General features: G+C 46.1%; 1 protein-coding gene across 5 annotated transcripts; it reads left to right on the forward strand.

Annotated features, from left to right (window-relative positions):
- The first annotated feature begins 29,076 nt into the window (after positions 1–29,076).
- LOC135918348 (uncharacterized) lies at positions 29,077–119,158 on the forward strand. Of its 5 annotated transcripts, XM_070521348.1 has the most exons (15): positions 29,077–29,285; positions 31,589–31,662; positions 41,956–42,184; positions 42,459–42,560; positions 43,596–43,733; positions 46,677–46,772; positions 47,406–47,555; positions 54,357–54,452; positions 62,137–62,288; positions 67,112–67,210; positions 84,791–84,918; positions 85,531–85,679; positions 99,211–99,258; positions 107,044–107,237; positions 116,248–119,158. In XM_070521348.1, exons 3-15 carry the CDS (start codon positions 42,023–42,025, stop codon positions 116,477–116,479), a joined length of 1,746 nt encoding a protein of 581 aa, XP_070377449.1. In that variant the 5' UTR covers positions 29,077–29,285; positions 31,589–31,662; positions 41,956–42,022; the 3' UTR covers positions 116,480–119,158. The 5 variants fall into 5 exon arrangements, with proteins under 5 accessions (XP_070377449.1, XP_070377444.1, XP_070377454.1 ...); XM_070521343.1 differs by lacking the exon at positions 31,589–31,662; XM_070521353.1 differs by lacking the exons at positions 29,077–29,285; positions 31,589–31,662 and adding an exon at positions 29,416–29,437.
- Positions 119,159–128,392: the final 9,234 nt, after the last annotated feature.

A 128,392-nucleotide genomic window follows, 5' to 3' on the forward strand; every position in this document is an offset into this window, starting at 1 on the left:
CGATAGTTCCCGGAACGGCACCCCTCCAACGCCGTCGTTTGGGCTCCGGAATGTGTGTGCCTTTGTGTCTGTAAACTGATCTGCAGAGCAGCGGCGAGTTGGTGATGAGTAAACGAACAGTCGCCGCCTCGTATGGCCGGGGGATCGAGTGTATAAAAACTGTGGTTGTGCGAATGCTGAAGACACTTCTCTTGAGCAGTCATGTTAGACTGAGTCACTTCTCTCATGCAGTCCTGTTGGACTAATACTCTTTTTCTCAAGCAGTCATGTTAGACTGATTTAATTTCTGTAAATAAACCCCTTTTCCTCGTTCTCGATGAGAAACAGTTCTTCACTTCATCAACGATCTCAGCGTAAATAAGTTGGACGACGGCATGGGCCAGCTACCTTCAAATTCATGCCGTACTCCAATCTTGGCAAAGGACCACAGACGATGGGATTGAGCCCCCAATCCTGACAATGGGCACCATGGAGGCAGGAAACTGAGGAGAGGCCCTACCCCCTCCGCGCTCTCCGCGCGCTAGGAGAAAAGTGTGGAGGAAATCACGTAGTAGGTTCTCCTTTTTTGTGCTGTTTTTTTTTTTATTTCTTTGCTGCGGCGGCCATGCCTTTCGGGCCACAATGGCGGCTTTGTTATGGTTCTGTGCGCTCACACGTGTTGCTCCGTAGGTTTCGTACCGTGGCAAAGGCGCCGTGCGGGCACGTTTGCGTTGGTCTCCGTGCTTTGTTGCGCTACGTTATCTGTACCGTGCCCTCCCGGACGTTGCTGTGGCCAAGTGGGACAGGAGGAACTAAAATGCGTGAAATGAACGCGCATGCAACGCTGTACGCAATGTACCGCGCCACGGCAATGGCAATGGACGAAGGAATATCCGCGGGAAATTTGGCCCTCTTTGGCGGAATCATGCTAACGTGCCATCGCAGGCCGAAACCGATGCGTTTCAGAATGTGTAACGCCTTGCGGGCCAGTGATTCCGGCATTTGACAGCGCATATGGTGCATTTGCAGCACGTAGAACGTTCGTTATGAATGCATAGTTCGTGTTCAGTAACAACTTGCTTTTCTTTTTGTACATATTAAAACACATGTTGCTTAACTGTTGCTTGTTCCTCGCAGTACTCACGACAGCACGAAGTCTTTTAAGCAGAGCGCGTTGGAGGTTCATGCACACCTGCACAGGTGTACCACAATACACGTGCTGATAGAGCGTTACGCAGATTATGTGCATTTTGCTGCCCTCAGCACCGTGCGCCTGCCAGCCGACGCTTCATCCTGGAAGATGGGAAAGAAGCGACTGCTTTAGGAAGCTTTAGCTCGGGCCCAACTCCGACGCGGTTTATTCAAATACATGTAAAACGCAAAAACGTTTTTATGAGATAAGCCCTGGACCGATTTTGATAAAATTTGTTGCATTTGAGAAAAAAAGTTAAATTCTAGTGACTGTTGGAAGTGGAATTTTGATTTAGGGCTTGAATTTTGTTAAAAGGATTTTCAAATATTTGACCGTTTGAAAAATATAGAAGCACGAAGTTTACAAATTCATAATTCTGCATCAAGAACTGATATCGCGGTTCTGTAAACGGCATCCATTAGATCATTCAAAGCGGACAAATTCAATATGTCAATTTGTATCTCACGTGAATTTGTTACGGTGGTTACAACGGTTTTGCAAAAGTTGTATTTCCCTATGATTAAACTTTTTTATATTCATGTGTAACATATCAATTTTGTCCGCTTTAGATGTACTATTATATGCAATTCACAGAATTGTATTATCATTTTTAGTAATTGAGTTACAGAGTTGTAAATTCGATAGTTTCGTTTTCAGAAAATTTTCAATTTTTGCCAATTTTTAATAAAAAATTGACAACCTAACTCAAAAATTCGAAACCAACAGTCACTAGATTTTAAGTTTGTCTTTTAAATGCAACAAACCTCGTGAAATTCGGTACAGTGGTTGCCGAGAAAAACGAAATCTCCTTTTACATGTATTTAGATAGGAGCACTCGAGCTAAAGCTTCCTCTTAAGGAACGAGTCCGGCGTATCTTGTCTGTGCGCGCGAGAAGCGTAGGAAAGTGAAGGTTAGCGGATGCGCTGCAAGAGTCGGCAAGGCTCCACAGAACGGACTCCTGTGAAAACATCAAACGGCTGTTGCTTGGCCGCATGTAGGCCGGTTCTACGTGCGCACTGTTCTGCACCGTGTGCCGGCTGTCACAAAACTTTGGTTCCGTGATGCTTCACTTGCCGTGGTATTTAAGAAGACAGTCACTGAATCAAAACGCGGTGTCAGAAATGACATTCTGGCTCCTGCCGGCGCGCTGTCATAGTGATGCGCTGCCACCCGAAGTTTGTTCAATAAAGCACCACGATTCCTCCAGCGAAAATGTATTTGTGCTCATAGACTTCAAATGGATCGCAAATGGGTCGGTGTGTCGTACGTGTCTCCAGTGCAGCGAGAATGCGTACATCTTTTTCGTATCGCCAGACGTCTACCTCGCAAGGCTGTCTGAGAGCCCCAGAAAGCCCAAGCAGAGAGAGAGAGAGAGAGATAAAACTTTATTGTGTCCTTGATGGGGTTAAGGGGTGGCGAGGGTCGGGAGACTAACCCCCAATCCCCCCCTTCCTCAGACGGCGGCCAGTTCTTGCTTTCTGGCGGCGTCTTCGGCCATCCGGACGGCCCAGAGCTGCTCCTCTGGGTCTAAGCTGAGCAGCAATGTCTCCCACTGCTCGGCCGTACTAATGATGCGTGTGTTAGTGCGGGAGGTGTTGGTGGGTGAGGCTTTGGGGCATTGCCAAATAATATGATTGAGGTCGGCGCGGGCTTTGCACGCTTTGCAGAGTGGTGAGTATGCGTCGGGGTACATGCGGTTGTAAAGCACGGGGTTCGGAAAAGTTCGTGTTTGAAGGAGTCGCCAAGTGGTGGATTGAGACTTAGTCAGTGATTTGTGTGCTGGGGGGTAGCGTAACCGCTCTCTGCGGTAGTGCAGTAGAATTTCTCCGAACGTGACCATTCGGTCCCGCGCGTGACCGCGATGCAAAACAAGCAGAGAAAAGCAAGTAGAAGGCAGCGATAAAGGTTACCTTTTTTTAAGAACACGCAAGAACTGGGGACAGCGTCCGGTACCTGCGGTTGATGAGAACAGTTCAGTTGGCTGGCCTTATAAGGCATGTTTATTTTCATAAAAGCCGGTAAAAGCAGCCGATTCAACCTCACGGCCCAATTTGCGAAGTTCATTATGAACTTCTTTTAACATGACTTCGGCAACGGTAATGCAATTAGACATCGCGATTGTTTAGTATTGCTGCGCAGCGCGCGCGTCCGAGCAGCCCGGTCGCGCGCAGCGCGGCGTGGTTTCGCGAGAAATGTAAACAAGAGGGGAGAGCTGGCCCGGTAGGCGGAGCAACGACGTGAGCAACGCCAACTTCCGGCTTCACTTTAGCTTCACAAAGAGTGACGTCAGGGCCTCTCCTTAGTTTCCTTCCTCCGTGATGGGCACTTACGAGCACGCTTCACCGACGCCACGGTGGCTCCGAGGTTGTGGTTGACTGAGGTTATGCCTACACTGGAAGCCCCTGTTACGACTTTGCACCGCTGCACCACGATTACGGCTTTGTGGTCCCGTAGCGCTCGTCACCCGTTTCGTGACAGAGCGTTGGTAGCGAAGACTCCGAGCCAGGCGTCGATGAGAATAACGAAAGGGATTTTATACATTATATACAGGTCATTGTACAGGACAAGATCGGATCGGCACTGGGGCCGAGAGCTCACACAAACGCGACTGTTCCCGCACGGCGACGTCCGGCGAAAACGCGTGACACATCTCACCCCAGTCGGGAGCGACACTGTCTCCGGGTGGGTCGGCGGATCCTGTTTTCGAGGCGGCCTCCTCGCCGCTTTATAATCCCCGAGAACCATTGTCACTCAAACGGCCCAATACAAAGTCAGCACACGACGGTCGTCCGAGGGGTCCAACCAGCGACCGCGCTGGCCACCCGGTTCAAAGTTCGCGCGCGTGGTGACCTCCATGCAAGAGGAGGTGCGGCGCCGGGCTGTCTGGTACTCGCTGACACGTCCAAACATGCTGCTCGCCGAGGCTTCTCCCGCAGGACACCGCTGCCTGACGGCTCAGCATCTTGACTTGTGAAGGGAGAATTAGGGCGCTCGCAGGATAGATTCTGCATCTTGCAGATTCGGAATCCGGGCTTGTGGTGATGGCACAACACCATCCCCGCCCTCAGATAAGGCGCCGGGAAGACGAGCTGCCTCCACGTGGCTCGGATGCCGGGCGCGCACGTTCGTCAGGCTCGTCCAAGTTCACGTCCAGTGTCGGGACGCCAGGTAACTTCACGTGCCCAGGTCCGACTCGCCAGGACAGGAGCTCTGCTCACCGCGTCGTCGCCAAGGCACCTTGACCAGCTCCGCTCGGGTCGTTCCTAAGACCTTGCTTCTCGCCACTGGTCCCGCTTGGTCGTTCTGCAGCTTGCAAAACCGACCGGCAAAAGGCAACACCCAACACGAACAAGTGCCCTCTGTCTCCCGTCAAACACCAGACAAGGCCATAATCCAAATCAACCTAACTAAATAGCTATCCCCCTTTTGCTCCCGCTGCAACAGGAGGCAGGTGTACGATCTAGTACACAAGGCTCAAACAACCAGTTTTCAAATTAACAACGCAACAAAATAGAAACAATTATTAATCAGCAATAATAATTACAAATATAATGGTCCCCTTGAAATCACTTGGACCGAAAACATACTTCTGAGGAAGCAAATGAGGTCATTCATTTTTCCCGGCGATATTTTCGCGGAATCCGAAGCTGCTTATATTTGCGACCCTGCTTATCCGTGTAGCGGCGGTACAATAAGCCAGATTCCTTGCCAAATGAAACCCTCCTTTTTTTCACTCCCCGTTTGACGCTCTTCCTCAGATCGGCTAGTGAACAATCTTCCTGTTGCTCGCGAATCCGAGTTTCCCTTTCAACTGCAGCCTGCTCCTGCCAGCTGGCGGAAACCGGAGCGAGTGTGGAGCCCGCGTCGCCTAATTGCGGCGTCGCGTCTCTATCGCGGCTAGCACTGCACGCGTCACTCCCACTCACCTCCAGGACCCGCTCGCCTAGGCCAGCCTCCGAGCTCTGCCTCTCCCGTGCCTGCTCACCACTTAAGTTACCTTGATCGGTCCGTGTGCCGCACCGCTGTTCGCTCACCGACGCAAAGTCAAGTTCCCTCGACAGCGGGCGCGCTTTGGATCTCGTGAGGGCCATGTACGCCACGTCGGCAAAGAATGATTTGCCCTGATCCCTCAGCAGCTGCTCCGAGCTATTTGAGAAGAGGTAGGAAAATTGCTCCGGGAGGGCGGCTGACACAGCGGCTTCGGTGTTAAGTTTCCCAAACTCTCCTTCAATGATAACCGTTGCGATCGGTAAACAGACACTCTCCTTCTCGGCCACTTGCCGTATCCTAACGCACTCTCCAGTAAAATCACTCGAGGAAACGAAAGACGGGTGAACAACGTCCATAGTTGCTGCAGAGTCCCGCAGTGCTCGGCACTTCTTGCCGTTTACCTTAATTTCCTGCACATAGGGCTCCAATAGACGTATGTTTTTGTGAGTTTCCTGTATCGTTGCAAAAGCAATTCTCTCTGGGCAGCTTGCAGCGATGTGCCCTTGCTTTTTGCAATTGTAGCAGGTTAACGGTTTCCGTTTTTCAAAAGAACGCGTCATTTCGTTTCGCTGTTTCGGACCATCGTCATCATTCTGAGATGCATTCTGTCCTTCCCTTACAGTTTCTTTGGTAAGGGATTCGTCGTCCCGAAACTCGCGACGCGTGATTTGCTTCCGTTCGTCGGGCTTCCCGGAAAACCAATCTCTCCTATCAGCTTTTTCTACGCGCACTGCGTTGCTGTGCAAGCTGCGGCGTGTGTAATACTCTTCCGCTAACTCTGCTGCCTTGTTTAGCTTAACATCCTTTAGCCTATCTTGCAGCCAGAGCCGGACATCCTCATCAATGCAACGGTAGAACTGCTCCAACGCGATGCATTCGACAATTTTGTCGCGGTCGTCGTAAACCTCTTCGCCCTTCAGCCATTCCACCAAGTCGGCTTTTAGACGAAACGCGAAGTCAACATTCGACTCGTTGCCCTTTTTTGCATACCGGAACCTCTGCCGGAAAGCTTCGGGCGACAATTTGTACTTCCGCAGTAGCGCTTCCTTCACATCACTGTAGCTCTCGAACGCCTCTTTCGATAAGCAAGTTATTACGTCTGATGCCTCCCCAGGAAGCAAGGCTAACAGATTCTGTGCCCAAAGGGATCGCTCAATGCTATTCCGTTCGCACACGTGCTCAAATTTCACGAGGTATTTGGCCATATCCTCTCCGACGACAAAGGGTGGAAGTTGATCGCGTATTCTTGGAACGTTAGAAGTGAGACTAGGCGCCGGCGATCTATTTCGGGTTTCCAACTCTTTCATTTTAAGCTCGTGCTCACGTCGCTCCTTCTCTTTCCTTTCCTCCTCGCAACGTTCCTTCTCCTCCCTTTCCCGACGTTCATTGATATCCGCCCAGGCCTCTGCGGCCTCCTCAGCCGTTACGTCCCCAGTCCTCATGACCTCAAGGATCGCATTCTTTCTTTTAGTTGAGCCCAACTCAATGCCCAACTCCTCACAAATTTGGAGAAGTTCCTTGACCTTGTACTTCTCCATCGTTCACACTGTCCTCCTGCTGTTTACCCTTTTTGAATATACCTGCCGTACGCTACTATAACACTACTAGTAAGACATATGCAAGTATTTCACACACTGCCCCGTTTTACCCCCTCAGCATCCCCTGGTTTTCAAAACACTCTTACTAGGCTTGAAACACACAAGGTTATCACAATGCAACACCAAATCCTTCCCTAAGCTACTATAACCTGTGTCAGAGAAAGTCTGGTGTTTGAGGTAAACTTCAGGCACTCACCGCGCCGAGGTAGCTGATGCCGGTCAATCCCGTAGCTGCCATCCAGTGTTACGAACTTGTACCGCTGCACCACGATTACGGCTTTGTGGTCCCGTAGCGCTCGTCACCCGTTTCGTGACAGAGCGTTGGTAGCGAAGACTCCGAGCCAGGCGTCGATGAGAATAACGAAAGGGATTTTATACATTATATACAGGTCATTGTACAGGACAAGATCGGATCGGCACTGGGGCCGAGAGCTCACACAAACACGACTGTTCCCGCACGGCGACGTCCGGCGAAAACGCGTGACACATCTCACCCCAGTCGGGAGCGACACTGTCTCCCGGTGGGTCGGCGGATCCTGTTTTCGAGGCGGCCTCCTCGCCGCTTTATAATCCCCGAGAACCATTGTCACTCAAACGGCCCAATACAAAGTCAGCACACGACGGTCGTCCGAGGGGTCCAACCAGCGACCGCGCTGGCCACCCGGTTCAAAGTTCGCGCGCGTGGTGACCTCCATGCAAGAGGAGGTGCGGCGCCGGGCTGTCTGGTACTCGCTGACACGTCCAAACATGCTGCTCGCCGAGGCTTCTCCCGCAGGACACCGCTGCCTGACGGCTCAGCATCTTGACTTGTGAAGGGAGAATTAGGGCGCTCGCAGGATAGATTCTGCATCTTGCAGATTCGGAATCCGGGCTTGTGGTGATGGCACAACACCCCGCCCACGTGTCAGCCACTGTTCCTCCGCGAGGTTGCAAATAGTTCGTACTTCAAACTTTCCCTGTTACCTAAATAAGGCGGTAACCACACGAATAAAATTAAAAGCGCGTAATTTTATACGTTTTCACTGGTATATTCTAGTGAAAGGGTGAAAGCCTAATTTTCATTGTACTGAAATAAAACGCTTGCTTCGCTGCAACTATTTACGCTGAAGTTTCACTTCAGCTGGCAGTGAGATTTCATGACTAGAACGGTGTCAGCGGTGAAGTTAACTGTACCGCGGACTTTTGAAGAGAGAAATGCTCGGGCTCCATACAGGTTGTCCATGTCTATTGCACACCTCATTACTTCCGCTGATGAAACGCTCTTCAAGAACAGCAGACGCTCCGGAGGAATCAAGTACGACGCCATTTTGAAATGGTCGCATGACGACGATTTTTTCTGCTTATGTGATTGGCTTGCGGAGTAACAATCCTGCGCTGTCCGTGTGCATTGGTTGCCAACTGCTGTTTCTTTAAGTTAGTGCCTGCTATAGTGCGTGCGTCATGGCACACGACCCGTCATTGCCACTATCACTGCCTCCCAAGCGTCACTTGAAATTCGGATTTCATCGGTGCTGTGCCTGCTGTGATGCACTCTCGATGCCAAATCATGAGTGCATAAAATGAGGTATGCCTAGTGTGTGCGTCATTGTAAACGTCACATCCCTGCCTTCCGCGCGTTACTTGCTTTTCGGATTTCATCGGTGCTGTGTCTACTGCGATACACTCTGAAGCGTCTACCTCAGCGGCAGCTGTGAAGCGAGGTCGCCTACGGAAGCACGCCACAGATCACGACAGACCTACCTTTAGGCATAAAATAAAGTTCATTGTTCTGCAGCAAAATGGTCTGAATGTGTCCAGGCTGTGGCCAACGCGCGCGCGCACAACACACACACACACACACACACACACACACACACACACACACACACACACACACACACACACACACACACACACACACACACACACTGATTCTACAGAAAGAACTTTAATGCATGTCGAAAACACCAATCGGAAACATTTCACCGAAGAGATTATCAAGCTTTCGCATTCCCACACGTAAGCAGTCTTAAGAGGAAGATTTAGCTCGGGTGCTCCTATCTAAATACATGTGAAAGGAGAATTCGTTTTTCTCGGCAACCACTGCACCAAATTTTACGAGGTTTGTTGCTATTAAAATGAAAACTTCAAATGTAGTGACTGTTGGTTTCCAATTTTAGATTTAGGTCGACATTTTTTTATTAAAAAATTGACAAAATCAAAACTTTTTTAGAAAACGAAACTATAAAGTTTACACTCTGTAATTCAGCAATGCAAAATGATATCACAATTATGTGAATTGCATCTCATAATACATTTAAAGCGGACAACATTGATATGTCACACATGAATAAAAAAATTGTAATATGGAAATACAGCTTTTGCAAAACCCTTGTATGCAACGTAACGAATTCACGTAAGATACAAATTGACATATCGAATTCGTCCGCTTTGAATGATCTAATGGATGCCGTTTACAGAACCACGATACCTGTTCTTGATGCAGAGCTATTAACTTCTAAACTTCGTGCTTCTATTGTTTCTTTCAAACCTTCGAATGTTTGAGAATCTCTTTAACAATATTCAGGCCCTAAATAGAAGTTCTGCTTCCAACAGTCACTAGAATTTAACTTTCTCTCTCAAGTGCAACAAATTTCATTCAAATCGGTCCAGGGGTTATTTTGGGAAAACGTTTTTATGTTTTACATGTATTTGAATAGGCCGCATCGGAGTTGGGCCCGAGCTAAAGCTTCCTCTTAAGAGTCTCTGCTGAATTTTTAGTGTAACCCCGCCCCTAAATATCGGGTTAGAGGTCACTAAAATGGAATGAAAAAAGAAAGAGAAACAAATGCGCGGTATCTTTTATTAATACCTGAACACAGCGAAACAAAATCCCATTGACCCTCTAATTTTCTTTCAAAGCGAAGCTGTCTTTACCTAAGTATAACGCTGGCGGCGAACGCTATGCACAAAGGCGAGCTTTGTGGTTCTTTTTTTTTTTTTGATGCTGTGCAAGGAACCGAGGGGGCCGTGCTGTTCCTACATTAGACAAACCTCAAACGGCAGCTGGAAAACACTATCGCGTTAGAAGGGGTTTGTGTTTGAGTTTCCGCGTAATATAATTATGTTTTCTCGCATATTCAAATTACAATCCGACACTATCATGTCTATAGGTTGTAAGTCGTACTTCACGATTTTTCTACGTATTTTATATTGAGAAATCTAATTAATTCAGTAATTTCCTTGTGCTACATGGAGGGCCTGGTTGGGTATTCTTTTTGATGAAGCGACGTCCGACGCTGGACCCTGGACGCGGGTTAGTGGCTGGTGGACGCGTATGGCTTAATTTTCGACCAGCCTGGTTCTTGTAGACAGCCCATCAAAAGTATTCACTGAATATACATGTCGGAGTTCATTCATTCATTTCATTGAGTTGGGCCCGAGCTAAAGCTTCCTCTTAAGGCGAAGGAGTTGGGCTCGACGCGGCCTGTTCAAGTACATGTGAAATGCGAATAATTTTTTTTCCTGAAATAGTCCCTGGACCGATTTTAATGAAATTTTGCTGCATTTGAGAGAGAAAGTTAAATTCTAGCGACTGTTGGAAGAGGAATTTCGATTTAGGGCCTGAATTTTGTTAAGAAGAGTTTCAAAAATTCGAAAGTTTGAAAAAAATAGAAGCACGAAGTTTACAAGTTAATAGCTCTGCATCAAGAACAGGTATCGCGGTTCTGTAAACGGCACCCATTAGATCATTCAAAGCGGACAAATTCGACATGTAAATTTATATCATACGTGAATTTGTTGCGTTGTGTACAAGGGTTTTGCAAAAGCTGTATTTCCATATTACATTTTTTTTAGATTCATGTGTGACATATCAATTTTGTCCGCTTTAAATATATTATGAGATGCAGGAGGAGGAGGAATAAACTTTATTAGTTGAAATGAGCCGACGGTAAAATCGTCCGAGGTGGGTGGCGTCCCTAGTCCAGGATGTCGTGGGCCTGGGCTGATAGCTTGGCCCTGCTCACCAGGCGATGCTGGTCTTCAGGGCTCGAGCTTGTCAGCTGGGCTTCCCACTGCTCGACGGTTGGTGCGGTGACGGGCGGTGTCGATGGGTTTTGTTGACATTCCCATACCATGTGGTTGAGGGTATTGGGCGTAGAGCAGAAGGCGTATTTGTGAGCATAGCTCATATATAGATACATGGTGTGTAGCAGGGTGCCGTGTGGGAATGTGCCGGTCTGTAGTCTTCGAAAGATCACCACCTCTTCTCTTGTCAGCTGGGGATGCGGGGGTGGATAGATCCTTCTACCCAGTCTGTAGTGGCTCAGGATATCGGCGTATCTTTTCGGGACGCTATCTTGTTGGTATACCGGTGCTCGTGAACCTGGTGGGATAGCCCGGAGAATGTGATCTCGGGCCGCAGCATTAGCCGCTACATTATCCGCCAGGGACTCGTGTCCCGGGGCCCAGACAATGTACACTTCTGAAAAATTGTCTCGTTTTTCGAGGATGCTCAGGGCTTGTTTGGAAATGCGGCCCTTTTAGTAATTTCTACATGCTGTTTGTGAGTCGGTGATGATTGTGATTAGATCTTCCTCTCGCTGGCCCGTAGTGGCCGCCAGGGCTATCGCCGTTTCTTCCGCGCAGTCGATGTCTGGAGTGCTTACCGAGGCCGCTGCTACCTCTTGTCCTTGGCCGTTCATCACGCTGATAGCGTGGGCCGCTCTGTTCTTGTACTTTGCTGCGTCGGTGTATCGGACTTCTCCTTGTTTTGGTCCTTCGTAGGCCTTACGTAGAGCTTTCACTCTCGCTCGCCTCCTTTCTCTGTGGTATTCAGGGTGCATGTTTCTCGGGATGCTGGCCACCGTGATATTCTCCCTCAGGGGTAGAGGAACCCGCTGTTTTGTGAACTCATATTCGACTGGGTAGCCCAGTCTTATTAGCGTGTCCCTACCCGTGCTGGTGAGCTTGAGTCGCTCTATCTGGCTCGTCTTGTGGGCCTCTACTAGTTCCTCCCAAGTATTGTGGATGCCCAGGCTGAGTAGCTTCTCCGTCGACGTCGTCGGTGGAAGCCCCAGTGCCAGCTTGTAGGTCTTTCGTATTAGGGTGTTCAATGTGTATCTCTCGCTGTTCTTGAGACCCAGGTACGGGGTGCCGTAAGTGACTCTGCTGATTATCAGGGCTTGTATTAATCTGATTGTGTCCTGCTCTTTCAGGCCGTTACCATCACCATGCAGGGGCTTTACAGCCGCCCATCACCGACCAGACTCAGTGCATGTCACGTGACGTTGACGTGAGCAAAAATCCCGCCTAAGATTTTAGCGGGCCTATTTAAGCTGCCCCGCAATGTATTTTTATTATTCTTATCTTCTTTTATATCATTCACCAACCATGGAATAAACAGTGCAAGTTTCGCACTAGAAATCGTCTCGCCCCTGCCTGTTCACCAGGGCGCGACCGCTGGATTAAGAAAAAAAAAAGTGCGGCCTGCCACTTCAGGCGGGTTGCTATGGGAGCGAACGTGGCAGCCGTAGTTGCATTCTCGGCCGCTTGGCTGGGCCGAACGGCGCTAGCTCTCGGGGACGGGACGCGTCGGTTTTCACGGGCGACGGCGTTCGAAGCGCGTTCCTCACGCACTTTCCATGCAACAACAGTCTCCGACTGGCAGCGCCGCGGCGGATGACAGCGTTTGCGATGCACGCGGCAGGCCGCACCTTTTTTTTTTTTTTTTTAATCCAGCGGCCGTGCCCATGGTCTCCCGGGGAAGCCCGCAGCCTGCCGACAACGCCACTCTACTCAGCAGTAACGGCGGTCGAGGTTCGCGTAACCGGCGTCGCAACAACGCCTACGACCATCCTATGGCACTCTACTTCCGCTGTCACTCGTTCCGAATGGGCGGATTTAATTTGGCGCACCTGCTTAGAGGACACCTGGACTGCGAACTCACGCGGAAGTCATGCGATTTTCTTGTACGACACATCGAATATTATGATTAAAGACATGCTCCCAGCACCTCTGGATAAGCTACTGGGAATGCAGTTTCTCACTGTGCTTCATGAAATCCACGGCCGGGCTATAATGTAACGATTCTAAATTACAAGGAAGTTTTCGTGCTTCGTCAGTGGCCCGAGCGGCACTCCGCGTATGCGTTATCACCCTGATCGGCCGGTCGTAGTGGTGCGGAATGAGAAAAAGAATAGGATCACGCTAAAGGAATCCTTACATGTATACCACGCAGTCCATGGTGTCCCCGTCGCAAGTTTGTGCAGCGTCAGATCACCTACAAATGTTCTTCTTCGGGTGGTCTGGTGCCCTATAGGGGGTTACGACCTTGTGTTGCCGAAGCGGAACAACGAATTAAATTGAATCCTCTGTGGCTTAGCGGCTTTGGTGCTGCGCTGCTAAGCAAGAGGTCGCGGGATCATATCCCGGCCACGGCGGCCGCATTTCGATGTGGGCGAAATGCGTACCCTGTCCATTGGCAGCACGTTGGAGATCCCCTGGGGATCGATATTAATCCCGGAGTCCTCAATACGGCGTGCCTCAGTCAAATCGCGGTTTTGGCACGTAAGACCCCAGAGTTCAATGAACAGCGACTCGAGGCATTTTCTGAGATACCATATAGTTTATTATTATTATTATTTTAGTGCAGATTGTGCATCATCATATATACAGAGTGTTCTTTCTTTAGCTGCACCAAGTTTTTTTTTTATTGCCTGTGGCAGATAGCACAATTCTAATCCTTGGTCTAAATTACTCGGTGAGGCGGCCATTACTTCTACGAAAAATCAAAACCTTCATTAAATAATTAGCATAGTTACACTCATTAACATCTTGATTAATTATATTATGTCACATATTTCAGTCTATTAATTGTAGCTAGTGAGTATGCAAGGTACATGGACTTAGAACTAATTCCCAGGAGTGCGTCAGTTTCGAGATATTCGTTTTCAATGTGCCCGACAAAATGCACTGGCGTTCCAGTTACTTTTGTGCTTCAATACATAAAACACCGTTATCTTTAAAAAAATAAGTGAAACAACAGTGCTTCTTACAGCGAAGCTGTATATGGCTAGCCGATTCGTCCGTCCGTCCGCCGCCTGTACGCCGAAAATTCTTCAGGCGCTATCGCATGCGCGAAAGGAAACCGTGCGATTGGATGCGCCAGTAGTGACGTCGTTGCTCTCCATCGCAGCCGAGCGCGCGCGCAGCAGTTCTCTCGGCTCCGAAATGGTAGGCCACGCGTCATACGTACTCCTGAGGAGCAGGCAGGTTGCGATCAGCAACGCCGCGAGCAGAACTAGGAACGAGCTTGTCTACGCCGTGCTGATGCTGCAGCCCGTGCCCAAGATCAGGCTCGTGCAGCCGAGCGCAAGCAGCAACTGCGTACCGAGGATCCGGCAGCCTACCAAGTCGTCTTTAATGAACCGCCGGCATTATCCCAGTGATAAACACCGGAGCCGCACGTTTCTGCTTTGCTTGTTAAGCATCTGTAGGGAGTGCTTGGGCGGTGATTTTTTTACTTCAAGTTTGACGGCGCATGTCTCGAAACTGGTGTCATCCTCAGAATTCATTCCGAGTCGACATGCCTTGCATACTCACTAGCTACAATTCGTAGATTGAAATATGGACCGTAAAGCACTTAATCAAATAGTTAATTAGCGTAAGTACGTTCATTATTGGATGAAGCATATTCATTTAGTAGAAGTAATGGCCGCCTCATCGGATATAATTTAGATCAAGGGTTAGAATTATGCTGTCTGCCACAGTCAATTCTTTAAAGTGCCATGCAGAAGAAGAAAAAAAACTATACAGACGCGAGAAGCAGCCCTTCGTGAAACAAAGCCCGGGGATTCAAGGTGCCCGGCACTCATGCTCACGGATATCACCTCCGCATTATCAGATATATAGTTTGCTGAAAACTCTCGTATGCACATGTGATGAAGCTGCCTCGCCATGGTCAGCGACTTACGCAAGCAGGTGTCGTGTGTACGTTATGAACTTGTGGAAACGATAGCCGACTTTGGATAGGCTGCGGTGAAAACAAGTAGTGCAGCTTGGTCGGCAACGAACTTACAGCGAAAGCCTCAAAATGATTGCTGCGTAGTCGCGAACGAATGCAAAAAGTGCTTTCTTCGCTCATTCAAGGAGTTTTCACGGCCCTGCTAAAAACAAGCGTGGCCCGAAATACTATATTAGCAGCTATCTGAAACTCTGCAACGTGCGCTTTGCGAGTGCTATAGATTGCGCGAGAGTTATATATACGGATGCTGCAGACCACTGGAACGCGTGGGCAGGGAATGCACTGTCATCAGGTGATATTCTGGGCGCCCGGCGTTACCTGACCGCTGCAAGAACGGGCTGTGCTAGATTATATCCACAGCACTTGACTCGCACAACTGAGAGAACCGCGCGGTGTTACGCACATTAGTACACTCGGCGTCGAAATATTATGGACCACTGGATCTGAGAAAACACTGAATATTTCCAGATTCGGATTTCCAGCGCGTACAGTATAGTACACATATGCGATGCGAACGACATAGTGTTGTGCTGTTTTGCTGGCTGCGTATACACACTTCTCGGGAATTCAACTTTTTAGGGGAGCCCAACATACCGCAAACTTTTTGACACCGTCTGGTATACACGCACTCTTCCCTGCACTACCACTCTTTTTCGTCCAATTTCGTCCTTCCCCTTTGCAGAGTAGCAGCCTATATTACACACGTTGGCTCATACCATGTGGTCAAGCCAAGTTGGCTCGCTTATATTTGCTGCGCGCATTGTCTCCTTCTTCGTACGTCTTTCGATCCTTATCGCACATTCATCGTCGTCGCTGCCCTGATATGACGTCAACCGCAATCGCGCGATGGCAGATCCTGGCAGATCTGTGGTCTCCTGCGAGTCCTGGACAATCGATCGTACCATTGATCCGGAATCCATTGGGTTGAAATATATGGGCTAGTGGAATGCGATCCGCGAGTGCGCGCGCACAGCAGTTGGGCTGCTTGCAGCGTGTGCGTCACACGTATACGCACGCAATCTTTACAAGGCGGCGGAAATGCGCCGCGAAGCACTCGGGTCGGGCGGGAGAGCCCTCAAAGACGAGATAAACCGGCGTACACGAGACGCGATAATGAAAGCGCTTGCCACGCTTCGCGCAATGTATGAGCCACCGCGACACGACCGGCACACGATGCACGTGGCGTGTCAGTGACGTCAGTCTTCTTTTCCGCGCACTTGCGCGGCGTTTAAGAGCCCCTCACCACAGGTGTGGCCTTTTTTAGCTGACAAGCGCAGCGCACAATGTGCGGCAACGATCGTGTGCTGCGGAAAGAGCCTAAATTTCGAACCAAACGCCGTTTTACAGCGAAAGCTGTATATGACTAATATTCCGTAGTTTCTTCGGCATCCGGCAATAGAAACAGATTTAGCGATTTATAACAAACCCATAGACAATGGGTTTCATTGTTTGCTTTGTGTGCGATCACGTACGGGTGCAGTGCGGTGGCACAGATGCTAAAATGCGGAACAGATTAGAACGCTCGCACTGAAATTAGCGTGACGTCAAGGTTATCGCAGTATATAAGCAAGAGAGGTATCGGTGCTAAAAACAGCTGCGTTATAGATGGGGCGGTCACGTATAGTTCTTACATCCGAAGAACAACATGCGTACGAGGAGCGCCGGAGGCAACGGCAACGAGAATGTAAACGGCGCCGGCGCGAAACGACCACCGACAAAGAACGTTCCCGCGATGCTTAACGAAAAAAGACAACCATTCCACTCTGTGAAGATCGAATGGCCGCGAAAGCACTTTGCTTTTAGTCTGAGAGCTTTGGCTGTCGTTAGCTTTCGCTGCCGTTCCGTCTTAACAGAGTGAAATGGTTGTCTTTTTTTTCTCTCTCTCTCCTCGCAACCGCCGCGCTCCCAGCTGGAGAGTCGACGTCAATTGCGCAAGTGCGCCTGCGTACTACATGGCCGTGATGTGACGTCATCCATAGTGACATGCGACTTCAAGAAATATTCAAGACAACATCGGTTATATGTTTAATTTGTTGCTTCAATAGACTAATTAAAGTTTAGAGAAATAATAACATAAAAATCGAATGTCTGCTGGTTTTGTTTTACTTCGTGCCGCTTCGTCTGCGTGTTCCCACGTCGAGCAGTCGCGCGCTCAGAGAGGAAACTATATGTCATTTTCTACCGTGTTCCAGCGCCGCTATCATGCTCTTTCAACCTTTCACGTCTGCCTGAGTGCTTATGATTGTGGCCATAAGCGCCGACTACGGGGGGGGGGGGGGGGGGGGGGGCTCCGGCGCCCGAGCCCCCTCCGTAGTTTTCCGGAAAGGGGGGGGGGGCTTTGCACCCCCCCTGCCGGCGATGCCGAAGCCTACCACCTCCTCACCTAAAGTGTCATTACCGGAATTTTGTCTCCCACATCATTTGAGGTTTCTTTTGACTTGCACGGACGCGCGGACGCGCACGGATTTTATAGTTGATACTTTCGCTTTATTTCTGCAAATCCTGACCACAGGAGGACAAGCACATTAGAAGCACCAGCGGCGGCTGCCTCATCCGTATTTTCTCACTTGAACATTGTTTTAAATTTCCACTGTAAACACCATGCGCATACGCAATATATATCTAAATATATACACAGAACAAATTTAAAAAAAAATTTTTGAAAGGGAAGGGGGTAGTCAATTAACAATTATTTCTAAAGGTATTGATAGCCTATGCCTAGAAAATGAATATGTATATTCACTTCGCTTCAAATTGCGTTGCGTGCTTTTTTGACACTGAAAAAAAAAAAACTGTAGACTTCAGTGACCTCCCCGGCAGAGTCTTTTATCAACGGCGTTTAGAAATTAAATTATGGGGTTTTACGTGGCAAAACCCCGACCTGATTATGAGGTACGCCGTAGTGGGGGACTCCGGAAATTTTGACCACCTAGAGCTCTTTAACGTTCAGCCTAAATCTAAGCACATGAGTGTTTTCGCCCCCATCTAAATGCGGCCGCCGTGGCCGGGATTTGATACAACGACTTAGTGCTTAGTAGACCAACACCATAGCCACTAAGCAATCACGGCGGGTTTCAACGGCGTGTGAAATGCACGTGAATGATTTGTGTCTCAGTATTGCTTCTCTTTCCATTAAGCAATGCTAACGACTCATGAAGAAAAAAAAAATACTTCTAATAATTTACAACATTTATTAGGGATGGAAACATCGCCATTTGCATGCAGAGGTCATAAATATTGACACGTGTACTTATCTTTATCGGGCGACCACGTTTCGCCGCTTAACAACTGTAATCGCACAGCGAGGGACGTGCCTGCATGTATCCGACGTTTCTGGAAAGTTATTGATGCTTCTACCCGGCTGTCTGTTGTCGCCGAGCCTTCTGTTATCTGATTTCATCGCGTAACGCGAATGGTGTAGAACTTTGTGGAAGGCACGCGGGTCCGAACGATTAGTCTGGAACATTCGACGACTGCTCTATAAAAGCCGACGCGCTTGACCCGCTGATCAGATTTTCGACGATCGCCGAGCGTGTTCGCCGCTGTCGTTGTGCTATAAGTGTGGCCTGTTTTGTGGGCACAGGTTCGCCCAATAAAAGTTAGTTTTGTCGTTCACAGTATTGCTACTGTGTTCCTTGACGTCACGACCACGTGACAATATGTACAGGTTGTCTCAATTAACTATCATGCACCAAGACTTAAAAGAACAGCAATCCGCTACTCGAAGAAAACCTAGTGCATATTGTTTCCAGTACAGTGGAGTAGCTGTCACTAATTTTTTCGTTACTGTGATTTAATTTGGCAATTGTAATTAATTATCTAACTCGAGAAGTACTATCCTAATTGTGAAAGTGTCAATAAGTCGTTTGTAGGCACATCCAAGGTACTTTCAGCGACGTACGAATTGCGTACTAATTTTTTGCCGACTGATAAATAAACCTCACGTGACTGCGCTCCCACCCGCGTCATGAAGCGGCGCCGTCGAACCTTTTCGTTCTCCCTCTAATTTAGCGAGAACGAAATAAAGGAAATAAAGAAAACATCGTCATCGAGCTAGGGACTTATTTGCCGCACCCCATCGCGTCGCGTTTGGTATTAGTTAGAAAAAAGCTGTGATAGCTCTTGTCTTAGCGTAGATAAAGTGCACGGATGGATGGATGGATGGATACAACTTTCTTGTACATCCGGCAAGGTTTAACGCGACCCGGGCTCAGGTCTCCTAAGGGGGAACGAACGTCAAGGCCCTGCCTCAACGCCGCCTCACGGGCTTGCTGGACTACCCACATCTGGATTCCGAGGTCTGAGCTGCGCAGAGCGGCGGCCCACCTCGACGACCGGCCCGTCCCTCCTATAACTACATTGCACTCCCACAGAATGTGTTTGAGTGTTGCTGGTCCTTCCTGGCACAATTTGCACGTGTCGTCCTGATGCTTATCTGGGAAGATACGTTTCAGACGGAATGGACTAGGGAAGGTGTACGTCTGGAGTTGTCGCCAGGCGACTGCCTGCCTCCTGTTCAATTTGGGACTCGGCGGTGGGTATATCCTTCTGGCGTTCAAATATGCACTGGTTATGTCGTTGTATCTGGTGAGCCTGTACCGTTCTGCTCGAGAAGCGTTCGCTATCGTGCCAGAAGCGTTGCCCTGTTCGGCGCGGCGGGTCATGTCTCGCGTCGTCCGGTGCGTCGTCTCGTTTAGGTTCGGGAGCGCGTCGCCTTCCGTGGTGACGTGCGCGGGGAACCATATGATCCTCGAGCTCGCGGTTTTGGATCTGCCCGCTTTGGCCAGAATGGACAGGGCTTCCTTGGAAATTCGACCTTTGGCATAATTCTTTACTGCCGTTTGCGAGTCTCTTAGTACGACTTCGCATTCCTGTTCTGTGAGGGCCAGCGCAATCGCTACTTCCTCCGCTATTTCCGAGTGTTTGGTGCATACACTGCATGTGGTTCTGATTTTTGACTCTGCGTCTATGACTATGGCGATGTATTTTTGGCCGTTCGCATATTCCGCTGCATCACGGATAGTTCATGGATAGTTCTTTTTTTTTTTTTGCCGCAAAACCTATCCCCATAACAGTGAATTGATAACAAATTTACAAGTGCACATGTTTAAAGGTGCGTTTTGTTTCGTCCCAGTCGCCATTTCTTTCTCTAATGAGCAGAATGTAAAAATGATCCTTGCCTTGGGTGGGAGCTGCAAATGACAACAAGAGAAAGGCCGCAAATATGTATCAATCATGGAAGTGTGGCGGTAGACCAAACGTGTCGACTATCATCAGAAATGATTAAAACCTGACATAAACCGGCAGCTTCAAGAAACAGCGGCGAAGGACGCCATATTTCAGTCTAGCCTACGCACGGACGTCCTAGCATTCTTGGCCTCAAACCCTCATGCTAGCGTGAGGGACGCGGCCGGCCAGGTACCAATTTCCAAGTCATCAGTTTGGAGGATTCTAAATGACGGCCTTTTCACCCATACCACCTTAACAAGCATCAATGCTTGTTAAGGTGGTACGGCCTAGTCATCGGAATTTTTGAGCAACATCATGTGCACAGATTTCGCAGAAACGCCCAGGTAAATTTGCGTAATGCATACTATTGGAGTGACTCCAATCCACACTGGGTAAAGCGCAATCGGCGCCAGTACCAGTGGTCGTTCAATGTGTGGTGCGGAATTTACGGCGGCGCTATAATCGGTCCCGTCTTCGATTACATACTGTCTGGACAACGTTGCATGGACGAAGTCCTTGGAGGAGTGGTGGATGAGTTTCTCAGCGAGTATCAGCAAGATGGGGCACCAGCAAACAGCAGATGTCGAGCACGAAATTGATTGGATGCGACTTCTCATGCGCAATAGTTTGGAAGGCACGGGCCTGTGAATTGGCCGGCTAGGTCACCTGACCTCTCTCCACTCGATTTCTTTCTTTGGGGTTATGTGGAGGATCGTGCTTTCAAGATCGAGACGGACGTCAGATTACCTCAAGACAAGGATAATGGATGTTTGCCATAGAATATTCCAGCGTCGGTCATGAAGAAAGCCACTGAAGATGTGGAAAAGCGGACTCAGTACTGCGTAGCTGCAGAAGGAGATCTGTTCGAGCACGTCCTCTAGGCAGCAGCTGGTGTTCAACGGCACTTATGAATTCACAGATAATAAGAGCGCACTGAAATCTTACGTACTTTTTTTTTCGTAGTTTCTTTTTTTTTTGCAGGCGTCCCGATTGCCAATTCGGATCATTTAGAAGTGGTATATTTACTTTCCTGAACGCATCGGTATGGCCTTTTTTCTACACGTGGACCGCTTCGCGGTCTGTTTATTTCGCTTTTATTTTTTGCCATTAATCTGTTTTTGCAGCACGTATATATACACTGTAACGAAAAATAAAACCATCACTTCAATTTGTCTATGGACCGAAGCAAGTCTCTGGAGCGAAATATACCTTCACGCGCACTCTTTCGATGCGGTGTGAGCAAAGCCGGGATTTTGAAACATTGTATGCTTTTCGCGTTTCGTGCGTGGTCAGAGCGGCGCTTCGGCCGCGTTATCAAGGGTCTGTTGTAATCAATGTGATCAGTTGGCCTTGAGAGACGGATAATAAATGCGACGCAGAAATGAGAGGAAGGAATAGCTGCAAAGCCGCGCAACTTGCTGTTGGTGCTCCTTCCGTACCATTATTGAGGTGATGCGCTGTCTCTTCGGATTTGCGACAGGCAGTGCAGTTGCTTTCAATCAGCTTATTTGAGGGTGCCGCTTTATGGATGCGGGTGGAAGCGCAGTCACGTTATATTTTTCACGTTTCCTGAGGTTTGTTTGACGGTCTGAAAAAAATGCACACAATTAGTACGTCGCTGAAAACACAGCAGTTAAATATAATTTGGAGGCGCCTGGGGGTCCCTACAAACGTCTAAGTGACACTTCAATAATTAGACAGTACTTTCCGAATTAGATCATTCAATGTAATTGTCGAATTAAATCTCAGTAACGAAACAATTACTGGTGGCTACTACACTGTACTGGAAACAATATGCACTATAGGTTTTGTTCGAGTAACGCAGGTGCTCTTTTTTAAATGTCTTGGTGCATGATAATTAGGGCACCCTGTATAATTCACTCAGTAAAAGAAATGAGGCCAAGCCGGATTCACTCGAAATCAGAATCAACGGCAGTGATGCGCAGCAGCGCTTATACTCGTAGTCATGGAAAAAGAAAACGAGGGAGAGAGAGAGAGGATTCAGTTTCGCCGGAAAGGCGAAGCAATATTGGTGATAGCGAAGTATACGGCAATTACACGAAGGAAGAGTACACCATCGGTAGACGCCAGATTCTTGGTGGTGCGAGAGGACTCAGGCTTTGAAAACTTTCCGCCTATGATTGTGGCTCTGGCTTATACCGCTAATTAGGTGTTCTCGTGCAGAGCACGCAATATCGCTATCTGCGCGAAGCGAGGCCAACGCAACAGGTCGCGCGCGAGACCGTCATCACGTCCCGGACCTGGTCTCGCTTGTTTGAGCTGAGCAGCAGGGTCTCCCACTGCAGCCGGTTTTGAAAAAAAAAAAAAAAGTTATGCGGTTTTTCGTGCCAAAACCACTCTCTGAGGCACGCCATAGTGGGGGACTCTGGAAATTTCGACCACTGGGGGCACCTAAATCTAAGTACACGGGTGTTTTCGCATTTCGCCCCCATCGAAATGCGGCCGCCGTGGCCGGGATTCGATCCCGCGACCTCGTGCTCAGCAGCCCAACACCATAGCCACTGAGCAACCACGGCGGGTCGTATACTGGTTCCCGGCACACTTAGGACCAATCATCGGCGACGTCCCCAACCTTAACGAAGCAGCACACGAGGCTGCGCGTGCGCTTACAGACCGCGCGGCTTCACCCGACTACTCGGAGAACAATTAAGGACGTCCCCATTACATACAATGAAATCAATAAACACTACTACCTACAACGTAGAGAGTATAGCACGCTACACAGCACGCTCACTCGAGCTCAAGAGGTTACACTCAAAATGCTACAAACAGACACATACCCTGAGCCTGCGACCACATGCCTGAGCTCTACGACCAGTTTTATTGCACCAATTGCAATACATCCCATAACGTCTATCATTTACTCCGGTCGTGCTCGCAAGCTCACATGAACTCCGAACCGGACAAGCGCAAGTTTGAAAAAGCAATATGGAGCGAAGAACTCACTCCCCAACTATGGGCCGTCCAGCAGGTCCACGACGCCGCCAGGAAACTCAACCTCTCGGTTATGGTGCCTTCTAGCCACCATGTCTCGGTTCCATCGTGGGAGACGCCCACTCCATGAGAGCCCAAAGCTCTCGTGGCCTGCAGGACCTCGAATAAAGTTGATTTCCTTCCTTCCTAATAGTTTCCGCGCTCTCCCCATGCCTGGTCGCTGCCGGCGCGCCGGCACGCTGCTTTCCTCTTCACCCTTTCGCCATACCCTCCTGCGCTTACCGCCTCGTGCTTTCGCTGCAACCTCCTCTCCGCTTTCCTCCTCGTGCCTGTTCCCTCTCGCCACTTTTTTCACCCCCTCTGCGCGCTGCGTTCGCTCTCGTCTTTCGCTGTTCTCGTTCGCTCGGTTACAAGTGACGCCGACGCTCGCCCCAGGAACGGCATCTTCGGCTGATCGTTTCTGGGCGCTCTAGAGCGCTCTAGCGAGCGGCGTTGTCTTCTGCAGGTTGAAAGAGGGAGTGCACCCTGCGTTCGGCTGGTTCTTCTCGATCGTTCTCTATCTTCGAGTGCTCTGAGGCGCTCCGAGCCCTGTCGTCGGAGCAGTCGTCGAGATTTAAGCGTTTCATGCAACGTCGCTGCTGTTGGCGACGGCCCACCGTAACCAAGGCCACTGCATGTCGGCGTCTCAACGAACGCTCGTGCCACGGCGCGTCCACCGGTTTTCCTGGCAGCGCCGGGAGCATTGGATAGGTGAAACATCGGAAGTTGGCAGTAGTCACGTGGTTTCGCATCTGTCATTTCCTCCTCCTCCGAGAGAGAAGCAACTTTATTTCCTCCTCCGAGAGCAAGTCATACGTTCGGCTTGCGCACTTGTCCTGTACCTCCGATTTCGGGGAACGCCGGATCTGCCCTACTCTGCTTCGGGGGATGCAGACGACCAGTCGAATATACCATGAGAGTTGCGCTCTAATAAAAAGGAAGATAATCTGTTCAAACTAACAGTGCAAAAGAGCATGTACGGTGTATCGCTAATATATGCTGGCCGATTACGTGCGTTACGACCGCAGTTTGACAGACTATACGGGGGGATCGAGCCAGTGACATCGCGGCGCCCGGGCCAGCCAGACTTGCGATCGCGTCTCTATCGCGGTACAGTAAGACATCACGATCGAGGGCACGCAGGAATTGCGGCAATGCTTAAAAACTGCACAAATATCGTCGCAGAAAATGCTCTGCGCAGGTTTTGAGCGGTGAAAGTATGCCGGCATGGGTCGGCCAAGTTTAGCGTGACAGACTCGCCTGTTTGGAAGCGGCGAGGAAAGCGGACATGAGCCTCTTCGAGACTCATTGGCCACCTTGTTTATTGCGATATATTTTCAAGTTACAGGAGGACTTCGGCCGCGTCGACTCGTGGGCCACATAAAAAAAAATAACCGACCATTACGATACTCCCTAATGCGAAATTTGAGCGCAACTCTATACGTGTTTTCATTTCGCGATATATTGAGGCAAAGAATTTGAGAGAGAGATCTAGCAGAGTGCGATCGTCGAAAATATGATCTGCGGGTCAAGCGCGCCGGCTTTTATACATGACTCGTCAAAGATTTCAGTATAATCGCTGATGCCGCGTGGCTTCCAGAAAGTACCAAAGTACTGCACAATTCGTGTCGCGCATAAATCAGATTACGAAACAATCGCAAACCATGACAATCGAATGAGCGCGAACAAGACCAAACCAAGCTAACCAAACAAGCGCGAGCAGACGATAGCAGGAAACGAGCGATCCGGCTGAGACCACATACCAGTACGCATCGAGTGGTCGGGCGGGTCTGCATGACACCAGTTTCCCCCGCGCTCGTCACTGAAGGGGCCGCTATTCTTCGCGGTTCGCGTCTTTCATCTCCTGCTCCACGTTCGCTCCTTCGTCTTTCGCTATGCTGGTTCGCTCGGTTACGCCGCCGACGCTCGCAGCAGGAACGGGCTGTGCTCTAAAAAAGCTCTCAATTGGCGGCTTGCTTCACGAGTTAACTGCTTCACGTCAGCTCGCGCTGAACCATATAGCGTATATGTGTTGACTTCTTGACCTCCGGACAATAAAACTGCGTGCATGGTCTTCCTTATATAGCCGACACGTGTGGGATTAGAATCGTGATCCTTAACAGGGGCATACTGAACGCAATTAGAAAGGAATAATTCTATCTAGGCTAGTAGTTTAGAATCTAGACTAAGCGCGGAAAGTTTGACCATAAGAAGAGCATTTGTGATATACCTTCTCCAACACCTTAGGAAAGTCTATATGCATTCAGCTTGAGAGTCTCTGTACGGTATACAGGGTGCCTCAACTATAATGCACCAAGATTTAAAATTATGCAAATACCACGTAGCTGGACAGAACCAAGGTAATGTTGTTTGCCATCGCTTGCAGATGCTCAGATTATTTTCGCATTCCGCCTAATTACATAATTAGGCTTAATTAATCAATTAACTTCGCAGATATTATTATTAAATGAAAAAATGTCAATGAGAAAATTGTAGAGCAACATGGAAAACTCCCTACACAGCTTTTTTATTGCTAAATACGTGCTATATAAAAAATTTTTCCGAGCGTGAACGAAGCCCGCGAATACACGCAAATTATCGAGCGGCCAGCTTCGCTGGGTTCAGCAGCTGAGCTGGCATAGACTGCAATGTCAAAGTAGCATAGTACCAACGGTGGTGGTCCGTCGCGTGTTTATGTGTTGTGGTGGAACCGATGACGTCATTTGGGGAGCTTGTGCCGCCGTTCAAACGACGCTGCAGACGTGCAAAGCTGTTGCAAGGCTACACTCCATCCCATACCCAAAATCAGCAGGCGTGGCCTCCGTATTTGTCCCACGACTTGGCGTAAATCATTTCTTGTGGTCCCGCGCCAAGGATGGCGAGCACGGGTTCACATTCTGCACCTAAAGAGCGGCATGATTCTCGAAACTGTTGTACTTCGGTTACGAGACGGCGGCGAGCGGGAAGCCGGACGGTATCGAGGCGATGTAGCCTTCGAGTTGCTGCGACAACAGCGAGAAGGATCACGCGACGTCCGTTTGGCTCGCACCGAGCTAGCCGCCCGAGGAGCAAGAGGCGGCGTCCGGGGGCAATGCGGTGACCGTGGTACTCACGACAGCAGGATCCATGGCCAAGAAAGCGTGGATGTGGCATCCCTTGGCAGCTCAGTGATTGAGGTAGTCCCAGGTAACGTATCCACGACAAGGGAAGCGTAGATGTTCCCTGGCAGGAGCGACTCGAGGCGGCGAGGACCCCCCAAACACTGCATTTAATGGGCCACTAAAGAGAAACACTGCGTCAGTTTCTTGAAAAATAAAGCATTCTTGAAGGACTCTTGTTTCGCTGATTTCGCGGTAATATGTTGATTATTAGAGGAGAAAAATTACGGTCAACGTTTCATTTTGACTTCCGCGCCGAAACGCCAGGGCCGGCAAGTCAGGTGACTTTACGGATGACAAAAATATTTTCTCACATTTCAGCCGTTGTGGTTCGGTAAAAGTCCTTGACGCTTCCTAAGTTCAGTCGTTGGCTCTTTTAGAATAGATGATAATTCAATTTTGCCGATAAAAGTTTCACGAAGAGACAGGGTCAGAATCCATGACGTTGCGGCGAGCTGGTGCGGGAATTTCAAGCCGCCACCAGCGTTCTTTTTCTAGCCTTTTGAGAGTGGCCGTTCATTGGTATTGGTTACTGTTTACTATAGCGCAGTTGAAATAATTTTTTTCTCTTTAGTGCCACTGTACAATGAAGTGGCCGCTCCTCCGACACGTCCCCTCTTTCTCGTTCTTCTTTTTTCATCTCTCGCAGTGACATCGAACTTGATGGTTTCACGACTGCGCAAAAGAAAAGAAAAAGATAAGAAAATTTATGGGATTGCGTTCTCGCTAAGGAATTACGCCTTATTTTCTCTCCTATGGCCGGCAAAAATGGACCGACACGCAATGGAGAGCGGGAGGCGTGCGAGTTCCGACTGTGACGTCACCTGAAAGGGCGGCCGTTGCTCCCACTGAATAAAGATGATCGCGCTAGTAGTAGTGTCGCTCGCGTCTCTATGTATGAGCTGTCGTGGTTCTTTATTCTGTGTTGTCGCCTTGTGATGCCTTCACAGCATGGTCACAGTTCAAAGCACCCGCCGCGGTAGCTCGGTAGCTATGCGCGTTGCGCTGCTGCGCACGCGTGGTCGCGGCTTCGATCCCGGCAGCATTCCAATGGGACCGAATGCAAAACGCTCGTGATGACGATGATTCCTTATATAATGTCGCAAACACACTGTGGGGGATTATGTTACCACGCGTGTGGTAATGTCATTCAAAGAAAGAAAAGGAAAATGTAAACGCTAGCTCGTGTACCGTGGATTGGGCGCACGCATTAAGGAACCCCGTGGGTGGTCAAAATTAATTCACGTTTACAAACGATGATCGCCGCTCGATCTTGCCCGAGGACGGGAAGGCGATTTAGAACGGGCCTTTGGAATTTTTTAGACGCGTGGGCTCAGACAAACGAATTCTCTCAATGGCGCATATATGCAGCGCGAACATAATGTTATACCTTGTTATGCTAGTTACCGATGGTACACGCCAGGAGAACGAATTCCGTCGCATAGACATCATGTAAAGCATCTGGTCAAGGAACGAGAAGGCGCCAACCGGACGGCTATCCACAAAAGTGGGCGCATCGAAATTCTTGCGCGTACATTGGTAGTGCAGAATACAAACACACGTTATATATATATATATATATATATATATATATATATATATATATATATATATGAATTATTAAGCGTATCTACATGTCATACAATGCATGAACACATAGGCAATGTATCGGACGGCTCGCCAGCACGCACAGTTCAAGAAAGAGGGGAAAAGAAGGCTCCGCAAAGGCGTTCTTTAAAAAACGTGCCGCCTACATCTCTTGTTAAACCACATGATTAAACCAATCTAACTCACCCTAGTTTTTTTATCTTTCGTAAGCATTACAGAAGCACAAAATCAAGCTGTGTGTAAGCACAAATTTATGCACGCCCTCCCTTGCAATGCAATGTGATATATATATATATATATATATATATATATATATATATATATATATATATATATATATATATATATATATATATATATATATATATATATATATTTGAAGAAGGAAATGAAATTAGGGGGTTTCACGTGTACAACCACTTTCTGATTATGAGGGACGCCGTAGTGGAGGACTCCGGAAACGTGGACCACCTGGAGTTCTTTAACGTGCACCTAAATCTAAGTACACGGGTGTTTTTTCGCCCATCGAAATGCGGCCGCCATGGCCGGGATTCGATCCAGCGACCTCGTGCTCAGCTTATGTATGAAAAGGTGCGTTACACTACGAACACGACCTTTTGGTTACGCTGCTGGGACATTCTTATTCCAATCGTGTTCTTGTGAGTGGGCGGTAATTTTCAATTAAAACATCTACGAATATGTTCGTCAGGCACGCATAATTTTGCCAAGTCAAAGAAAATTTGACACCTTTTTTGTATCCTTTTAGCCACCTGTATAGAGTTGCACTTTTTGTTTTCGTTTTTGAAAACATATGCCATGCGCACGCTGTGTGCAACTTTGTTCGGCCGTTAAAGATCGGTAAGAATAAATAAAAAAAAAAACAGGTTATGGGTTTGACGTGACAAAACTACGATCTGATTATGGCATGCCGTAGTGGCCCGGCCGTGTGGCTTCGGATTAATTCCGACGTTCTTCAATGTGCGCTCAACACATGGCACACGAGCGTTTTTGCATTCCACCCGCATCGAAATGCCGCCGCCGCATCCGGGGTTGAACCCGCGGCCTCGAGCTCAGCAGCGAAACGCCATAGAATAAATGAAATTAACCCGTCGAACTGATACATGTTTATTCCCGATCAGGCAGCGCGAAAGCACGTACACACATTTCGCTCGAACGTAGAAAAAAAAAATCCAAAGGGCTCGCACTAGCGCGCGCGAAACTTGCTCCGCCGGTAATTTTCGCATGAAACTCAATGGCGCAGTGGGATGCGAGAGAAGGGCATCGCGGTGCAGTGCACGGAAGCGCGCGCTCCGACCCTTGGGTGCATTCCTTCCCAGCATTCCGCAGTGACGCTGGCTGACACGGCTTAGCAACTGCCTAGCGCTGCACACAGAGTGAAAAACGTAACTTTTTGGTTGACGAAATTATCCTTGCCTTATGCTTTTGACTGGATTACTGCAAGCTCTGGACGCTTTTAGCTGGTCTGCTGTTGCCAGCGGATCGTCGAGGGAGTACGCTCCATAATGACATAGTAAGTTCATGGAACGGAGGGATGACTTCGCTGCTACGTGGTTTGCGCACTTTTTTTGTTGTTGCTCTTATGTTCCTCGCACGGCTCCTGTCATACTATCGCTATTGATGCCAAGCAGACCACCTTTTGTCGAAGAGATAACGACCACAAAAGTATGTGACAGCTTTTGTGAAGGCATGTTCAGGAGACCGCATTGAAGTGTTTTGTCAATAGGCCTTGTCCGTTTATCTGTGGTGAGGCGTCGCGCGCCCGATTACGTAGCTGCTGCGTTGGGATCGCCGGCGAGAAACCGCCTTTTGTCTGGCTTGATTACCTGGGTGATGATAACTTCACTGTATTCTAAGCGTTTACACGGAGCGTAATGTGCGTCGAGGTCGCCGTTGCCGCCTTGGCGACGTCGTCGCCAATGCGGCCATCGTTACAGCGTGTGCGGAAGCGTAGAGCAGTCTCAGAGAGACGCATTCCTCTCTCCGAGACTTGGATAGATTTCACAGAGCCTACGAAATGTATATACGATTCTGGATTTAGTACTCTTAATTGGGTCAGAGTGACGTGTCTCATAAATCGTGCGCAGTGACAACGAAACGGTACGTTCATAGGGCTAGCGTGGTTTAGTTTTGTTTAGTAGATGCGGGGTATGTGACTCACATTGTCCGCAGCAAAACGTTTCCTTGTAAACGGACTGCGCGGGTCACTAGGTTAGGCTAAGCTACGCTGTTAGCCTAAAGAAGGCATTCTAGTACTATCGTTTCCTTATACACTTAGGACATATGTGATCTTTCCGAGTACCCGTGGCTGCGCATCATCGAATGAATGGTTTCGCAAATTTTTTTTGGCACTGACGTTTAGCGAGATCGAGGAGACTGGCGCACAGAATTCTCCGTCGGGACAATACCTCCTTTTATCAGTGGTTTCCCCGATAGCTGCGTGCAAGTTCTTTTGCCCGCTCCCAGTCCGGAGATAAGTCTGCATCGAGTCGGCCTTGGTTCGCTGTGAAAGGCGCTGACCGCTCCAAAAGTTTGCGCACAAGTGTATTTTCTTCATCGATTCCTGAGTGTGATCCGTCATGGGCCCGTGTGCAGCTGAAGTGTTGTGGGTTCCGGCCGGTGTTGTTGCTAGTTGCGTGCGTATTGTGTGCTCTTTTCAATCGTGTGACGTTTCTGCCTTTGACGCCTTGGGCGCAAGAGAACGAGTGCGGCGCACTCATGCTTTTGCGCCTCTGGCAGTAGCTGTTTGACAGTTGTTTGTTTCAGGTGAGTGACGCGTAAGACACTTCTTTATCTGTATTTATTTTGCTTGAGAAACAAGGGTTCAGTGGATGCGATGCGCCTTACATCGTACCCTCCTTCGGGCAACGCTGAGAGACGACCACCGGAGTTGCCACCGTGGCCTAGTTTCGTAAATACGTCTATGGATACGTCGGCGTTGTAGCATCGATCTGTTCCTTATGTGCTGTTGGAAATGCCAGTAGGAACGTGTTCTGTTGAGCCATTTAAATTACTGGTCAAATTAGAATTCATAGATCTTCGCATCATACTTAACGTCCTTTAATTACGCGAGAGAGCGTGGTCGTGACTCTCAACTTACCTGCTGCTTCAGTGATGAGTTCTGGGCCTATGTTTTAACATTTCCTTCTTAATATACGAGATTAAAAAAAGCAAGCCCGTATAACCTGTTTGAAAATTTTAGGTATGAGGGCACCATTGACAAATGTGTGAAAGAAGGTGTCAGAAACTGTTCGTACACTTGAGGGTTTATGAGGGTTCACTGATTTGTTCTCGCAAAGTGCTGTTCAAGCAGCAACATTTTACCACAGTATAGCAAGATGTCATGCATTTCAGTCATTTCCCTTGTGGCAGTGTTGATGATTTAGTCATTTTTATACTTTCCCTGTTGTGGTTATTATAAGGGTGGTTGGTTTCCATTGCATTTAAACCACGTCTCTTAATCGATAGCCAAAACCTGCTTAGCAAAATATTTCTATGAAGTGACAGTTTTTTGAAATTCTTTTCAGAATGGCTATTTTTGCAAACATCGTAAGTGGCACCTGTGATGAATAGCATAGTGTGTGCTGTTTGCTGTATTAGTAGTGTTGTAAAATCTGTCGGTTAATTGGCCAGTATGTATATCATCTTCATTGAGGAGCAAGTTTGGTGACATTTATTGGCCACTTGCGTAGTATACAGTGTCACAATCTGTTGGTTTTGGCAAATTACCAATGGCGTGACGAAACATTAAAGAGCAACGCTAACTCAGTTTGCACAGTTATTCTTTCAAAACCATTATTTTTGTTTATTTGGCAGGAAAGGGTTGATTATGACTGGAGAAAATTGAAGCAGAGCTTCCCTTTCGAATTCACACTGAAACCTCTCTGCTGGTACGTCAGTGCAACGTCACAAATTTTGAAGTATTTTCTTGTGTTTGTACCGCTTTGGTGCAGGAAAAATTGTTGAAAACTTGCTAAGTGAAACCTTCGATGTCTTCAGAATGGATTGTAGGTCTTCTTTAGTATGCATTTAACTAGACCAAAACAGACTGCCAAAACAATGGCAAGTTAATGTGTCAGCAGGGTGGCATGTGTTGCCACTTGTCTATAGTTTTTGCATGCTTTCTGGCTTATCAAACCTGTTCTAAGAGTAAGGGTGGCTGTTCTGATGTGGCAAAAGCACAATTTACTCATACGGCTCAATATCTTTTTTAGTGACCCTTTAAGAACAACATGCAGGCAAGTATTTAAGCAAACCTTTGTGGACACAATTTTACTCGAGATATGCATTTTCTTGCTGTTATGTTGCACATCTGATGTCTTGTGTCATTGCACATCTTGATTTCTTGTGTCATCCTCAAAAGGGATTGTTTGTAGTGTCATCTTACGAAAAGATGAACTTTATATAGCAGAATATAATTAGTGCAAATGTTGATGTTGCCTAACGCTACAAACTTTCATAGAACTGCCCCAAACCTAGTACATGTGCCATTGTGCTCAATGTGAGTGGAAACATGGGAGCCCGTGGCTGAAGGAACTCTGAAACTGCATGGTGGTGTCAAAATGTGAAAAATTGAACTAAATCCTGCTCCAATGACTGGTATTTGGTTGACCAGCTTTTTGTATGTCAGCACCCCCTTGCACTCTCGAACCCCCTTGGGCCATGGGTTCACATGTTGCAACTTATAGGAAGTGCAATAGTACGCCCCTCGTGGAATCTGTATAATGGGTACAATATATGCTCCAGGGTGTGTAGGCTTAACTAATGTGTGCTGGTGAGGTATTCTGTATAGTGGAGATGCTGATTTCATCTGCTGCTGAAGTGCTGATTGGCTGTGGCACTTTGCTGCTGCAGATGCACAGCCCAGCCCAGTGAATCGGAACTCCAACAGCCGACGAAATGAACACGTCCACTAATGAGGTGGACTCTTACAGAATACCTCCCTTGTGCTCCTAATTACCTAGTGGGACGAGTAAAAAACTGTGGCTCATGCGTAGGACCATTCATTTAAACAAGAAATTGTAAGGATTCTAGTGGCAGGCATTAAAATGATGATTACAACTTCAACACATATTGTTCCCATGCCCCTTGCAACTGTGAATTGAACTCACTCTCAAGTTTACATTTTCACTGCAGCTTGTGGAAACGTGTAAAAGCGGAACCAAGCCTGCCTTGTGGTTAGTGCAAGTTTGAGAGTGCAATAAGTAAAGAATGGGAACATGACTAATAGCAGGGACATATTCACAGACCAAAATGTAACTGAATGCCAAGCTTTCCATTCTCAATTTCTATTGCATGTGAAATACTTCACTGATGACACCTCTGTGTACCGTCTGTAAACTTTTGCTATGATTTGATGGGTTTGGCTACTTTTTCTGCTAGCCTGCAAAAGTTCCTGGATTGAAGTTTCATGCATATTTAAAAAAAAATAGTATTATTGTCATAATTGTTACAACCATTTTGGCAAGGAACCAGGCGGTAGCATTGACCAATCATTACTGTGGTCTCCAAGTTTCAGGAATTATAATGTGACATTGCTACCTGTCTTAATCTTTTGGCATTCCAAACCTGTGATTCCAGTGAAATTGGGACCTATTAGCAATTTGTTTTGAAAGTGTAGTCTACCAGTCTAACTTGCTTGTGTTTTTTTCTAATGACCTTTTGTTTTCCATTACGGGCCGTGGGATCTCTGGTGCAAATGGTGAGGCGTTGATGGGATGATGGGTTTGAGCATTGGGGTCATTGTGAACCCACTGAAAATGTGGACCACTCTTGACTGTAGCGGTCACAGTTAGCATGTGGCCTGTAGTGAAAGCATCTGCTTTCTGGCAGGTGTGTGTGTGTGTGTGCAGCACACTGCATGTCTTTTTTTTCTCTGTCACAGTTTTCTGTCACGTATATTAATGAAGGAATTTTGTGTAACTGACACTTCTCAATCTAGAAACAGCTGCCATGTGGCAGCTTGTTTAAAAAAAAAGGGAGCATAAATTTCTTCACGTCTGCTTCGTCTTTATTGCTATTGGCTAATCGCATTTGTTGCAAAAGAAAAAGGTTATGAACTGATGTATTCAAAATTGTAATGTTATTAACTCTGATTGCTCTTGCATTATCTTTATTAAATTCACTGCTGCTGAATGTTGACTTGGAAATATTGAATGAAGTGACAGCTAAGGGTTTTGGAAAAAGAAACTAAATGAAGTGCAGTGCTGCACTTCAATAATTATGCGAATGAGGAGCTGCAGTGCACCTCTATTGCACCTCTAGTCCTGTTATTGTGTGGAAGCACACACACTCTGATACTTTCATTTAGGACTTGTGTATATGTTGCTAGAGCTTAGCACTGTGCTTATTTCACCTTTTGTGCTCCCTCTAGCATCTCGTTAGGTTGACACAGTAACAACTATTCTCGGCCAGAATAATGTAATGGTTCTATCCTCATTCTTTCTCTTTCTGCATTCCGTGAGGGGTCTGAGTGACGCTATGCATACGTTATCACCAGGATTGGTAGGTTGTGAGAGGTGGATAAGAAAGGAATAGAATCAAGCAAAAGGAATACTTTCATTATACAGGACATTAAATGTAATGCAGCTGGGCGGCCAGGCGATTCCAAGCAAAGAAGCCAGTAGTCTTTAGAAATTACTGAAGAAATGGCTTAACACTTGCAAAAGTACAAATGGCTTAACACTTGCAAAAGTTGTGTAAAACTTGAAAAGTCATGCAGTATTCCAAAATCTAGTTTCAGTTTAATTGAAGATGCATGTCTGGTGCCATGGAGGTTCGCACATATTTATTTAAGATGCACATTCTATTAAAAAGAAAATGTATAACCTGTCATAACTTGGTGACATAGTTCACATCATTATGCTTAACATAATAAAAATAAAAAAATAAAAATATTATGCAGATTCTGCACACTATGGGAATCAATGGAAGCAAAGCTTTCTGTGCACTTAGTGTTGACTGACGAAAATTGGCTGTGATCTTTATGGCAAATGTTTATGTTCAGCAGCGTTTAGTGCAATACTAGAGTGGTGATTTCTTGTTAAACGTTTCTTGCGTGTACCGCTTGTATTTGTCTATGTCGTACAAAGAACACACAGTGAGACATGTTTGCTTGAGGCGTTGTTGTGCGCTTTTGCTCATAGCCTGGGTGAAAGTTAGCACTGTCATTGCCTCACATGATGCAATGCATTGTGGAAGAACTGTTGAACATTAATTAAATGATGGGGCTTTACATGCCAAGCCCAAAAGCTGCTTATGAGGCACGTATTGAGAACTCCGTTTTAATTTGGATCATCTGGGATTCTATAACGTTCACCTAAATCTGAGTACACAAGCACTCTTGCATTTCGCCCGTCGAAATGTGGCTGCCACGGTCGGGATCAAACCCGTGTCTTCAACCAACGCCATTGCTAGAAAACTGCTGCGGCAGATGCAGAAGTGTTGATTTGATGAGCAGCCGCTTCCTTAGTGTTGTCTGTTGTCCACTTGACAAATTTGCACCGTGCTTATTTTTCAGAAATAGGTGAAACGTACCATAGCCTACTCTGAATTCAAATGTATACAGTTTGCCTTCAACCGCTGCGGTGCCTAGTAGTAGCATTTCCTTGCCTTCTTACATCATCTTTTCTCTCCCTTGCCTTTCCCCCATGTTTGCAAGCGAAGAGTGGCAAGGCTGTTATTCATTCATTTCATGACTGCGTTGGTTCTACCCATTATCTTTCTCCTCTTTGTGCCTCCTCTCTACTATTCTATCTCCCCTCCGGGCTGTTGTTAGTAGAAAGCACCGCAGTTTCTGTAAAGCTTTTGAGGTGGGTTATGGATAATTACAGCAGTCTAGAGGATATGGTGGCAACTCCCAGGGACCTCCAGAGGGCATTGTTGTGACACGATGAAAAGGTCCAAATGAGTTTCTCGTGTCACATTTCTTCTCTGCTGGGCTCCCTCTTTCGACCACCCCCCGATGGCGGCATGCAGGACAGCGACAGCAGCTGAATCACCACGGGAAAAGTCAAAGGAAGAGGCAAAGAAAGCTTCGCTTTAAAATGTCTCCATGAAAGGTTGCTGTGGGTCAAATTGCTGTTTAAAAACAAGAATGCATGAATAAACCAGAGCCCTGAAGTATGTGACACAATGCCCCTGCCTCCAAGTGATTATGTGTTAAATATAGATGCATGTTGAAATTCATATGTAATATCTTTTTCAAATAGCTGATATCATTGTTGCACAACCTTTTTTAAGATCTGAGTGTGCTAAATGTGGTGCATAAGCTGAGGAACCCTCTTGTGAGGTGCTCAGTTGCATCCGAGTGTATTGATCCTGAAACCACTTTTTAAGCTTCACATGTTCTGCTTTTATGGTCAGGATGTGTGTGATATTTGTTATTTAAAAGAAAAAAAAACATTGTGCTTAAAAAGCTCCGTGTAATTTTTTATGCTGTTAAGTTGGCAGCTGCCTCTTAGCCATTTCCGAACACTTCAACAGAACCCATCTCATGATGAGTGTCAACGGTAATGCATTTAGTATTGAATCAATATAGTGACGCAACATATTGCCATCATCGAAAAACGAGTTATGAGGCTTGTACTGCAGCAGGGCTACTCTTTTGCACTTCCCTAAAAATACTCGGCGCCATCTAGCACTGCCACTGCATAGCCTGCTCGTGGCCTACGAAATGTGTGAAGTGCCGGTGCGTGGTAATACTTTGAAAAGTGTCCTGTGGCAGCTGAGCTCCTCTCTCTTGCTTCTTTCTGAACATGCTGCACCATGTAGTAGTGCTGCCAAGAAGTCTGTTCGTGGCCTCTGAGACAAGAAGTGTGACGAGTCGTTGCCTGGAAATGCCGAGAATTGTTCCCTCACATGCCACATACTTAGTGGCACATAGTCAGTGACTCAAGTTGGCGAAAGGTTCATTGAAGAGCGGCACACACCCAGTGCATTCATAGCCCAGCTCGCTAAGTGTTGGTGTGAAAGAGGTTCTTTAAAAAGTGGCACGTACCCAATGCATTTTTGGCACAGCCTGCTAAAGCGTCTGGTTGCTGTCCTGGAGGAACCCTTGTGATGTGGGTTTGATTCCGCTCAGCATGCGAAAAATTTAAGGGATCTTTTTCGTCATTGTAGAGCAGCACATTCTCAGTGACGCATGCCTAGTTAACCATGTTGGGGTCAAAGACGCTCATTGAGGAGTGGCACACGCCAACTGGCACATACTCAGTAACCCAAGTTGGCGTCAGAGAGGTTCATTGAAGACCAGCACAGACAAAGTGGCACATGCCCAGTGCTTAAAAAAAACAAAAAATGTCTGAACAGCGGCACATACTTTGTACCGCGTCTACTGTGACCCATATCGGCATGAAAAAGGTTTGTTGAAGAGTGGCACATATATACACACTGCAACATACTCAGTGACTGAGGTTGTTCTGACAGTTGGTTTCAAACCCTATTCCTTGAACATAGCAGCCCGATGTGCTACCCATTCGACCACGAACTGCCCAGTGACCAATGTAGGCGTCAAAACGGTTAGATGCAGATACATAGATAAAAACATAGGTAGGTACTTGGCTCACAGAAAGTGTGTGAAGTACCCTAAGAATGTGGAACACATTAAAAGCTAGACATTGCGAAGGAATCACAGGGAGAGGGAGACCTAGTAATTAACAGTGGGTGAATGAGAGAAACTTCAGCCTGGAGCCAAACTTTTCACAGTGGCACTGGCCTCCATTGGGGCCCTGAAGAAAAGTCTACCCGCCACAGCAGCCCAGTGGCTAAGGTTTTGCACTGTCTAGCTCATGGTTGCAGGTGTAATAACAGCCGCGGCAGTCAAATTTTTATGGGACGAAATGCAAAAACACTTATACACTTAGATTTAGGTGCACATTGAAGAACAACAGGTGGTCAAAATTAATACAAAGCTCCCCACTACAGGGTGCCTCATAATCCGGTCATGGTTCTGGCTCATAAAACCCCAAAATGTATTTTTTTTTAAAAGGAGACAAGTCTTACTGTGCCATGAAAACCAAAGTCATTACTAAAAGGGAATGGTACCAAAATAGGACAGCATAGAATGAGAATGTGCAGCAGAAGCACTAATACAAGTTGTGCGAGTTTTGTGCTAGCTATGGCAGCAAAAAAGTTTACTCATCATCCTGGCCCTGCGAAAGTGAACGAAAACCGCCACTACAACTGCTGAAGGGGGTATGCAACGCCTGATTGCTTTAGAGTAATGGTAATTTTGACAGCATGCCGCCACCCATAGCAATGCTGCAACAACGTCAAAATCAGTTGCCAGGCTATTTCCTTAATATACGAAAGGCGAGGGACATCAAGCCCCACGTTGCAATCTGCCATTGCCCCAGCAGCTTGTGCAACTGTAATCTTTACTGGGAAACGTATGTGGGGGAGCGCTATGTGCTTTGCATTGTTATCAGGGTCGCCTTATCAGTTCTGTGGTTTGGATGCTTGTTTTATGCTTGTCATTTGTTGAAATGTGTGCTGTTCTGTATGCTTTATGCATGATTCCAAAGAATGTATGCACGGTTCGCTTCACTTTGCTCAGTGAAACTAAAGCCCCTTAAACTTCGCAAAGTAGTGACACTCTCCTCCTCCGCCTGTACTCCTTCTCGTTTCTACTCTCTTTCACGCTCATTCTCGACCTTGGCGCCGCCTACACCGCTCGAGCGTAGCAGACGTTTCGCAGAGTAAATGCACGCGTAGCAAGGCGTTGCGCTTTAAGCATTTACGTTGGCGTTCTAGCTCCGAGTAATTTCATGTACAGCATAGAATTTCTACATGGACGGCTATACAAATTCAGTAATTCAGCGATGGTACCTTTTTTCTCCTGTTTTGATAACTATTTTTTAAATATCTGAATGAGGCACTGACCCTGTGGCATGTTGACTCTGAATGTATCGCGTGTGCTACAATTAGGTACGCAACATTTGTCAAGTATGTGCTGCAAGATCTTGTTGCAAATGGTTGTAAATGAAACATGCGATCGAATGCCAACATCCTGACCTCCAGCAAGCCCTCAGTAGCCTAAATAATCCGCGCCGTCCCTACCATGTGAATTCGTGGCGCGTATCAGCTATGACGCACAAAGGTTGAGAGAAGGCACGAACGAACACTGCTCTGAAGGTTTGAAAGAGTATTACAAGCTACACTGCCGCCAACATGCGTGCTTGCCAATCTTCTAAGCACGTTCAAAGGCTCGGAGGTAGGCGATGGTGCTACTATGTTTCTCGTGCCTCAAAGTCGACAGAAATATGTGCAGCCGATAATCGAGTTGGGATTCTGCGTATATAGAAAATGATATCAGTTTTCTAGTATTCATTCGCGAAGCAGGAATGCCGTAACAGCGCTTCATTCAGGCTCAAGCTAGTACATTATTTTTTTTTCAGGTTAGTCACTCATCACGAATAAGATTTCCTTCTGTGTTAGCTCGTCCATTCATGAAGTGATGTATTTGTCGTGAACTGAGTTGCACTAAGGTGGATGCATTGAGGATGGTTGCATTCGCTCCAAAATAACATTTGCAGGATATGATTTTAGTTGAAGTGATGACCGTGCAAAGAATTGCCGCGCTATGATGCGGCCAAAATTGATGTAAGTTAAATGATGCAGTCGTTCATATTGGGGCACCATTCGTTGTCTCATTACATGTGTCTCAGAGACATAGTGGTCAAACAAGCTAATAGGCGAACGACTATACGAACAAGCGAACGAAGACTAAACCAGCCAGTGAATGAGTGGGTGACCGCACGTTTTCTTTGCGAGTGCTCCACCGCCGCATCTTAACCTACATACACCTTCAAGCTGACACGAATTAACACGTACTTCTCAAAGACTTATGATGCTGTCGTTCGGCGAGGAAAGCTGTTTCGGGAGAGCACGCACACTTTTCCTTTGTATCGCAAATCCACTGGGCGACCGCCAATGACAAACACGAACAAGAAAGGCAAACAAAGCTATTCGCTCTAGAGAAGGCTAGTTAGTAACCACAAAATGCAGAGAGTTACTTCCCTAAGATTAGTTTTCATGCTTGAGCCTCAAATTTTGTCAAAAAGAATGCGCAGAATCCTAAAGGTTTCATAATCACGTTTTCGCACGCAGCCTCGCGTGCCTGCGAATTCAAGCCTGTTGGCGTACATTATGATTAAGCGCACCAAATACGACCACGCACTGCTTATATAAACAAAGTACACGTCACATAGGAATCCTGTGAAAGCGCGAAGCCAAATGGCAGCTTCCTCAGTGAAATATGCAATATCTACTATGTTATGGCCCACATAACATCTATACTATACTATACTATACTATACTATACTATGAGAGACTCGCCACTACCTTGTATAGTTGTGTGGAGAAGGTTGGTCTGAAGTTCTCCCTCCCAATTCGATGAATCAATGCCTTTCTTCCTAACCCGTAGCGCTTACCGAGAAGAGCTTCTTGTCTTCACTGAAACTATTTTTTGGCATACGAAAGCGCAGCAGGTTATGGTAATAGAAAATGCCATGAAGCGACGTCGCACTTGCCACAAAACTTAGTTCAAGGCGTTCGCAAACCAAAACAACATGGAAGAGCAATGGCACCAACATGTGCTCCTCGCCACTCCATAGACTCTAGAAAATGGCACTGAAGCCCGACTGTAAACAAATGAAGCTGGCGTGAGGGCCCACGTGATGCCATTAGGCCAATGGTGGTGAGGCAGCGGTCTCGGCCAGAGCGCGCGAGGAGGAGGCATCATTCTTCAAAGCGTGGCTCTACTTTATGAAGTTTAAGGGGCTTTACTTGAAGCCTCTGCCTTATGGGGGTACGAGCCACTGCTCCTGGCCTGTGCTGCTGCTGGGATTCAGCTCACGTTTTCGCTAACATGCGGACACGAAAAATGCTGACCACTGAGAGGCTAACAGCTTTGCTGTAAAAAGTTGCATTGTCTCGAATGTCTACATTTGTGCTGGCAACATGCCTTCATTCTTGTGAAGCTTTAGGAATCAAAGGCTGTTAAATAACTAGCTTTTATGTAACATTGTATTGAAAATTTGTGATTATAGTTGGTGCATGATGAGAGACATGTGGGATGGGGAACAAGGCTGACATCAAGTGTGCTGGAAGGGAGGTGGAATTATATCTGTGGGCTACCACCGGTTCTGTTTGCATGGCCTAACCTTTAGAGCAGCACATGTTTACTCAATTTGTCATAGTTTTTCAGTTTACATATTAACAGCGGAGCTATTTAAGCTTTTAGTTCCGCCGTGGAGCGTTACCAGAGAACTCAGCCCAGCTGTGCGCTGCCTCACATTGCCTAGCAACCATCTGCATGAGCACCGAGCCACATAACCTTCTCGCAATGCACCCCACGCACCTAGGGCGGAGTTGTGATGTCGTAGGCAAGTAAAAGCTTGGAACAGCTGGTGCGGCGACACACCTCTCGCCGTCTCTACTCCATGCGTACATGCTGCTGCCATGGGAAGAGCGAAGAAAGTCCAGATGCCTGAGGAAGAAGCAGCTTACCAGAAAAAGCGTCGTACTGCCTAGCGAGAAGTGAAGCCGAGCTGATCCGGAACACCGCGCCGAAGCTGCAGCTGAAAAGAGGCGACGCCGAGTCCAGGATCCAGAGTTTCAGTCCAGGGAACGTGAGAGTCGGTGTCTGAACGCACGACGTCGCCGAGAAAGTGATCCCGTCTTGCAACTGCTCAAAAACTTCCAGCGTCAAGCCCACCAAGACAACAGTTTAGCAAAACCTCAGTGAAATATGCAATATCTACTATGTTATGACCCACATAACATCTATACTATACTGTACTATACTATACTATGAGAGACTCGCCACTACCATGTATAGTTGTGTGGAGAAGGTTGGTCTGAAGTTCTCCCTCCCAATTCGATGAATCAATGCCTTTATAACCTCACAAAACCTAGAAACAACATAGTCAAGCTTACAATAACCTCGAAAAACCTAGAAACGACTTAGCCAAACCTACCAACAACTTAGCAAAACCTAGCATAACCACGCAAAACCTACAAACAACTTAGGCAAGCCACGTAAAAGTTAGGTGATCACAAGCTCTGCTATTGACTCCAGCCTTGCACCACTAATGCAAGCTGCAAACATTTTTTTAACCAGGGTCGTGCTCATGGCTTATTGACCCTCCCACCCTTTCCCCTTTTTTTCTTCACATCTGCAGGCAGCCGGGACCCTTCTAGTGGCTCCACAGCTCGTCACTGGTGCAGCCCGGTTGTGCCCAGTCCAGTATGGTGGACTGTCGTGGATCTCCTCCAACTAGAAGTGTGGTCCATTTCCCAAGTAAGCTGTACCCGCTTCTCAAGACCTTCATGACCGTGCATCCGAATGCTAGCTGCACCGACAACTGCTCGGGCCATGGCGAATGCCACCAGGGCATCTGCTTCTGTGAGGCAAGTCTGAGATATCCTTGTATTTTCTACTGGCCTGCCGCAGCTGAGAACTTAGCTGCACGTCCTCTGTAATTAGGACATGACCTGCAAGCCAGCACTGTGCTTGGCCAATGAACGCTCCCACCAGCAATCTACAAAATGGTTAACTTACTAATAAAGTTACTTTTATGTGCAAAGGTATTCCAGCTAGCTTCTCTTTCTGTCTCTTTTTAAGTTGGAACCTTTGCCAGAAACAGTTGTGACAGTTCTTTTTTTTTTTTTTTACATCTCCCAGGTGCAATATAGTGGAGGAACCTGCACTGACCCCAACCTCAGCTATTTCGTGGCTTTTTCAACCATCTTCTATTTAATTTGTGCTGTCTCGTTTGTCCAGTTGGTGAGTAATATTTGTAGCTCCTGACTGTTGCTATTTGTAGCTAATCAAACTGTTTGTTACATTAAAGAAAGAAATAGAATAAAAAGCTGATGAAGTTGTGTTCTTATGTCTTCTGTGCCTTGGTTTGGACAGCTGCTTGCAGTTTTATTCTATTTCTACAAGATGGAATACCTATACATGTAGTGCAAAAATAATATTGTTACAGAGCTACTTGGAAAAGTTGTCAGCATGGGGAAAATGGATGAAAACATAGCAGGCCATCTGTTCAAGCCTTTAGTGTAATTCCTTGCATGTGGACTATGGTGCTTTTAGATGTGAATAGTTTGTATATACATTTGGGCCATATGCTTCCTCTCCGTGACAATGTCACCTAAATGATAATATTATGAGGGATCGAATAACAGGTAGTGCACATGGTTATCCTTTTTGAAAAATAAACGTGGCCACTGTGAAGGTGTTGTTGTTGCAGTAAGTAGATTAAAAAGTGATGATGAACTTCCCAAATTCTTAAAACTTGATGAAAAGCTGTGCTTGACACCACTTAGTTTAGTCCCACAGATGTTGCTGCAAGTCTGTTCCACAAGTTTATCAATGGCACCCTTTATTTTTTTTTCATTTTATAAAAAAACAGCAAAATTATATGCATAAGCATGATCCAATATGATACAGTGTATGTTGCATACTGAAGGAGGCAACCTTTATTATTTCACTGCCAAAACAGGGATGTCCTGGGGATTTGTTTCTTTCTTTCAATACTTAATTTGCTGTTCTTTGACGTATCTTGCAAAACTGATTTCTTAAACTGAAATCATGTTTGATTCCATTGCTTGCGATTATACCTGTTTTTTTTTTATGTGACTTGTCCGCTATGCCTTGTAACGGCTTCCTGCGCCTTTTGTCAAGCTGCTCTAGCAGCTTTTAGCCAGGAAGCCGTCCAGATGTTTCTGGGAAATAAAATTGAATTGAATTGAATTGAATATAATTTACTATGCAAAACTGACCTCTCTCCACCTGTTTGTATCTGTTTTCCTGCAGCTTGTTTGCATACGATCCGAATTTAGTCGGATCAAACCACCTTCGCTTCTGAAAGCTTTCAAAGTGACCACGCAGAAGGCCCTGTACGCACTTATCTGTATTGCCACCTTTGCTAGAGGATTCTACTTTTCATCTCCAGTGAGTATACAGTCTTAAATATGCGCCAGCTTGTGCAACTTCATAGTACTGCCATTTTTTTCCCAGAAAGTGGTTCCTCAGTGATCAGTGCTCATCTTTGCATATGGTCATTTCTCATTACAGTGATTACATTTGCTCAAGTATAGGCATTTTCTTTTCATACCTATAATCACTAAAGTGGAGGAGGATGCTTGGCCTCAAAAACAAAGAAAAAAGCAGTACGACAAAGTTTAAACAATAAATATAATTTTCTTTTAGATGCACTCAAGATAAGAGCCAAAAGTAATACAAATTGCAACAAAGAGAATATAGTCAGCCAGGTGAATTGGTGCTCCCCCCATCACCACACATAGCAGTATCGCGTGACACAAAGTCCGTCTTGCCAGAGAAAAAAATGTCAGTCTGCTCCAGATTTTACTAGAAGGGGCGTAAAATGCCCCAAGACCCTGCAAAATCTGTTGTGAAAGCATAGCACGGACAAGCAGTCAGTCAGAAAGCTAATTGATCTTATGCAACTAGCTGAAAACACAGACACACTACTGACCACTGGAAAACAATTTTTTTTATTTTTTTTTTGTGGGAGAGAACTGCTCCAGATTTGCTGATGGAAATCACTTTTAGCCATGGCATGGTTTCAACACTTGCAGCTCGCATTCAAAAACAAAGCTCACATTTCATCATCATCATCAGCAGCTTGTTTTATGTCCACTGCAGAACGAAGGCCTCTCCCTGCGATCTCCAATTACCCCTGTCCTGTGCCAACCGATTCCAACTAGTGCCCGTGAATTTCCTAATTTCATCGCTTCACCTAGTCTTCTGTCGTCCTTGATTACATTTTCCTTCTCTTGGTACCTATTCTGTAACTATAATGGTTCAAATATTATCTAACCGGCGCATTACATGACCTGCCCAGCTCCATTTTTTCCTCTTAATGTCAATTAGAATATCGTCTATACCCGTTTGCTCTCTGATCCAAACCGCTCTCTTTCTGTCTCTTAACGTTATGCCTAGCAATCTTCATTCCATGCTCTTTGCGCAGGTCCTTAACTTGTTCTCAAGCTTCTTTGTCAGTCTCCAAGTCTCTGCCCCATATGTCAGCACTGGTAAAATGCACTGATTGTACATCTTCCTTTTCAATGATGATGGTAAGCTTCCAGTCAGGAGCTGGCAATGTCTGCCGTATGCGATTCAACCAATTTTTATTTTTCTGTGAATTTCCTTCTCGTGATCAGGATTCCCTGCGATTAATTGACCTAGGTAAACTTACTCCTTCACAGACTCTAGAAGCTGACTGGCAATCCTGAACTCTTGTTCCTTTGCCCGGCTATTTTTCATTGTCTTCTGCGTAATAATCTTCAACCCCACTCTTGCACTCTCTCTGGTAAGGCCCTCAATCATTTGTTGTACCTGATCCACAGTGTTGCTGAATAGAACAATGTCATCGGCAAACTGAAGATTGCTGAGGTATTCGCCGTCGATCCTTACTCCTAAACTTCCCAAGTTTAATAGCTTGAATATTTATTTCAAGCACGCAGTAAATAGCATTGGAGAGATTGTGTCCTTATGACCCTTCTGACTTCATCGCTAGTTATAGGAGGATTTTCTGGGTCCTGTTCATTACTGTTTCCAATTGAGGTATCCTGACTCATCTGGGTACTGTACAGGTCAGTATAGAATTCTTCCACTGCTTTTACTATATCTTTGAAATTGCTGATTATATTACCCTGCTTATCTTTCAATGCATACATCTTGGTTTGTCCTATTCCAAGTTTCTTTCTCACCGATTTCAGGCTGCGTCCATTTTTTGTGGCTTCTTCAATCTTTCTCACGTTATAGTTTCAAATATCCCTTATTTTTGCCTTGTTGATCAGTTTCGACAGTTCCGCGAATTCTATCTTATCTCTTGAGTTGGACACGTTCATTCTTTGTCGTTTCTTTATCAGGTCCTTTGTTACTTGGGAGAGCTTGCCTACTGGTTGCCTTGGTGCCTTGCCTCCCACTTCAATCGCTGCCTCTAAAGCCAACCTAGTTACGGTTTCATTAATTAGCTCTATGTTATCATCATCTTTCTGTTCTAAGGCTGCATATTTGTTTGCAGGTACCAGCCTGAATTTGTCAGCTTTTACCCTTACTGCCTCTAGGTTGACCTGTTTCTTCTTGACCAATTTTGCTCTTTCTCTCTTCAAATTGAAGTGAATCCTAGCCCTCACTAACCTATGACTACTGCACTTTACTGCACTGCAATGGTGAAACAAGAAATGAAATTGACTTCATACTTTCTGCTGATCCCAGCATAGTGCAGGATGTAGAAGTGATGGGTAGGGTGAAGTGCTCACATTTATTTGCATGCAATTTTTTGGACGGGAGTTGAGAAGTGCTTGCACTCAAGCAAATAGGATACTTCAGAAAAAGTAATGTTATTCTAAATATTTTCGCTTGCATAGCTTTCCTACGAAGACTTCCTTTTTGTGTTTACATACTTGCATCAATACTAGTGCGTTGCAAATCTGTATCATTACTGATGAGTCACAAATGCTTAATAGAGCACTGCCAAGGTGTGGTACCAGTTGATAGTATTCTGTCTTAAAGCTCACGAGATGTACTATTCTAGGGCTGGTAAAGCATGGTGTAAATTTTCTGGGAAACATGGCTTTGCTGTTTTGTTCAGGTGCATGCTGAGAGAACGAAAAGGATTGCCAATTTTGTTGTGCATTCACATGCTGTTCTGTCTGAGACATTCCAGTGTTTGCTGTTATATAGAAAGGGGCAGAATTGTAAAGTGTTTCCTTGGGAGTTTGCATTGAGTGCAATTGCTTGTATTGCCTGTCTGATTTTAACTACCTACATTCTGCTACCCCCAATTCCTGCTGCAGGCCTTAATTAATATTGATAATTTGTTTATATTTATTTCGTGTAATGCTTGTTTACTGCATACTTTTTCAGGAAAATGCATCTTTAGAATGGGCGTCTAGTTTGATGAGCGCTTACTACCCGCTGCTCCTCACTGGTTCATCTCTTATTGTCTGCTTTTGGGCTGAGGTGAGCAATTGCATATCAAGTAATGGGGAGGAGCTTACAGTGGAAATATATTGAGGACACCAAGTTTACAATGTTTTATACTTGGTGCATGCTGTTCATGCTTATGGCAACAATTGCAGAACCACTTTGTTGAATTTGTGCTCTGAAAACTTTGATACACTCCTCTGAACAGCTTATATTTCTGCATATACAGTAGAGTGCAAAAGTCTCTAGAGACCACGGCATCAGCAGAAATACTGAATTTCTTCTAGCACAGCCGTGCAATGTGAAGTGGTCTTCATGCATGACGCTGGTCACAGGTGCACGTTGGCAATACCATTTGATTTCAACCTTTATGCCTAGGCTGCGAAGAAAAAGAAAAATTTTAACGGCACCTCTGGTCTCTAAACTTTTGCACTCAACTGTACAGTACTGGGTTAAACTCAGCCATTTAGTTTATATGCTTTTATGTGCACAATTTAAATAACGCTTCTTGAATTTTTGCATATTTCTTAGTGTGACTTTAAAGCAACATTTTAACATTAGTGCTTAGCAGTGAAAAATGGGGCAGTAGAGCCTTGCATGGCATGTGGCTGAGGCTGTGGTATTCATAGTTAAACTGGATTGTTAACTGGTTGTTCTCACATGTTTCAGGTGTTTCACCTCCGTGACCTCCGGCATGACAAGCCTCGTTTCCTTAGCAAGTCATTTCTTGGCTTTCTTGCATTCAACATCATCACCTATTCGCTCCTGCTGGCAGAGTTAGTGCTCACACAATTCGCTGGCTATGGGGAAACGGAAAGGGTAAGCTGCACACTGCAATCTTGGAATGATTCGCAGAGCCACTGATGGTCTGCACTTCTTGGGGCTGCGATCAACCAGCTCAGAATGTGACCCTGAATGCACTGAAACGAGCTTTTCTGCTGCGATGAGAGCTTGAAGTAACTGTTGCGGCTAAGCAAAGGTCTTGCATAGGGGTGTTTGAATAAAGAAATTTTCCAATCTAATCGACTGGCGAATATTCGAGAAAAACAACCTTTGAATATCGAATACCAAATATTTTCACATATCTAAACAAAGTGACAGTTTGTGTGGAAAGCATCTGGTTTAAAAAAAAAAAAATTATTTACCTTTGATACAAACATGTAATGCTGCTCATAACTGGACATCCGGACATCTATGGAGCTGGTAAATGATAAACGGCTCCTTTCAATTACCTAATATACATAATGATGACGGTAATCAATAAAATGAAGCAGCACATCGCCAGGTACATGTTGAGTGCTGTGCTTGTTTATGATCAGTGTGATACTGCAGCACTGTACAATGTTTTATCGTGATGCAAACATGGTGAGACTGCCTAAATAATAAATTGCGTTGCCTAAATTCAGAGCACAGACTCACATGCTGCCTAAAAAGTAAGGCATTCATGTTTAATGATAGGAAATTACTTACTTCCTCACGTGTTGGCTCAAGATTCAAGAATTTGTGCCTCTGCGCAACAAACGTGGCTCTCATGCAGCAGAATCGTTCAAAGCAGCCTCCACTTGCATCGGTTTTTCTTCCCTGAGATTCCATTAAGTGTTGTTATCCCATATATTTGAACAGAAACAAATACAGTTAAGGGGGGACGTGGCCCTTGAAAACCGAAAAATCGCGAAAAAGTCGATTTTTGAAAAACCATATTTTTGGGTTGTATGTCTCATAAACTACCTGTTCCGTAATTATCAGTACCTAATTCAACCTGGTGCAGTTAATTTATAATAAGCAATTAATGTTTGATGAATGTGGTCATTACTGGCTACATCAAATTAAAAGTTGTCTAAAAATATTTTGGAGGGGAAATTAAAGAAACGGGCTCTTTAGCCCCCTGGGATATCTATCAAGGGATATCAATTTCAGCTTCCTACGATGTCCTGGCATTTCTCCAGGCTCTTCCTCAGGCATATACATGAATCACCTAGTTAGACCTCAATAACTCTGGAACTAATAAACATATCTTCATGAAACTTTGCAGTTCCGCATAGTTCGGTGGTGGGAACGTACCCTGAAAGTTTCATCTGGATATCTTAAAAAATAAGAAAGTTCGGTCTCCAGGGTAGCCACCCCCCTTGAACTTCAATATAACGAATTTTAATATAAAGAAATTCACGATATAAAGAAGTACAGTGAAACATTAAACCGTAGTTGGCTGGAGCTCGGAAAAAATACGTACTTAACGGTAGTACCGCTTTACCGAAATAGCATGAGATCGCCCACTTATCTGTCAAAAACAGAACTCAGCGAGAGTGCGATGAAAGGGCAAAAACATAGTACTTGTTCACTACACGCGACGAAAGTCTTATTTTCGTTTGATGCCGCTGCGGCCTAGAAGCGACGACAGCGGCCACAGACTGTTGAAGCTGCGAGCCAGCTTTTCAGCCAACCCCCTCTTCTCGGCAAACACTCGCATGGCAGATTTCTTGTTGGTGTTGCATATTCTCCGTGCACGGGCGCCTTTCTTATTGCGGGGGGACGATTGCATTCATGAGGCTGATGTAACACGCAGCTTCTGCCACTGTTGTGCCTGAATCGCCCATGCTGTTGCTTTCCGTGTCTTCATCACTGTCGTTAGGCGACACTTCGGCAACAGAGGCAGCGATAGTGAAAAGTTGAACCTCGTAGCCGACATCTTTTCACAGTCGCAGCAGCACTGCTGAGCAACTTCAGCGTATTGCAAATGCCACACACCGTAGTCAACGGTAGATCCCTCTCGCGTGCCAGCACTGACTTCTTTGTGCCACTTCAATAGCATGAACGATGTCCAATTTTTTTTCTGTGCTAAGCACCCGGTGTTTTTTATCCGAGTTTCGGCATGACTCGAGTCCTTACTTGGGCTTGCTTGCACCACACCAAAATGATGTTAATGTGGCTTCAAGCGCAAACACACAGGGCGTTTGAAAGTCATTGTTCTGATCTCTGAGGCTTGTTCTGATGGGCCGCCCGATGGAGACGATGCACCGCCATGATTTCGCGAAGAAAAGTGGAAACACTACATGTTAACCGATATTACGCAATAAGCTGGTACTATTTATGCGGATACAAAACGCATTATGTTCAATGGCTGCTGAGTCGGGGATTTGACTTTACTACTTTTAAAATGAAACTGCTGTTTAAGCAGGTACGGTTTAGCGAGGTTTTACTGTATTCAACTCTTCATAACTGCATGTCCATAGAACACCATGCATTTAGAATCTGAATATAACGAAGTGTGTTTGTGTGCAAGTTCAATATAACAAAATTTCACTTCCACCGGAAAGGAATGCCGAGACAATAAATTGAAACTTCTGCAGATGCAGATGGTCAAATGATTGAATTACAAGCGGCTGCTTGCAAATGGGGCACCTCAAATCATGCGCGGCGCGACAAGAGTGATCACCGAAGGGGAGCCGCATCATGTTCCGTATAAAGTCCAAGTGTGATAAGCAGGGTGTCTACCAACCGGGAAAGCAAGGAATTCTGAGAGATCTTTAATAGTCTGGAAATACTTGGGGAAAACTCGGGGAATTTGTGCTTCTATCAGGGAAAGTTAGCTGTAATTTTATTGAAAAGGCAGGAAAGTTGCGTTGATGCTGGCTCGAATAACAAAGAGGAATCATAGCAAATCGTCTTTGATGCTTAGTCGTCTGCTGGAGTTGCCCGTGTATAGTCAACGACCGATCTTCCAGGCACCCAATTTTTGGGACATGCCTGATAATTCAGGCGGTTTCGTGGCAACGCCACATACCTATGGAGTCAATTTATAAGAATGTCTGAAATTTCGGATGCAAGAACCCTTCGGGCCGTCTGATTTTCTGGACTTTTTGCTATGACCCAAGTTCGAAACGGCATTAATGATTTGAATATTTCAGTTCATTTCATGCCGTTTTGATTATCTCATCGCCTAGAATCTGGGCTCGCACGCATCCGCTGGCAGCCGTAGCCAATACTGCGGCAACACTAGGTCTAGCAACTTCAACGTTTGTGATTAAGCTTCTTGGAGTTTGGTTTCGTGTTTTTCATTGAAGGAATTTGCCACTGTCAGCAATGGAACCCACTCGGCATTTGTGATCCTCGCAATCGGCTTCGAAGCCCGAAAAGAACAGCACATTGCATAATGCTGGTTCCCGAAAGTCAGCTTCACCTCAATACAGTTTTGTTATGCGGTGAACCATATGGCAAAGTATTGTGGTGAAGCATAACAAGCATGTGAAGGGTCAATTGCCGCGAGACAGTATGTATTCCTTAATTATACACACATGCACCCGCTGTCTCCTGTCCCAGTATGAGCACCAATATGCCTAATAAGTGTACTGGCAGCCTTCACAGCTTTTTCGGACGTTCCTGTGGCGATTTGAGACCTTAAGAGTAGTAGAAGACATGCGTTTGGATGTTTTTGCAGCCCCTAGGGAGTCCAAAAAATTGGACGTTGACTGTACAACTGACTAAGAGGATGCTTCAAATGGTCTGTGGGGCAAACGTGCAGCGGAAAGAGGACAAGAACATAAAGCACCAATACATTGAGGAATGAACGGGACAAGAAGTGTGCTGCCGCTTCTTTGATAGAGCTTGAGCTTAAAAAACAAGGTGTTGGCTGACGCCAAGATGCAGATCTCCCTCATCCAAACGAAAATAAACTTTTTAAAGCAGCAAAACGTAGTACTGAGGCGTTTTGCACGGGTTGAGAGCATGTCAAGACAGTTCAGGTTGACTTTCTAGCAGCTGAGAGAGAATTTCATTTGTGGGAAAGTTTGGGCCTCATACCAATGAGCTTGCTATCATTTGATAGAAATAGCTCATATTCAAAAATATTTGCTTCTGTATGTATCTCCTTTTTATTCATATTTGAGAACGTTTGACTGTATTTGCAATGGGCTTTACCATTTTTTGAGAAGTTATTTAAAGGGGCACTAAAGGTTACCAGAAACTCAAGGTAAAGTGGTAGAACAATGTTCTAGAACGTCTAAGGCGTCAATTTAATCGCGAACAGAGCTTTAGTAACCGAGAAATTGAGGTAAATGCATGACACGATTTGAGAACCCCCAGCGACATTCCGGTACTAGCCCGATGACGAAAGGACTCCTCATAATTTGTGTTACTAATACTCAACTACTCGTATTAAAAATATCATTTCATTCGATTATAAGACGGAAAAAAATGCTACTTGTCTACGTCTATTCGATTCTAAGAAAAAATAACATTTTGACGTTACCCTTCAGTAGTATGGGTGTTCGAAAGGTTTTGTTTTCGCTCGACTCTGCGCCGCGCACGCTTTGGAGTTTCAGTACTTTCGTTATCGCGTCGTGCTGTGAGGGTTCTGCTGGCTCGCGAAACTTTTATTTGGAACAAGCAGCGAGAATGCCACGTCCACGTGATGTCGTGGGAAGCCCTCGTTGCTTTCCCGCTCCGGAGAGCCGGTGTCGAGGCCGCCGTCGTAGTACGCAACGACACCGGCAGTGCGAGCCCTCAGCAGCAGGTCGCGCTCATCGGTGCTCAAATCGCTGAAGTTGAGCCCATCATCGCGAGCCAATCTGTCGGTGTCAGGGTCCATTGCGACGAGCGTCGGAGTTTGCGTCATAGAATGAAGTACCAGCTTATGGGCGTCTTGCTCTGGAGTTTGAGGTATAGTGGCATGGAGTTTGAGGTATATAGGTGGCGGTGCGGGAAACGACATCTGGGTCATGCCAGCTTGGGTCGTATTGAGCCCTGGCTGTGGCGAAGCACGTTTCTAGGCCAAGTTTTGCGTCGATTCGCACTTTTTTATGCCCTTTTGCGAGTGCAAAAAGGCTCACAGACCACGCCGACCACGCTGCGAGCTTGCCGCAGCCTATAGTTTAACGAAAACGGACTCTCCGTGTGCCGTGGGACGTAATGTGGGACGTAATTCGTTTCTCCTTCCGCTAGCCACCATACTCCCGCTTTCGCTCTGCTGTCGGCTCTGTCTTGGCTCTGTTTCTGGCCGCGCGTTTGCGTTTTGCGCAGAAAAGCCGTAGCGCCATCTGCAGACGCCGTTCTACTCACCGATGGCGCAGCGTCACTATGAGACCATGATGTCAGTGCTCCTCGATCGGAGGGCGGGTGATTTGAACTGCGCTAGAGGTACGCGGATGCTTCAGAACGCATTTTCTCTTAAAATAAGTCTCTCCTTCGCATGAAACAAGCGTTTCGAGGTTTCTGTGATGGTATTTCAACAGTCCACGTTGACTTAATAGTAACCTTTAGTGTCCCTTTAATTTGCTGTGCATTTTACTAACCCCTCCATTCTGTTTTCATTTTGAATAACATAAACACTACTCTTTAGTATTAAAATTGGGTAGAGTAGTTTCTTAATTTTTAGCATGCTTACTGGAGAGTGACAGCATCGGGCAACATGCTGTCAGCCTGTCTTGGCATAAAACAAGATTGTGTGTCACTCAAGGTATTTTGCAAAGGCACTGAGGGAAAACCTGGAAAACTCTGGGAATTTGGAAATGCCAACTTGATAGACACCCTGGATAAGATGCTATTGTACCCCACGCACTGTGTGCTTTAGGTGCGAGTGAAAGTGTGCGAGGGAGAGACAAGATGGTGGCTTCACGAGTGCTGCCTTCCCCTGCAAGCAAAGGGAAAAGGGGGGAGGGGAGCGAGCTCGCGGTAACGCGATCAAGTGCCCACGTGAGGGGGCGGAGTGGGAAGTTGGCGTATGTCCTGGCCGTGGCTGCGCATGGCTGTAACTGCAGCTGAACGCATACGCAGCCGCGCACCCTGCTTTAGAGGTAATCTGTTGCTTGTGCAAAGATGGGGCGTGCCGAGACGAGACGGCGTGGCATCATGTAAACTATCTTCCAGGTTATTTAGTATTGGAAGTTGCGTAATCTCGAGTTTTGGTGACTTGGAGTGAGAGGCAGACGAAGCATGGCTGACAGGCGTCCCGAAAGTTCGCTCTGCTCCCATAGCTGACAGGCGCCGCCCGCACTGGGACAATGTTCATCGTCCTAGTGCGGGCGACGCTGTCAGCCATAGGAGCGGAGCACACGCGAAAGCGTGCTTGGCTTCGCTTAATTCGTGCCGTCGATGTGAAGATATTGTCGGCGCGGCATGAAACTATCATTTGTCGCCGACTCCAATTAATCAATTGTTTCCTCATTCAAATTTGAATTTTTTATTGCCTGCTAATTCGAAAAATTCTGCAGCCCCTTTCCGTGTAAGAAAAATAGATCGGCAACTGTACTTATTTGCATGAAAGGTCGAATTTCAATACAACGGAATTTCAATATAACAAAGCAAAGTGCCGATTTTACCTACTTCGTTATATTGAGGTTTAACTGTATCCAATAGCTTAGAATAGTGAATTCTTCAATTGTATAGCAAAGAGTATTCAAATTGCATTGAATTTTCTTAAGTTTCACAAACCCCCGGTCTTGTACTTTGTTTCCAAGTTTTCTTCTTTTTTATCGTTAAGAAATCTGCCTAGTTGGAATATTTCCTTGCAGGTTGGCAGACCGAAATTAACAAGGTTCTGGTATGGGGGCAATAAATGAGCAAATCGTAGCTAGTACTAAATAGTCATAAAAATTGAATGTTTCTTATGGTTGTCGGTTTCCACAGAGCCTTTTCTTGGGCGTGTTCAATGGCTCCTTTGCTGTCCTCATGGTCATTGTGGTGGTTTTCTTCCTGATCTATGGAGTGGAGGTCTACTTCAAGGTGTGTGCTTTTTGGATTGTTAGCATGTGCAAATTGCTGCTGCAGTGTTGTTCATTTATATAACTGCCAGCTGTCGCTTTTTAAGCTGCGCCAAATTTTTAGAAAAAACAGCGAATCATGGTGATGTTGCATGGTGCGAGTGTCCTGATTGGCGACCTCCAAATAAGGAATCATTTTTACAGTTGTGCGTAACAAACGAAATAAACTTTTTAATTGTTTATCTTGGTTGGCTAAGGTAAATGAGCATTTGTAGCCGATCCTTGACGTTGTCTTGCAGAGTGAAGAAATTTTATTATGCAAGGTGCTGTGAGAGCTGCACGATTTTCAGCACTGCAAAATATTATAAACATTTACTGAGCTAATATTTAATCTTTAGCATGGTATTACTATTTTATCTATATTTCTTTATGGGCTTTGTTTGGATTTGAAAATTCTAGCCACATTGGGGGCTGTTTGCTGCTTTAGTATGGTTATGGCTAGTATGCTGCACCCACTTAATTCAAGAGAACACAATAATTTCTACATGATAATTTGTTGCTATTGCTTTTTTATATGTGTTGTTTACTGCGCACATGGTCTGAAAGCTATGATGTTGGGGTTGTGTACTGGCGCTACTCAAATGTCTTTGGAATTTGAATATAGTTTAGTGCTATTCCATTGACTATTATAAGTGTTTGATTCGGTGACCTGTGAAGCTACCCACTTTGTAGCGCCCACATGGTCATTTAGTCGATTGACTGTCGGTTGACATTTGAAAGGTTCCAGTGGAAACCATTATTAGTTTTGTTGTGAGCAGAGGAAATTCAGAATCTGGAGGATGCGGATGGCATTCAAGACAACTTACTGGCACGCATTTCAGGATTCTATGATCCATTTTGGATCATGGTAAAAAAATTTGGAATGTGAAGAAAGCCAGTGGAAGTAAACAAAATTGATGTCATTGTCACACATACACTGTTGGTGACTGTTGAAACTAATGAGTGGGAGCTCTGTGCAACAAGCTGTGCAAGTAGTGCCTGCTTCTTCAAGTAATGTAGCTGAAAAGGTGTATAGTTGGGGTATCTACCATGTGCGGCCTTCAAAAACCTTGCAAAAAAAAAGTGTAAGGGCAGATGCTATATATTTCCCGCAGAGCCAGCCTTAGGATGTTTATGTAAAAGGCTTCATGAGGAAAAAGGCAGAAAATGCAGCTGTCAACTGCAAGTTGCCACTTCACCATCTTAGGCAGTGCACTGCTTTTGTGAACTCCTCGGAACATAAAACATGCACAAGAGACAAGCAGGACGAATCATGCTTACCTGTTTATCAGAGGAATAAGATTGTACATTACTACTTGACAACTCCCAGTGATTCGCTTACATAAAAGGATGTTGTCACAGCATTCCATGTAAGCTTGGATCCGCTAATCCAGTGCTCTCATTCCTGCTCCAATTGTGCTTAATTGCACCAAACGAGATTTGCTATGCCATCCTGAAAACTATGTTTGCCAAAGTGTGCCAAAATTAGCGACTGTGCAATGCATGTGCTACAGGTGTGGCTGCTGTGGCCTGCAGACGTGCATAGCGCACATGACTAAAGCGGCTTAATAAATCGAACTTCACATTATCTATACATCTCCAACCGATAATTCAGGCTCAACGGTGACTGCCTAAATGTCTGAATACAGTCGCCGACCGTTTATTCGGACCTCACGGGGACTGCGAAAATGTCCGAATAAACAGGTGTCCGAAAAAGCAGATTAAGAAAAAAAAATGAAATCCTTTATTTCCACGCAGTTATTCGGGCTCGGCAGTAGGCTTGGAAGAAATCGTGAATGCGCCGTTGCACGCTGTTCCGTTTACGGGCAATCAGAGAAGCCTGAATCTCGGAGAGGGTCGTACGGTAACTATTAGCGGCTGAAAGCACAGTCACTGCTTGTACACGCTCCGCATGCGACGGCAGCATAGCACATGGTGCGTCATCTTCCGACTCAGAGTCATCGTCCGGCGGTGCAGCAGAAACCTGACGAATGATCTTGCCGTCGTCGAGTTCTGCGCATGTCAATACAGCAGTGTCAGCACCTATGAAACTGTCAAATGAGACGGTGTCCGGAATCGCAAAGCAACCACTGCGCAGGTCTCGGCAGAACATTTTCCGCGTCAGTAGGGAGCACATCGGAAGGCGACAAGTCTTAGGCCTCCCGGCACCCGCTTGCCGGCATTCCCCAGCGCAGTCTGCGCGGGCACTGTCGGCGCCATTAGACCCTTGACGCGATGTTTACGCATGGCGCGTTGGATCACCGAAACCTCGACACAGCACACAAACACCACCGTGCCGACACCAGTCGCACAAACGAAAAACGCGGCCTGCTCGCAGCGTCGTGCGCGAAGAAACAAATCAGCTGCTGGATTGTCTTGACATGGCTTACTAAGCTGAAACCGGAACTGCTGCAGAGCCACTCTATATAACCAGGCAGAAACGATGATGATGAGCGGGGATTTCCAGTAGCGCCACTTCGTGGGGCAGCAAGGAAGCTCCGTTCAAAACAAAAATGGCGTTCAGCAAGTCGAACCATGCACCGGTCAGAGTCGGTGTATGGTGCTCTCGACCGAGTTGGCTCAAGGAGTGTCCGAAAAATCGGATGAGAGGTTGCAAGGTGTCCGAACTTTCGGCAGTTGTTATACATTATGGTCTATGGGGAGAATGGCGGTGCCGCGAGGCTGACCGAATAATCGGGCATGTCCGAATTTTTGGAGTCCGGAAAATCGGTCGGCGACTGTAATCGGCAGTACAAAATATTCGAATTCGCCAGAAAACCATTTACCTTATTCCACAAGTGGCCAATAAAGTGCCCTGTGTTATCAGATGACTACTTTCGAGGATACATTCACTTTCATGGGATTTTGCATCACTAGCGTCATACGTTTTGGTGTCTACGAGTGACAGGATTCTTGGCACTGTGCCTGGAACGCTATCATCCGTCGACGTGTCCGGTGCTACTCATGCCTTACAGTAATTATAGAGTAATTATAGTAAACGTAGAAAGTGGACACTCCCCTAGGCCCCTGCGGCTGACCTTGGCTCTCAGCACACCTATCAGAATCGGCAAAATGCACCGGCCTCCAAGATGCCGCCACATGTCCTGATGGCCATAAGTTCATTTTCATTAAAAATTTTTTTTTTGTGACCAATAACTTTGCATGCATCATCGAGTGATTTCATGCAGGCGCTTGCACCGCTGTTTTTATGTTACAACGACGAGCGCACAAAGCTGCTCCACTTTGTTAGTTTTATTTAAATTCACGCTTGCTCTGTTTCAAGCTGTAACTCAGCGCAAGAATCATGCCAACTGTTAGTGAGGAAGTAGAACTTCATTTGCTTCTTATATTTTACTTCTGATAGTTCCCACCAAAAGGAGTCTCATTAATCAGTGTGTTATGTTCCTTCATTATCAATCAGGTTGCGGGACAGCCAAGAACATGAAAATAACAGACAACAGTATATTACAGCCTAATGTGAGAAAAGTGGCAGCCACATGAAAACGGGAAGAAACTCCGAAATGCAAGTAATAGAGAATACTCTGAAAAGAATGGCGTGATGACAACAAATTTTACATATGCATAAACACACACACACAAGATGTGTTGCAAGTATTCTGATAATGAAAAGAATGTGCCTTGCAGCTTGGATGCTGCCGCATCGCTGTTATCGCTGGCATCACCACTCATTGCTGCGCATGATAAAGAATGCAAAATGAAATTCAGTGTTACAAATGGACAGCAGCTGTTTATGGCTTCAAGGCTGCCATGCCCCCCTGCACCACCGTTCATGCGGCTAACAGTGACACAACGAAATGTGAAGAGAATAAGACTTTAACAATGTGCAAAAGAACTTCCTGCGGCCTTACCATGAAACGGTGCCGAAGCATTAGTGTCAGACGCTGGCAGAACGCAACAACAAACCTCGGGCGCATTTTACAAAGTAGCAACGCAAAGTAACAATGCCATAAGCCCGGCGACGGGGCCTGACTGGGCCATGGCCGCAGCCACCTCATCGGGAAACACATAGTGCCACCTGCCAGAATCGGCGAATTTCGAGCTCAGCCACAAAACGGCTCGAGTGTCCACTCTTTTCGTTTACTATGGTTCTGTATGGTCACATGAAATGTTGCGAAAGTGAAAGTATGCCCAAAAGGGATTGTCCAAAAATAAAGCTGAAGCTTGTCCACGTCTTACTGCGTGCATGTACGCTTGCCTACGATCCGCTCAGTCAACATCTCTATCTTTGTCATACTGTCGCCACATGTAGATGAAACTACAATCAATGAATGCAATCAATCTTCGGCCCCTGGAAACCTAACAGGACCACAATTTTATAGCAATGCCTTTTCCAATGCAACTCTGTTTTGCACTTAGTCAGTGGTAAGAGCGGCGCTCCGCATGCGTTAGTAATGGTATCAGCCGGCCGTGAGTGATGGATGATAAATAAGGGTGGCATATAGAATTGAGCAGAATGCATTGCTACAAAATTGAGGCCCAGAAGTCCACTGCGCTATCATTGCTGAATGACGGTGGGTTTACTTAGCCGCAGTTATTGTCCTCGTCAGCACAGACATTGAAGGTGGAGTCTGCTCCGCTTAAACAACTTAGTCAATGGGACCGGGTCACTATTTAACATGTAAATGAACAAACGCTGGACGCGTGGGACCAACACAGCCGGGACTCGCGAATGGCTTACCGGGGTTCACTTGTCCTATGGTTTGGCTGTGATTGGCGCTGGATTAACTAGGCTTTGCTAGTTTCGTTTTTTGAGGAGGTGTCAGCAATGTTGCTGGCGACCATGCTGCGGTGATGCCAGCGACGTATCAAAGCCAAAATATAGCTATTTCTGCTCAACTCGGCGGTCAAATTAGCATGCACTCGTGCAGGTGGAGTCTGAATTGTTGAGCCTTAAGGTGTCCAAAATTTCGGTCATATGTATGCATTAACACTTTCCTGTTCGCGCCTATTCCCATCGATAGCCCGCTATTGACAGTTGCAAATACGCATTTTGTCACTTTCCGAGTGCTCTCTGACAACTAGCGCTAGTTATTCGGTTATTTGGGAACAATTTAATCAGTTTCATTTTTCGTTTTATGCCGCACGTAGATATTTCAAGTGCCTCTGGAGAAGGGGCATGGTCGGCGCAATGCGCGTGCTCGTATGTTTCAAGATGGCGTCTGCACTGCGCGCCGCTCATGCACGGACACATCGCATTTCTACCAATTCTAATACATCTGCTCACAGGTTTTTGGACTTAAAAAGCACCACTGACACAGAAGGCAACTTCGGTGCGTCAGATTTCACAACGGAGTTTCGCTTTATTCGCCGAACCATTTCAAAGCTGCCGTGCGTTGATATATTATGCGTGTTCTGAAGCTTACAGTTCTTATCTTTAGTGTGTTAACATCCTTCTGTTGGAATCAATTGTCAGCGGCCGCACAGTGAGTCGAGTTTTTCATGAAAAGATGGGCGGTAGTCAAGCTCAACATCGCGATAGGGCTAGTTATTAGTTGTTTTTTTTTCTTTTTGTATCTCGAGAAATTTTTTTGCATAGAAAGGTGATATTTACAGAAATATTGCACATGGACCTTTGCCTTGAAAATGTATATTCAGAAAATTTTAAAAATCTTTCTGTGCAAAAAACAATGACGCTTTTACATAACCTTTTCGTTTTTTCTACAAAATATTTCCTTGGATAGTCTTCAATTAAAAAAAAAACACATTGCTCGGCACTAATACTGTTGAAAAGAGAATTTATTCCTCTTCAATTCAATACTATACAATTTAGTATCAAGCATGCTCTGTCGTAGAAAATACAGTTATGAAGCGACCCAAAAACTGATTGAATTGAATTGTGGGGTTTTACATAGCAAAACCACGATTTGATTATGAGGCATGCTGTAGTGGGGGACTTCTGATTGATTTTGATCCCAGGGGATCTTTAATGTGCCCTTAATGTATGGGACACAGGCGTTTTTGCATTTCGTCCCAATCGAAATACGGCCGCGGCGGCTCGGATTTGATCCTGCGACCTCATACTTAGCCGTGCAACACCATAGCTGCAGAGTCACCGCAGGGGGTCCCAAGCAACTGATGCTTTTCCCACGAGCAGGGTCATATTAAATTCATGGGCGAGTAAAGGTGCCTCATAGTAGTCCGAATAATTGAGCTTGTCTGAATAATTCATTGGTGCCAATTGTCATTCAGCTAGTTGCTGAGCAGGGACTTCAGCTTTACAAGGAAAAGCAGAGCATTGAAAAGTGCCTGGTGTCTGAAGCAATGTGCGATTATTACCAGGGGTACATCAAGGCTGGCCTGGCTCGGAAGAGTGTTGATGACATTGAATCTCGCCAGCTGTTTCTTACTGACGCTATCTCTAGCCTTGTTGAAAACATGGCTAAGCTGGCAGGTGTCAATAAAAAAAATTAATAAAATGTAGAAGGCAAAGTCTGAGCAGCTTCAGTAATTTTGAAATAAACTAATTGCACCATGCTGTGTGAATAAGTTTACTGTCTTCATTTAAATTAAAGGGATGTTCAAATTTGGGCTTCCTTTCTTTCTCTTTTTTTTTTGTTTTAGCGGCAGAGCAGCATTGTTTTACAGCAAGAAAATACTTTCTGGAATAACACTTGTGTTTGAAATAGCCTAGGTTGTGTCCAACAGCTGGCATTTATTTAAAGTGCTCCCAAATCTGTAATAGGGTGCTCCAAACTGCTCCAAATTTCAGTTCGTAAGTGGTACCACTGCTGATCCTTTGTTCATGCATTAACAAGTACCATTACTAGCATTATCAGCTGCTTGCAGTTTAAAGTGCTATAAAAGTAAGAGTAGTATTCCTTTTCTAAATTGATTTTATTATTTTTCCACGGATGTGTTTGGATTATTTTATTGGTGTTTGACATTTTCATGGAGTTTTCATAGGTGGAAAATCTTTGATTTACTGACTATTTGTAGAGGACATTCCTAAACAACTTCATGAGAAAAAGCCCGACAGATGCCCTAGTTGGGCATAATTTCATGCCTCTGCTTGCAATTTTTTTTTTTATGCTTTCAACATATGACACATTGCTCATATAACACCTGTGAGAGAATTCCATCTCTGTGCTTCATTTCATACTTGACAGGCAACATTGCAAAGGCTTTGCAAGTGATGACGTCATAGAAGTCTCACTCCATGCAGTTTGCAGTGCAGCTGTTTTAGATCTGCAACACTTTCTCCAGAATAAATTCTTCATATACTACACCTACAACTTGTGGACATAAGGATACATCAAATTATGTATTTGTGCAGCTTTGGGCTTCTTGTATGCGACATGCTATGTTTTGGTTTCGAGTGCAAGCGGTACACTGTGGCCACTGGTTGCAAAAATGTGTCGCGAGCTTCTAGGTGGTAATAGGCTTAGATCTGCGATGCCTTCCATGGACTAAATGCGTAAGTTTTGCGACATGAAAGTAGGAACTTGATGTTTCAAGGAATTAGTACATGATGCATTCCTATATCATTCATATGTGACATACATACCATTTTTTGGTTGTAAATGGGAAGCAGTGAGAGAAATCTCTCTAGTCTTTGTGGCGTCGCCTGCTATGTATGAAATGGAGTATAGTCGGTAGGGTGCAATTATTTGCCTTTGGTTTAAGCTCTGGTGTTGTTCAAAATGCAGGTGCGTGGTGCTTTTGTGGCCGGGCCCCCAACGCTTCCCAACATGTCGCAAGTGCACCAGTCACGACTAGGACTTGTTGCGTTTGCCACTCTGCTGCTCACGATGGTGTTGTTCATCTTCTCTGATGTCATGGGCTCCTTCTGGAAGGATAAGTGAGGCGCACTCCTACTTTATTTACAGCGGCATTTTGCTAACTGAAAGCTCTCTGGTATGGCTGCATGCAAAAGCTCCTTGCCTGCGTGAAATATTGTGCTCTTTGATGAAATTAGGCAAAAGAGGCCTACAACAATCTGCAATATATATATATATATATATATATATATATATATATATGCTTGTTCATTTTAATGGAGAATGAAATTCACTGACTAATGCATACAGCATGATGAGCTCAGCTACATGCCAAGGAAATACTATATAGTTTGGAATCCTTCCTGTAATCCTAGAAGCCTCATGTGTATGTTACTGTATTATGCTGCATAAATTCAGATTGATAGTGTTTAGAAGTGCGGAAGGCTGCGCAAGTTGGCATGGGTGCATTGGAGATTGGCAGCTGCAGGAAAAAGCATGAGACAGAAAAGAGGACGCGAAAAGCTCTTTGTCTCTTCTTTTCAGTTTCATGTGTTTCTTTGTCGTCCGAATTCTTAAGAAATTATAGCGTTCAGGCTGAGTTTAGGAGCTGAAAGGTAAGGTTGGTGAAGGTTAGCGTGCATTTATCAATTCATTTTTCATTCTTGTAGTGACTTGCAGTACACCATTCAATAAAAACTAACAAAATAACCGTCATGGTGCACATTATTTATTACCACTTCATTTGCCCTAATGCTCCCAAATATCTTTCTTCGAGAACATGCATTGATCTGGATTCTTGAAAGGACGTTTTATAGGTTGAGGAAGTTTAACAGGTCATGTAAACCTTTGTTATAAAAGGTTTACAGAGATAGCAAGGAAACATAATAAGCACTTTTGGAAAAATGTGGAGTGGCCACAACCACCACCTTCATGGAATGATCAATTGGTAAACATATGAAAAATGTTGCCCAGTGGTGACTGTTCAGCATTCACAGTCCAAAACCTGACTATTTGCCGCTGATCTATCCCGACCAGATATGTTCATGTGGCAAACGTCACCACCAGAAGCCATTAATATGCTGTGGCAGACGCAAGCCTATCATCCTGTGTCCTCGTACTTGTGCTTGTGTCTTTTCACCTTTCCAGAACTGTCACACCTTCACTATGCACGAACTTGCCCAGCAAACCACCTTACTTGCAAGCCTATCGGTGTGTAGAATTACTCCTAGTCTTTTGCAACTTCGCTTCAGGTCTGTCTGCTCTGAATGGCAGAACAACTACAATGTCGCCCCTTCCCTGATCTTCAGGAGAAGATCATCATGACCAACATCCGATAAAGCAGTAATTTTAATATCGTAAAAAGTTTGTCTTTGCTGCATTTTTGCTGTGACCTGGCTTGCCCTTTTGCTGCTAACTCTGGCTGCCCTTGATGTGAGACAAACTTAGTATTATTAATCTACTTATGTAATGGTGCTGTCACTGGCTGATTTTTCAACAGGCAACAGTTGTGGCAACTGTTGTGTGTGTAACTGATTTTAAGGGTTTTGCATGAGGGGGGGACAACATTTCAACAGAGCAGATCTGCAATGTCTTCCGTGAAGTGGATAGAGCTTGAATGGTGCACAGTGTTGGCAGGAAGACCATTCCAGTCATGAGAGGTGCGCACAAAAAAAGAAGATAAGTGAGCTGCAGCCCGGGCATTGGGGTGGGTGTACGACTTAGCATGATTTAATCTGCTGGAGTGGCGATGAGCTAGGGGGATTGCAGGTGTACAAGGGGATGCATGATAAAATTTACGAAAGCGACAAAGTCGAACCCTGTTGCACAGAAGTGCAAGGTTATGAAAACTAATATGGGACTTGAGTTCCGTGATGCTGCTATTGTATGAGTTGTACTACTTGGAGAAGGTAAACCTGGTAGCAAGGCTTTGGACATATTGTAGTGTTTTCATCAGGTTTAATTAATTGGGGTCCCACGTGGCACATGTGTATTCTAGTTTTGGCCTGAGTAGAGTATTATGAGCTAATAATTTTACAGAAAATGGAGTGGAGCTAGGTGTAAACGCTGTGACCAAGCAAGATCAGAAGAGAATACCTAGGTATGTATGCAAGGTTCCAGATGAAATTTAGGAATCAGAAACGGGATGTTTTGATGGTAGGATAGTTTTGCCTGCAGTGAAAAGAAAGATGTCCTCTTAGTGCTCGGTGACATCATTGAAAAGAAAAATGTCTTTAGTGCTCAGTGGCATCAGCCAGTTGCTGCACCACTCTTCGTGATTAAGGTTGCATTGGAGTGTTCAAATGTTGTTACTGCTGTTCATTGGCCGATAGGGAACACAGTCGTCAGCAAATAATCTGATGTCTGAGAAAATGCTAGTAGGCCGATAATTAATATACACTAGAAAAAGCAAAGGGCCAAGCACTCTACTTTGAGGAACACCTGATACAACGGGAAATGATACAGAAGAGTAGTTGCTTGCGTACACAAATTTATTTCGGCTGGTCAAGAAATTTTGGATCCAGTTTAGAACGAGTGGGCGAAGATTAAAACTTGATAGTTTTAACAAAAGCATTTTCTGCGTTACTTATCAAGCACCTTCTCAAAGCCAAGAAATAGTGCATCTACTGGTACATTAATATCCAGAACAAAGCTGATTTCATTAATAAATAGGGCTCATTGAATTTTGGAAGAAAGGTCTTTTTGGAAACCATGTTGGTTCTGGTGGAAGTAGTTCACATAAAGACGAAATTTTGCTATGTATGAGTAAATTATGAGTTTCATTAGTCTGTATCATACATGTGTGAGTGAGATGGGTCAGTAACTGTTAGGGGAAGAAGAAATACCTTTTTGGGGGGATGAGAAGGATCTTTCCCACCTTCCGGTCCTGTTGCACCACTACAGCTCACAAGGAGTGCTGAAAAATGTGTTGTAGGATGACACTACATATGAGTTTCGGGCTTTTCAGTATTTTTCAGTTTATAGTGTTGACTCCGGCAGGTCAGGATAATTTCAGATTCAATAGCCTTTGCCGTGCCATTAGCATCTTAGCTCATTAGTTAGGTATGACATGGGCATGACATGGGTATGACATGATCAATAAACGGTGCAATCACACTGCTTGCTTTTAGAACTTGTTGACTGTTGGTCTTGTTCTCTTTTTAATGAAGGTAAGACAGACTAGCAAGTTCTGTGCGGGCTGGAGTGCAAAGTTAGCAGCAGTCTGAAAATTGAGATGTGGAGTAACATGGAGAACCGAGAATTTGGGGTATCACAAAAGAAAGTGCAAGGCTGATGTCGGAGACATGGCTTTGTAGTTATGTCCATCAAAGTGAGCACAGTGCAAATGGACCTCATTGCACCATGCTCACCATGACTGTTATCTTTTAACAGTAATCTTGTTCTTCTATACTGTTTGGTCCATAACCTGATTAAACATTTATGTGCTGGAAAGTAGGCATATAATTTATTCCTTGTTCACCAGTTCACTTTAAGCACAGCATTTGTTCTTTAAGACTTAGTTTTTGTGGTTATTATTATATATGGTTTAATGGGGCTTCTGTGTTAAGCTTTCCTAAGTTTGTAATACTAACTGCAACAGGGTTATGATCATTTGAAACTCATTTTGGTGTATCAGACTACTGCTGAAGTAATTTGAATAAAATTTGTTGAAATGTAGATAATATAATTGAATAAATTAATGGAAAGAATTCACTGCCAGTTGTACACACACTTTGATCTGGGACCTTTCCTTTTTTTTTTTACAAGAATAGTTTAATAAAAAGGGGGGTAGGGGGATAAAAAGAATAATCATGTTTACTGCAGATCTAACTCCACAATGAAAACAGAATTTACGGTACTGTTCACTGCATTAATTAGGATGTTCAAGGCGACCAAAATTGATGCATCATCTGTCACTTTGAAATATACCGCTATTGTAATGTTTTTGTGCAGGTTGTAAAATAATGCTATATTTGTCTACTATAGACACCCTAGTAGAAAAAGTTGTGATATTTGATTCCTGTACATCTACAAGTTGTAAACTTGGGGCTTCAATTTTTCTTCGTTACATTTACCAATTTTCTTAAGCACAGCAGTTTCTGGCTAGGTCTCCCACTTCTGTTCCACATAAACAACATCATCGCTCGACACGTTTAGCACAAAGTCTTCCCTTGTGAGGCCAAATGGGCAGCCATTTCTGATCCATTTGCACCCCTCATTAGATGTAATTGACTTTTGCCAACCTTTGTCCCGCCTCTTTAGCCGAGTTTTGGCATTGTCTCTGCAGGCTGGTTGAGATTTGTTCTCGATATCGGGGCATGAAGGCCTAGCTTATGGCACCACCTGCAAGTGGCTCTCCATGTTACTGGCTTGGATTGACGTGGCTTCAGATAGCATATGCTCTTATTAATTTGTCGTAGCTAATGCCTTGAAAAGACAAACACTTGTTGATGTACACAAATGCATCAACACATCAAAATGCTTAATTTGCTACAGATATGTATCATCACCACAGATTGAAAAGTAAACAGGAAATAATGGATCAAAATACCTGTTATGTGTAATCACATGGAAGTGTGACTTGTAATTGCTGGATAGCCGGTTTCTGAGCTTGGACTTGTCCCAAGTGTACATTTTAGAGTCTTAAATTAAGCTACTGTTACAAATGCAGGTGTACCTGGTTTGCTGCAACACCACTATGAAGCATGCCCATTATTGGTAGAAGTGGAAGTAGCCTATTTTGCTTGACCTCAAACCAGTGGCATCTTGGAGCTGATGGTGCTAATAGAATTGCATATTATGCTATGGATGGTGGATTTGTCGCAGTTGTTTTTCATCAGTTATTTGGCTGTAATCAACATTCACTTGCAGGTGCTGATTTATCTTTCTCTGTATCACAATGCAGGGTGGCTGTGCTGGGCAGAAACTGCCATGATGTAATGTTCCGTGTCATTGAGATGGGCCTGGCACTCTGGTTTCCTTGTGTGCTCTGGAATTGTGTCCAGTAAGTAAAAATGTTGTCTGTTCTTATTGTTCTTTCCTTTCTTTTACTTAAGGGGGGATGAGGGTCTTGAAAACTTTTTTTTTATTTCTTAACGTATCTTCCTGAAAATTCGCATGCAGATATATCTTTCAATGCTGATTCCAAATATATATTCAGATTTGATATATCTCATTTAGAAATGAAGATATCGCAAAATAACTTATCCCACATAGGTCTTTTGTTACGGGCCATTATGGTAATTTCTTAATTAAAAAAACTAGTTTTAAAGAATAGCTGTCATTTCCAAGGACCTACTGCACATCCTAAAGCTAAAGAAATTTTTTAAAAGTCATCATATAGGTCATGAATGAATATCAAAGTAGGAAGAAAAAAACAATGCAGGAGTAATTAGCTTACACCTGACCTAATTGCTAGTCTATTTGGTTTAATGAAAAATGGAAAGCTTTAGGATGCAGCTGAGGTTTCACTGAAAAAAATGATACCTAATTCAATAAAATCAGTTGATGCAAACATTATGAAAAGTTCCGTAAGGCAAAGGCATTTGATCGAAAAAGCAAAGCTGAGAAAATTGCATTCAAAGTTTTGCTTACTCTGCCACTTTTGTTTACCTATCACATGGAAAAATTTAATGCTTTAGCATGCAGCCCAGTCATTACTGAACACAATAACACCAAACTCACAGAAATCTGTTCATGTAAAGATTGTGAAAACTTCTGTATTGCGTTGGCCTTTGACAAAAAAAAAGCTCAAAAAGTCACCTGCTATTTTCTATGAATCTGCCACACATTCACAAAAGTCCTGGGCAGTAGTCCTGGGTTCTGTCAGGCTTGTGTTTCTTGGCCATCCTCTTCTTCACCTTTTCAGCGTTGGTGTGACTTTTATCAGACCTGCACAGCCTCTGCTTATCTTTCTCAAGGCTCCTACGAATGAGGCAGCTCCCAGGACTGTAACCAAGCTGTGCTGCAACAGCTCTGCTGGTTGCTGCCATTCCTTGGTTGAAGCGAGAAACTGCTTCTGCAACAGCTCTTTCAACAGCCAGCAAAGAGTCATGCGTGTTCTTGGAGCTTTGGCTCCAAATGACAGAGTGTAGGCACTCAATGGCGTTCTGTGTCATGCCATCTTTGCAGCGCTCCAAGAGGGCCTCGTCGCCCAGCCTTGCAAAGATTGGCTCAAGAGCAGTGCGAACGTGGCCTGGCAGAGGGTTTTTGTGTGGTGACGGCTCCACTTGGTTCGCCAAAGCACGATTGAAGGCACACCACGAATCAACCCCTTGAGGACAGCAACTGTGGTCTGGGGCTTCATCTGTCGAGGTCATGTGCAACAGCGTGGCATGCACTGCCTTTTTCATGCCTGCAACGTCGTGGCTGTGGCTCCGCAAGGCATACCCATAGTAGTTTGTAATTTTCTTTATCTTATCTTGGGTGAGGTTGCCCTTTCCGCCAAGAGATTCTCCTTGTGCCTTCTTCTTCTCCACCAAGTTGCGAAGAGCCGTCCCCATCCGCTTGTGGACATGGTTCAAGCAGTCTTTCTTTTCAATGGATATATATCCATACACTTCTCCTGAGGTCAATGCATGAAAGGTGCGGCTATCACCATCAGAAAGTATAGTTGTGTACCGCAACCCATTTTTTTCCAGAGACCTGTTGAACAAAATGATAGCTGCTTCAGTCTCCATCCGGCCGGCATTGCAGTCGATGTTTTTCATGCACTTGTGGTTCATAGCCCAGTCACCGTACCCATCATCACTGGGATCAGGTGCCCCTTGGCACCCACGACAGTACCTCGAGAGCACAACATGGTCCAGTACTAGGCCAGTGTATAGCTCTATGATGCAGCCTACTGCAATATTTGAATTGTGACCACGTGTTTTCCACGTGCCATCAAATATGACATCTACATTTCCTGGTGGATTCAGGAAGTTCTTGTACATGTCCTTCACCACTTTGACGCTTGCTGCTTCTGTAGCAGTAGCTACTGCCTGGCAAGCTTTCACCATGGTGTCCATATGCCCCCTGAAAGTCTTGTGGTGAAGTCCTCGGTGAGAGAGGTTCATGGTGGCACAAAAATCTGCTAGGGCAGTCGCTCCCTTGCCTATACTTTGAATTCCCTTCATTGCCCGCAAATTGACTTCAAAGGGCGTGATGTTGGATTTCCCGGGCACTCGTGGCGACGAGAAGTGCCGCTCGGCGAAATCGCAATTTGAGCATGTGAGCTCCAACTTCACTGCTAGGCCGTATTCTCTCTCACTGCACTTTGCGAGTTGGAGAGTGGTCATCCCACACTTGCTGCAGCTTGTGGACACAAACATCTTCTTTAGCACTGAGAGATCAACGATGATGTACTCTGTGCCGCGATCGTCATCTTCACTTGCTGTGCCGACGTTCATTAGCTCGAACTTGCGGGAAGTCGCGGACTGCTTCGCCAATGAAGTTTTAACGTTGTCTGCGTAATTTTCGCGCCCCGCGCACTCCGCCTCCGTGAAAAACACCGTGTCGAAGCGTTGAGCACGCGAGCTCGGTTCAGCCGCGTCCGTCGGCACCGAAGCGGCGTGCGGAAACGCCGAAGTCAACGTTAGGCTTAGGTCAGCCGGCTCGGCCGCTTCCGACGACACGGAATCCGAAGCGACTTGCAGCGTCTCAAAAGTTGGCATTTTCGACGGGCTTAGTCCAGGCGCATCCACCGGCACTGCACAGACTTGCGGTAACGAAGTTGACACTGATCGGCACTGTCCAGCCGCGTCCACAGGCGAAGCTAGCGTCGACGGGGTTTGTTCAGCCGCGTCCACCGGCGAAGCTGTTGTTGGCGAGCTCAGTCCTGCCGCATCCACCAAGGGCACAGCAGCTTGCGGCATCACCGAAGCTGTAGTTCTCGACGATGTAGCGCTGTTCTTATTCCATGCGCGTCTCTTTTTGCCGACTGCTTTTCGCGTGCTTGCTTTCAAGCGCGCGTCTCGCGCCATCGTGACACGCGGAACAAAGCCACCAGGCACGCAAAAGCAAGAAATTCGTGGTTAAAAGAAGCGACCCAATAGCCAAAATATCTAGAAGAACGATAAAGAAAAAGGCAGAACGAAAAATACTAGGAAACAAAGAGGAGCTCGAAAAATGACGTGCGTCCAGGCGAAAGCAGACGACGTGAAGGAGTCGGACAACGCGGCCGCGGAAGGCGAAGCATACGTCACGGCCAATCAGAGGGCTGCGCCTCGAGGAGGCGCCCGGTTCACCCAATCAGCGGCTGTCTCGCGACGATTTCCCGCTTGAGAACGGGTGCCAATCCCTCCGCTGCACGAGGGTCTACAGCGTGCCGAGGGGCGCCAGAATGGAGAGCGGGAAACCAGCTTTCAAACGAGACCAAGATGGCGCCGATCGGTACGCGTCGCGCGGAGCTACGGCAGCTTGAAAATGAGGCAAATCTTCGCGCTTGGCGTTCAATTTCGGCTCACCGACGTTTATAAATTACCGTTTATTTTATACTTCGAGTAGGAATTGCGCCATAATATTTTGTAGAGGCATAGTTGGGACATTAAGGACTTCAAAAACGCAATTTTTGAAAATTGACATTTTTGACCATTTTTCGCGATTTCAAGACCCGCGTCCCCCCTTAAAGGTCACTAGAGGCACATATTAAGTCAAGCTAAAGTGATAGATTAGTGCTCGACAATCTCTAAGGTGTCAATATTATCGTGAACGGAGCCTTAATAATTGAGAAATTCAGGTAAGTGCAGGACGTCATTAGAGACTCACCCAGGAAATTTAAATACTTGCCCGATGACAAAAGTACTCCTTAGTTAAATTCTGTCAATAGTACTCTACCACTCGTTCCACAAAACATCCTTTTATTATAAGACGAAATAAAATGCTACTTGTCTAGTTCTGTTTCACTTTGAGAAAAAAGAACTCATTGAAATTTCCCTCGACAATAACGCAGGCGGTCGAAAGGTTTCGTTTTCGCTGTATTCCGCACCGCCCACATTTTCGCGTTTCAGTAGTTATCGCATAGTGCTGCACTGGTTTTGCTGGCTCGCGAAACTCGGACAAACTGCAAGTAGCAGAGAATTCAATTTCCATGCGATGTCGCGGGATACCCGAATGGTCTGCGGCATTTTATCAAAAAGAAGCTGCAGCAGCGAATCCGCTGCTATGTCGGCTTGGTGCCGCCGTCTGTCGGGCGCCGTTTTACTCACCAACGGCAGCACAGGACGGTGATGGCGTATGCAACGTCACCACTCCCCCGGTTGGGTTGCTGGAGATCTAAATATCGAAAAAGGTATTTGGACCCTTCAGATGCAATTTTCTCGTAAACTAAATCTCTTCTTGGCAAGAAACAAGCATTGTGAGGTTTCTGGAATGGTATTCAAACAGTCCACGTCAACTTAGTATTTGCCTTTAGTGTCCCTTTAAATATAAACTGACTGACTGCTTTGAAAAGTGTTTTCCGTTGAAGGGGCCCTGAACCACTTTTTATCGAAGTGGAGAAAGGAATTTGAAGTGAAAATAGACTATTTCAGCAATACCATATTTACTTGCATAATGATCGCACTCGCCTAATGATCGCACCTCTGAATTTTGTCGTCAAAATTAGTTTTTTTCTTTCCCATGTAATGATTGCTCCCCAAACTTGCCGCAGTGATATGGCATGTGCCAAGTCTAGCTAATGATTATCACGCTTACCATCTGTCGAATGCTGTCGAATGCTACGCGATGTAGGGGTTGAGGGCCGGACTTCGCGGATGAAAACCAAACTTGGGAGGGTTTATTTTACATTATGTACAGGGAGGTGAGAGTCATTTAACATTCGTACAGTCATTACGGGCCGGCAGCAACTCAGACGCTGCGGCCCGCGGCAAGAAGTTCGAGAGAGGTGAATCAGGGAATCAGGGAATGCTCTGGTCTCTCTGGAAGGCTTCTTATAAACCCTTCGAGCACTGTAAGTCACGTCATGTTTGACCAATGGGAGAGTCTGCTCAGATGACGCCACTTTCAGCCAATGGTAGGCGCCCGTGCGATGGTGTCATACCCGGCGAAGAGAGTCGGCGCCTGGTCCTCCTCTCTTGATCCCTTGATCCCGGTGCTGCGCTCTTGCCTCGCAGAATTGCAATCCACTTCTAAGCTGGAGAAGGAGGGGGGGCGCTCATGCTCCATTGCACAAGGGCCCACCTGCTCCCGGTGGCTCGGCTCCTGCAGTGGTGGCAAATGCCTTCTTCAAAGGCGAAGGGGATGATTGGGCTTCATTGTCCGAGGCCCCCGTCTAATCCCGGCGGCGCACGACCTGGGGGCCGCAAACTCGTTTGCGTTTGTCTGGTGCTCCTCTGGAATGTGCTTTCCTGCTTCTGCATTCCTCAATTAGCTGTGCTGCGATTCGAAGTGGTTTGGGGAACTCGAAGTACAGTCGCCGACCGATTTTCCGGACTCCGAAAATTCGGACATGCCCGATTATTCGGTCAGCCTCGCGGCACCGCCATTCTCCCCATAGACCATAATGTATAACAACTGCCGAAAGTTCGGACACCTTGCAACCTCTCGTCTGATTTTTCGGACACTCCTTGAGCCAACTCGGTCGAGAGCACCATGCACCGACTCTGACCGGTGACCGGTGCATGGTTCGACTGGCTGAACGCCATTTTTGTTTTGAACGGAGCTTCCTTGCTGCCCCACGAAGTGGCGCGACTGGAAATCCCCGCTCATCATCATCGTTTCTGGCTGGTTAGATATGGCTCTGCAGCAGTTCCGGTTTCAGCTTATTAAGCCATGTCAAGACAATCCGGCAGCTGATTTGTTTCTTCACGCAAGACGCTGTGAGCAGGCCGCGTTTTTCGTTTGTGCGACTGGTGTCGACACGGTGGTGTTTGCTTTGTGTGCTGTGTCGAGGTTTCGATGATCCAACGCGGCATACGTAAACATCGCGTCAAGGGTCTAATGGCGCCGACAGTGCCCGCTCAAACTGTGTTGGGGAATGCTGGCAAGCGGGTGCCTCAGACTTGTCGCCTTCCGATGTGCTCCCTACTGACGCGGAAAATGTTCTGCCGAGACCTGCGCAGTGGTTGCATTGCGATTCCGGACACCGTCTCATTTGACAGTTTCATAGGTGCTGACACTGCTGTATTGACATGCGCAGAACTCGACGACGGCAAGATCATTCGTCAGGTTTCTGCTGTACCGCCGGACGATGATTCTGAGTCGGAAGATGACGTACCATGTGCTACGCTGCCGTCGTATGCGGAACGTGTACAAGCAGTGACTGTGCTTTCAGCCGCTAATGGTGACCGTACGACCCTCTCCGAGATTCAGGCTTATCTGATTGCGCGTAAACGGAACAGCATGCAATGGCGCATTCACGATTTCTTCCAAGCCTACTGCCGAGCCCGAATAAGTCCGTGGAAATACAGGATTTAATTTTTTTTTTTCTTAATCTGCTTTTTCGGACACCCGTTTATTCGGACATTTTCGCAGTCCCCGTGAGGTCCGAATAAACGGTCGGCGACTGTAATCGCAGGAAACAGCTCCATATCTGACAACTCGTCCTCGCCCCGGTTGTTCTGAATGGCCGGTGAACTCAATTCGCTGGCCATGAGGAACGCTGAAAGAAGCTGCAGGGTACTGGGGTCGAGCCTCGTTTGACAACCCTCGGGATCCTGGGCCCTGGAGAACATACGTCAAACAAACCAAACAACACAGCGCTGCACCACGCGTAAGCGCAGGCTCTTCACCCCTGACTCGCCAGGCTATTACTGAGTCAAAATCAACCCTGATCTTTTATTTCCCCAATTTTGACAAAACAGTTCCAACCACCCTTCCAAACAGCTATCCATTTCTCCTCGATTGCCGACAAGACCAGAGTACCATTGTTGTTGCAAAACAAAAGGGTTGTTGACGATGCAAACAACAAATGAAAACAGCCGAACATAACTTAAGTGGCCTAACTACACGAACAGCATGTTTCCAATCTAACGCAGTGGCGTACTTATCGCACGTAATGGTGCCACTGAACAATCTGGTCAACCTCACAAGCACGTAATCACAAGCGCACTAGCCTTGTGGTCACTAAACAAAACGCGTACTTGCGTTGTAGGCAAACTTTTCATTTACGCTTACTCACGTTTCTTCCCTGAAAGTCCTACAGGACACGTGACATAAACGAACAATTAAACTTGCGGGACTTGCACACTCCGCAGAACTCTTAAAATAATGCGTCTTTTAATACCTCGTTCCACGCGTACTTATCAGAGAAGTCAGAATACGGCTGCCCTCAACACACACCAGCAACCCAGTCATAAAGTCTGCTTCCTTCCGTCCACACAGGACACGCGCTAATGGAACTAAGAACGCTTCTCCGTGCAAATCATGCACTCACTGAAAATCTACGCGCTTAACCTTAGAAAATTCAACACTTAAAAAGAAAGAAGGTTAAATAAAACACACGCGCGTTACGATAGGCCTCTCAACAATAACCTTGACCCTCAGGTTACTCACACACAAAAAAAAAGCCTATCTGCTTATTAATGAGCATCTCGCGAGACAACATGTTTACTTAAAACGCATCTTTCAAATCTCGAGCTTCTCAAACGAAAAGACAAACAAAGCTCAAACCTTACACATTGAAAGAAATCCTAGTCTCAAATCGCGAAAACTTTCCGATGCTCAAAAATAAAAAACAACACACTTCATTTCTACGGAAGGGCTCTTGGCCTCCCTTTCCAACCGCTTACGTCTGACTCATACTTTGAGTCGAACCCGGGGAGGACGTGGTTTCAAAGCTACTCTGGCTGCTGAGGAACTACAAAAGGGCTGACTCCCTATCAGCTCCCCCAAGACGTTACGGTCTCCTGCCAATTTGCGTCCTGGCGCCCCGCTTTCCTCACAAACTCGATTGACCGCGTCGCTACTCCCCACCTAGTCTCGTCCTGCCACCTTGCGTTTCTTCGAACTGCACGCTGAGCTGTGAAAAGAACTACGGAACGACGAGGAGTTTAACAGCCTCGTGCCCTTTGTCCGCGTCCGTGCAGAACATGCTTCGCGGTCCCCCTTTGACCTGTGGCTCGAACGTTTAGGATGCGTCAACATCGTCAGTGACGACCGCACCTTTCTTCTCCTCGCGCCCTGCCCATTTGGGTTTCTCGCCATTTTTGGCGGCGCTACATTATTTACCGAATTTCGGTCTTTACCGCGCTTCTTTTTACGGCGCTTTCTCTTTGCACTCGCTTTCATGTCGCCTCGTGCCTCGTGCTGGCCGGTACACATTTCGTCGGCCCGGATCGGTCTCTTACCCGCACAGTCTGAGTGATTCTCACTTAAATCAACACTCTCTCTGCCTCGACTGGCGGACAGCTCAACCGACTCTGGAACAATGCAGCAGGCTTTACTCGAGTTAGACAACTCGCACTCTTGCGAACTGCCCTCTACTACATTGCCCAGCGCACGCTGTGCATCGGCACACAGCCCGTCGGTATCGATCGCTGTCTCACGCACACAGTCCGAATGATTATTACCTGAATCATCCCTATCTAGGCTATCTAGACTGGCGGAGAGCCGCACCGATCCCTGAACAATGCAGTTGTTCTCTCGTGAACTACGGAGCTCGTTATCCCGAGAACTACGCTCAACTGCATCGCTCAGTTCGCACTTCACTTCTGCAGGCAGATCTGGCTCTACATGGGTGCTCGCCTCTGTCGCGCCAACAGTACCCTTTTCTTCGCTAGCAACCTCGCTAACATTACCAGCGATGCACACGCTCGGTAACTGTGCCAATTTGTTCGCAGCTGGCCTAGCTGTCTCTACAGTCATCTGTTGGCACAGCACCTCGTTGCTCTCACTACGGCCTTTAACGGCCTCTGTTGCCACTAAGGCATCGTTAGCAGCTAGCCCTTTCCCTTCCCTTATGACTCTGCAGCTAATCTCACAGGCACTACTCTTCTCGTCGGCTTCTGGCGAAAATCTGCTCGATGCTGCCTCATTCTTTCGCTCTGTACTACGTACAGAATTCTCAGACAGCCGTTGTCTCTGCGCCATTAACTGATCACAATACTGTATCTCTTTGATCAGTGCTGCCTTCTCTCTCTCATACTTTTGCTCACGCTCAAGCTTACGTTCCTGATACTCACGTTTGCGTTCATTCTCACGTTCGTGACGCTCATACCTATAAGAGCAAATTCTTGAAGCTCCTGCTTCCGCTCATTCTCGCGTTCTTCATGCTTACTCTTACTCTTAAGTTCACGACGCTCACGCACACGTACACGACGCACACGCTCCCGTGGCTCCTGTATCACCTCCCAAGCAAGCTCAATGCTTTTCTCATCATTGCCACTATCGTTAATCGCCTTTATGATAGCTGGCGTTTCCATCCGTTCGTCCGCCTCAACTCCCAAATCGTCGCACACCAACAACAAGTCTAACCTCGTCAACCTTCTAAGATCCATGGCAGCTGCCCCGACAGGTGGTTAAAACTGTTTTCCTTATTAATTTGTGCAAGCACACAATGCAACAAACTCCCGATTCCCAGAACTATCAAAATGAACACACAACATTTGAGTCTGGTGAATCACAAGGAAAAAAACCACGCGCTCACTTACGGTTGCAGCACCCTGCCATCCGGTTCATTTGTCCGCTGTTCCCGGTTCCTCCGGACTCCCTGGGTCGAAGGCTCGCTCCTTCTTCGCTGCTCCCAGTTTCTTCGGACCTCTTTCGACGAAGGCTCTCTCTTCTTCGCTCTTCCCGGTTCCTTAGGATCTCTCTCGACGAAGGTTGATCCGTAGCGCTGCCACCAGCTGATGCATTCGGAGGCGATCCCACCGCTGCCACCAGATGTAGGGGTTGAGGGACGGACTCCGGGATGAAAACAAACTTGGGAGTGTTTATTCTACATTATATACAGAGAGGTGAGCGTCAATTAACATTCGTACAGTCATTACGGGCCGGCAGCAACTCGGACGCTGCGGCCCGCGGCAAGAAGTTCGAGAGAGGTGAATCCGGGAATCAGGGAATGCTCTGGTCTCTCTGGAAGGCTTCTTATAAACCCTTTGAGCACTGTAAGTCACGTCATGTTTGACCAATGGGAGAGTCCGCTCAGATGACGCCACTTTCAGCCAATGGTAGGCGCCCGTGCGATGGTGTCATACCCGGCGAAGAGAGTCGGCACCTGGTCCTCCTCTCTTGATCCCTTGATCCCGGTGCTGCGCTCTTGCCTCGCAGAATTGCAATCCACTTCAAAGCTGGAGAAGGAGGGGGGGCGGGGCGCTCATGCTCCATTGCACAAGGGCCCACCTGCTCCCGGTGGCTCGGCTCCTGCAGTGGTGGCAAATGCCTTCTTCAAAGGCGAAGGGGATGATTGGGCTTCATTGTCCGAGGCCCCCGTCTAATCCCGGCGGCGCACGACCTGGGGGCCGCAAACTCGTTTGCGTTTGTCTGGTGCTCCTCTGGAATGTGCTTTCCTGCTTCTGCATTCCTCAATTAGCTGTGCTGCGATTCGAAGTGGTTTGGGGAACTCGAAGTAATCGCAGGAAACAGCTCCATATCTAACAGCGAACACCTCTTCAAGACATACCAAGCAGTCTGCATGCACCAAACATTCTTAAGCATATGCCCCGTTGTATTCCTTTCATCACTTTCCACACTTCCATGAAAAAAAAAAAAAAGAAGCTACAACCAAACTTGCCTTGGCTTTATTATTTGTAGGCTTTATAATGGTTGTGGTCAACAACATCAAAAAAGGCGCTTTTTGATTCTTCTCGTCTGCACTCGTGGGCACGCAACAAATCGCGAGCAGCAACGATAGTAGCCAGGTTTACACTGATACGTTAGAAGTGTACCCTATTCATACGCCGACGCTTGTAACACAGCGAAGATATTCGCCCACACTTAGTGGATACATGCCATATTAGAATAGTAGTGAAGACAAATGCCATAATTTCCGCAGCATACCCGCCACGTGTTTCTAAGTCACTGGCAGCTAAGCACGCCCGTCTTTGTTTCTGTCCCCTCAAAGTGAACATGGCTGCATTATTGCCACATACTTGCTGATATTAATGATATCATTCATTACTGATAAGGAAGAAACTGTTTCAATGCGTGTAATGTACTCACGAAAAGAAAAAAAAAATCTCGTTCGGCGCGTTCGGCTATGGTGGCTAGAAGGGGGAGGTGACGACAGCACTGGCATATCCGCCGAGAAAGCGCGATCCTCTCGTTCATGCGCTGCCGCAAAGGCCGCGGTGGCGCTGCGGTCAGCTTGGCGATGCAATCACGCGGTTGCGCGCATATACAGCTTTTCGCGGTGTCTGGCCGGCGCGACAGCGTTCCTGTTTTTTCACGGCTGCCAAAGTGTTCTCTTGTTTGTGGCAATATGTGTTTCGTTGCTGACATGTTAATGTGAGTGCCGGACTTCGCCGAACAGATGAATTGCAACGCAAAAAAACGCGAGGCAGCGTCACTGCTTCGCCCCTGGCTGCACGTCCGGCTATGTGTCGTCGAGGCAGCAGGGAGGGTGCTCTAAACTTAGGAGGGTGCTCTAAGCTGCATATTTCTTCAAGGTCGAACGTCTTAATTTTTTATTTAGTGGAAAGTGATATCATTGCCTCCCCATTTTTTAGTGGGTGTTCAATGTTTTTCTTTCAAATTACACAGAAGCATGTGTAAATGTGATATATTGTATTTTGATTTACCCTGAATGTATGATGTGCAGTGCTTTGCTATTACTACGATGTGCAATAAATTTTTGCTATGCTTTGTATTACCTGTTCTGAACCCCATTCACATTTTTTTTAGGAGTAAGCTGACGCTTCATATTACTGAAACTTAAGGAGTGGAAGATACCGGCAAAAGAACAGCCAACCTTTTTTTCTCTCATTTAATACCCCTTTTAATTTCCTTTTTACATATTCCTTTATGCCCTGAGGCAATAAACAACATTATTTAAAAAATGCAATCGCACGGACCCGAAACATATTTCCATCCTAATTCTTTTGGTCTGTGTCTCCTACTGTCGTCATGCACTATCTTGACCACACGGGACTCATTCGGACCCTTCAATTCCTGAAACTGAAAGGATTCGCGAATAACACTTTAGATACGCCGATGTGTTATGCAGCAGATGTATTGCAGAGGCAACCACTCGATTTTAATGGGTTTTTTGGGGCGGTTTCACGTGCCAAAGTGACTCAGGCTATGAGAGATGCCGTAGTGGAGGCATGAAGGACTCTGGAAATTTCGACCACCTGGGGTTCTTTGATGTGTTCTAACATCGCACAGCAAACGGGCGCCTTGTTTTTCGCCTCCATCGAAAAGCGGCCGCCGCGGCTGGGATGCCATCCCTCATCCTTGGGCACAACAATCGGGCGCCCTAACCACTGCACCACCACGGCTTAAAATTGCATTCTGTCAGCCGTAGTCACGTTCGACTAGCGTTTAATGAGCTAAACCATTGCTTGCAACAACATCACTGAAAGGCCGACGCGTTGCGTGCACGGCAGGCCTGCGTCCTTGCGTATGCTCAAAGCCAGCGGCGCTTACCATGCATCGCATTACGGCCAACAGCGCCACCTACGCCCGGCTTGAAATGGAGGAGCGGCTTCTATCCGCCGTTGGCGTCACCTCACCCTTCTAGCCACCATAGTTCGACTTGCTCTGCTGGCCGCCATTTTTGCTTTGGTGTGCCACACTGTTGCAGTGGCAGCCACCTGTTTGTTGACTTGTCATCCCACAGCAAATGCGGGATGAAAAAAAAAATTATTTTTGCATGAAATTTACCCCACATAATGATCACACCCCTGAATTTGCAGCAATTTTTTTTTACAAGAAAGTGTGATTAGTATGCGATTAGATCTGGTACTTTGCCGCAAAATGTATTTCAGTGCATTCAGCTGAAGCAAAGTTATTGGGAATCAAACACGGTGGCCTCTGTGCTCCTGTTCCATCTTCAATGCCTTGCACTGCAAAAGCTACGGCGCAGTGGGGCATGCCCACAGTGCTCTGCCTTCTAAATGTCACCGTGGCACGCAGTTCAAATGTCATTTTGGATGTTAACGTAGATGCCACGACTTCTGCCTTTGGTGCTTACGACGCCCTGAACATAAGCCATATGCAGTTGTCCTTAGCGAGCCGTAGTGCACTTATCCAGTGGACTCGTGGCGGCACCCCGTGGCGGTATCTACGCCATGTAGCTGACTGCAGCTTGATGTTAGCTATCAGCCAATAGCAGCCGTCTTAGGGAATGATGAAATAAACCGTCCGATGACGAAATAAAGCGTCCAGAAGAGAGTGAGAACTGGGCCTTCTTTTGAAAAAAGAGCGTTTGAGAGAAAGGTTGAGAGAAAGGTGACCTTGCGATCCACTTGCGAGCTCCACGTCCCACGTACGACAGCAAAACTTGGCTGAGATGTTCACAGCAGCGTATGCTACTGGCAGACTATGTTATTTTACCAAGCCCAAGGGGTGGTTCAAAGCCCCTTTAAAGCAATCCAGCATATATATGCGTGGATAGTTTGATCTGGTCCTTTTGGCAACTTCTCGCTACTAAATAACTTTGCTCCAAATTTACAACTTTAGTATTGTCGGCAAAAACTTGGGCTGGGGCGGAGTCAAGACACAGTGACATAGGTCGCCCTGGCTACAATAATGTGACCAGTGCATCGGCGTGGCCACTGTGCCCGCCTGACAACTGCTAGGGCCTGGCGCTACCACTGTGCTGGTGCCTCCTTGTCGGCTCTGCCAGGGATTATGCAGTGGCTTGGTTGTTCGTATCATCCACCATGGCCCAAAAAGCGGTTCGCAGCATCCGAACTTTATCATGTTGTAAGCTAATGGGTCAATGAAGAGGCTAGAAGGCATTGTTTGTGCAAATACTTCCTTCCTGTTAACATTCAATCTAGACAATTTTATTGCTGGTTAGCATATTGGCAATTAAGTTTTTGGAGATATTGTTACGTTGCAGAAGTCGCATATAAATGTGTATTTACAATATTTAAAAGAGAGACAATGATGCATAAAGATGGCTGTCGAGACCGATTCCACCTCTACACGTCAAATTGTTGTCTTCTGACTGGTGCCACTCGTGGTTGCGTCGTAACATTACCTCCGCCTGTAGAGGCGCTGTCTCACCGTTAACTATAAGGGAAATGAACTTGCAGCAAAGTAAGGCTTCAGCTGGGACACATGCACAATGTCCGTAGGGACAGCGAGTCCAGCAGAGCTATCTCATAGTTTACATTGCCAAGCTTATGCAATATCGTGTGGGGCCTCGTGTAGCGCGGCAGCAGCTTTTCAGACAAGCCGACCCGGCGACATGGTTGTCCACCAGAGGAAAGCGAACGTCCTGATGTCGGCTGTCGTACCAGATCTTCTGCACGGCCCAAGACTCAGTGAGTCGGGAGCCGGCAATCTGGCGTGCTGCGTGAGCCCAGGTGAAGATGTCGTGAGCATATTCAGGGAGAGTGTTCATCGAGGAAGCACTGTGTTAAAGGGCAAAGAAGAGTGGCAGCCAAACAGAAGGCAAAAGGGTGAAAAGCCAGCAGTTTCATGACGGGATGAATTATAGGCAAAGGTCACGGAGGGCAACACACTGTCCCAATCATTGTGGTATTCAGAAACATAGATAGAGAGCATTTCTGTCAATGTGTGATTGAGCTGCTCCGTCAATCCGTTTGTCTGCGGATGGTAGGCGGTGGAAAGCTTGTGCTCAGCAGAACACTAGGAAAGTAAGTAACTACTCGGGACAAGAAGGTGAAGTATGGAGCTGCCGAGGTGCACCGTGATAGAGGATGACGTCATGTAAAAGGAAATCTGCAGCCTCAGTCGCACAGCTTGTGCGCAAAGCTCGCGTGATAGTGTACCGGGTAGTGTAATCAGTCGCGACAACGACCCACTTAATTCCAGATTTTGACGTTGTAAAAGGTCTGAGAAGATTGAGACTGACGTGAAAGAATGGTTCTGAGAGCACATCGATGGGGTGTAGGCATTCACTTGGGCACTCATCACGGATACGTGTGCGCCAGTGTCAATGAGTGCTGGGACACTGACGCCGTCGACTTAAACATCCATCAAGTTCTGTTTGGTTGGCAAAGTGATCAGAAGGTTTTGCCGTCGAGTCGTCAATGCAGCGTCACCTCCGGGAGCTGCATCGCTTAGTTTTCCGGAGACGGGCATTGGGGCTGCATCGGGGACAGTGGGCGACAAGCCTGCGGTGATAGGGACAATGGTCGTCAAGCTGGTGGCGAACGGGGCTGGTGGCATTGGAATGATGATGAGCGACTGTTCCAAGGAGCACAAGCATCATCGTTTGGCTGTTGCAGTGCCAATGGAGGCTGGTAATGACGCTCGCTCTGTTTGAGATGGTAATAACTGGTGAATGGCAGTCGCAGAGGGACGGAGACGGTACAGTTGTTACAGTGGCGAGCAACGTGGCCGTTACACCGGCAGGTAAACAGATTGGCCGATGGTCTGCAGTCCGCTACTCAGCTGGATTTCGGTAGCGTGCAGGATACCGTGGACCAGTCGGTGGACCTAGAGCATAAGACAGCTGTGAAGTTGCAGTGGCACATACAAAATTAACTCCAAGATTAGTAAGTTCTTTGCGGACTATTGCCTGCACAAATGGTGCTGTAGGCAAGTTGTTTGGCTCACGGGGGAGGGAAAAATGGGCTGCAGAAGCCATGGATTCAAGTTCTCATCGCACTATCCGTGTCAGGTCATCTATGATGGTAGTCACTGCACTCCTAGCCTGTCACAAGAGGATGTTGCAGCTGTGTTTGGCAACGTGCGAACAGCATTGCAATGTGGCCACTCTTGGCCTGCTCAAAGCATTGACACTCTTTTATGATGTCTTGTATTGTTTCACAATTTTGTCACATGAGCAGGTTGAAAGCATCGTCAGCGATCCCTTTCAGTACATGCCCAACCTTGTCTGACTCAGCTATATCACTATCGGCCTTACAGCACACAGCCAGCACGTCCTGGATGTAAGAGACGTATGATTCTGTGGACGTCTGTGCGCGGGTCGCTAGTTCTTCCTTAGTGGTGCTCTTCTGCCTGGTGGGAAGGCCGAACAAGTCCCTCAGCTTCTGTTTGCACGTGTCCTAGTCGTTAAGCTCTTCCTCGTAGTTGTCATACCACACCTTTGCCGTGCCTTGTAGGTAGAAGACCAAGTTAGCCAACATAATTATCGGATCCCATTTGTTGTGGGCACCTAACACTCATACGGGGCGATCCAGTCTTGCACTTTGAGGTGCTCGGTGCCGCAGAACGTTCCTGGAACTCGTGGCTGAGCCAGCACAACCGTCAGGGTTGTAGGCGTTGATGCGGGCTGTGCCATGTCGGGTCCCATTTCGTCCGTCATGCTGTCCAGTCTGAAGTGACAACCACTGCAGAGCTCCGTTCTTGTTTCTCGTGGGTACCTTGCATCTCTCACCAATTCGGTACGTTGCAGAAGTCACATCTAAAGATGTATTTACAATATTTACAAGGGAGACAACGATGCATAAACAAGATAGCTGTCGAGACCGATTCCACCTCTACATGTCAAATCGTCGTCTTCTGACTGGCGCCACTCCTGGTTGTGCCGTAACAATATGCATACCGTAAAATCCTGAGATGCCTGACCCCTGAAAGATAACCCACCGCTGACTTAGCTCCTGTCTGAAAGAAACTGAAAATCACATCACACTGAAAGTTAGCCTACCTCATAGTTTCACTGGATATATTCTCTCAATTTTAGGTGGGCTATCTCTCGGCATTTTACGGTAGCTGTGAAAAGCATGTTCACTTGTTAATGCATGTGACAAGCTGTCGCTGCTTGTTCACCGTAAAGCAGGCCTTAAGGCCTACTTATTTCGAACACATTTCATTGGGCCAGTTAGTGAGACATAGCAAGTACAGCCTATGGAAAAAAGGTTAAGGGCACCTCAACTGACTACTGGCATCAATGGCCAACTGGCCCTTCCATTTTTTCGATAGGCTATACATGCAGCATGAGCAGACGAGGATACAAAGGTGAGAGACGACTCATTATTTCGAAGTGTGTGGGTTGTCCCGACACCTGAATTGCATTTATCATTTGCTTGAGTTAAAAACAATAGACCATCTTCCTAATTCGCAAGTGCACTTTTTTGCATTGCAAATTTGCCTAACTAATGGCGGCACAGGTTGTGGCTCAAATGAAGCTGAAGTAGTAGCTGCACGTGCTGGGGCTTGTCTCTTGCACATGGTTTCATCACAAGATCCATGTCTACATTTTCTGTGTCGCAAGACAAGCAAAGAGCGCTTGGATTCGCTGATTTCAGAAATGGCTACACTGCCATTATTTTCGCTAACTGTCTTGAGGGAAAGTGAGCTTTACAAGTATGAAAAGCGTCTATTGTTATGTTTCTCAGCTTTTTTATGAAATAGAGGTGTGCTTATATAGTTAACACTTGTCTTGTTTTCTTTGTCAGCACTATAATTTGACAGTTTGATTACTTGTATAGTCTGCCTGGCACTGCTAAATTCGAATTAGCCAGCCTTTAGTGTATTGTACTTCATGACTGCTTCATACTAGCAAGCACATAAAATTCTCTGGTCTGGTGCCTTGCTGAATCCAGTACTATTTATATTAATTCAGACCGCAGCAGCTGTGGATCCTGAACCCGAAGAAACTCCTCGTGCGCCGAGAGCCTGAGAAGGTGGTCCCAACAGGCACAGAGTCGGAGGCCTTGTTCTCGGTACCTAAAGAGCTGGCCAAGAGTGGAGGTGAGTGGATGGGCTCAGCTTGCTTGATAGTAATGCTTAGTGATTTCAGCCATCGTGGTGATGAAAGTTTTGGTTTCTCCGAAGTGAAGTAATTCAGGAAACTGCTTTATCTCAAGAACTTTATCACAACAATATGCCTGTGAAACTAGCCAAAGCAGCCCATGCAGTGTTAACCATTGTTTGTAGTAGTATTTTATTTTTGATTTTTGATGAGCTGAAGGCTAATGCAGCTCAGACCACTTAAAATGTGACTGCTTATTCGGCAAGACCAGATATAATGCGATGTTTTCCAACTCCCATTGACCCTCCCACAGAACACAATACATGCGCATAACACTTGAAGTGCAGCCACGCAAGACGAAATATTGGTTATGATGCGGCTGCCAGTAAGTAAGACGCGTGAGGACCCTGGGGGAAGAAACACCATAGGCAGTTTGTGGCATTGACCTTTGTGAAAGCAAATCAGAAGAAAACTTTAATCAGCGACTTCTCTCCCTTCTCTATCTTTCAAAGTCATCCAAATGTTTAACTGCTTATCAATGACCTTCGCTTGCTCAGAAGGCAGTGGAATCAAGCACGTGTTGAAAAAGGTGGTGCTTTGTTGTCTTGCAGACAGCCTCAGCTCTCTTGAAAAAGTACCAGAATGCTTCATCTGCTATGATACGGAAAGGACTGATGCAGGACCCCTGATTCGCCCGTGCAACTGCAAGGGGGATGTCTCTGTGGTGCACCATGACTGCCTTCGTACCTGGCTTATTGAGGTAGGTACTTCAATGCCTTTTTGAAGGGGGGACATGGCTTTGAGAACTTGTTTTCTTATTCCGTAATGGATGTTCATGAAAATTGACTCAGATATCCCGAATATATCTGTAGAGGATCCGATTCCTGTGCCGCCACCGTGAACGTCTGCACAATGAGCGGATGTTTATGTTTGCAGCGCAGGCCTTCTCGTCGTGGAAGGCATGTGCAATAAAGGCTCAGTTGCACCACCGCTAGGCTGCCTGCCGGTTGCACTCAAAGTTAATTCTCTTCTCTCTGTGCGCGTCTGTCTATAGCGGATGAATTTCGCGCCCCTATAGCCTGGTGACCCGGACGTAGCAAGTACATGTGATGGAAGACGAAACGAACACTACAGCGTCTAGCAACGATGCCCCGGCTCCTAAGCCCCAGCCAATAGTGACAGCCGACATCCCTGCCCCCAGCACTGCCATCGACGCCATTTCCAATGCCCAGCTGCGGCTGTCGCCGTTTTGGCCGAAGAATCCTGCCGTGTGGTTCACGCAAGTAGAAGCCCTCTTCGATCTGCGGCGCATCACATCGCAACGTGTGATGTACCTGCACGTCGTTTCAGCACTTTCTTCCGAGGTAGCTGACGATTTCCACATCATGAGAGCCCCGTCATGAGAGCCCCGCATCTGGTCGCACCCTACGACCATTTCAAGGCCATAGTGCTCACACGCAAAACCGTGTCCGAGAGAAGCCGCTTGCAGCAACTCCTTAACGCAGAAGAACTTGGCGATCACCGACCGTCACAGCTATTACATCGGATAAGACAGCTACTCGATGACCATACCCAAGACTCTGAGAGTCCACTATTGCGTGAGCCATTTCTGCAGCACTTGCCTCAGACACTTGTCGTGGTTTTGGCAACTGTGGATGATATGCCTCTTGACAAACGGGCAGAGCTTGCGGACTGCGTCATCGACTACTCCGGTGCAAGCTCCACAGTGTCCTCGACCACTGTCACATCAGACCTCGAGGCCCAGCAGTCTCGCCTCAAGGAGAAAATTGACCAGCTGATAGACACCATGGCAGCAGTGCAGATCGACACACCTCTTTGCTCTCCACTGGCTTGGGGTGGCTCACGTTCACGTTCCCGCCCAAGGCCCGTTTCCAACGGTTTCTGCTGGTACCACACCAGGTTCGGCGCCAGCGCTGCCAAATGTCGACAGCCTTGTCGCTGGCAGGGAAACATGGAAGCGAGTCACTAATGACGGTGCGTGACTCAACCGCTACGTGAAGTCGCCTATTCTACATCACAGACAGGATCGCAGACCATCGCTTTCTTGTGGACACTGGTGCAGAGGTGAGCATCATTCTTGCCTCCCGCCTCGACCGACACCGTTGTCTGAGGACTGCGCCTTTGCAAGCTGTGAATACATCCACAATTGCAACATATGGCCAATGCTCCCTCACCATTTACCTGGGCCTGCATCGCATGTTTCAGTGGATTTTCATCCTCGCCGATGTGTGCTTTGCCATACTAGGTGCGGACTTTCTTACCCATTTTGGTTTGAACGGGAATCTTCACTCCCGTCAACTTGTGGACTGTACGACCAGCCTCTCCGTGCAAGGTATCCTTGCACCGCTGTCCGCCTCTACGCAAGCATTCGCCATTATCATTCGCCATTATCAGAATTTGCCTCTATCCTCAGTGAATTTCCTGAATTTACCAAACCTAGCAACCCGTAACTTCTGATGCGACACATTGTGACGCACCTCATCATCACCACGGAACCTCCAGCGTCCTGCAAGCCACGACGTCTTGCTGGAGACCGTGTCGCCACAGACTATCGTGCATTGAATGCTCGCACCACCCCCGACCGGTATCCGCTTCCGCACAGCCGCCGCCGTGAACGTCTGCACAACGAGCGGGTGTTTATGTTTGCAGCGCCGGCCTCCTCGGCGTGGAAGGCACATACAATAAAGGCTCAGTTTCACTGCCGCTCGGCTGCTTGCCGGTTGCACTCAAAGTTCGTTCTCTTCTCTCTGTGCACGTCTGTCTATAGCGGATGCATTTCGCGCCCCTATAACATCCCTGAGGATTCCATAAAAGTTTTTGAGGGATATTGTGAGAACATTTTATTCAGCAGAATTTTTCACCCTTGCACTTCCTGGAAGACCTGGGGAGCTTAAAAAGTGCAATGGAAGACTCCTTGAATATTGACTGCATAGCTAAATGTGTGCTGAAGGGCGCGACATTGTTTTGTTTTTTCCTTTTTTCTTTCTTTTTTTGCAACACGAAATGTTTGGATTGTAATTTTTTACATTACCCTCGCCTTAGGCACACTTTTGACGTGAGCGAATAGCTACATCATATGTTTAGAAAAATGCAAGCTAAGAAAGCAAGAAATCCTGCACTGTAGACCAAGGAATGTGACAAAAAAAAAGGCAGTGTCAGAATAGGTCATAAAAAAAAATAGGCTTCGAAAACGGAGCACGAAGGCAAAAAGACAGTTTTGAGAAAATGGCTCTCAAAGTTACGCCTTCTTTTCAGTTCACTAAAGGGCATCAAATGTAGTTTTTGGTGTGTCTCGTGATGCAGAGATCCTTGAACATGTGGCCTCTGCTCTAGTGTGTCTTCGTTCCCCACCTTTATTTTTATTTTTCCTTTTTCTTTCCACATTTTTTTTTAATGTGGCATTCTTTATTGCTGCTCTACAAAGAGCACGGTGCCTGGGTTTCAAACCAAGTGAGGCGCAGAACTCTATGTGGACACGAATATAGCTTGAGTGTTGTTCCTGCAGGCTGCCTCATTCATAGTAGTCTCCAGTGCAATCAGTGATGCATTTTTTTCTTTTGGTAGAAACGACCATATCACTGAATGAAGGCTCTCGGCAGCCTTCAGAGTCATCTTCCCTTGACATTGCATGTGGAGCTTAGGAATCAGAGAGCCACTGATAGGCAGCAGTGCAGCTGCCAGGTGCTTTTCCAGCTTGTACTTTTGTCATCACCTGCTCTTAAACAACTCTGCTCCTTTTGCACGAGAGGTACGCCGACCACGTACATAATTATACTGATGGATCGGCAACTCTCCAGTGTTCCTCTGGAGCCGTGGTTTTCCCAGTGAAAGCCACCACCATCAGTTTCAAGACGTGTCACCCAACGACACTGATGGCTGCAGAACTTGCAGCTCTTTGCTCTGCACTTCGTCTTGTCAGCCAAGAGCAACCTCGAAGATGGACAATATTCAGTGACTCGAAGGCAGCACTGCAGTCTTTGCAAGCAGCCCTGCGACGTGGACCACACAAACAACTGGTATTTGAGATTAGGGAACTAATCCATACCTTGACTGAGAAAGGACACCACGTGACATTTCAGTGGCTTCCAAGTCACTGCGGCGTCATAAAAAATGAACACGCTGATAACGCTGCTCGATCGGCTCTTCAAGGTGACGAAGAGGAGCCGATACCATTATCAAGGATAGATGCCGCAAGAAAACTTCGAATGCCCAGCCGTGATATCACGTTCTCCTTGTGGAACATAGGAAGTTTTCAAAACAACCGGCTGCACAACCTAGACTCCTCTCTACGCCTTTGCATTCCAGCTCAACTCTGCAGTCGCGAAGCTACCCTGCTTTGTCGAATATGGCTAGGGGTGGCCTTCACTAAGTCTTTTCCTTTCCGAATCGGATGGGCCGACGACGCCACGTGTGATGACTGTGGTAGCGAGGAGTCTCTTCAACACCTTCTGTGTGACTGTCCTCACTACAATTTACAGAGACTATCGCTCGCAATCGCGATAGCACGCTTTGACCAAAGACCCCTAACAGAGGAAATTATTTTAGAATGCCGACATCACAAGCCATCGCAGCTGATGGCGACGAAGGTATTGTTGCAGTTTTTAAGGGCAACAGAATTGGACAAGCAGCTGTAGCCTGAACAGATGTTTATAGTGCTGCAAGTGGTACAGTCCTGTGCAGTGACGGTATGCGGTGACAGTGATAGACTGTGATTGTATGTCTATGCTCCTTTCTTTCTTTATCTCTACTTTGCCATCACTTTACCTCCCACTCCCCTCTCTCCCCAGCATAGAGTAGCAAACCGGATCTTCCCATCTGGTTAACCTCCCTGCCTTTCCCCTTTCCCCCCCCCTCTCTCTCTCTGTACTTTTGTGTGGTGCCTCACTTCTGCAGCCTGGTGTCTGCGCCTGGTATCTGCGCCAGCTAAAGGGGGCCTAGTGAACAGAGCTCATGATGAGGTTCTTTTTATTAAGGGGTGGTATGATAGATAATGTTACGAGATATTGGGACAGTATGATAAAAGAGGCAGCATGCAGTGTGCTTGGTCACGAGTCCGAGGTGCTGATGAGGGAAATGCGTAGCCATGGGTCCGGCTAGTTAGCACGCAGTGTGATTAGTTGTGCAGTCGGAGGCGCCAATGCACAAAATGCTTAGCTGTGGGTCCAAGGAGTTGGTGTGCGTTGTGCTTGATCACAGAGTCAGAAGCGCTGATGCGTGAAATGCTTAGCCACATGTCCAAGCATCGCGTGCTCTATGTGCTTCCAAAGCACTGATGCTCGAAAGGCTTAGCTGTGGGTCCGAGGATTTTGTGTGTAAAGCTTGGTTGCAAATTCTACGTCACTGATGTTCAGTAAGTTTAGCCGCGGGTTTAAGATATTCACAGACAGAATGATCGTCCGTGCTTCTGCCAGGACTGTGTAGCACATGTTGTGACACTCGTTGAGATTACAATTGAGATGTTGAGAGGTCGCGAGGTGCAAAGCGCAGACAAAGCCCCTATGGACCGAGCGCCGGACCCATAGCAAAGCATGCTGAAATCGTGTGGCGGGCGTAGCCAATCAATCACTTCGGAATGACTTTCAGTCGTTTGCTTTTTGTGCGCTTCTTTCTGTGTGGAGGAGGTAGCTGGAGTAGCAAATTTCAAGACGGAGAAATGTGCTTTCTGACAAAATCAAGATGACGGCACTCAGTTTCGCTGTTCCAGAGATATTTTGCCTTGAAAAAAGTTTTGTAAAAGTTATTTTTGGGAAATGTTTCATCAACTTCGATTATACAGTAAATTTTTATAGCATTTCTATGTGGTCTACAGTGAAGATATTTCGAAATTAGATTGAAACAATGTTGAACAAACTGAAAATGTGATTAAAAAAAGTTTTTTTTTTTTCCGGACATTTATTGTGATGCAAAAGCCGTTTTCCCCCTTCATGTTTCGTACTGAATACGGAAAGGGCCTACCATGACCAAAACAATGTGGTGTAGTTGTTTTGACAAGCACTTTGCAGTGGCACCCATTCTCTGTTATTTTTTTTAAGCGTGAAATGCTTTTAGCTCCCCTTGTCGGTGGCCTTCAAGTGACCTTGAGTCAAAAGCCAGAGCCTTTATCCGGGTTTATTGCTCCCACTCTGTCAGTCTGTTGTCAAATGTTTACATAAAACTTGTTGCATGATAGAAATGGCCAACTCTAACTTCTGTTTTCTTGCTGCTGAGTACAAGGTCATGGGTTTGATTCCTGGCTGCTAATGCCACAATTCAACAGGCACAAAACAGAAAAAAAAAAAACCTCATTTGTACTGCCCTTTGGGCACACGTTTAAGAACCCCAGGTGGTCAAAATTGATCTAAAGCCCTCCACTTTGGTGTCTCTCATAGCCCCCTGTGTTGCTTTGGGACGTTAACCCTGATCAATCAGTCTTATTTTGCAAGTACAAAGTGGGAACACGGATCATTAAGGGTGGGACACAATTTCGCACATGCATAATGTGCAGGTATCAGTTTGCTGTTCGGTTTTAGTGCTTGAATTTGTTCAATTGTTAAGAGGATGCTGCCAGCACAAATTCATGGTTTGCTGCTCGGGCATCATAATAAGCAGGGCTGTGCTTGTTTATACATGCACAGAGGAGTTATGCATGTACTTCCAATATAGCATGAAGGGGCTGCAGTGCCCCTCTGCAGTGCCCCTCTGGCACCATTGTTTTCGCACTATTTCAAGCAACTTGGCGATGGGAATGCTTGGGAACACATTCTGTTAGCCGTTCAGCAGAATAGCATCTCTTGTTTCCTTTCAGAGTTTAATAGCATTACCTACTTTCACATAGGTAAAAAGAAAATAATAAATTTTCAGGTTTTATGTGACAAAACCACATTATGATTATGAGGCACATCGTAGTGGGAATTTTGGCCACCTGGAGATCTTTAATGTGCACCCAATGCACGGCGTACGAGTGTTTTTGCATTTCTCCACCATTGAAATGAGGCCACCATGACCTGAATTTGATGCCGCAACCTCATGCTTAGCAGTGCAACACCATAGACCCTAAGCCACCATGGTGGGTACTTTAACATAAGTAGCTACCACTACGTACACCTGTGAGCAAAAGTATGCAGACCATAGGGTCGACAAAAAAAAAAAGAATTTCTTCTTAAGTAACATGCATTAGCTGAAATTGACGAGTATACTGGAAAGTTCACAATGCCATCTTTGGACTGCAGTCCTCAATTTCAAGTTGCATTCAGAGGCAGAGGAGAAAATGTGCTTTACTGCACTATCCCTGGCCTGTAGTATATGTCACAGGTGTACTCTGTTCACAGGTGTACCTACTATAGATAACTATTCACTATAAGCTGTTACCCCACTTGGCTTTTCGCAATAATTTGTTTTTTCTGGCTCATTGCTGCCACTGTGATTGCCTTGTTGCTATAGGGTCCACAACTCCAGAGCAGTGTCTTTTCCTGAAGTTGATTATGGAACGAAGTTGGTACAGTTTTGAATAAAGACAGACATTTCGAGTAACAGTAAAGCACATTGTAGTATCTTTCACTAAATTTCAGTATACAGCAGAACTTCATTACAGTGAATTTGTCGGGACAGGAAAAAATTACAAAAAAAGAAAGAACTGTATGAGTACCTTTGGTATAGCCGTAGCTCACCATTTTGACTTTCTGTAACTAGGATAAGAATGTTATAAGCATAGTTGGTTGATTTTGTTCAAATATCTGTTCAAGCAAATACTATACATTCTTTATTGAAACACAGATTTCACATCTATGGTTTTGCCCATGCATTTCATCGTCTGAGCGTGGGCTTCATAAGGCGGCTTTGGTTGTTGAGAAGAGACGAAACCTTCCTTTTTGACATGTTGAACAGTTCACTGGCAGAATACAACGCTGACGCTTGTAAATAAGCACTGGGCAGTTTCACAGAGGCAGTTTGTGGTACCAAAGGCTGCACGAAGCTGTTGTCACTGCACAAGATGCAGACCAAAGTAAAGAGGGGCTGCTATAGTTTATTTATTTTGTTTATTTATTTACCTTCAAAGCCAGAGCATTACAGAGAGGAGTGGAAAAAATAAAAATAAAATGAGAACAAGCAATTACGACAGAGTACAGTTGCAATATTCATTATCGATGACTGTCTTGAAGGAGGTGACATCAGTGATCGGAGCAACAGAAACACAGGCGGGTGGTTTCAGTCAGTGCCAGATATCAAGATAAAGGAATCGGCATGTGAGTTGGTGCAGCTGCAGGCACGCCAACTTTGAACATGTGGTCATTCCGGGCTGAAATGGTGGGCGGCAAAGGGTGTCTCAGAGAATTGGATTAAAATGGTATATTATATGAAATAAAGAAATATGCAGTATCTTTCAACTTATTAGTTGAATCTCAATAATTCGAACTCAAAATGGCCTGAAAATTTGTTCAAATTAAAAGAAAGACTTGTTCTCAAAGTATTTGTACTCCATAGCATGATGCACGAACGGTGTGAGTCGTGAAATATCGCAGCGCACAATCGCACAGTGAGCAAGGACCACGAAACTGCCTATGCCGCCCAATGCTCGCTTTCTGATAACAGCAGAAAACGAAACTTCAAGGAGCAATCTGGCACCGGCGCTGAGGCGAGCACGAGCGCAGACCATCCAAGGTGATGCAGTTACCAGGGAGTTGAGTGGGAGGTCGAGGATAGCGTAGTTGCTAGGAAGGGCGGGAGAGAAGCAGATTTGTTCTCCTATCAGCTTGATGGATGGCGCTAATTACCTCTGCCACCTAAAGTCCCCACCAGACGTACACGTTGTAACGCTACTCGTGCATCGTTTGGGTGTGCACCCTCCTCCTCCGTCAAGCACAATGAGACGTCGAGTGAGCGCGTCGTGTGCGGACTCATTACAACGTGTACGTCTGGTTGGGGCTTAAGACTGCCACCGAAGCAGCGGAGTTGCCAAGGCTGGACTGGGCCTTCACCGCTGCTCCCCTCTGCATGCTTGCATGCTTTCCTGCGTCTGCTGACAGATCGGCGCTGCGTTTACATTCTTCGTCCTGTGTTCTTAAAGGGAAACTGAAAGGTTTTCCAGAAAAAATGAGTTAAGAGCTGTACGTCATGGTATTCAACCCTCCAAATTCGAATATCGCATTGGAATTGAGTGAAAGAAGTGCAATCAGATTTTATTTTGACGAAAAGTGCAGCAGCAGACTCGGGCAGCTCGCGCGCCTCGTTTCCGCTTGTGATTGGTTGGGCACCTCATGACGTCAACAATGGTGTTTGTCCAGACCGACCGCTGCCACTATACGTAAAGCACGGTGCAAGGTAGTTTGGTGCTGTTTTGCCGAGACGGCAATGGAAAATTTCGAGAGCTTGTGTTTCTCTTAGGAGTTCGGTGTTAAGTCCAAACCCCATGAGAGTGATTTTGTGCACGACGGCGACGGCTTCGAGCGACAAAACGGGCTGTAGCTTGTACAGATCGCTCGATGTTGTTGCTCGATCGCTCGCTTCTAGAAATCTAGAACTCGTCGCTCGAAAGTGCTATGAGTGACTAGCCAATAGTGCGAAGCCGGAACTGTATATACATAACTCGAATACCACTGATTGTCGCATGGAACGAGCAAACTATCGAATTTTACATGTGCAAAAAGAAGAACCAGTGCAAGACCTTCAGAAATATTTTGTGCTCATTTTTACAGTAAAATACATCAACTTAAATTAATAAAGCACGCGTCACGCTAGTTTCGGCACATATATTGAGGCCCTCATACCAGGAAGCCGTCGCTCGCATGGAGTTCGGCTTGCAGGCGACCAGTGAACCCGAAAGCCATCTCCATCGCCTCGCTTGTCGCTGTCGCGTGCAAGATCGCTTGTATGGGGTTTATACTTTACTCTCTAGATGTACGAGCCGATTGCGAAGAGCCAGCTTCTCCAGGAAGCAAAAAATGCTGATGTGCGCAGTGCTTTCGACGCGAATGAAGGTGAAGTGTTAGCATCTCCTCGTGTTGGAAATGTTCTTTGATGAGTATGTTTTTGGTAAGCTGCACTCAGCGATCCAGTGAGTTTGTTTCCGGGCAAACAACTATAGTGTTATGTTTCTGCATGCCTCCTCGTAGAACGTAAGTGGTGATGCAATCTTCGGCATGTGTGCGCTGGCCCAAAGCTGTCGGCAATCTACACAGACGGTTTACATGCGGCAAAAGTTTACCGCCTCTTGTAGCACGTGTAGTGTAGAACCTTCATCAGCGCGCCATCCGCACGCTACTCGTAACTAGCAAATTCCGTCGGCTACGCGAGAAGGTCGGTTTCTCTATGTGCGCGAGAGAAGGGGGAGCGCAGCGTGCTGGCCTGAGCCGGCTTTCCAACACATGCAAACTTCACACTTGCACTGCGTTATGGTAGCTGCATGCAGGCTGTTTCACAACACACGTGCGAAAAGAAAATTCGCGGTGCTTGGCGACTAAACCTGCGTCAAAGGTGGGAGATAAACATGCACCTTCCGTTAAGCATGCTAACACGAAGGAGAACCCAAAGCACACATTATTGATAAACTCTGGTAGTAATCGTCGTCATGGAAGTGGTTAGAGCACAGCAGTGTTGTTCTTGAGCGCTTAAAATTCTTTCGCTTTACAGCAGCCTCCCACTTAGCTGAAAGCTTCTTGTCTTGCGGGAAGTAATGAAAGAAAACATAGTCGTGGCCGCTGGTTTTCATGCAACTGTAGGCTGCACAGAACGCCGGCATTGTCGGCCCACCATTTCAATTGATGGTGCGCACGTTAACTACCACTCTACATAGACACAAACAAAGGAATGCAGGGTTGAGCGAAGCAGCTTATGATGGCACGCACGCAGAAACAAGCATGGTCAAGCACAGCCGCGGAGACTGCGAAGGAACGGAACACCAGTGCTGACGTCACTACGCCGCGGTTTCCGGTCTCCGCTCGCATCGTCAGCGTCAGCAGCAGCACGCGGCGCTCGATGGGGGACGGAGCTACAGCGCAATTTTAACCGACGATTACATCGCTCCTAAGTGAAAAATCCACCCCAAAATTTTACCTGCATAGTTTATACGCTTCCTGCATGCGTATATGAGTGTCTTATTGAATTCGACAGACTCTTCAGTTTCCCTTTAACGCATCTTGTCTTATGAAAATGACGAAATCATTTCCACTGATCATAATCATGTTGGTGCTCTCCCTTCTATTGCGGCATCGCCATGTTAAAAAGACATTAAAGGGACCCTGAAACGATTTTGGCGATTTTCTACAAACATACTGAGTCGTTAGAGTAGGTCCTTCTGATCATTAATTGACACATCTAAGTGCTCTGCGTAAAGCGTGTAATTTATTATAAGGTTTTAAAAATGCACATCGCTGTCGATCGCAGCGCACTGCTCGGCGGAATTTTAAGCCGCCCCTACCCATATGATGCAAATAACCCATACTACGTCACATGGGCGAGCTATCTGATTGGCTGACCAGGGCGCGTGGTCGATAATTTTTCCAACTTTATGGTGAACAAATGATGCTCGTAATAGTTGGAATGTTAGTTACTTTGTTTTTGTAAAAAGAAAATAACTTAAAGAGAATACACAAGAATAGTTTTTTAGTACACTTGAGCACTTCCGGCACACAGCAAGTGTCGTCTGCTTGTGTTACAACGTGCGCAGTCTTTGACGAGAGCTCCGCCGTCAGTGTCGATCAGTCTTTTCGTGAACACGATGAATCACCCTTGTTGCGTTGTGGGCTGCTGACGTAGCAACTGGAAAGATGTGACGTTGCGAAATCGTGTCTCTCTGCAAGGCAGCATACGAGCGAACTGGCTGCTGTGCATCGGACTGCGGCTATCCGATAGGCGCCAGGATTTGCGCGTTTGTGGCCGTCACTTTACAGCGGAAGATTACTAACGCAATAGCGTTTCGCAAGTCCGGTATTAGGGCAAACACAAGCGCAAGGGGACAGGGTCTGGCCGCTTGACTGCGCTGGGATGAGCCATGAGATGAGCAGAAAGGTAAATGTGAATGGTCTGCACGGTGCAGCCACCTGGTGGCACAGAGCTCAACCATACACAGTAGCAGCAACGAAGTGCATTCTTCTTTGCTGCTGGTATGTATTTTTCGCAGGAGTGTAATCATCAACACGTTGTTCTTATAAGTGTTTAAAATGTTTTACACTTGATTAGAGCAATATTAGCGCTTCGTTTGACTGGTTAAGCGCTGCGCCAACAAGTGTCTGGACAGTGCAGACCGATCAGGCTGCTCACGTACGTCTACTCTGAAGTTCCTTCATCAGCTTGAGTTTATGCCTCCAGTCATTTGCCGAAATGACCAGCAATTGCCTGTGGTTACCGGAATACCGGCCACCTTCGGCGCTACGACAGAATGCTCGCAACGCACGCTGCTTCGATGGCTCTCGGTCGACGGCCAAGCGGCCAGCGGAGAGGTCTCGCGCGGGAGGAGGCGTGCTCCAACAACCGGAAGTGGACGATGTGACGTCGCATCGTGACGAAGGACCAGTGAAGGCGGAGCTTAGCGCCGCTCGCTCGGCGAGCGAGTTGAGGAGGAAAGGCATGGCTAGGGAGGAGGGTAACTTCTAATCGCTTGTAACTCCATTAATACGTAACGCTTCACTTAAATTGTGGTGCGAATGTTCTACTTAAGCTGTACCCTATGCGCCTACAAAATTTGTCCGAACCGTTTCAGGGGCCCTTTAAGAATGAGGTGCTGGGTGTCACCTTCACGCCCTTGTATTCAGGGTCTGTCTTGTCATACAGCATCGGTTATGGCGCACTGTCTTCAACAATCTTTTCATTGGGACGTCTCAGTTTAGACTCGTCATTGTAAAAAACAAGTGAGAATGAGACCAAACCAAGCCAACCAAAACAAGTGCAAGAGAAAGCTAACGTGAGCAGATGATGGTGCAAAGCAAGCGGCCATGCTGAACCAGACGAGTACGAATGGAGTGGTCGGGCGCGTCCGCATGACACTAGTTTCCCGCACGTACGTCACTGGTCTCCTCCGCTCGTGGTTTGCTTGCCGCCATGGCGAGCTGCGAAAAATCGGCACAGGATCGATCTCTCCGGTGGTGGTGCTTTGCCGCTAGTGCAGCTGGGGCATTACAGCGCAACGCAGAAACGGCGACCTTGCCATTTGAGAGAGGGTGAAATTTTCGCAACATGGCTTTTTCTCGCGCGCAGCGTTGAGGCGTCTCTCTCTTAAGCTTTTCCTCTATGGCGGCGGAAGGGCAATGTTGGTTGGGGGCACCACCGCGTGATTTGGCGTGCTGCTGAGAGCATTGTAGGAGCATGGTATGTTTGAATTAACCATAGCAAATGCTTGCATGTTCGAATTACCGGGCGTTTTCGCCCGTTGGAATACACATAACTTTGACAGAACCACAGCGTCAGTTCGAATAAACCGGAAGTTTGAATTCCGCGTGTTCAATTAATGAGATTTGACTGTATGATATATTAGGTGGGTTGACACTTTTCCTTTTTTCATTTAGGTGACACTAGAAGTTCAGCAATATAGTAAATAAAGCGAAGAGAACTGCTTTGTAGTGCTTCAGTATTGTTTATAAGTGAAATTATTACACGTGTAAATGCTGCCACCAAGTGTACCATGATAGTAAAGCATAACCACCCTAATAATAATTCAAGGCAGCCAGTGCATACACGAATTGTTGCAGTTACTGAAAGTATCTTTTGAAGCCTTGGTGAGTGTGATCATTTATGTCGTCCGAAAGCCATAGCTTTTTGTACCTTCTTTTTACTACGTAATATTTTCATGTTCTTCAGTAGCACCATTCATATAATTTTAGATATAGTAAAGAAATTAATTTTTTTTCTTCTATTTACGCAATTCTTCACAAACCTGTCTTTACTACATCAATGAAAAAATGGATGCCTATGAGAGTGTATTAGGGACTTGCATTTCTATTCACTAAAACTATTAGTTCACTATATGCAGGTTCAACTATAACGACGTTCTACTGTATTTTCACTTCAACCTTGGCATTTATAGAATTTCAAGGTTGGCAGGACTGATAGGGGTTGTGATGACTTCGAATTAAGTTTTAATGTATAGATATTTCTAATGTAGGTAAATATATGTAGAGCAAATGTATGTAGTACTATGTTTACTGGAAGGAGTAGCGGTTAAGCTCTCCTTAGACTTTTTATGTGCAGGCAGGTGAAAGTGACTGTGTGTATTTTGTTGTTTGTGACCTTTGTTCCACTGCTGGCTTTGGTTTAAGTGAACTAACTCATATTTTATTCTTTCATTGTGCTGCTTTCTACAGTCTGCTGGAAATTCAGACAGCAACCGTTGCAAAGTCTGCAATGAAGAAGTGAGTACAATTGGAAGTAGTGTGTGTGTCTTGGGAGATATTTCAAAGGTATCCGCCAAGCGGGAATGAACTCTAACAAACAAAAGTTTACTTCTCCTTCTATATGTCACATGATGCAGTGTGTCCATGAGCGGTGCGGAAGGTCTCGAGAACAGCATTTGAAACCATCGTTAGTGGTCTAACTATTCTCAATAGATGCGGTAGGAAAAGAGTTAATCAAATTAGTTGTGCTGTAATTCATAAGTTGGAGCTAAATTCATGCAGTGGCAAATTGCCATCCACCTGACTGCAGCATAATGTAGTCTTTGTAGCATTATCCATCACTTAAAGTTCATGAGATGTAGTTCTTTTTGAATATTGCTGCATAGCAAAGACCGGTTAGCAATTGATGGCAATGGAAACAGTGCCACACGAAAAAAATAGTGTTACATAGCACTGTAGCACACAGAAAGAAGAATTTCAAAACCACTGAGCTGTCTTTCTTGGAGTGAAGTTTGGAGAGGTGTTCTTGCAGCACATTTTCGTGATAATATGCTCGGTTGTGCTGAAATTACAACCTCAAGCATGGCTGTGTGGATGAAAATACAGAATGTGTATTTTTTAAGCAAAATTTTTATCACCTGAGCTACCACTTTTTATTACTGTGTTGAGCTGATTCCAGTGCATTTGAAAACCTAATGTGCACCCAAACTGCTTATAACAAAAAACAAGTAGCATGCCTCTGATTTTCACAGTGAGAAAAATAATGAAATATGTAGAATTTACCATTACAGAATGGAAATTTATTCACTCTGTCAATGGACCACATGTAATTTTTTATGTTATCCATAGTGTTTTAGTAATATTTCTTGAATAACTTGGCAACCATCATGAATAGGATGGTATACCAGTCCTCAGCAAACCACTTTGCCAGTTTGTCCAGCAATGCATGCTAGTTTTCAGAACTCCAAAAACATGCGGTGCACACTTGTTGCCACTACTGCAGTTGAACCTACTTATAACAGTATTCAAGTACCATGAAAATTCCATTGTTATAACAGGGTTGAATGAAAAAAAGAAATCAAAATGGGAGATGACATGGCTGTTCCAAGAAAACTATAATGGTGGGGAGGCCAGTTCTCCCCACCACCTTCCTCCATCCGGCTTCTGATTGTGTTGACTCGTCTAACCGTTTAACCCTGCTTCCTACAACAAGCCGTGGCTGTCGGCGTTCAAGAATGACACTTTTAGAACAACTACAGACAAGGGTCACGGGCGGCAAGTGGCATACGAGCTTTACCGAGGCATCGTTCTGGTGGCCCCAAAAGGCAGCTTTTAACAAATGCTGGAAGGTTGCCGCAGCAGCATCTCAGCTTGAGAAATCCAGAAGAAACGCTGAGATGAGATCGCCACGAGCATCTCTCCACATACTTCCCACTTGCTTGCACGAGAAAACCGCATGTCCGTCAGCCCTGCTTGGTTTACGCGAAGTTTGCTGACATTCTTCTCCAAGACATCCAGGTACTCCACGCAATGAAGCGGAAGGTCCCTCGGGAAAACAAGTCCATGAGGGACTGAGTCCTCTAGAGGACCGCGAGGACAACGCTGAGGCAGAGCTATGGGTGCAATCCATTAGGGTTTGGAGGGGTGGAAGGGCGACGGCAGAGATGTGTGCGAGGCTGCCGTGCACCTCTCATGGAGAGAAGCGCGTGGTGGCAGTTGGGGTAGCGGGCGATCGTGCAGCAGCTCACATTTCACTTTTTCTTTTTTCGTTTCAAGGATTTCGCATTCAATTACCATTTGGCTTGGGCACCCAGCAGCCAGACTTATCGTTATCATTATAACCGATAATGCTGCATGGGGACATTGTAGTAAGTGGGTTATTTCTCCATAGAAAGCATAAAAAGTTGATGGTGCAGTAGCTTTTCATTATTATAACCGATATATTGTTAAAACCTGTATCGTTTGTAGCGTTCCTACTTAAAGGACACAGTAAACGTAAAGCATTGCTGTGGAACTGGCGTCCATCTTGTCTACATTTTATTCTCACTTTCTTCTTCTCTTCTCCTGAACCCAGACTCCTGCGCTTCTTCATCTTCTATTCCAAGGCTCATACCGCTTCACCCTTCCAGGTTTCTTTTGCTAACCCCTCCTGGGGTAATACTTGAAAACGTTTCCAATCGAAGCACATTCAACTGAGCCACGTTCGCCAATGTACCACACAGTCTTCAATATTCCTTTCTGAGTGGCCGTCTTTGTCACAGAGTAAGGACCATAAAATTTGGCATTGGATTCTCTTACTCCTTTCCTAACTAGAATGAGGTCGGTGACTTGAATGTCTGGAATATCTGAGCAATGTCTCTTGTCAAAATTTTTTTTCATTCGTTTACGGTACCTCTCCTCCTGCGATTTCTGTTTCCTTTCCTCGACGATCTGGAGATTTTCTAACAGCCCAAGTTCACGGTCCGCCTGAAGAATAGGGGTTTCTCCTGAAGAAGCGAATTGCGGGCTGCATCCCAAGCCGCTGGTGTAGGAGCGATTGTGATGTCTTACAGCTGCTTCTAAAGAGCATTTCCAACCACCAGGGAAACTATCGTACATCCTGATGTATTGTTTAACATCTCGTATAGCACGCTCTGCAAGCCCATTCGCTGCGGGATGGTATGGCGCACAGAACTGGATTGATATATTATGGTCTCGAGCCCATCTTGCTAGCTTTTCGCTCTTGAACGCTGGACCGTTGTCACATACAATTGTCTTGGTTGTCCTAAACATATCCCGTTCGAGAAGGGCGATGACACTATTCGCATCTTCTTTTCCTGCCCGTGCCGCGACCATCCTGGTGCATTCATCTATGGCCAGAAGAAAAGCTTGCGTTTTTCGGACTCCTTCTCGTTTCTTATTTAGCTCGGCGAAATCCAGGTGTATAACTTCAAAAGGCACGTTTGAGTGGCAAGGTATTATCATGGCGTCCGTAGGCTGCTTATATTTCACTTTGTTGATTTGACAAATGTGGCATGAACGAACGTATCGATTGACGTCGTCTTTCATGTGAGGCCACGTAAATCTCTTGACTAGCTTGTTGTAGGTGCGCCAAAATCCGTCGTGTCCTCCAGATTCTGGGCTATCGTGGTACAAATAAAGCACCCTGGAAACCAGCGTTGGCGGGACTTGATAGCGACCTTCCCTAAAAATCAATTGTTCAGTGCCTTCCCACAATTTAATTTCATTGATTTCTGCCGATTGTTCGTTGTTGGCCTGTATCATCAGTCTAGACAATGCATCTGCATCAGTCAAAAGGGGTCCAGGTCTGTGGGAGATGGTGAAATCGAACTGCTGCAAATAGTTCACCCATCTGGCGATACGTCCCTTAGGTTGGGTCATATTCAAGAGATGAGTGAGGGCTTGGTGATCGGTGAACAAAGTAAACTTCGCACCTTCTAGGTACGTACGGAAGTACTGAATTGCTTTGAGGACTGCAAGAGCTTCCTTTTCAGTAGTGGTGTAGTTGACTTCAGGTGGCTTGAGGGTGTAGCTGTAGTAACCTACTACGTGTCGCTTTTCTCGGCCGGATGCTTCTGGACATTTCTGGTACAAGACTGCACCTGTCCCATAGTGTGAGGCGTCGGTATTCAGTTCAAAGGGTAAAGTGAAATCTGGTATGCGTAGAATAGGGTCAGCAGATATTCTGTGCACCAGATCACGGTAGACTCTCTCACATTCCTCATTCCACTCAAATGGAACTTCTTTCTGTGTTAGGCGCGTGAGGCATCTTGTTTTGATGGCAAAGTCTTTTATGAAGGGCCTGAAATGTCCTGCTAATCCCAAAAATACACGCAATGAGTGTACGTCATATGGTTTTACCAGTTGGGAAATCCTCTCGACGGACTCTTGTTTCGTGCTTTTGGTAGTCCCATCAAAGACTCTTCCAAGAAACACCACTTTTCTTTGAAAGAACGCACTTTTCTTAAAATTAACCTTGAGGTGTGCCAAGCTCAAGGCATTTAATACCTGGGACAGGTGTGCCTGATGCTCCGTCTCTGTTTTGGAGAAGACGATAATATCGTCTATGTACACGTTACAAAAGACACCTAGGAAAGGCTTCAGGACTTCGTTCATAATCTTCTGGAACCATGCTGGTGAGTTTTTCCAGCCGAAAGGAAGCCGGTTATACTCGTACAGGTCGAAGGGCGTGATAAAAGCAGTGTACATTTTTGTTTCTTCGGTTAGCGGGATCTGCCAGAAACCTTTGCACAAGTCAATACGTGAAAAACATCGGCAACCACCTGTCTCATCTATAATCGTGTCTATCTTCGGCATGGGAAATGGTATAAGTTCTGTCTGTCGGTTGAGAACCCTGTAATCTGTGCACAGTCTGAAAGTTCCATCTTCTTTCGGCGCAATAGTTATGGGAGAGGCGAAGGGTGACACCGAAGGCCGGATTATATTGGCGTCTAGCATCTCCTGCAATTCCTTCTTCAACCATATCTTGCGCTCTCTTGACATGTTGTAAGGTGATTTTCGGATGACGGTCTTGTCGGTGAGTTCGAAAGGCACCTTGTGTGACGTCATCGCCGGTGGATAGCTTCCTATGCACACTAGTTCAGGATAGGTCGTTGCAATATCCTCCGCGCAATTGACAACTCGCAGGTTATCCTTTCTATCCGGCTGTGTCTCTTGCCTTGATAGTCCTTCCACTAAAACCGCATCGTCCCAGTATACGTTGATTTTTAGTTTCTTTATATCTGGTCTGGATAGCAGAAAGTCATACGTCACCCCCTCAATCACCAGTACTTCACTCGCTATTTCATGACCTTGGAACTCGATGTTTACTGAGGCCCACTGATTATGCATTGTCACTTTTCCATCGTAGCCTTGCACCCGTAGTACTCTTCCACTATGCAGGTGACTTGCATCTACCAGCTTGGCATTTATTATAGACACAGAAGCACCGCTGTCAACCAAAGCCATCATGTGTCTGTTTCCCACTTTCACAGGAATGTGAAGTAGGCTAGAGCAAGTTAAATAAACAGTCTCAGTTGTGGTCATCGGGTCGGACTGATCACCCTTGTTTATCAGTTTTTTGTCGTCGGAGCCTCTTCAGCGTCCGAAAGTAGGGGAACAGGGTCGCTGTCGATGTTATGCACCCGACCTCTGGGAGCGCGCCAACCCAAGCTCTCTGTGCCGCCTGCAAGGCGGCGCGGTTCTCGCTGATTACGGCTTGACCAATCCGTGCCGGACCGTGTGAAGTGACCGCTTGAGCTAGCGTTTATATTTTCTTCTGAAGTAAATGATATGTCGTGAAGGCACTCCAGGAGCCCGTCCATAGTTTTAGGTGACCGTAGTTGCACTTGCTTCAGGACTTGCGCGTGCAGTCCGTGCATTATTAGTGCTACTACGGCAGACGGAGGAAGCATAGGCTCGGCCAGCTTTAAAAGGCGGCATTTGTCAAAGAAATACTCTACGAGGGAGCCTTGCTTGAATTTGAAATTAAGCGCGGCGTCCCACCTTTGCACTGGGTTGCTTCGGAATGTCGTCAAGAATTTTTCTTTCCACTGATTCCAAGAGTTGCCAGCCTCTTCAATAATGTGCAAATCATACCACTTCCGTGCAACACCGCTTAAGTAACTACGCATGTTAGTAATCTTGTCCTCATTAGAGTGCCAGTTGTTCTTTCCAGCGGCATATTCATAGAATTCAAGCCAACCTTCTGGACTTGATGACATGCCGTCGAATGCATCAGGTTCTACAAATTTAGTCACTGGCTTCTCAGCGTTTAAAGAGCTTATAAGCGATGTCACCAGCTGGTTTTGTTGCGAAATCTGTTCTTGTTGTAGCCGAAGTGCTTTCAAAACGAGGCTCACCTCTTCCGTCGACGACTGTGATCCAGAGTCCTTCCGACGCATCGGTTGAAGAACTAATTCGTCGAAGATCACCAGAGGCAAGTTCACGTTCACAGCACCCTTCCGACGTAGTTCATCAGGGTCCATGGAAGCCTTCTCTAAAACCAGGTTCATGAGTTCTGCCGAGTTGAGTTCGCGAGGTAGTTCCACCGCTGGTTCATCTTCAGCTTGGTATCTCGAAAAGATGATCTTGTCCGCGGAGGTCTCCTCAAGGAAAAATCTCACCCACATGTTGAAGTTCGCTGTCGGCTGCGCCAAAATAATGTAGCGTTCCTACTTAAAGGACACAGTAAACGTAAAGCATTGCTGTGGAACTGGCGTCCATCTTGTCTACATTTTATTCTCACTTTCTTCTTCTCTTCTCCTGAACCCAGACTCCTGCGCTTCTTCATCTTCTATTCCAAGGCTCATACCGCTTCATCGTTATAAGTGGGTTTGACTGTATTATCATGTGAAATAAGTTAGTTTGAATGAAAGCACACGTCCTCATTGCCAATCTACATGGTAATGTGTTCTTTTTGCGAGCTTATTGTGGCAGTGGCAATGATGGCTCTGAGGACATGTTGTTTGCAATGCTGCAAGTGTGGGCTTGTTCCCGTATGCAATTGTAACACACAGGCTTATTTCAAAAAATATTTCTTGGAAAACAACGTGGGTATTAGAATCTGGTAAATTCGGCCTAGAAATGCAACTGGCTTTCAGGTTTTATATATCTTGCATGTAGTATGTTCAATGAAAGTACTGTATTTACTCACAGTAAGGCCAGCATATATATATATATTTGGGAGAGTGCGGATAAGGCTAGCTTGTGAAATGATGAGTGCAGCAGATGCAATGGTGACAATTGAATAAGTGGGTTTAAAGTTGGCTGCCAGTGGTTGCATTATTCTGCAAGGCAGTCTGAGCACAGTCCGAGGCTTCACTGACATAAGCCTGCCTCGTGTAAGGTCTGCACCCTGCAAAAATGTATGTATGTATGTATGTATGTATGTATGTATGTATGTATGTATGCATGCATGCATGCATGTATGCATTTTTCTTGTTTTTTTTTTCAGGGTGCAAAAAATAGGTATTCTTGTATAAGGGCTCCACTTACCTAAACTCGCTGGCAAAATTTGTGGTTGCAGAATGTGCACTAAATTAATGTGTATTTACTTTGGAAAAGGGGCTTAGTTGCTTCTGTATGGGATGACCTTTGAAGTTGTAGCTTCACTCACTTTCTCAGTCCTTGTTTCTTGTGATGCTTTTGGAGCTGGAGTCCAGCTTAATGAAAGCATCTTTCTTCAGAGAAGCTTATTTGTTGATGACTATAACTAAGGTACTGTATGTACTCGAATGTAGGCTATTCTCTGAGACCATGATTGTAGCTGACGAGTTGCCATGTGCCATTCTGTTTGAATATAGCATCTTGTCACTAGCGAGGACAGTGCTCTGTGGGAATAAATTGGTGGTAAAGAGGCCAGGTTAAAGACGAGGAGTGAATTTTGCACACTCTTTTGACAAGTACAGATTTATCACTGCACAAACTAACGACCACAGACCTCACTGGCTCTCTCTGGTCGTTTGTTTACGCAGTTATAAAACTGTTGGCTAATATGCACCAACTCGCCCAACAAGTTCTTCTAAGTTTTTGGCAAGTGTTGAAAACAGTAATAAAGTGCATAATGCATCTTCCATTGAAGTTGAATGCCACAGTTGAATGCCTTATTTAATTCGGCTTGCATTCGAGGGAAGTTTTACTTTTTTGTGTAATCGTCTTCCAAATTTTGCAGTTGACAGAGAATTGAGGCTGGCCTAGTAAATGTGGTAGTACCTGTGTGTAATGTGGTAATTTATGTCATGCCATTTTCCTGTGGTTTGTGTGTTTTGTGGCTGAGTGCTTGTTTGTGGCACATATGTGCAGTACGAGTTGGAACGTGGAGAGGTTTGGCTGCCTAGTGGCCTGTCAACGGCTCACTGGCTGCAGACGGCTGCTGTGTTGGTCATCATGGGCAGCGCAGTCTCAGGTGCCTGCCTGGTTGTCAAGGTCTTCGATAATGTTGGCATCCGCACCCTTGCTGTGGGCCTCGCCCTACTGGTTGAATATGTGTGCTTGCGGTATGTTGATAGTTTACTTTGTACTTAAACAACTTCACATTTAAAGTGGGGTAAAATGCTATTGAGAGACTGATTGATTTTAGGTGGCATTAGTCAAGTTTCAACCAAGCTCTCAAAAGCATCTTCTTTCTTAATCTTGCCAGTCATGTGGAATCTCTCCTTTCTGACTTAATGATCATGCACAGCCTCACCAAAGATAGTTTGTCACCTGCCATAAAATGGCATTGAAAATTCTACATTAAACTCCCTATCCCCGAGCACAGCAAATTATTAAGTAATCAGAGGTAATTAGCACTTGCATTCACTCAAGGGGCATACTAGTACTTGTGAAATAAATTACACTTGTGAGGAGGATAAAACAGCACACAACTGTGCTGTTTACAGGTCAACTAAAAGAGAAAAAGAAAAAAAAAGTTATTACAAGAAGCAAATGTGCCCATTTCACAGGTGCACTAAGGAGGAAGAGAGACATTAATGGCAACAGTGTCATTTATTACTTATGACAGTTTTGGGACTTCTCTGAATGAACTGGTGTGTTTCCAAGTACTGCCAAGTTAATGAATTTTTGATGTTCTATAACGAAACTACTGTATGTTCTTTTGTAAGAGCTGCACCCCTTGAGTTGGACCTAAATATAAAACAAAACATTTCATAGATTCCACGTATTGTGGGAGTCACCCCCGTATTCAGAAATGCATCTTAACTTGAAGCCCATGCATGACTTAACATAAATGACGCCTGGTGCGAACGCGCCCAAGACACTCATTGCGTTTCCTGTGGTGCGTTCATGACAGACGTGATTTAAATCAAGTCAAGCGTGGGCTTCAAGTTGAGATGAATTTCTGAATGCAGGGGTCAATGTTAAGCGAAACATTTGGCGGGTACTAGCTGGCTATCCAGAATTTTCTGGGGTTCTGCTGAGCGATATCAGGTAGACTATTGCATTTGTCTAAGTCTAGTAGCTGTGTGTATGTGACGCAACCATATGTGCTTGTGACAACAGCAGCAAGACGACGATCATATGACTGCACTGGCATCATTCCTACTGTGTCTGTTCAACTCGAATTTATGGGACATGCCGATTGTTAAGTTCTGCATAGGTACTGAATGGGCATAAATGAAAGATACATGGATTGTGACAGGATCTGCGACTATGTGCTATACAGTCGTACATACCTATATCCAGGTCACATGGTCCATGTTAGAATGATGATGGCATTGGTACTCCGCAAAAAAAAAAAAAAATGTTAGAACGTGATCAACCTGGGTCGATAATGAAGGCGGTACATTGTTGCACAGCTTCTATAGCATTAGCGGCTACAAGGAAAGTGCGGCGAAAGTGGGGAATGCCTACATCCAGGGACGACTTCATCTTGTAATTCACGCTTGCGAGACTCCAGCTGCACCAGCTCCGCAGTTATGTTCCAGCAGCTAAAACAACGCTAAAATAAAGGCGTCCCACGGTCGTTGCATACAGTGGCAAGCATGTCAGTTTTTCAAAGCAGGTACAAATTTATTTATTTTTTGTTTGTGTGTGGGCTGTGGGCTGCACTCATATTTCGTGCCCAAATTTTTGATAAAGTCACAATACACGCAGTAATATACAGTGACTGCCCTTTCAAAGCCCTAGAGAAATACATGCATCCTCTTTGTTTCTCTCTCTCTAGAGCTAGTGTTAATCTTCCCTACTAACAAATGCTCAAACCTGGTTATAATGAATTGAGGTAAGGAAATAATGGATAGAACGAAATGGAATTGTCCTACCAATGGATATACCAATGAACTAGATTCATCTTTGATAAGTGCGCGGAGTATATTGCTTTCCGTGCGATTTGGCACTCATTTAATACGGCAGTTCGAAACTCCTGCATTTAATACACCGGTGAGCAACACTGGTGCAATCTCTTAGGCCACGAGCTGCCAAGCCATTGCGGCAAGATGCACTGCATGGAGGAAGGATAAAACTTTTTTTTCCCTTCCTCGGCTATTCGCTACGTGGAGGATGGCTGGCTATGTGCTCAACATCCTCGCTCACAAAGAGGGGCTATGTCAGAACAGCGAATCAGTTGCATAGTCGGCGTGCCTTGTTATGTTGTGCCTGCGTGCTAGCTGTTCTCTTCGACTGCTTCACCGTTTTGCCGTTTTCATGACAGTATGAACGAGCGAAGCGGAAAGTGGGAGTGAAAGTCTACACTGGAACAAAAGGCAGCTATTGTAAAGGCTGTTGTGTCAGGGTCCAAAAAGTTTCATGTTGCAAAAGCCTAAGCTTTTTTTCTGTTTTAACCCTTTCAGGCGCCACTTGCAATTATGCATAGAAAAAATCTTTTTATATATAAACATTCTTTTTGGGACCTAAGAAACACAAAACCATCGAATTCTTGAAAGTTATCATGAAACCTTATTATTTGCAACATCGTACACAATTGTGTACACAGCGCCTCGGTGGTCACAAAATTCACTTGTGGAATGCAAGGAAGCAATTTCTCTCTTTCGTCAGGCACAGTGGCACGGCGCATTTCATGCAGAATATCAGGGCGCCTCGTGTGCACTTCTCGAGCTTGTACCTAATTCGCACCTTCTGGTCGCGGGATTCGGGCCAATGGTCAAAGGAGTCTTAGTGTGCGTCGGTGCAAGGAAGCAATATTCTTGCTTTCTTGCCATATCTTTGGTTGTGGTGCTTGGATCTCTGCAAGAGAAGGCCTTCCACGCTTTTTCTCGGGTAGTACCGACTTAATTAATGCTTCGGCAGCTTGCAAGCGAAAATTCATCAAATATAGGAGTTTAGCTCTAGGCAGCGTTTGATTGTCGTGGTGGTAGTCCAGCAAAGAATTGCAGGTACCCAGGTTCACAAAAGGAAAAAGCACTCTCAGTGTCCACTTCTTCAGCTTGCGTTTCCCCTGCAGCAGCATCTTCCTCTTCTGTGAGGTTGGTGAACGCAGCTGCAACGCAGGCGTCGGTCGCTTCACACGTACATTTATCAGCAATGAGCTCCAAAAGCCTTTCAGCTGTCTTTTGGGTTTTCTTATGCTTGTTTGCACTGTAGAAAGAAGAACGACGAACGGCCAAAGAACCTGGAAAGAAAATCAAAGCAACTCTCAGCGTTCTTCATTTCTGCAGCGACCACGGCGCTTTGTACACAATCGTGTACACATGCGCGTGCGAGCGTTAGCGTTCGGTCATCTCCTCAGAATGGATGAAATTATCACTCCTCAGTACTTCATATGATGCACAAGCGTGTCTAATTTTTTTCGCTTTCCACAATAAAAAAAAGCGGCTTTAAAAAGATAAGAACTTGACTCACCGCTCTTTGCTGCTCCAGCGTCCGCCATTTCTTGTTTTGATATGAACATCTTCACTGAAATGCGACAGATGGCGCCTAAAATGCACATGGTTGTCAGTTTAAAGTTTGGGAATGCGCTAAAGCCAACCTAATAGAAAATTGCGCGCCCTAAACGTGAAAAAAACACCAGAAATATAATGTACACAATTGTATACAAGGCGCCTTAAAGGGTTAATAAAATGTTGTTGCATACATGCCTGCATAGCAGTTTGGTTGGCCACAAGACCGCCTTCTTTGCCCATTTAAAGTTAGGCACCTCATTGGGCATATATTGCAGTAAAGGGCAATAATGGGTATAACAAAGCAATTTTGGCTTCCCCTTCAACATTGTTATAACGAGGTTTGAGTGTATAACATACCATTTATCACCAAACCAAAATATTACTAGCCATTTCATGCAATGTATTCACTTCAAAATGGTTTTGGATGCTAATACATGTTGCATAAAAGTTCAGCATATTGTGTTTTTTTGTAAAGCATCAAATCTTATCCTTCAACACCGCAAATGGCATGCCACTGTATAGAACCAAGATCAACATCTCCACCACATGTGGTATGTCATGTGTGCAGCAAGCTAGATGCATCTTTTACCATGCACCAGTTGTCAGCATGTATTTTCACCTGTAGCCTTATGGTGAACCTCGGACCAATGTCTCACTGCTACCAAATGTTGAGCTACTGTAGTGGGAATGGTATAGGAGTGTAGACACCAAATTTAGAGGATTAATTGTCTATATCATAATCTTTGCATGCTTATGAGGAATGCTTTCATGAAGTATGGCTGACAGCAAACGGCTAAAGGGTAATTTATTTCAATTTTAAAGAGTAGAAATGAAACACTGCTCTCTTCTCTGGACTTATCGCGATAGCAATAATAAAAGCATCACTGTTGAGGGCAAAATATTGTGATGTTAAGGACGCTGGTGGAGATGCATTTTCAGTGCGACTGCGCATGCGTTTGCCAAAGCATGGCCGCGAGTGCTCGTCTCCCGGCCGTGGGAGTGCGCGTCTCCCACCTAGCTCCAGCATTGACAAACATGGGCATAAGTGTGAAATTGAGATGACACATCGGTTAGCTGTGGGCAATGCTTCGGTGGTTCACACGACCTCCGTGACGTCGGGTACACTTAGTTTATGTTGCTTAAAGGTTGTTCACCCCCGCTGGCGGGAATATTGAAACGAGAAACTGTGCAGTAGAAATTGAGTGATACATCATTACTTGGGACGCACTCGTGCATATGCTGGTCGTTATTATGGTCCCCTAAATTCTGTGTATTACCTAAGAGTAAAAAATAGTCGCTCGAGATTTAGGTATCTGCACACCTTTAACAATCAAGAATCAGTAGCCAAAATCTGCGTACTCTGACTAGCATGACAGCTAAAATGTAAAGTGTTGCAAGGCGCTTTGCACTCGTGTGTGCGGTGAGCGATGGGCCAATGTGCAGTCAAACGAATAAGAGAACTGCAGTTCTCGCTCGGCATATATGAATATGGTTTCGACAATGCAGCAAAGACTTTTTGCTCATCAGAATAATCATCAGGAACATCTGTGAATCCTTTACGGCACTGCATATGCAAGGAATATGCATTGCATATACAGCCAAGGCCAGAGTGTCGAACCAAACTTTTTTTTTTCATTCCAATTTTCATTCCAGTTCAGTGAAAACAGTTCAGTTCAGATAAGTTTGAGAGTGAAATATGACTGGTTCAGATCAGCTTGAACCAGTTTATGTTCATTTGCCTGACCTAAGAATGATTACAAGAAAACAGCGAAAATTGATTTTGTACAAAAACTCGATGGTGCTCCTAGCTGCGTGGAAAGACTAAAAAAAGGTCATTTCTATCACAGCTACTTCAGTTTACATGCCAGTGTGATCAAAAGTAACTGCCTAGGTAGAAAGCGCTTCATTGCAGTGATTACAGTGAAACCTCGTTGAAACAGTAGTTGGCCAGAGCTCGGAAAAAGTACGCACTAAACGGTAGTACTACTGTTTAATTGAAATAGCATGAGATCGCCCACTTACCTGCCGAAAACGTAACTCAGAGAGAGTGTGATGAAAGGGGAAAAAACATGCAGTATTTATTTGCTTCACGCGACAAAAGTGTTATTTTCGTTTGATGCCGTGGCGGCCTAGGACGACGACAGCAGCCTCAAACTTACTGAAGCTGTGTGCCAGCTTTCCAGCCAGTCCCCTCTTCTCGGCAAACACTTGCATGGCAGATTGCTCGTTGGCGTTACGTATTCTCCATGCACGCGCGCAATAGTGCTGAAGAAGTCCCGGGGCAACTTTTTCATTGCCGGGTGCCGGAGTTTAGAAAACTTTACGTTTGGAATAGAGTTACGTTATCGCGCCCCTGTTCTCGTTGCGACGATTGCATTCATGAGGCTGACGTAACCCGCAGCTTCTGACACTGTAGGGACTGAATCGCCCGTGCTGTCACTTTCCGTGTCGTCCTCATCACTGTCGTGAGTCAACACTTCGGCAACAACAGAGGCAACGATGGCAAAAAGTCGAACCTCGTAGCCGACATGTCTTCGCGGTCGCAGCAGTACTGCCGAGCAACTTCTTCGCATTCCAAATGCCACACACCGTAGTCAACAGCAGATCCCTGTCGCGTGCCAGCGCCGACTTCTTCGTGTCATGTTCGATAGTACGGACAATGTCTAATTTTTCTTCTGTGGTGAGCACCCGACGCGACTCCTCGCTTGCACGACGGTCTCTGGCACGGCGTTGAAATGATGTTGATGCTGATGTGGCTTCACACGCAAACGCACAGGGCGCTTGGAGGCCGTTGTTCCGATCTCTGAGGCTTGTTATGCCGGAGCGCCCGATGGAGACGATGCACCGTCGTACTTGCTCGACGAAAAGTGTAAACGCTACGTTTTAACCGATGCGTACGCAATAAGCTGGTACGGTTTATGCAGATACAAAACACATGTTCAATGGCCGCTGAGTTGAGGATTTGACTTTACTACTTTGAAAACGAAACTACTGTTTAAGCGGGTACGGTTTATTGAGGTTTTACTGTATATGTCTCCCTCACCCCCAGATAACTAGCTATTTGAGTCGCCAATTTCAAATGCTCATGGGTGTCTTACGAACATTTCTAAGGATGTTGGCACTTGTAAAATGACAGCTAGCTCGTGCATTTACAAATGAGGTTGTTGTTGGGTTTAACGCAGAAATAGCATTTTGATATGCTGGCTTGGTCATGCATTTATTTGTTTGCATTTCTCTTTTGCACTGAAAAATGGTCTGACTGCTTTTAAGGCTGCGACAAGGACTGCCAAAATATCCAGTAAGTAGGGCAGTTGGGGGCGTTGTTCATTATGTGGGGTCAAATTTTGGGCAGTTTTTTTCCACAATCACCTCTAAAATGTAGGAGACGCACAGTACGATTCAGCGTCTGATACGGCATCCGATGCACTGGAACGGCAGAGGCGTTTTGATATGTCATAGCTCTGGAATAGCAACCGGATTTGAGGCATCTTGCCATGCTGCTGCATGCCATACCACCGTACAAATTGTACCGTACCATCACACGATCTATCGCACGCCAGGTGTCCGATCTGGCGCTACGGGGGATGGCCTACGGCACTACCGGACGTCAGGTGTCCAATCGCCTGCTGTTCCAGCACATCAGACACCAAATTGTACAGTGTCCCCCCTACTTTTGTCGCATGCCAAGCCTCCGATCTGGCACTATGGCATGGCAAAACTCCTCAGATTCGGCTGCCATTTCAGCACATTAGATGCCATATTGGATGCCAAATCGTAGTTTGTCTCCTAATTTTGTCGCATGGCAGGCGTCCAATATAGCGCCACGGCGCAGCAAAACGCCTCGGATCTGGCAGCCATTCCAGCATGTCAGACCTCATACCAGACACCGAATTGTACCGTGCTTCTCCTACTTCGTGGCGGCAAGTTTGGGGGGCGATCATTGTGCAAGAAACAGAAATAAAACACTTTTACTGAAAAAGTGGGAGGTGCATTCATTACATGAGTGCTTACATTAAGCGAGTGAATACAGTAACTTTATTCAACTTTATTCATCCAGGCAGCCAGAAGCACCATTAATGTATTTTTCCACAGTGTTGTATGATTTTTCATTTAGCAATCAGATAAGTGAAGTTGGAAGTGCATCATCGTGATATATATAAGTTCTGTGATATAGTGATGTGAAGCAGTTTCATGCACTCTGTTGTTGGCTGTGCAAACTGAAAGCTTTACGGCCACATGTGAGCTGCTTCGCCCTGAATCCTTTGAGCTTACAGGAAAGCTAGTGGTACTAGTGGGATTGGACCATGATTTATCATTGGGTTGCAGACCACCAAGCTACTTTAGTTAATTGCTGCTCCACTCTCCACTACGTGTGCACAATCTCAGGCTCGATCATTGTTGACGGATAAATTGAGTGGCGTGGTACAGCAAAAGCTGGCTTAGCGGCAGAACTTCAATTAGCTGTGGCAGCAATATTCATGACGGTGCACAGCAAACTGTCTCCAAATTATTGGACAGTTTGTATCTGATAGCCTGAAATTTTACTTGCCTCTGTACTGTTAGGGTTGGCGTCTGACACCACGTGGCGAAAGGAATTTCATCCGACCATTTTCGTCGAAATGAGGCGTGACTTCTCCTGCGATGGTTGGCGTCCCGCACATCGCGCAAAAAGAACTTTCTCTCACCCGACCTTCTTCCACCAGGCCTCGTCCAAATGAAGCATGACTTCCTAATTCACCGTGACCGTTTCGAGTGTCTACCTGTCTGCCGGAAGCCCCGCAGTGTACAGCCTCTTTTGCGTGTGTGTGTTTGTGTGTGTGTGTGCGTGCGTGCATGCGCGTGCGCGCGCCCCCGAAATTAGAGAGGTTTTTTTCTCGAATTGGACTTTGAACTTCCACGAACCCGCAAAGTGCAGAAGAGGCGGACAGGCGTCTACAATTCCAGGAGGCGGGACGACTTCTTCCTTTCAGCAGGCTCGGTATAACCAGAGGAGGAGGGACCCTCTTTCTGTGCCAGTCACGTGACATCGACGGAAGCAAGATCCCACCCACGACTGTAGAGAGCTTATTTAAGGGGCTCCGAAATGTACTTTTAATCACTTCATGCTCTTCTAATTTTCTCAACTACCTTTGAATAAACCGTGCAAGGTTCGCACTAGAAATCGTCTCGCCCTTGCTTGGTCGCATGGTCTACTGGGTGCCTGCAGCCCGCCGACAACGCCACGCTACCCAATAAGTAACATCGGTCAAGCTTCGATAGGCAGGCGTCGCTACTTCTCGGCAGCAGTACGATACACTACCCTGGAGTACGCAACAGTACATAAGTAGTAGAGGCCAGTGCCTCATGTCTCAGTAACCAGGAACGTCCCAAAGGTTGGTTGTCTGAAAATCTGTTGGCATCTGTTTAACCTCTGTGTGGACATGCAGAGGTTAGGCAGGCAATAGTAATTGGGTGTTTTACACTTAAACCTGATATGTTGAAAAAAAACTTGCAGCACAATTTCTAGTTCAAGGCTGGAAATTACAGGAGAGAAGCAGTGTTTATTTGTGCAAATGTGGTATAATACTCTAGAGCATAAAGAAATGTTGCTGGAGAAGAGGGCCCTTCAGTACACTTCAGTGCATGTCAGCACAAGCCATTCAACTGAGATGGGGTGGTTATCTTGCAGGCTGTTGGGCATCAGCGTGTTGGAAGCCTACCAGCGTGCCAAGTACTCGGCAGTTCGTATCTTGGGCAAGCGGCTGTCAGGTCCCGGCACTGAGCGCATTGTGACAGCCACTCCGAGTGCCCGCCTTGTAGTGCCTCGCACTGGAGGGCACCTTCCAGCTGACCATCGTGCTATGCTTACCACTGCACTCGTGGCACCGCAGCCAGCCACTGACTCGGAACTTGTCATTTGAGCCCTTGTCTCCTTTCTTTCCTGTCTGTGCCTCCCCCCCAATCCGTGAGAGAGCTGCTTTTAGAGGGGCTGCATTGCTCTGCTGCTGACAAAATTGCAACTCCACACTCTGGGGGACGCAATGGTTGGGTGTTCCAGGCACCTGCTCCTTGTAGCCACCAGTAGGTCCGTGTTCATAGTGGTGTTCACCCCTCATAAAATGCTGCCTAAAGGTATGCACTATTGTTCAGTTTGAGCGTCCCTTTGCACACCTCCTTTCCAATGCTCATTTTGCATGTGACCTTCTACCCACGCAGCTAGGTGAACGCTTGTGAAGAAAAAAAAGAAATAGACATCGTGACTAGCAAGGACAGTGCATATACTGGTGCTGCAAATATGCCTAGTAATTTAAATAGGAGGTTTTTTGGTCCTGTGCGTGTGTGAGTGTTAAGTATGTGTCACTTCCTTTCTTATACTTGAATGCTTTTTAGATTCGTTTCACTCTTGAAACTCTTCTTATTATTTATGAGCTTTCTGAAAAATGTATATTCATTCCTTTAGTCCAGTGTTAGTGCTGTTCACATGGACTAATTGCAGCCAAAGAATGTTCACTGAACTGTACGTACAAGAAAAGGCAGTCTTTTCTTGATTGTGCAGGTTTTCTGCCTTTAGCTGAAATACACAAAGAAGAGCTCTAAAAGCAGCCTCTCCCATTGAAAGCAACTGAGAAATGTGGCCCCAAAGACAAAGGAAAAAGTGTAATTTGGCAGGACTGATGACATCCCTTCATTTGTTGCTGTCTGTCAAGTTGCATGAAGGTGTTGTCCAGTGATATTTACAAATTGGCAACCGTCTGGTGTAGTTACCTGCCCTCTTCATGGCACTAACCACAAGCATGCATGGGCACAGCTGGGATGTGCTCAGTTTTGCCAAGTACATGTCTTTTTGTGCTGTCTTATGGGTGGTGTTAGCACACTACCATCTATTAGCACACTTGTCAAGCGCACTTGCCATGTTCTTCCCTCTTGTGTTCAGATCTGTGCCGTGCTCTACCATGCTTGCTCTGGTATACTGGCATGCGCATGTATGTCTTCTTTCTCTGTAAAGTAATCTGGACCCATTGTTCATTATGCCTCCTGGAGTCCTTTGCCGAGTATAAATATACTGTGTCTTTCTAACCAACGTAGCTGGCGGAACCTGAAACTTGGGAGTCTGCACTACGAGAGAGGGAAAATTCAAGGGATGAACTTGTAATTCTTTTCCTGGCTGTGTGTTTAGAGCTTGTGCAATGAAAAAGTTCGTTTCACCAAAGTTGAAATTAAACTGCCAGGCAGGCCGAGTGAGCTTTCATCTGGAGGATTTTCCTTCACTGCAGCACACTTAGTTTTGCTTTCACGTGACAGATGTTTTCGCCTCTTATCATTAACTGGGGAGTCTGTGGTAGAAAAAATTAGGGTTCAAGGGTGTTTTTGTGCGGTTGTGTGCATTAGAGGCTGGTAAGGCTTGCGTAAGGCCCGGTTTTTTTGTTGCTTGCTAGTCTGGGCAGTGATGTAAATGGGCACTCCCTTGATGCTTAAAACAAGTCGTGTTAGCCTGAGCTTGGCTACCATATTACTCAAGCAAATACTTCTTAGGCCATTGAGAAATATATAGCAGTTCAGAATATTCTAACTTGCACTATGATTGCTGTAAGGGGAGTGCATATTGCGCAGCCATAAAGGTATTTGACCTTTAGATGCCAGCGATTCAGTCCAAATATTGACGGTGTTGAATTCTGTAGGAGTCCTACACTTGTCCTGTCACAAGTACTTGTTTCACGGTGAATTTATGCATGCATATGTGTGTGCTCTCTGTCACAATGTTGTTTTCTATAGGTTTGGTTAAAAAGAACCGGTGAAAGCTTTTTTTTTTCTTTTATGAATCTTGTCTGTTCCAAGACCATTCCAGTGATATATCAAAAGGCTTTCAAAAGGCATACACTTTGGAGACTACGTCGTTATATATAGCATAGAAATGCATTTGCTGTAGACTAATGTATATAATCTTTACGCACAAGTTTGTTCTGCTAAAAACTGTGCATGTAGAAAGCCATCCAAATGGAAGCAAATGGAAGTCTATTTTGCAGCACTGTATAGTTATGAAGAGCATGGAACCTTCATTCAGGCTTTAGCTGCTGTTGCTATATAGTGAGACTCGAGTGATCATCATGCGTACCAAAAATTTTTGTGCACAGAACAAGTGATTAACATCATATTCTACTGAGTGTTCTGGTTCTTAATGTTTGCCAAAACAGAGTTGAACCTTGAGGTGCACAGTGTGGAGATGGTGACAGAACATAATGCTTTGAATACAGCCTCTGCTTATGTTGTCTGTCGGAACTGTTGTGCCAATGTTAAAAGCCAGGGCATCAAAGACAGGTTTATCGAATTTGTATGCATGCATTGTTTGTACTTTTCTTTTTCTAGGACAAAGGATGTCCTGGTCACAGAATCTCTTAAAATGCACAATTGCAATAGGGTTACTGCTACGTTTTCTTTTTTGCTGAAAGTGCACTGTCGGTGATCTGTGGCAATACTTGTGTACATAAATTTGTGTTATTAAATTATATGTACTATTTGCTTTCATATGCAGTCCGGTGTAATTGCAGAAACTGTTCTGTTCCCTTTTATATTGGTATTAATAAACTTTTTTTTTTATCTCACTTGTTTCCAAGTTTCTAGTGGTTGCTCAACCAGATTGAAAGTGCAGTCACTGGTCTGGGCCGGAGTTCAGCAGCTTGTTAACATTGAAATGCACAAGTGCTGTTGTCAGTTCAAATCTTCCTAGATATCGTTCCTGGAATGCCTTTAGATAGTCGCAGGTAGGATGCTGGCATGGGAAGACATCGTAGTATTATTGACTGAATTAGAAATGTTGATTTCTTTCTTTTAAGAAGCAGCGCTTGATTTTTGAACTTCACCTGCCATGGGGTCTATGTGTGGCTTTCTGCTGCCGTGCAAGAGGTTCCTGGGTCAATTTTTTGCTGCAGCGGTGTCCTTCCAATAGCGATGGAATGCAAAAAAACAAAAGGAAAAGTGCATGTACTTTGATATAGGTGCATGTTACAAAAACGCAGGGGGTCAAAATTAAACCGGAGCCTTCCGCTATAGCATCTACAGTTGACTTCGTCAATTCGACCCTGACGGGACGGACGAAATTGATGGAATTATTCCATGTGTCGAATTACACAAGATGCAGAAAAAAACTAACACTGCTGATTCATTTGACATTATTTTCGCGTTTCTAACATGCCCCCTAATCAGACGCGCGCCCACTTGCTGTGTGTCCAAGAAATTTAACACGCACCCGATTTTTTAACAAAAAAAAAAGAAACAAAAAGACACGGCACGCTACCGCGCCGGCGCTCGCCACCGAAAGTTCGTCAGGAAAGTTTGCTCCGTGCGGGTCGGCCTGTGTTGCACAACGGCGGCCGGCTTCATAAAGTCAGCTTCGCCGCAGTACATCGGTGTTGTGGTAGCCGCAAAGAAAGTTTTGGTATCGTGTCCGATTGCACAAATTTGCTTATAAGAAGCAGGCGCATGTTAGAATCGGGTAAATACCGTACTAAATACTGTGAGCTACAGTTATTGCTCGAAAATCTTCCTAATACAGACAAAAAATAGGCGTTTTCGACGGGGATTTTTTTTTTCTTTACGTGTGTTCAACTCGTTCACTGTCCCGAAATAGACGAGAAGGATCAAGCGCGCACGTGCTGGCTGGTCAAGTTCGAATTGTCAGGCGAAAGCCACATTCCGCGAACATTTGGACCCATAGAAATTCTTGAGCGCCGGCCGGAGTCGAATTAATGGGAGTCAACTGTATTGTAGCCCGTGTTGCTTTGGCATGTTAAAGCCCAAGAATCAAATACTTTTGTGATCACTGTAATGCTTTCACAGTTAAACCAATGATTTTATGCGCAAGTTAATCCGCGAGTGTGCATTTTTCTTCTTTATGTTTCCCCAAAATTGATAGTTAGCCGTCTTAGACACACCTATGTGGCCACGGTATGTACTTCTGGGCTCGCATAATGTGACGATGCTGTTCCAATGTCATTTTTTTGTCGCGCTTCGTCAATGGTCGGAGCGGCTTTAGTAGAGCGACATGTATACCCCAGAAAGTGCATGTGAATCCGCGTCACGGTAGCCCATTTGGGAAGAGCATCGCACGCGTGATGTGAAGACGTGTGTTCGTATCCCACCTGCGACCAGTTGTTTCATTGCGGTAGCAATTCTGTAGACACTCCAAGCGCATTTTTGCCGTCGCCGTGATGTTCCGTATAAAGTCTAAGGGCGATAACATCGTCGCCGCGCGTCGTATGCTGTATATGTGAGTGAAAGCACGCGAGGGAAACTGACGATCGCGCTCAGGAGGAAAGCAGAGCAAACGCGCCGTCTTCTGTCGCGCAAAAGGATGAGAGGGAGGGGGGCGGTGTTGTGCTTCGGCAGCAACTGCGCATTTCGCGACTACGCGCAAGGGGACCTGACGATCGCGGCTCAACCTCGCGCGCGATACGGAGGAAAGCGGGGAGGCAGTGCGGGAGGGAGGAGCGGCAGTACGCCAAAACGGAAGGTATTCTGTAAGAGTCCACCTTGTGCACATGTCCACTTCACCTGCTGTTGAAGTTGTGATTGGCTGGGCTGGGCTGCGCATCCGCGGCAGCGAGGCGCCACAGCCACTAGGCACTTCAGCAAGAGACGAAATGGACATGTGCATTAGGTGGACTCTTACAGAATACTTTTCCAAGTGCGTAGTTTGCGTGGCCGCGCGCGTCGTATCATAGAATAACGAATGGCCGTCTCTTTAAAGGGATCTGCAGACGGCTTCGCGCTGTGTTCTCGCCGCTCTTGCGTTGAAGCAGTAGCCAACACGAAGGTCACTTCGCTCGCTGCTGCTGCCGCGCTTGCTTACACCGGCGTTTCGACAGCGAGTGTCCGCGCTCGTCGAGTGTCATATGTGTTCATGTTTGCTTGTGCGCGCTGACACCATGCTTGTTAATTCACTTAGCGAATGTTTCCAAGTTTATACGGACGATAAAATTACCATCCTTACTTCGTATAGCTGTCTATACTAATTTGCTATCGCAATCGATGCTTCGCCTTTCGGGCGAAACTGCGACATTGTTTGCTTAGTTGTCGCCGTGGCGTCATGTCGTTTGCGGGATTATTTCATTTATTGGAGTCTGCAGTGCTCTGGTATACTGACCATTATATGCCAGAGTATAGCACTAAAGCACCACCCCTCGCCACGTTTCTGGAGGGGCTTTAGCAGCGACATACCGCTTCAACTTGGCGCCGTTTCCTTTAACCCTTTGAGGGTCGATTTTTTTCGCCATATGCGACCACCCAGGGTCGATTTTTTTTATTGCACATTTAAATTATTCAGGGGGACCTATTTCGAAAAAAATTTACCGTAATTTTTCTAGGGTGACCGTAAAGTGAGAAAAAATGTTTTCCATTGGCATATATGTACTGTTTATGCATGAAAAACAATAAAAAATAGCAAATAAAGTTATAAGAATTTTAAAAAATTGGCGCATTGTTATATACAATGTCCACACGAGAAAAATACACAAGAAGAATGCGCACACGAAAATTTTTCGCAAGTCTCGATTGTTCCTCTTGCACTAATATTTATTCAGCGTGTGGTAGTCCTTGAAGCATATCTCCACACAGAGTGGTTTGTTGCACACAGCGCACATGTACCTTTTGTCCTTGCGATATTTTTGCTGCCGAGCGGTGTTGGCGCATACGTGGCACCTCCTCTGGGTACTGCTTGCCTGAGCAGCCGTGGGAGGTTACTTCTGAATAAAGTGCCAAAAAAGGAAACGCATGCACGGCGGCATCCTTCGTATGCGGACCCCTGTGAGGAACAAACGAGCGAGTAACAGGCTGTCACCCTTTGAGTGATAAGCACGAGATAGCCATCAGTTTCGCGAGCGAAAGAAGCCGAAACCGCATGCGGACCAAAACCAAAACTAACCGCCGCGCGCCCGCGAGGGCGCCAATGCGTGAGCGGTAGCAGACGCTCCGGAGCAAAAAAAGAACTATACAACGAAAACCGAAAGAGAGAGACGCGAGAAAAAAATTCCATGTATTCCCACATAGTGGCAGCACATGCCAGGCAAGAAAAAGGAAATTAGCGCGCGTTTTAAACGTACAGGCGGCACCGTAAATATACGGCGTCGACCATTTTCATACCTGTTCGCGGCGCCGTATATTTACGGCTTCGACCCTCAAAGGGTTAAGGGAAATGGCGCCAAGTTGTGTGGCAGAAGGGGCACACCAAAGGGTGTAAACTGTTCTTAGAGTGTACACTCTAAAAACAGTTTGCACCCTTTGGGGTGAATATTTGTCCCACAACGATAATCGTCATCTGTCTTGCCCGCATTTCCTTGCTTTAACGCTGTGAACCCCGTACTTCCCAGTCACGAACGGCATGCGCGTTATCAGTGTGACGCAGCATTCTCGACAGGAAAGTAGCGAGCGCCGAGTTTTCAAGAAAGGAAACGCAAGCAAGGCAGATGACGATTATCGTTCTGGGACAAATATAGACCCCAAAGGGTGCAACTGTTTTTGCACTCTTAGAAATATTTACACCCTTTGGGGCTTATCTTGTCCCACAACAATAATCGTCATCTGTCTTGCCCGAGTTTCCTTTCTTGAAAGCTCGGCGCTCGCTACTTTCCTTTCGAGAAGCTGCGTCACACTGATAACGCGCATGCCGTTCGTGACTGGGAAGTACCGGGCTCACTGCGTTAAAGAAAGGAAACGCGGGCAAGACAGATGACGATTATTGTTGTGGGACAAGATACGCCCCACAGGGTGTAAATATTTCTAATAGTGTAGAGTGTACACTCTGACACTCTTAGGAAAATTTACACCCTGTGGGGCTTATCTTGTCCCACAACAATAAACGTCATCCGTCTCGCCCGCGTTTCCTTTCTCTAACGCGGCGAGCCCGGTACTTCCCAGTCACGAACGGCATGCGCGTTATCAGTGTGACGCAGCATTCTCGACAGGAAAGTAGCGGGCGCCGAGTTTTCGCCCCAAAGGGTGCAACAGTTTTAAGAGTGTTGAAAAATGTACACCCTTTAGGGCGTATCTTGTCCCACACACACTCTTAAATAATTTACACCCTTTGTGGCGTATCTTGTCCCACAAAAACAATCGTCATCTGTCTGGCCCGCGTTTCCTTTCTTTAACGCTGCGAGCCTGGTACTTCCCAGTCACGAACTGTAGGTATGCGCGTTATCAGTGTGACGCAGCTTCTCGACAGGAAAGTAGCGAGCGCCGAGCTTTCAAGAAAGGAAATGCAAGCAAGGCAGATGACGATTATTGTTGTGGGACAAATATGCACCCCAAAGGGTGCAACCATTTTAAGAGTGCAATAATCGTCATCTGTCTTGCCCGCGTTTCCTTTCTTTAACGCTGCGAGCCCGGTACTTTCCAGTAACGAACGGCATGCGCGTTATCAGCATGACATAGCATTCCAGACAAGAAAGTAACGAGCGCAGCGTTTTCAAGAAAGGAAATGCGGGCAAGACAGATCACGATTATCGTTGTGTGGTAAATATACACTCCAAAGGGTGTAAACCTTTCTTACACACTCTTAAAACGGGTGCACCCTTTGGGGTGTATATTTGTCCCCCAACAATAATCGTCATCTGCCTTGCTTGCGTTTGCTTTCCTGAAAACTCGGCGCTCGCTACTTTCGTTTCGAGAATGCTGCGTCATGCTGATAACGCGCATGCCGTTCGTGACTGGGAAGTACCGGGCTCGCAGCGTTAAAGGAAACGCGGGCAGCACGGATGACGATTATTGTTGTGGGACAATATACGCCCCAAAGGGTGTATTTTGTTCTAACACTCTTAGAAAAATTTACACCCTTTGGGGCGTATCTTGTCCCACAACAATAATCGTCATCCTTGCTGCCCGCGTTTCCTTTAACGCTGCGAGCCCGGTACTTTCCAGTCACGAACGGCATGCGACTTATCAGTGTGACGCAGCATTCTCGACAGGAAAGTAGCGAGCGCCAAGTTTTAAGGAAAGGAAACGCAAGCAAGGCAGATGACGATTATTGTTGTGGGACAAATATACACCCCAAAGGGTGCAACCGTTTTAAGAGTGAAGAGTGTACACTCTTAAAACGGTTGCACCCTTTGGGGTGTATATTTGTCCCACAACGATAATCGTCACCTGCCTTGCTTGCGTTTCCTTTCTTGAAAACTCGGCGCTCGCTACTTCCTGTCGATAATGCTGCGTCACACTGATAACGCGCATGCCGTTCGTGACTGGGAAGTACCGGGCTCGCCGCGTTAAAGAAACGAAACGCGGGCAAGACAGATGACGATTATTGTTGTGGGACAAGATAAGCCCGAAAGGGTGTAAATTTTTCTAGGAGTGTAGAGTGTAACATTGCCTACACTCTTAGAAAAATTTACTCCCGCTAAATCGGTGAAATAGCGTTCCCAACGCAAAACTCAAACGCAGTTTGCGTCTCGCGCATGCGCAGTGGCTTCGACGCTATTTCTTTGGGGCCCCCCAAAACTTTTGGGGCCCCTATTCTAAAACTCTCTAATAATCGTCATCTGCCCTGCTTGCGTTTCCTTTATTGAAAACGCGGCGCTCGCTACTTTCCTGTCGAGAATGCTGCGTCACACTGATAACGCGCATGCCGTTCGTGCCATGGGAAGTACCGGACTCGCAGCGTTAAAGAAAGGAAACGCGGGCAAGACAGATGACGATTATCGTTGTGGGACAAGATAAGCCCCAAAGGATGTAAAATTTTTCTAAGAGTGCACTCTTACACTCTAAAAACAGTTGCACTCTTTGGGGTGTGTATTTGCCACACAACAGTAATCGTCGTCTATCTTGTCCGCATTTCCTTTCTTTAACCCGGCGAGCCCGGTACTTTCCAGTAACGAACGGCATGCTCGTTATGAGTACGACATAGCATTTCCGACAGGAAAGTAACGAGCGCAGCGTTTTCAAGAAAGGAAATGCGGGCAAGACAGATGACGAATATTGTTGTGTGGCAAATGTACACTCCAAAGGGTGTAAACTATTCTAAAGTGCAGACAAAGTTACACTCTTTGGGGTGTATCTCTGCCACACAACAATAATCGTCATTTGAGGAGTTTTTTTTCGAAATGAGCCAAATCCACAAACCGAAACTAGGTCAGATAAAACGGTAATGACAAGAAAAACTAGGCAACTTTCTCATAGAAAACCCGTTGCAACGAAATGGGTCAAATAACGCCAGGCGAACGTGTTCGCAGATCGTATTTCGTATCGAAATTGAGCCAGATCCAGCTGTTGCACGGATCAAAATGAGCCAAATCCATTTACCCAATAGGAGAGCACTTTTGGCGTGACGTCATGCAGCCATGGCAGCCTCCTTGTCAGTTCCCGCCAAGGAGTTGGTTCCCACCTGACAGCTCGGAGTGTTTCGTTCGTGTTTTCGCGAGTTCTTCGCTTTTCTGATATTGTTGTTCATGGATTCGGATGGCAATGAAGAGATCGGCGAAAATCTATCCCTAGACGTCGACGACGAAGTGAAAAGAAGCCGCATAACCACCGTAAATGCAAGAATGCGCCGTTGCCAATTAGATACGATTGAGCACTACCTACTGGAATGCCGGCGTTTCTCCACCATGAGGAAAATGAGTTTAGAAATTACAGTGCGACAGCTTGGCCTGCCATTGAACACTCCGGTACTACTGTCTTTCGGAGCGTCTGAGCTTGGGCACTCACACAGGAATGTGTGCTTCGCCTAAGAAAAATTTATTATTGAATCAAACCGATTTCATTGATGACCGTATTATTCTATTCATTCCTCCTCTATTGCCTCATTGATATATTATAGACAATTATTTTTTTTCCCTCTACGTAGCATGACAATCTACTGAACCATTTCAATTTTCCCTCGCCTAAATTCATGTAACAAAAATTTTAGATTTTTACCTCCATTTTCTGAACACATAAGCAAAGTCTGGCCGACTCTTGACCAATCCCCGCGAGTGGGTAAGCGCCACACTCATCAAGGACATCATCATCATCATCATCAAATGCAAAATGCAGTGCCCTGCTGCCAATGTTGTTATAGCTTTTCTGTCAAGATTACATGATGCCATTCTCGAAAGCCAATTTTAATAAAGTTTTCATAGCAATACCGCCTAAAATCCAGCGTTTCAATTCAATACGAGCCAAATCCAAAGTTCTCACCCTAATATTGGGCATATTTGCCGCATAATTTTTCATTACTTGTGGTCGTAAACTTGCCCTAGCTGACATGTAAAGCATATCATATAATAGCTTTGATAGCGTTGCATTTAGGTCCGGTAACAAATTTTTGCTTTTTTCTCAACTTCCGTTTACGTGGATTTGACCCATTTCGAAAAAAAACTCCTCATTTGCCTTGCTTGCGTTTCCTTTCTCGAAAACGCCGCGCCCGCTACTTTCCTGTCGGGAATGCTATGTCATGCTGATAACGCGCGTGCCGTTCGTTACTGGAAAGTACCGGGCTCGCCGCGTTGAAGAAAAGAAATGCGGAGAAGACAGATGACGATTATTGTGTGGCAAAAGGGTGTAATTTTGCTTACACACTCTAAAAAAAGTTTGCACCCTTTGGGATGTATATCTGCCACACAACGATAATCGTCATCTGCCTTGCCGCATTTACTTTATTTAACGCGGCGAGCCCGGTACTTTCCAGTAACGAATGGCATGCGCGTTATCAGCATGACATAGCATTCTCGACAGGAAAGTAGCGGGCGCGGCGTTTTCGAGAAAGGAAACGCATCGAGGCAGATATGAGGATTATCGTTGTGTGGCAGATAGATCCCAAAGGGTGTAACTTTGCCTAACACTCTTAAAGCGGTTGCACCCTTTGGGGTGTATATTTGACCCACAACAATAATCGTCATCTGCCTTGCTTGCGTTTCCTTTCCTGAAAACTCGGCGCTCGCTACTTTCCTGTCGAGAATGCTGCGTCACACTGATAAGGCGCATGCCGTTCGTTACTGGAAAGTACCGGACTCGCAGCGTTAAAGAAAGGAAACGTGGGCAGGACGGATGACGATTATCGTTGTGGGACAAGATACGCCCCAAAGGGTGTAAATTTTTCAAAGAGTGAAGAGTGTAGGGCATTGCACTCTTACACTCTTAGAAAAATTTACACCCTTTGGGGCTCATCTTGTCCCACAACAATAATCGTCATCCGTCTTGCCCGCGTTTCCTTACTCTAACGCAGCGAGCCTGGTACTTCCCAGTCACGAACGGCATGCGCGTTATCAGTGTGACGCAGCATTCTCGACAGGAAAGTAGCGAGCGCCGAGTTTTCAGGAAAGGAAACGCAAGCAAGGCAGATGACGATTATTGTTGTGGGACAAATTTACACCCCTAAGAGTGCAACAGTTTTAAGAGCACTCTTAAAACGGTTGCACCCTTTGGGGTGTATATTTGTCCCACAACAATAATCGTCATCTGCCTTGCTTGCGTTTCCTTTCCTGAAAGCTCGGCACTCGCTACTTTCCTGTCGAGAATGCTGCGTCACGCTGATAAGTCGCATGTCTTTCGTGACTGGGAAGTACCGGGCTCGCAGCGTTAAAGAAAGGAAACGTGGGCAACACGAATGACGATTATCGTTGTGGGACAAGATAATCCCCAAAGGGTGTAAATTTTTCTAACAGTGCACTCTAAGAACAGTTTACACCCTTTGGCTTGCCCCTTCTGCCACACAAAAATAATCGTCATCTGCCTTGATGCGTTTCCTTTCTTTATCGCTGCAAGCCCGGAACTTTCCAGTGACGAACGGCACGCGCGTTATCAGAAGAGGCACTCCAAAGGGTGTAAACTGTTCTATGCTGATAACGCGCGTGCCGTTCGTTACTGGTACA

The sequence above is a fragment of the Dermacentor albipictus genome, chromosome 1 (genome assembly GCF_038994185.2).
Source record: "Dermacentor albipictus isolate Rhodes 1998 colony chromosome 1, USDA_Dalb.pri_finalv2, whole genome shotgun sequence".
NCBI classification, from domain to species: domain Eukaryota; kingdom Metazoa; phylum Arthropoda; class Arachnida; order Ixodida; family Ixodidae; genus Dermacentor; species Dermacentor albipictus.

Bases quoted from the DNA above. Each gene is read 5' to 3' on its own strand.
- LOC135918348 (XM_070521348.1), top strand. From the start codon at position 42,023: ATGGTGGACTGTCGTGGATCTCCTCCAACTAGAAGTGTGGTCCATTTC. The intron at 46,773-47,405 runs GTGAGCAATTGC...CACATGTTTCAG, and splicing joins TTGTCTGCTTTTGGGCTGAG to GTGTTTCACCTCCGTGACCT. The intron at 84,919-85,530 runs GTGAGTGGATGG...GTTGTCTTGCAG, and splicing joins AGAGCTGGCCAAGAGTGGAG to ACAGCCTCAGCTCTCTTGAA.